Source organism: Pelodiscus sinensis, chromosome 32 (genome assembly GCF_049634645.1).
Source record: "Pelodiscus sinensis isolate JC-2024 chromosome 32, ASM4963464v1, whole genome shotgun sequence".
NCBI lineage: Eukaryota > Metazoa > Chordata > Testudines > Trionychidae > Pelodiscus > Pelodiscus sinensis.
In genome coordinates this window covers 8,756,723-8,896,343 of record NC_134742.1, presented here as the reverse complement: position 1 = coordinate 8,896,343, position 139,621 = coordinate 8,756,723, and the positions used below count along the sequence as shown (strand labels likewise).

The window sequence follows — 139,621 nt, the reverse complement described above, 5'->3', positions numbered from 1 at the left end:
ACTGGGAAAAGGAGGTGGGAGAGGGGAAGAGAGAGGCTGGGAGAGGGGAGGGCAACTACAATGATCAGGGGTTTGGAACAGGCCCCATATGAAGAGAGGCTAAAGAGACTGGGACTTTTCAGTTTAGAAAAGAGGAGATGGAGGGGGGATATGATAGAGGTCTATAAAAGCATGAGTGGGGTGGAGAGGTTGCATACAGAAAAGTTCTTCATTAGTTCCCATAATAGAAGGACTAGAGGACACCAAAGGAAAGGAATGGGTAGCAGGCTTCAAACTAATAACAGAAAGTTGTTCTTCACAAAGCAAATAGTCAACCTGTGGAACTCCTTGCTGCAGGAGCCTGTGAAGGCTACAACTAGAACAGAGTTTAAAAAGAAGTGAGATAAAGTGATGGAGGTTGGGTCCATGGAGTGGTATTAGCCAGGGGGTAGGAGTGGTGTCCCTGCCCAAAGTTTGTGGAAGGCTGGAGAGGGATGGCACGAGACAAATGGCTTGGTCACTGTCTTCGGTCCATCCCCTCCAGGGTCCCTAGGGTTGGCCGCTGTCGGCAGACAGGCTACTGGGCTAGATGGACCTTTGGTCTGACCCAGTACGGCCATTGTAAGCTCAGGGCTCAGGGTCCGGGGTCTCACTGGACCCCCTTGATTTTCATGCACACCTGCTCCTGGGTGGCCAGGCTGGCAGCTCTCCTGCCCTAGACGGCCGCTTTCCTGTGCCTAGTGCGGAGGTCGTGGACGAGGTCCACGATGTCTGCACTAGACCAGGTGGGTGCCTGCCTCTTGCGGTTCTGGGCAAGCTCCCGGAAGCCGCCAGCCTGGTCCCGGGAAGAGGGGGAGGGCTGGGGGGCATCGGGTGGCTGGCTCGAGCTGTGCCAGGTGCAGGGTCTGCTAGCTGGGTGCTGGCAGGCTTGCACCTGGCACGGGCACCGTAGCCAGCCCGTGCCCTTTTAAGGAAACTATATTGCCCCGCTCCCGGCCCCGGACCCCTTAAAGGGGCACGGGCTGGCTACGGTGCCCGTGCCAGGTGCAAGCCTGCCAGCACCCAGCTAGCAGACCCTGCACCTGTCTCTGTCGTGGGCTCCCTTAGGGAGGTCCCCGTTCCCAGAGGCAATAGAGCAACCCTGTTCTCCAGACCCGAGGAACTCTTAGCCAGCATCAAACAGGAAGGTTTGACGTCAGCAAAGGAGCCCTTCAGCATGGCTCGGTCCAGACCATATTGAGGGGTGAGTCCTTCCCACCTCGCAATGTCAGGGGAGCTGCCAGGGGGCTAATGTGGGTGTGACGGGGCACCAAGACCCCGCAGTAAGCCCCAGGGGGTGTGTGCCCTGGCAGAGGGACTGCGGAACACATACCGGCCCTGCGCCGGTTGCTCCCAAGCCGCGGCTCAGCTGGGAGAGCGCGGCGGTGCCGCCGGAGAGGCGCTGAGGCCAGCCCTGACAGGGCGAGAGGACAATCAGCGGGGCGGACGGCGCAGGGGGCGGGGCGGACTCCAGCGTCCTGGCACGGCGGGAACTTTAAAAACTGCCGGGCAGCGCAGGAAGGGGGGAGCATCCGGACAGAGAGGCTGGACCCACCAGGAGAGACGCTGACGCACCCCGAGCTGTCGCCCCGCTGAGACCCGACGCCGCGGGTAAGGAACATGGAAGGGGGAAAGGAAGTAGCCCAGGGCAGGGCAGTGATGAAGCCCATGGACTGACGCGTTTAGGGGCACACCCCCGTCAGCCGGACCCAGACTGGCAGGCAGTCTGAGTTCTTAGGGCCCTGGGCTGGGGCCCGTGAGTGAGGGCGGGCCCGGGCCCCCCTTTCACGTGGGAGAGCGTGATCGATGAGGAGTGCCCAGTAGTGAGGAGATGGGACCTGGCGCTTAAAGGGCCGGACGTCCCAGGACGAGACCAAGGCGGGCAGGACTAGGGGTGCCGGGCTCGCACTCCCTTACCCCTCTTTCTCCAGGATAAAAGAGATGCTAAGGCGGTTACTGTGGGGTACAAACCTGCTGTGGTACCCGCCCTCCCAATGAAAGCCTGGAGCTGCTTCCCAGACTGGGGAGTGTGCGGAGCCCTGACGGCTTCTGCTCTAGCCGGCTCTGGCTTCAGACGGCCCCTCGCCACCTTGTGGCCCAGATATGACACTTCCACCATCCCCCCCTTGCGCTGCTCAGCGTCTGTGGTCATTAAGGGCTCGTCTACATTGGCCCCTTTTCCGGAAGGGGCATGTTAATTTCACAGATCGTAATAGGGAAATCCACGGGGGATTTAAATATCCCCCGCGGCATTTAAATAAAAATGTCCGCCGCTTTTTTCCGGCTTTTAAAAAAGAGCGTCTACACTGGCCCCGATCCTCCGGAAAAAGCGCCCTTTTCTGGAGGATCTTAGTCCTACTTTGAATACAGCCCAGTAGTCTTTTCCGGAAAAAAGCCCCGATCGCGAAAATGATGATCGGGGCTCTTTTCCGGACAAGCGCGTCTAAATTGGCCACAGATGCTTTTCCGGAAAAAGGGCTTTTCCGGAAAAGCAGCCTGCCAATGTAGACGCTCCTTTTCCGGAAAAACTGAAAACGGAATAGTATTCCGCTTTAAGCATTTCTGGAAATTCATGCCAGCGTAGACACAGCCTGTGGGTGAACTTTGGGACTCTGGGTGGCACAGACCAGGGACAGAGACTTTTGGGGTGTCAGACTCTTTGCACTTCGGGCGATTCTTGGCTGGGGTGGGGGCTTGCCTCATGTTTGGGTTATGAACTCTGTGGCTGTGTCTAGACTGGCAAGTTGTTCCAGAAAATCAGCTGCTTTTCCGGAAAAACTTGCCAGCTGTCTACACTGGCCACTTGAATTTCCGCAAAAGCACTGACGATCTCATGTAAGATCGTCAGTGCTTTTCTGGAAATACTATGCTGCTTCCGTTCGGGCAAAAGTCTTTTTCCGAAAGACTTTTGCACAAAAGGGCCAGTGTAGACAGCCCAAATTTGTTTTCCGCAAAAAAGCCCCGATCACGAAAATGCAAAAGCATCCGTGCCAATCTAGACGCGCGTTTGCGGAAATACTTTTAACGGAAAAACTTTTCCGTTAAAAGCATTTCCGCAAAATCATGCCAGTCTAGACACAGCCAGGGATAAGGGATCTTTTGGAAAAGGCTTTATTTTCCAAAAGATCCGCATCTAGACTGGCGCTTTTTTCCGGCAAAGCTCCGAGGTTGTTACAGCGGGAAATATTTTCAAAGAAGGGGCCAACACCGAATATTGTGAAAAGCTCTGGTGCATGATGGCTCCTGCCTTTAAAATCTGAGAGGCAGTTAAAGGTTTGACACTTTGAATCTGCATCTACTGTCATATTTTCAGCCCCCCTCTATTCCTCTCCCAGCCATAATTCTCCACAACCCACCTCTTTATCACCCACGGGAGAATCTGGACCTTTCTGTTTCCTCTGCCTCATCCCCTCAACAGCATAAATGAGGGAGACTGGACCTCTCCATTTTCACCTTTCCCCCTCCATAACCCATGGCCCTGCTCTAGGGAGAGATATGGGTTGGGTCCAGTTTGGTCCAGGAAGGGACGTGGGTCTGGTTTGGCATGGGGGGAGGGGAGGAGTTGGTCTTGTTCAATTTGGTCAGGGTGGGGGGTATGCGGGTCTGATCTGGTTCAATTTGGCCTGGGGGGGACATGGGTCTGGTTCGGTTTGGCCAGGGATGACGACGTGGGTCTGGTTCTGTTTGGGGGGGTGGCCTGCTCCTTGGGGCAGCCTCTGTGCCTCCCTGCTGGGAGGAGGGGGAGGACCAGCAAGATCAGTATGAATAAAGCTGCTGTCAATAAAATGCAAAACATTTTCATATTTTTATTTAAAAAAAATACACGAAACAGTTTTAACTTCACCCCAGTTTCACACAAACACTATTGGATTCATGCAGGCGTGGTTCCTGCGGAACTAGTACAATGGGGCCCTTCCAGGGAGGGCAGCCTTTGGTCAGCTTTGGCACAAAGATTAGTGGTTTTTACTCTCTCACACAGTCGTCGTCCCCCACGGCACCCTGCATCCGGGTTATGCTACACCCCCCCTCCCCCGGCTGTGCAATTGTGGGGAAAATCTCGCTCCCCTGGGGTACAGAGCCCCCAGAAGGGTCCGAGGCAGGAGGTCAAATCAGTGAGGCAGGAGAGAAACCTAGAAGGAAAACTTTATTATGCATGCATGCAGGCTGACAGCTACCAGAGTGAGCAGCCGCAGCATTAAGAGACAGTTTCAGGGATCCTGTATACAGTATGCTCAGACAGTTTAGTTGTTGATTGTTTTTCTTTAACATATCAAAGTCTCAGCAGAAGTACTCTGAGATGTTTCTGGTCACACCAGGAGTGCTAGAAGTAAGTTTCACAGTACACAAAGCCACATGAGAACTTGAGTAGAGGAGTCTACAAGGCAAATTGTGACAAAGATAAGGGTTTACATGACAAATTGTGACAGACTAGGAGTATCCGTGAACTTGAGATAGGCATTGTAAGGGTCTTGATTAGAGTTAATTTGATTTCTCTCTGATACAGCGAGAGAGGCCTGGAAAACTTTTAACCCTTACAGCAGTTTTCTTTTAGAGAGTTTTGATTTCCTACACAGTCCCCCCTTAGACACAATTGGAGTTACAGCCTAAGGAGAGCCCTGAAGGGCAGAAAAAAAATGAGTCAACAGTGTGCCCCTATAGCCAAGAATGCAAATGGCGTATTAGGGTGTATTAGGAGGAGCATTGCCAGCAGATCTAGAGAAGTGATTAATCCCCTTAATTTGGCTCTGGTGAGGCCACATCTGGGCTATTGTGTTCCGTTCTGGACCCCCCACTACAGAAAAGGATGTGGACGCATTGGAGAGGGTCCAGCAGAGGGCAACCAAAATGACGCGGGACTGAAGCACATGACCTATGAGGAGAGGCTAAGGGATTTGGGCTTATTTAAGCTGCAGCAGTGAAGTGATTTGAGAGCAGCCTTCAGCTTCCTGAAGGGAGGTTCCAAAGAGGAACCGTGGCCAATCTAGACGCGCTTTTGCGCAAAAAAGCCCCGATCGCCATTTTCGCGATCGGGGTTTTTTTTTGCGGAAAACAAATCTCAGCTGTCTCCACTGGCCCTTTTGCGCAAAACTTTTGCGCAAAAGGGACTTTTGCCCGAACGGGAGCAGCATAGTATTTCCACAAGCAGCACTGATTTCAGACAATAGGAAGTCAGTGCTTTTGCGGAAATTCAAGCGGCCAGTGTAGACAGCTGGCAAGTTTTTCCAGAAAAGCGGCTGATTTTCCGGAAAAAATGGCCAGTCTAGACACAGCCCTATGGTTAGAGTAGGTGAGGCTAGAGAGGCTACCAGGGCTTTCCGGGGGATACTTGACACCCTACCCCACCCCCGTGTCTCAGAGATCCAGGCTGAGCTTACCTTGCCAGCCTACCCAGAGCCAGGGGCGGATTTTCTCCCCGGGGATGGAGCCAGGCGGGAAAGTGAAGATCTGGGCCTTGGCATCCGCATCAAAAAATGCCACCTGCCCCTGGTCACAGTCCAGACAAACCCGGATCCTGCTGGGAGCCTGCTTCAGGGGCAGGAGGGTCTCAGGGGAGGTGAGAACCTTGATGTGATCCCCCCACCATTTCACGGCCCAGATCCCCTCCTCGGGTTTGTGGCTCATCTTTCCCTTCCTGCCCACAGACTCTCTGGCCACCCCCACAGCCCAGTATATCCCACCCCCCACTTTTGCCTCCACCTCCCAGCAATGTGTTCCCGAGGCAAAGCCCTCGCAACACAGCACAGAGAGATCAGAGTCAAATCGCTCCAGGTTGTCAGGCAGATCCTGCCGGGTGCCTGCCCAACTCACATGTTTCCCATCCTTAGACAGGATGAGGTTGCGATGAGCCGTGTTTGGATCCAGAGTCACCTTTGCTGCGGGGAGAGGGAGAGAGGGGGAGAAGGAGTGTCATGATTATGAGGGTTAGCCAGCAGCCTGGGGATTAAGGGGTTAACTACACCTAGCCAGGTGGAGAGACCAATAAGAATGTAGGTGGGACTTTTCAAACTGGGACAAAGGAATTTGGGTTTTTTTTCCTTTCTCCTTTTGTCTCGCAGTGTGTTCTCTGCAGCTACAGAGAGGGACAAGCATGTCTCTCTCTCTCTCTCCAAGACACCATTCTTCATTTTCTGTAAGTAGGGTAAAGTTTAGGCAGTTTCGTTAGGTTTTATTGTTTTAAGGATTGGGTATGGGATCTGAGATCTGGCACTGTTTAAAAGATGTTTTGGCTTTTCTTTGTAACTAAGTTCTAGGCCCATGGAGTTTCTCCATGAGTATATTTTGTTACCTCCCTATCTAGTCATTATGTTTGCAACAGGAATATTGTTGTAATAATAAAAGTTCTTTCTTTTCTTTTTATTAACCTGGCAGTGGTTAATTGTGTGCCTTGATTTTTATTTCAGGGGTAAGATTTCCCAAATGATCTTTCCCCTGATTTCTTTATCAACATTTGGGTGGTGGCAGCGGAAGTCTTATTCCCAAGATCTAGGTTTTTAAGATCTTGGGGGGAAGTTTTATACCAAAGCCTGGTAGATAAGGCTTTGGGGTACACTTGCTGGCCCCCACTTCTGCATTTATCATGCCAGAGTGGGGAAGGAGCCATGACAAGGAGAAGGGAAGCCAAGAGCCAGAGTCAGAACCCTGCACCAGAAGGAGGTGTGAGCAGTGACAGACTCTGCCCCAGCCGGAAGGTGACTTGGGGACCCTCCCCTATGCCTCCCCCCGGAAGCCGGCATCATTTCCATGAGCCACAACCCCCCCAGCAGAAATGTGTCAATAACAGGACACAGCTCTGCTTGGCTGCCAAGGCGGCACACGCTGTGTGTGTGGGGAGGGGACCCGCCGGCATCGCTCTGGGGCTATGGGAGAATGCGGCTGCTGGAGGTAAGATGCGGGTGGACGTTAGGGAGATTAACGAGTTGGCTTGATCGCGGGAGAGAGAAGCTACCAGGGGAGGCGGAGAGGAAAAACGGAACATGGCCAGGGCCTCCGATCCCGGATGCTTTTGCATCAGACGGATCTTTTGTCCAATCAGTGCAGGGGGGCGGGCAGAATGCAAATGAGCTCTTTTCGCAGGTGGGGAGCTGCAGAAAAGGCCTTCAGAAGCTGCTCTCATATGCATGGGCTCTGACTTGCTGTAAATCTCAGCTGGGGTCTGCTCTGGCCTTCGCCACCCGGCTGGCCATTTACTAATTTAGCTCCAGGGCCCACCCAGCTCCCAGTGATTCCAGCTGTTCTCAAGGGAGCCGCCCGGTTAGTGTATCAGACGCACTGTCCCATAGTGGCTCTAACACTAAGCTGTAGATATCAATGCTTGCAGCACTGCCCAGTCTTAATCAAAACCTAATGAGTTCTTTTACTGTATCCTAGAGATGATCAAACATGGTCACCCTACTCTTAGGCTACGTCTACGCTGGCACGCAATGTAGACGCCATTTTTGCAAAAGAGGCTCTTGAGCCAGAAGGAGCTGTCTACACTGCCCCTTCTCGTGCAAGAAAAACCCTCTTGCACAATGCCTCTATTCCTGAAAATAATCAGAGCCTCTTCTGCAAAAATGGCAGCTCATTAGGTATGCAAATGAGGCTCGGCAATATTCCATGCTTCATTTGCATATTTCTCATGCAAGAAGCCGCGAGTGTACACATAGGCTGCGTCTAGACTCGCAAGTTTTTCCGCAAAAGCAGCAGGAAAAACTTGCCAGCTGTCTACACTGGCCGCTTGAATTTGCGCAAGAACACTGAAGATCTAATGTAAGATTGTCAGTGTTCTTCCGCAAATACTATGATGCTCCTGTTCGGGGAAAAAGCCCTCTTGTGCAAATGTATTTGCGCAAGAGGGCCAGTGTAGACAGCTAAAAACGGTTTTGTGCAAAAAAGCCCCATGGCGAAAATGGCGATCGGGGCTTTCTTGCTCAAAACCGCATCTAGATTGGCATGGCATCCGTGCCAATCTAGATGCTCTTTTCCGCAAATGCTTTTAACGGAAAATTTTTTCCGTGAAAAGCATTTTCGGAAAATCATGCCAGTCTAGACATAGCCATAGCTTTTGTGTTTCTCCTGGTGGTGCACTTTCACACATACCTCAGCACACACAAAATGTATTCCATACATGGATGGAAAAATCCATGCACGGACAGAAAAGATTAGCGGGAACATTGCTCAGGGGTAGGGATGTTAAATTTCGATCAATCAGCTAACTGAGTAGCCGATGGAAATTCATTGACTGCTTGATTAGTTGATAAGTGGAGTGCTCACTAGCCCGCTGCGTCTCTCCCTTTGAAATGTACAAGAACCACCTGCACCTCTCCCCACCTGCGGCTCTTGTACATTTCAAAGGGAGAGGCACAGCAGTCTGCGGAGACGGTGCTGGGGGGGAGAAGCTAGCTTTTAAGCTGGCTTCCCCCCCCCCCATTAGCTCCTGCTCCCCCACCCTTGCTGCCTCTCTCTGATAGAGGCAGCAAGGTGGGGGGAGAAGCAACTAGCTGAGTGACTACTTGACTATCTGATAAGCTTATGCTTATTGGGTAGTCGACTAGGTACTTACATCCCTACTCAGGAGTGCTGTTTAGTTTTCCCAGGTTACTGGGTAAGGGCGTGCATCGGATCTATATGGCATTTTTTAGAAGAACTTCCTAGAAATAGAACCTGACCCCTTGTTGCTGCCAACGCTCTCTGGGAGAAGAGTTACAACCTTATGGTGTCCCTTAAATTGCAGGAGGTTGGTGAGGCCTGCCCTGAGCTATCACGCCCAAATGCACTCCTACAGTGAAGGAAAAGGAGCCACATTTTCACATGGGAGGGGAGAATGGAACATTGACAAAATAGGAACATTAATTTACCTTCTTCAATAGGTACCACCAATCTTCTCCACCCTAAAACCAACCACATAAGGAAAGATGAGATGAGATCTGAGCCCATGTTCTACATGCAGGCTATGTCTACACTGCAGGCTTTTTGTGCAAGAACTGTTTTGTGCAAGAGCGTGTCCACACTGCCACGTGCTTTTGTGCAAGAGCATTCATGGCAGTGTGGACACTCTTGCGCAAGAAACCCCTGTTGCCGGTCCACACTGCCTTCTTGTGCAAGAGGGCTTATTCCTCGTGGGGAGAGGAATAACTCTTGTGCAAGAAGCCCTCTGTTCCGATTCCTTACTGAAAATTTACTTGTGCAAGAACACACACATGGGCTATGTCTAGACTGGCATGATTTTCCAGAAATGCTTTTAACGGAAAAATTTTCTGTTAAAAGCATTTTCAGAAAAGAGCATCTAGATTGGCATGGACGCTTTTCCACAAAAAAGCCCCGATCGCCATTTTCGTGATCGGGGCTTTTTTGTGGAAAACAAATCTCAGATGTCTACACTGGCCCTTTTGTGCAAAAGTTTTGTGCAAAAGGACTTTTGCCCGAATGAGAGCAGCATAGTATTTCCACAAAAAGCACTGATTTATTACAGTAGGAAGTCAGTGCTTTCGCGGAAATTCAAGCGGCCAGTGTAGACAGCTGGCAAGTTTTTCCAGAAAAGCAACTGATTTTTCGGAAAAACTGGCCAGTCTAGACACAGCCATGCAGTGTAGATGCTCCGCAAGTTTTTTGCAAGAATAACCGTTCTAGCACAAAAAGCCTATAGTGTAGACATAGCCACACAGTCGCTCTACTTCTTAGTTCCCCAGAGTATTATTTCGCATTACTTTTTGCTGTTAGATTCTCATGCTTAACCCGGGACCTCTATTATTATTCAAGTTACAAACCCAACAAAACGAACTCCAACCCCTTTATGACCACAGCCCCATTGTAAGGATACACCCATGTACAAAATTCTCTCATGTAGCAAGGGAGGAATGACACTTACGAAGTTCTGCTGCTTGTCTCTCTAAAAAACAAACAAACAAACAAACATGGACCAACAATTAATAGGGGAGCTTCACTTCCCAGGGATCTACATGCAGGGTCATATCCTTTTCACAAAAGTTTGACATTTAGGATGAGAGAGAATGACACTTACGAAGTTCCACAGCTTGTTTCTCTGGAAAAGGAAACAAAAATAGATGATTAGTTGAGAGCTTCTCTTTCCGGGAAAAATAAGGAGTCTGGTGGCACTTCAAAGTTTAACCAATGTATTAGGGCATACGCTTTCATGAGCTACAACTTACTTCCTCAGATGCTGAAGAAGGAATACATATATTTAAAAAAAAAAAAAGGATACAGAGGGTGTGTCTACACCGCAGAGTTTTTCCCAGAAAAATGGCCATTTTTCGAGAAAAACAATACTTACGTCAACACTGCTATTGTGGTCTCTCGATAGAAAGATGAAAGAATGGAGAGGTTTTTCCAACAGCAGTAAACCTCATTCTATGAGGAAGAAGCCTTTTTCCAAAAAAGCTTTTTCGGAAAAAGGCATGTGTGGACGTGGAAGAGAGTGTTTTTTCAAAAGAATTTAAGCTCAGAGTGCCCACTCTATCCACAGTATTCACAATTTACATGCGAGATAGCATTCACCTTGACTGGACGCTATCTTTCGAAAAAGCAGATCGCTTTTTCATTGGGCTTTTGCTGTGTAGATCCACAGAAAAGTCAGTTGGGGCCACACAAGTGAGATGCAAAAAAAATAATTCTTCCAACCCCCCCCGCCCCCTCCCCCCAGGCCTCACTAATGTGGCCCCAACTGTGCTGGTGGGAGCAGGGGACATGGTACTGGGGAAGGGTACCAGTGGAGGCAGGGTTCTGTAGCTGGGGGCAGGGGAGAGGGAACAGGGTGCCGGGAGGCACAGGGGACAGGGTTCTGCAGCAGGGGGCAGGGGGCAGGGTGCCGGGGGAAGAGGGGGGCAGTGAGTCCCCTGCACCCGCCTCCTCTCAGGATCCCCCCCTCCCAGAGAAGGGAAGTCCCAGCGTGCTCCTCTTGGGACTCACCCGGTAAGTTCCCGTCACAACACAGACCTGGGGCAAGGAAGCAGCTAGCGCATTTCCGGAACCCCCAAAAGTGACCTGCAGCTGCAGAACTTCCATCCATCCAACTTCCATTCCAATGGAAGCTGCCACTATTTCCATTGTCGCTGGAGGTAGGTAGTGGGGCTTCTTGGGACTGGGGGGGAAATGAGGGGCCCAGATCTCCTCGTGATCGACTGGTCAAGGCCTCAGGATTGACCCGTCGATCGTGATCGACTGGATGGTGACTACGGCCCTAGATGCATTGTAGAAGCACCTAACTGGGGCTCTGTAGATCACAGTGCTGGTCCAGTAATTTTCTAGGCACCTAACATTTTGGCAGTGTGATGGTTTTATAAAGCTGTAAGTCAGTGACCAGGGAGCTTGCAAACAGGGAGTTTTGAGAGGGAGTTAAGAGGGGGAGGTTAGAGGGCACTAGTAACTTCTGACCTTCTTTAAACATAACTTTTATAATAATCTATATTCCAGACATTTAAAAGGAAGCTCAGTTTATAATTAAAGTTTTTCATATGAAAAATGGAGACAGAAGCCCAGCAGCAGAGTGGGGGATATCCTGTTTATTGCGTTGAGTATAACATGTATGATTACCTGCCCTGTGGGCGGGTGGCATATGTGTGCACCTGCTGTAAGGAGCTCCTGAGCCTCAGAGACCAAGTTTGGGCTTTGGAGGCCAGAGTGGCTGAACTGGAGGAGCTAAGGGAGTCAGAGAGCTATGCTGAGGAGACTTTCCGGGACACTGTCGTACTTTCCGGGACACTGTCGTACTGTCCCACCTCTAGTCTAAGAGCCCCAATGCTCTTAAGGAGGATGAAAGTCTCAGGGGAACAGAGCATTCAATGGGAGCAGACAGAAACCATCCCGTAGTTGGGACCCTCCTTCCAAAGGATGTTGCGGTATCCTCTCGCGCTGAGGATACCTCTGAAGGGGACGGATCGCCAGTTGTTAGGAAGAGGCAAGTTTTAGTAGTGGGTGATTCAATTGTTAGAAACATAGATAGTTGGGTTTGTGATGACCGAGAGAACCGTATGGTTACTTGCCTGCCTGGTGCAAAGGTTGCGGATCTCTCGAGGTATCTAGATAGACTTACGTGTAGTGCTGGGGAGGAGCCAGTGGTACATGTAGGTACCAATGACGTAGGGAAGGGTAGGAGGGACGTCCTGGAGGCCAAATTTAGGTTGCTAAAAAAGAGACTGAAATCCAGGACCTCTATGGTGGCATTCTTGGAAATGCTTCCAGTTCCACGCGCAGGGCCAGGTAGGCAGGCAGAGCTTCAGAGTCTCAATGTGTGGATGAGACGATGGTGTAGGGAAGAGGGGCTTAGATTCATTAGGAACTGGGGACACTTTTGGGAGAGGGGGAGTCTAAACAGGAAGGATGGGCTCCACCTAAACCAGGGTGGAACCAGACTGCTGGCACTAAATATTAAAAAGGCCATAGAGCAGTTTTTAAACTAAGAGATGGGGGAAAGCCGATTGGTGCGGAGATGCACGTAAATCGGATGGAGACTTCTCTTAGAGGAGAATCCATTGATAGAAATTCTCTAGGCTGTAGTCAGAAGGAGAAGAGGGGAGAAGACAAACCATGAGCCAGAGCAGACAAATAACCGCATATAAAGGAATCCAATGCATCAGGGAAGGGCAGACAAACAGTGGCAGACAAACAGTGCTTCTACACAAATGCTAGGAGTCTGACTAATAAGATGGGTGAACTGGAGTACCTCGTATTAAAGGAGGAGATTGACATAATAGGCATCACTGAAACCTGGTGGAATGAGGAAAATCTGTGGGACACAATCATACCGGGATATAGAATATATTGGAAGGATAGAACAGGCCGTGTGGGTGGCGGAATGGCACTGTATGCGAAAGATAATGTAGAATCAAATGAAATAAAAATATTAAGTGAATAAACATGTTCAATAGAATCACTATGGATAGTAATTTCATGCTCCTATAATAAGAATTTAGTAATAGGGATATATTATCAACCACCTGACCAGGACAGTGATACTGACATTGAAATGCTGAGGGAGATTAGAGAGGCTACCAAAATAAAGAACTCTATAATAATGGGGGATTTTAATTATCCCCATATTGACTGGATAAATGTCACCTCAGGAAGAGAAGCAGAGATAAAATTTCTCAATGGCTTAAATGACTGCTTCTTGGAGCAGCTGGTACAGGAACCCACAAGGGGAGAGGCAATTCTCGATTTAGTCCTGAGTGGAGTGCAGGATCAGGTCCAGGAGATAACTATTACAGGACCACTTGGGAATAGTGACCATAATATAACAACATTTAACATTCCTGTGGTGGGAAGAACACTCTAGCACTTTGGCATTTAATTTCAAAAAGGGGAATTACACAAAAAGGAGGAGGTTAGTTAAACAGAAATTAAAAGGCACAGTGACTAGAGCCAAATCCCTGCAAGCTACATGGAAACTTTTTTAAGACACCATAACAGAGGCCCAACTTAAATGTATACCCCAAATTAAAAAACACAGTTAGAGACTTAAAAAAAGAGTAATTGTGGCTTAACCACCATGTAAAAGAAGCAGTGAGGGACAAAAAGGCATCTTTCAAGAAGTGGAAGTCCAATCCTAGTGAGATAAATAGAAAGGAACGTAAACCCTGTCAAATCAAGTGTAAAAATGTAATAAGAAAAGCAAAAAAAGATTGAGGAACAGCTAGCCAAAAACTCAAAAAGAAATAGCAAAATGTTTAAGTACATTAGAAGCAGGAAGCCTGCTAAAAAACCAGTGGGTCCCCTAGACGATCGAGATATAAAAGGAGCAATCAAGGACGATAAAGCCATTGTGGAGAAACTAAACGATTTCTTTGCTTCAGTCTTCACAGCTGAGGATGTTAGGGAGATTCTCAAATCTGCACCGTCCTTTGTGGGTGATGAATCTGAGGAACTGTCCCGGATTGAAGTGTCATTAGAGGAGGTTTTGGAACAAATAGAAAAACTTAACATTAACAAATCACTGGGACCGGATGGCATTCATCCAAGGGTTCTAAAAGAACTCAAATGGGAAACTGCTGAACTGTTAACTGTGGTTTGTAATATATCATTTAAAGTGGCTTCTGTACCTAATGACTGGAAGATGGCTAACGTGACACCAATATTTAAAAAGGGCTCTAGAGGTGATCCTGGCAATTACAGACCGGTAAGTCTAACTTCAGTACCGGGCAAATTAGTCAAAACAATAGTAAAGAATAAAATTGTGAAGCATGTAGAAGAACATAATTTGATGGACGAAAGTCAACATGGTTTCTGTAAAGGGAATTCATGTCTTACTAATCTATGTGGGTATGTCTACACTGCCACCCTAGTTCGAACTAGGGTGGCTAATGTAGGCATTCGAACTTGCAAATGAAGCCTGGGATTTAAAGATCCCAGGCTTTATTTGCATGTTCCCAGGTGTCGCCTTTTTTAAATGCCCCGTAGTTCGAACTCCTTGCCAGCGGCTACACGCAGCACAAACTAGGTAGTTCGAATTAAAGCTCCTAATTCAAACTACCATTACTCCTCATTGTGTAAATTACATTGCCATGGGATAAGAGGGAAGGTCCTTTCTTGGACTGAGAACTGGTTAAAAGACAGGAAACAAAGGGCAGGAATAAATGGTAAATTTTCAGAATGGAGAGGGGTAACTAGTGGTGTCCCCCAAGGGTCAGTCCTGGGACCAATCCTGTTCAACTTATTCATAAATGATCTTGAGAAAGGGGTAAGCAGTGAGTTGGTAAAGTTTGCGGATGATACTAAACTGTTTAAGATAGTCAAGACAGAAGCAGACTGTGAAAAACTTCAAAAAGATCTCACCAAACTGAGTAATTTGGCAACAAAATGGCAAATGAAATTTAATGTGGATAAGTGTAAAGTAATGTACGTTGGAAAAAACAACCCCAGATATATGTACAGTATGATGGGGGCTAATTGGGCTACGACAAATCAGGAAAGAGATCTTGGAGTTATCGTGGATAGTTCTCTGAAAACTTCCACACAGTGTGCAGCGGCGGTCAAAAAGGCAAATAGGATGCTAGGAATTATTAAGAAAGGGATAGAAAATAAGACACAGAGTATCTTACTGCCCCTGTATAAAACTATGGTACGCCCACATCTCAAATACTGTGTACAGATGTGGTCTCCTCACCCCCAAAAAAGTATTTTAGCCTTAGAAAGGGTTCAGAAAAGGGCAACTAAAATGAGTAGGGGTTTGGAATGGGTCCCATATGAAGAGAGGGTAAAGCGATTGGGGCTTTTCAGTTTAGAAAAGAGGAGACTGAGGGGGGATATGATAGAGGTCTATAAAATCATGAGTGGTGTGGAGAGGGTGAATAAAGAAAAGTTATTTATTAGTTCCCATAATAGAAGAACTAGAAGACAGCAAATGAAATTAATGGGTAGCAGGTTTAAAACTAATAACAGAAAGTTCTTCTTCACACAGCACATAGTCAACCTGTGGAACTCCTTGCCAGAGGAGGCTGTGAAGGCTAGAACTAGAACAGAGTTTAAAGAGAAGCTAGATAATTTCATGGAGGTTAGGTCCATAAAAGTCTATTAGTCAGGGGATAGAAATGGTGTCCCTGGCCTCTGTGTCAGAGGCTGGAGATGGATGGCACAAGACAAATGGCTTGGTCATTGTCTTCGGTCCACCCCCTCTGGTGCCCCTGATGCTGGCTACTGTCGGCAGACAGGCTACTGGGCTAGACCTTTGGTCTGACCCAGTACGGCCGTTCTTATGTTCTGGGTCCCATTGTGGGTCTATGTTTGTGTAAATTAGCCCAGCACCACTAGGCCAGGACACTCAGGCTACGTCTACACTGCAGGATTTTTGCGCAAGAAGTCTTTTGTGGAAGAGAGCTTGCGCAAAAACTTCTTGTGCCGAAGCACGTCCACACTTCAAAGTGCCTCGCTTTCGCGATGCGCATTTGCGCAAGAGAGCGTCTACACTACGTGGATGCTCTTGCAGAAGAAAGCTCTGACTGCCATTCACAGAATGGTTAGGGTTAGGGTTAGGGCTTTTTTTGTGCAAAAACCCTTCTGGAGCGTCCACAGCAAGAGCTGTAGTGCAAAAAGGAGTTATACCTCGTAGAAGGTGATTTACCTACACTGCAAAAAGCCCTCTGTTCTGCCGTTTTACTGTCTATTTCCTTGCACAAAAACACACTTGAGGTGTGGAAACTCCCTGGGGTTTTGTGCAAAAACCTTGTTGTGTAGACGTAGCCGCAAAGCAGAATCAAGAAAGCCAGGAACAGCTTCGGGAGCTTAAATACAGCCTGAAAACCATCCAAGTACAACGCTAAAATCAAACGCAGGGCTCATTAGAGTGGCACGCTTCCAACACTGTGTTAGAGTGCAGAATGGTGGGGAACGAGAAAGTCCGAATCTCTTGATTCCACATAACCTGCTTCAGAAAAACCTTCCCTATCTTTTGGCCCAGATCAATATCAAACCAGCTAGTTCAGGGGTGGGCAATAATTTTTAAAAGGGGCCACTTCAGAAATTTCAGATATCTGATTTGTGTCCATTAATTATTTCCCATAGAGACTGTCCAGTTTGGCCAATGTACATGGCAGAAAAAGCAATACACAAAAATGTGTTGGAGAATACTTTAATCTGCCTGGGCACTTGTGAATGGACCTCCAAGTCACTGTGTTGTTTTAGGCCAATTCCCCAAGCCACATACTCAGGGAAGGGCTGGAATTTAACTTCAATTACAAGTTTAATTCTTATGCAAATGGGATGAACAGGGACATTGGCTGGCTCACACACTACCTTCCACATCTTAATGACTTAACCAAACAAACAATGGAGATGCTAATTGTTCTTATCAGCCTCTTATAACTACTTGAAACATCTATTCACTGTCTGTCTCTCTCTTTTTCCCCCCCTTTTTCTTCCCTCTCCCTCCCTTATTTATTCTTGGATCCAGACTTCTCCAGTCATCTGAAGAAGTGGGCTGTGCCCACGAAAGCTTATGAAACCATCTACATGTTTTGTTAGTTTTTAAGGTGCTACTTTGTTGTTTTTTAAGTTCTTCCTGTTACAGACTAACTTGGCTACCTCTCTGAAGCTTTTGCCTGAAACAGACGGGAGCGGCGAAATCAGAGGCATGATGGATATGTACCAGCTAACCAAGCAGCGCTCAGGGCCAGCTCTTGGCTTTGCAGAGTCTTGAGAGACACCAGACAGACCTAAATGATTCCAGAGAACTGGGAGACGGAAGACTGGAAGCAGGACGCAAATACAACTGCTTCGATTGGGGGCGCTGATCCAGACCCGTTGCCTCATTTCCTCCTTTCAAGTCCATCCCACTCTCTCTATCCGTACATGCAAATGTCACAGTCTTCTGCATTCGGGACACGAGTGTATCTTGCACAACACACTGATACAAGGAGTCACCTCAGTCCCATGCCTGGGTTCATTAGAACGGACATACTGGGTCAGACCAACAGCCCATCTAGCCCAGTATCCTGTCTGCCGACAGTGGCCAATACCAGATGCCTCAGAGGGAGAGAGCACAACAGGTAATCCTCACACGATCCCTCCTCTCTGTCACCCACCTCCAGAGAAACAGAGGCTAAAGACACATTCCTGTCCATCCTGACTAATAGCCATCTAATCTCCATGAATCTATCTAGCTCTTTTTTTAACCCTGCTAAAGTCCTAGCCTTCACCACATCCTCTGGCAAGGAGTTCCACAGGTTGACTGCATGCTGTCAGCATTGAAAAACTTCCTTTTGTTTGTTTTAAACCCACTGCCTATTAATTTCATTTGGTGACCCCTAGTTCTTATATTGTGGGAATAAGTAAATAATTTTTCCATGTTGACTTTTTCCACACCAGTCATGATGTTATAGACCTCGATCCTATCTCCCCTTAGTCTCCTCTTTTTTAAGGTTCCCCAGATCCATTACGTGGCAATGCACCACTGCCAAGGTGGGTGGGGAGTGGGCAAAGAGCAGCGAACTGCAATCAGGTCCTGGGGGAAGACTTCCTCTGTGCCTGAAGCCAGAAGCTGATGCAGGCTGCCACCCTGCTGGATCAAAGGGGAAGTGCTGCTGGGGAGTGTTGCCTGCTGGTTTGGTTCCCAGCTTCTTATGCAATCTGCTCCCACATCTGGCCCAGTATTAAGTCGCGCATTGTAAAAATCTCTCACAAATTACACTGCATTTCCTGCTCCTAAATTTACCTTTGATTTTGAAGAAATAAGCACTGAGGCCAAAAGAACCAGCCAACGCCACCAGGACTACACACGTCACCACGATCCAGGGATTCACTTTGGGGAAAAACGGCTCTGAAAAACAAACCCCCAGGGGACACATGTTACTTTGGGAGCAGGGACAAATGGCAAATGATTCTGTTTCGTATGATGCCAACCCCAGCAGGACGACTCGGAAACAAAGGAAGAAATGACCCCACTAGCACTGCATAAAACACCAGGAACACACGTGAAAGGCATTGCCAGCTAAGACAGTGATCAAATTTGGACACTGGGGCAGAAGTGACCCTGGTTTGGTTCCCAGCTTCTTATGCAATGAGAGGCAACACTCTCTAGTCCAGAGGCTGGAAATAATTTTCACAGGGGAGGGGATATTTAACTTTTGTGCTGGTTAATGGCTGGCTCCTCCCCGGGAAGGGGCGGGGCCTGCGTAGAAGTGACAGGGCTGGGGGCTAGACTTCCTCTACAGTTGTCTGGGGTTCGAGTCTTTGAATGAAACACACAGCAAAGGGCTCACAGCTCCTGGCACCGCTGCTATTGCGTTGCCTGGCAGCCGCCTGGGGTTGCTGCAGCTATTTAAAAGGCTTGTGGCTCTGGCCTCTGATGAGGTAGCACCACAACCGTGAGCCATTTAAATAGGAACCTGCTGCCTGGAAATTTGGTGGCACAGGCAGCAGGATATAAACAGAAAGTATCCAAATGGAGTCTGTGGGCCGGATCAGAGTGTTAAAGATCTAGAAAATATGCTCTATGGGGGATGTATGAGATGTATGAGAAAAATTGGGTTTGTTTAGTTTGGAAAAGAGACAACAGAGGGGACATGATAGCAGCTTTCAAGTACTTAAAAGGCTGTTACAAGGAGGAATGAGAAAAATTATTCTCCTTAACCTTGTGTAAGTAGAGTCAGGATGAGCTCTACCCTGACATCTGGTGGTGAACTGTGGTGAGTTGTGCAAAAAGACTTCAGGGGCTGATCTTGTTTGCGTAGGAACATCCACCCCGCCTACTATGAGCTCACAACAGCCCAAATGGTCACTTTGGCTGCTGTGGGATCCCCAGTTTCTCTATTATTTAGGCAGGGAGAATAAAGTGTTACCCTGATTATGTAAATCAAGGAAGTGGAACTGTTTTATGACCGAGGGATTCGCCATCAACTAAGTAGCACTCGATAGACCAGGGACATGGGTTCCAAACCCAGTGAAGTGAGAGAGGCTGGGAATAGGTATTTGTACCTGGTGGTGGGGCCCCTTTCTGAGGGCCTGAAACACCAAGGCTACATCTACACTGGCGTGATCTTGCGCAAAAACTCTTTCGCACAAGAGTTCTTGCGTTAAAGTAGTTGCACAAGAGAGCGTCTACACTGGCATGTGCTTTTCTGCAAGAGATGTGCTTTTGCGCAAGAGCATCCATGCCAGTGGAGACGCTCTCTTGCGCAAGACAGCTCTGATGGCCATTTTAACCATCGGGTTTTTTGAAATTCATGTTGCCTGAAACCTCATTCCAGGAGGAATAACAGGTAGTTTGAACTAGGTCTTCATTTCGAACTACCGGGTCCCTGCCGCATGTAGACGTGGTCAGTTAGTCTGGACTTGTAAATTTAAAAAAAAAAAAAAAATAGCGACTGGCCAGGAAGATGCAAATCAAGCGTGTGATATTTAAATCCCGGGCTTGATTTGCAACTTCAAATGCCTACATTAGCCTCCCTAGTTCAAATTAGGGGACTAGTGTAGACATACCCCAAGGCTATGTTTACACTCACAGCTTCTTGCGTGAGTAATATGCAAATGAGGCTAAGCATGGAATATCGCCCAGCCTCATTTGCATACCTAATGAGCCACCATTTTTTTCAGAAGACGTTTTGCGCAAAAAGGAACATCTACACTGCCCCTTCTTGCACAAGAAAAACCCTCTTGCGCAATGCCGTTCTTCCTGAAAAGTAATAGGTGTAAGGGCATTGCACAAGAGGGCTTTTCTTGCGCAAGGCGGCGCAGTGTAGACGCTCCTTCTTGCGCAAGAGCCTCTTCTGAAAAAAATGGTGGCTCATTAGGTATGCAAATGAGGCTCGGTGATATTCCACGCTTCGCCTCATTTGCATATTACTCGCGCAAGAAGCTGCAAGTGTAGACACAGCCTAAGTCTGTGATGCCTCATTTTGTATAGTTATAAACAGAATTCTGGCAACATATGTTTTTAATTGTAAGTGTTTTGTGTTGTATGTTGCAGAGAATACACATGCAATCAACATCAGACAACAATTGTCTTTTTTCTGTATATATATATATATATATATATATAAAAATAAATGTTTGTGGGGTTTTAATGGCTACTGACCCGAGATATAAAATAATGTTGATTCCTTTTCTTGGCTGAGGCGGGTGTTCCTGACCAAGCAAGAGAAGTTTGGATTTGAATCTTCTGTTATGATGATGGAAGTTTGTATTTCATACAGGTGACTGGCTACTTTGGTTTTTGTTGGAGAGAATGAAGGCAAGGGCTGTCCCCGGTGATCTCTCCACAGCACCTCGGGCTCTGGGTACCACCTGGCTGATCGGCACACCACCCGGATCCCTCCGTCCTGGTAATCCTCCACTGAGATGTGAGGAGCAGAGCCTGAAGCTAGAGACAAATGAATAAATCCACGATGAGTTATGCACATATTGAGCCACAGAGAAAAATCCTTTAAGATTTCCATTGATTCCCAGTGGTCACGGACTCAGGAAACTACATGGTCAAGAAGCTGTAATTACTTCATGGAGCCTTTCTCCTCGGTATTGTTTAATCTCGCAGAGCATTTCTGGACCCTATGATCTCCTTTAATTGCCAGTTTAGCGGAGCACTAGCAGAATTTTTTAAAACGGAGAAAATAAACCTTGTTTTTCACATGTATCCTCAGGGGAAATGGCTGCTCTTTGATCGAATTCAATCTGCTCTGCCTAGCCCTGCACCTACGGTGTCAGAGAGGAAGGGGAGGAGTAGCTGGACATTTTTGTGCATGACCCTTCTGAACTGCCTCTTGACTGGCCATAACAGTGCAGAACATCCCACCCTCGTTTCCTCCTTCCAGCTTAGAATCATAGAATCCCAGGGCTGGAAGAGACCAGCCCCCTGCCCAAAGTAGGACCAAACCCAACTCAATCATCCCAGCCAGGGCTTTGTCAAGCTGCGACTTACAAACCTCTAGGGATGGAGCTTCCATCCCCTGCCTAGGTAACGGATTCCAGTGCTTCCCCACCCTCCTCGGGAAATAGTTTTTCCTAATATCCAACCTAGACCTCTCTCACTGCAACTTGAGACCCTTGCTCCTTGTTCTGCCATCCATCACTACTGAGAACAGCCTCTCTCCATCCTTTTTGGAACCTCTCGTCAGGAAAATGAAGGCTGCTATCAAATCCCCCCACACTCTTCTCTTCTGCCAACTAAATAAGCCCAAATCCCTCAAGTCTCTTCTCCTAGGTCATGTGCTCCAGCCCCCTAATCGTTTTGGTTGCCCTCCGCTGGACCCTCTCCAATGCGTCCACATCCTTTCTATAGTGGGGGCCCCAGAACTGGATGCAACACTCTAGATGTGGTATCACCAGAGCCGAATAAAGGGCCCCGAATAAAGGGGCTTAATCACTTCCCTAGATCTGCTGACAATGTTCCTCCTAATGCACCCCAATATGCCATTAGCTTTCTTGGCTACAAGGGCGCCCTGTTGACTCGTATCCGACTTCTCATCCCACATTCTTTATGCAGCCTTCACCAGAAAGAAAGGCATTTCCACAAGAGGACTCCAGGAAGTCCCAGGGCTAGTGGATCACTAGATACTCCACATTTGAAAGAGTATCTAATGCCCATAGGTTAGGAATCGCCATTGTGACTAGTTTGTGTAACTAATTCCAGTGAAAGTGAAGGCTGTGTAGGTCAGTCCCACTATCACGGATGCTGTTACTGGCACCTGGAAGGGCATTTTTATAGAACATCAAGTACCTCAGGAGATGAAAACTCAGTGCCGGGCATTAGTTTTAACTGTGTGAATCCAGGAAATCAGATGTTATTTCAGTGTTTTATTCTCTTCTTGAAAGGGGCAAAACAGATGATGGTTGATGAAGGTGTAAAAATTCAGAAGCCTCTTCTCCAACTGACTTCACATTTGGTACAAGTCACTTTCCTGCCTCGGCGACAGACCATGGATAGAATATTCCAAGTCCCCTCACAGGAGTAGGAGCTGGTGGCCTGTTTTCTACTGTGACGCACTGGCATTCCCATCAGGAAATGAACAGCACCCAAAAGAGAATTCTGCATAGTGTGGAGGGTGGGTATTGGTGTATGTCGGAGGCCAGGAACTCACTAGCATACAGAGGCTACTGCACTTCCTGGGGTGTCCCAAAACCAGGTGGCTTTGGAAGCCTGCTGCCATGATAGAGGCGAAAAATTGTTGCTGCCGCCTCTTCTAGCACTATTTGGGAAAAGAGGCTTTTCCTGATGCAGCGTCATGCAAAGGAGCATGGTGTTTGGGCCAGGAAGCCGGCTCGGACCGGTGGGAAGGTCTTGTGATGTGGTCCTGGGATGACCAGCCGTGGAACGTCCCCATCGCTGCCAGTTGGTAACTCACCAGTGTAGTGTTAGTAGGTTAACGGTCAGGGCTGTGGTCCTGGTGACAAGCACTGCTCTACAGAGAGTGCTGATGGCAGAGGTCATACAGCAGGGGGCGGGGAACCATTTTTCTGTCAGGGACCATGGACCCACAGAAAAATCCATTAGGGGAAATCCTCACTCCACTTACCTGTAGTTGGGGCTGGATTAAAACTCTGGCAGCCCGGAGCTACTGGATTTTGTGGCAGCTTTAGACTCCAGGTGGGGCCAAAGATGAGGAGTTCAGAGTGCAGGAAGAGGTTGGATGCGGGAGAGGGTGAGGGCTCCGAATTGAGGCCTGGGCTCTCAATGGGGCTGGGGCTGCAGGCCAAGGAGACTGGGGTGCAAGAGGGGGATCAGGACAGGAGGTTGGGGTGGGGACTGGGCAGGAGTGCAGGTGTAGAACAGGGCTGGGATGTGGGGTCTAGGAGGGAGTTAGGGTGCAGGAGGGAGCTTGGGGTGGAGCAGAGGGATGTGGTGTGGGGTGCTTGCTTGCAGCAGTTCCCCTTTGGTGGCGGTGGGAGAAGCAAGTGACTGTGTGAGCCATGTTGCCCTGCACTCACCTGTAAGCACTGCCCCCTCCGCTCCCATTGGCTGGCATCGCCAGCCAATGGGAGCTACGGGGGCGGAACCAGCAGGCGAGAGTGATGTGGGGATGGAATTTTCCCTGGCACCTACAGCAACATGGCTCCAGCCCAACAGGGGAGACAGCAGCATATAGAGCCACCTCCCCGCAATCTCAGCCAGGCAGGGCCCGGTATCACACAGGGCCTATAGTGCCTGCAGCCCAGAGCCCTGGGCTAAGGGGGCCTCACAAAAAGATCTGCACTTTTGGCACCCTTTTGTGGGGCCTCCCTTAGCCCTGAAGCCCCTTTTTTAATCTGGCCCTGCCTGTATCATGAAGGAGTTTGGGGCACCGGCACTCACTCTCCACCCCACGTGGGGCTGCTGAGGCACCGGGCGCCGAGACTCAGGGCTTCCGGCCCACAACAGGGAGACTTGCTCCTGGCTGGACCCAATGAAGAAGGGGGGGGGGAGGTGGAGTTTCCTGCCTGTCGTAAAGATTGACCAGGCACAAAGGGCTGGAGATGGATTTGCCTGGCTTTGTAAGTGCTGTGTCCCATTCGTACTAACTGCGCTGGTATTTTGGAAGAACTGATTCGTGGGGATGGAGGACCTCGGCAGTACAAAGACCCCCACACAGGGTGGAAAATAAACTCACGCGACACCAAGCTCCTTATGAACTACTAATGAACATCAATCTGACCTACCAGATCCCCCCTATCAACACCAAAAGAAAAACAATTCTATATGGACTCCCCCTGATGGTCGGAATTACAACCTGGCTTTCTATATATAATGCTTCCGCAAAAATGTACAGACTGACATTATTCACAAATAACAAGCAACATCCAATCTCAGCTGTGCTGAACACTATGCCATCCAGAGTCTCAAAAACAACCCGGACATTGTAATCAAACCAGCTGACAAAGGGGATGCTGTGCTCATTATGAATAACTCCAACTATGACCAGGAGGCAACTAGACAACTTTCCAACACCACATTTTACAGGATTCCTCTGATCCTACTTCAGAATTCCAAAAGAAACTACGCTGTCTCCTTAAAAAATTCCCTACCTCTACTCAGGACCAAATCTACACAGACATACCTTCTGAACCCTGACCAGGATTGTTCTAGTGTGATGCTGTTGCAAAAAAAGCAAATATGATTCTAGGTTGTATCAACAGGTGTGTTGTAAGCAAAACTCGTGAAGTCATTCTGCCGCTCTACTCTGCACTAGTTAGGCCTCAGCTGGAGTACTGTGTCCAGTTCTGGGCGCCACATTTCAAGAAAGATGTGGAGAAATTGGAAAGGGTACAGAGAAGAGCGACAAGAATGATTAAAGGTTTAGAGAACATGACCTATGAAGCCAGGCTTCATGAACTGGGCTTGTTTAGTTTGGAAAAAAGAAGATTAAGGGGGGACATGATAGCGGCTTTCAAATATCTAAAAGGGTGTCACAAGGAGGAAGGAGAAAATTTGTTCCTCTTGGTTTCTGAGGACAGGACAAGGAGTAATGGGCTTAAAGTGCAGCAGGGGAGGTTTAGATTGGACATTAGGAAAAAATTCCTAACTGTCAGGGTGGTCAAATATTGGAATAAATTGCCAAGGGAGGTGGTGGAATCTCCCTCTCTGGAGATATTTAAGAACAGGTTAGATAGACATCTGTCAGGGATGGTGTAGACGGAGCTTGATCCTGCCTTGAGGGCGGGGGGCTGGACTCGATGACCTCTCGAGGTCCCTTCCAGTCCTATGATTCTATGATTCTATGATTCTATCTGCTTCCCAAAATCCATAAACCTGGACACCCTAGACGCCCCATCATCTCAGGTATCGGCACGCTCACTACTGGATTATCCAGCTATGTAGACTCTCTTCTCAAACCCTACGCAACCAACACTCCCAGCTATCTCAGAGATACTACTGACTTCCTGAGAAAACTACAAAACGTCGATAACCTCCCTGATAACGCCATCCTTGCTACCATGGATGTAGAAGCTCTCTACACCAACATCCCACATGAAGACAGATTACAAGCAATCAGAAACACTATCCCAGAGGATACCACTGCCAATCTAGTAGCAGACCTGTGTAACTTTGTTCTCACCCACAATTATTTCCAATTTGGGGACAACTTATACCTCCAGATCAGCATCACAGCCATGGATACCCGCATGGCCCCACAGTACGCTAACATCTTTATGGCTGACTTAGAACGTTTCCTCAGATCCCAACCCCTTTTACCCCTTCTCTACTTACACTATATCAATGACATCTTTATGATCTGGACCCATGGCCAAGAAACACTGGAGACATTCCACAGAGACTTTAACAACCTACACCCCACCATCAATCTCAGCCTGGACCATTCTATACGAGAGATCCATTTCCTGGACACCACAGTACAAATCACCAATGGTAAATTAGACATCACTCTCTACAGAAAACCCACTGACTCCTACAGTTACCTACATGCCTCCAGCTCCCATCCAGAACACACCACACGATCCATCGTCTATAGCCAAGCCCTTAGATACAATCGCATCTGCTCTAATCCCACTGACAGAGACCAGAAACTTCAGGATCTCTACCAAGCATTTTTAAACCTCAATTACCCACCCGGAGAAATAAAAAAACAAATTGAAAGAGCCAGACGAATATCCAGAAACCATCTACTTCAAGACAGACCCAGGAAAACCAACAATAGAACACCACTTATCACCTATAGCCCCCAACTTAAGCCCGTCCAATGCATTATTAATAAACTACAACCTATACTGGAACAGGATACTACACTCCGACAGGCTCTGGGAGACAGACCCATAATCTCCTATAGACAACCACCTAACCTCAGGATGATTCTTACCAACAGCCACAGGACATACCAACCCTGGAACTTTCCCTTGCAACAAACCCCAGTGCCAGCTTTGTCCATATATTTACTCTGCTGACGCCATTATTGGACCTAACCGTGCCAGTTACAAGATCAAGAACACATATTCCTGTTCATCCAGAAATATAATTTATGCCATCATGTGCCTAAAGTGTCTGTCTGCTATGTACACTGGACAAACGTCTCAGACACTTCGCCAAGGAATCAATGCCCACAAAACATACATAAAGACTCTCTCACAGAGAGAAAGCTGTTGCTTGCCATTTCAGCCAGACTGACCATTCCCTCAATGACCTTAAAACATGCATATTGCTTCAAAGAGACTAACTCCAAACTTCAACGAGAAGCTTCAGAATTGTCATTCATGCTTAAATTTGACACTTTATGTATGGGTTTAAACAAAGACTCTAATTATCTCACCCATTACAAAGATAGCTTCCCCAATTATCACCCCTATGTCAGTACCTCACAGACACTAACCTTCCCCCCTTGTCCCCACTCTGTTCTAAAATTTGATTTGTCAATTTCACATGCATTCATTTTTTTATTTGTATCACTTTGGTATATATGGTTGTACAGATTTTCTTCCACATATTGATCTGAGGAAGTGGGTCTGGCCCACGAAAGCTCATCACCTAATAAACCATCTTGTTAGTCTTTAAAGTGCTGCATAGTCCTGTCTTTTGTTTCAGCTAGACCAGACTAAGGGTATGTCTACACTACAAAGTTAATTCGAACTAACAGACGTTAATTCGAACTAACAGCCAACACCAGGAAAACTCGTATGCCCCCCTCCCGGCCCCGGACCCCTTAAAGGGGCACGGGCTGGCTACGGTGCACGTGCCAGGTGCAAGCCTGCCAGCACCCAGCCAGCAGACCCTGCACCTGGCACGGATCGAGCCACCCACCCGATGCCCCCCAGCCTTCCCCCTCTTCCGGGACCAGGCTGGCGGCTCCCGGGAGCTTGCCCGGGACCGCAAGAGGCGGGCACCCGCCTGGTCTAGTGCGGACATCGTGGACCTCGTCCACGACCTCCGCACTAGGCACAGGAAAGTGGCCGTCTAGGGCACGAGAGCTGCCAGCCTGGCCACCCAGGAGCAGGTGTGCATGAAAATCAAGGTGGTCCACTGAGACCCCCGACCCTGAGCCCTGAGCTTACAATGGCCGTACTGGGTCAGACCAAAGGTCCATCTAGCCCAGTAGCCTGTTTGCCAAGAGCAGCCAACCCTGGGGACCCTGGAGGGGATGGACCGAAGACAGTGACCAAGCCATTTGTCTCATGCCATCCCTCTCCAGCCTTCCACAAACTTCAGGCAGGGACACCACTCCTACCCCCTGGCTAATAGCACTCCATGGACCCAACCTCCATGACTTGATCTCACTTCCCTTTAAACTCTGTTCTAGTTGTAGCCTTCACAGCCTCCTGCAGCAAGGAGTTCCACAGGTTGACTCTTTGCTTTGTGAAGAACAACTTTCTGTTACTAGTTTGAAGCCTGCTACCCATTCCTTTCCTTTGGTGTCCTCTAGTCCTTCTATTATGGGAACTAATGAAGAACTTTTCTTTATGCACCCTCTCCACCCAACTCATGCTTTTATAGACCTCTATCCTATCCCCCCTCAGTCTCCTCTTTTCTAAACTGAAAAGTCCCAGTCTCTTTAGCTTCTCTTCATATGGGACCTCTTCCAAACCTCTGATCATTTTAGTTGCCCTCCCCTCTCCCACCTCCTTTTCCCAGTCTCCCCGAGTTTTGTTCAATAAAGAGAGATTCTATTTTTGAAAACACGGGAAGGGTAAGTGGAAGGAGGTGAGGGAGGAATGGGGTACGAGCCCCCGATGGGGAGGACTGGGCTGGCTCTGTGGGCTTCTGGGGGTGGAAGCTCTCCTGCAGCCCAATTGCCCCCTCTCCCCAGATGGCAGCCTGCGGCAAGTGCAGCCGGTCTGATGGCCAAGTGCTGTGATGTGCCCAGTGTGGGTACTCCGGGCACTCCAAGCCAGGACTGCTTTGCAAGCGGGGCACCCCTGAGAACTGTCTGTCCAGGGTGGGGGTCGGGTCCCTTTAAGCACAGCCCTCGGCTAGCCTGAGGCAGCAGCTCCACGCTCTAAGTCCTCATCTGATGCCCTGCCGGCACTGCTTCCGGCCATCCTTAACCCCGGCTCAGGGTCCACTTAATGTGGACATGCTAGTTCGAATTAGGAAAACGCTAATTCGAACTAGTTTTTTAGTCTGGATGCGTTAGTTCGAATTAGCTTAGTTCAAATTAACTAATTCGAACTAAATTAGTTCGAATTAGCGCTGTAGTGTAGACATACGCTAACACGGCTACATCTCTATCACAAGCTCCTTAAATCACTCAGCTCCATCCCTGAAGGCAATATAGAGCCAGGCTACTCACCTGCCACCTTTAGTTCGAGCAGGGCCTCCTCATAGTTGCTGCCATCCTGAACAAAACAGCTGTACTGCCCTTCGTCAGAGAGTCTGACGCGGGAAATTCTCAAGGCAACACTCCCACTGGGGAGACCGTCCCTCAGGAGCTCTGTCCTCCCCTGGTACTCTGGCATCTGCTGCCCGTACTCGTCCTTCCCAGCACTATAGCGATGCACGAACGGGGAGAGCTGGGACCGGAACCACGTCACCTCCATGTTCTCAGCGTTCTTCCGGGGGTTCAGGTGACAGAGTAACACGATCTCTCCATCCACGACGGCTGTGACCGGCTGGTCCGGGCCAAGCACTTTGAACTGAGCTATGCACCAGAAGACACGGAAAAGAAACACCGAGAGAAGAACCTATGTATGTGACACACACAAGACAAGCCCTGTTTTACTCACTGGCTGCGTCTAGATTGAAAAGATTTTACGCAAATACTTTTAACGGAAAAGTTTTTCTGTTAAAAGTATTTGTGCAAGAGAGCGTCTATACTGGTATGTGCCTTTGCGCAAAAGATGTGCTTTTGCACAAAAGCATCCGTGCCCAGTATAGACGCTCTCTTGCGCAAGAAAGCTCCAATGCAAGAAAGCTCCATTTTAGCCAGAGGGCTTTCTTGCGCAAGAAATGAGCATTCCTGTCTACACTGGCCCTCTTGCGCAAGTATTCTTGCGCAAGAGGGCTTATGCATGAGCGGGAGCATCAAAGTATTTGCACAAGAAGCACTGATTTTGTACATTACAAAGTCAGTGTTCTTGCGCAAATTCTCGCGGCCAGTGTAACCAGGCGGCAAGTTTTTGCGCAAAACTTGAAAGAAGGAATAAGGGATCTTCCAGAAAAGGGTTTATTTTCCGCAAGATCCCGTCTAGACTGGCGCTTTTCTCCGGCAAAACCCCGAGCCGGAAAAAAAGCAGCAGCCATGTTCATGCAAATGCCGCGGGGGATATTTAAATCCCCCACGGCATTTGCAATTCCGAAGTGTCTCATTAGCATCCCTTTTACAGAAAGGGGTGCCAATGTAAACAACATAGCTGGAATTGACAGAACCTTAAGCTGAATTTGGCGCAATCTTCACAGTGGGAGGCTGATAGGAGTAAATGCTCCCTTTTTAAGTCAGCTTCCCTCACTCCTCGCGACTGCCAGGGGAGGTGCTGTCAATGTTTGATTTAGCACAGGAGTGGGCAATAATTTTTGGTGGGGGGGAGAGGGGGCCACTCCAAGATTTTGATCAAGGGCTGCACTTTTCTGTGGAGAGGGTGTGGGGTCTAGGATGGAGGCTGGGGACAGAAAGGCACATGGGGTAAGGGACTAAGGTGCAGGAGAGGGTGTGGGGCCTGAGAGGGTGTTTGGGTGAAGGAGGGGGTTGTGACCTGGGGCAGAGGGTTTGGATGGTGACCTGGGGGAGGGCGTTGGGGGGAGGGAGGGGCAAGGTGCCAGAGGCCAGCTCTGGCTGGGTGGCGCTTACCTGAGCCAGCAGCCCTGCAGCACCCCCAAGGCAAGCTGGGCTCCCTTCTTGCTGCAGGCCATTCCCTCCACACTCAGCTCCAGGTGTGTGTGGGGGGGGAGAGGGGGTGGCAGTGGGGAGGGAGGAGGCTTGCTCTACCCCCAGCTCTCAGGCCAATCTCTCAGCTCTGATTGGCTGGCTGTTTCCAGCCAATAGGAGCTGAGAGATTGGCTGAGGTCAGTTCTTATTGGCTGGTTGTTTCTGGCTAATAGGAGCTGAGGGTTGGGAGCAGGAAGATCACACGAAGTTTCCCCCCTGCCTGCAGAGCAGAGAAAGATTCCTGTCTACACTGGCCCTCTTGCGCAAGTATTCTTGCGCAAGAGGGCTTATGCATGAGCGGGAGCATCAAAGTCAAGGGACTGCACTTTAAACCACTGGCAGCTGCGTGCCTGAGGGTCCCGGCAGAATGCTCCACAGGCCAGATCCGGTGGCTTGGTGGGCTGCATCCAGCCCCAGGGCCATATTTTGCCCAGCCCTGATTTAGCGGGTCTTGACTAGACCCACCAAATCGAATGCCAGAATATTGACTTCCGGTGCATAAATACGGGCATGGCCCAAGATCCTGCATCTGTTCTGTGCTTATGCTTACACACTGGGATTAGTTCCGTTGACTTCAATAGGCCTACACACAGTGTGCAAAATTAAGCCCATTTATAAAACACCGTAGGCTCGGGGGCCTAAATAAACCCTGTAGGAAGCAGCACACACAGTGAGGATTCCTACCTGGTTCCAACTTGTTAACATAAAAAGTTATAAAATAAAGACTAAAGCCAAGCAGAGGGGAGCTGAATCCGGAGCTGTCAGAGAACAAGAGCACCTTCATCTTCACTGAAACTTCTTCTAGAGACGGGGAGAGAAAAAACACAAAGCAACAAGTTAACTCAGGCGGGTTGGACTTGAGGACCTCCTGAGCTCTCTTCCAGCCCTAGGATTTAATGATTCTATGATTAACCTAGTAAGTTAGGATTATGAGAAGCTGGATCCTGGAGCTTGAGGAACAGAAGGTTACAGAGGACAAATTAAGTAAATAGAAGAAATTCATTGTTCAGTGAACTCATTTACATGAGAAATCATCCTGTACTTTATGGTTGAAACAAAGTCTACACAAAAAAAAGGCAGATCAGTCTAAAACTATATTAATTTCCCATCACCGAAAAAGGAAAAAACTCCCGTGAATATTAAGTAGGAGGAGGATTTAAAAAAAAAAAATCACTGAGAACTGGCTTAATTGTGATCTTCCACCCCCTGAAGTCAGTGGGAAAACTCATAGCTATTTTACTGGGGACAGGAAACTTAAGCCAGCTGAGTGTCTCACATTGCCTCCCTTAAATGCTGTGTGCAGGGATTAATCCTATTTGCAATTAGAATGATTTCCCTCCGGTTTTTGCCCAGGACAATCCTATAATCCACACCAGCATCTCTTTTTTTCTTTCCTAGCAGGAAACAAAGAGGCAGGAGAGTAAGCTGTGCAGGACGCGGAACAGGAGGAAAACCATTGGTGTGCGCACGGGGAGTGCCAGGTGTGCCCAGGCACACCCTAATGTTTCAAAGGGCCGCCCTGGTGCGCTGGGGAACGGACACTGCGCAGGGTTTGCCATGCATGCGTGGCTAAAACTGGCGGATCTTAGGACCCCACAGAAACAGGCGGCAGGGAGCAGAATCGTCACCCCCGCCTCTCCAGCAAGCGAGGTAAGTTTAAACCTCGGGCGGGAAGGCGGGGGGTGTGCCTGCCTCCGGGCGGGGGATGGGAGCAATGCAGCTGGGCTCGGGGTCGGGGGGCAGTGCGGCTGGGCTCGGGGGGCGGGTTGGGGGCGGGAGCAGCACAGCTGGCCTGGTCCGGAGTCTAGGGCAACGCGGCTGGCCCGGCCTAGCCTCGCCCGGTCCGGCTTGGGAAGGGGGGGTGGGTTGGGGGCAGCACAGCCGGGTCGGGGCAATGAGGCTGGCCTAGGGAGGAGTCGGGGGCAGCACGAGTTAATGTCACACACATTGGGTTAAAGGAATTGCAGGATACTTGCATGGGGGGGTGGCTTGGTGAGGGTTGAACTAATCCCTGTTGGTAAGAGGGCAGTGGGAAAAGTCCTTGGGGGGGGGGGGGGAGGCGGGGTCACATGACACCTTTTATTTCTGGTCATGTGTCCAAACTGCCCCAAAAGTATTACCCCCAGAGGCGTGGCTAATGGGGGGGGGGGGGTCAGAGTACATTTAAAAGAAATTCTTTGAGGGCACACTAATGAAACTAGCCAATTAGCCCGTCATAATACGGGATTTTCCCGTCTTCTCTCCTGAGCTCGCTCTCTCCCTACTGCCTCCCCCGCTCTCTCAGCTCTCCTCCGCCTCCGCCCTCTCTCTCCATCTCTTTCTCTTCTTCCCCTCCTGCCTCTCACTCTCCCTTTCTCTTCTCCTCCTGCCTCTCTCTCCCCTCCATCTCTCCCCGGCCCCCTTCCCTTTCCCTCCCGCTGTGGCACGTGGCTGAGTGCTGCCTGCTCAAGCCGGGCTGCCGGGCGGTAACGTACACGGCTCGGGGCCGTGTACATCACCCCCCTCCCTTGCCCTCCCACCCCAGGGGAGCCCAAACAGCCCCTTGTGCTGCTGGCGGCCTGGCTGAGGGGCACAGCACTCAGCCGAGTACCACAGCAGGAGGGGAAGGGGAGCGGTGATGTACGTGGCCCCGCCCCCTGGCCGTGTACATCACCGCCCCGCCCCCCTTCCTGTCCCACCGGGCCCACCTGAGCGGTGCTCAGCTGGGCCCCGCCGTGGGAGCAAGCAGTGGCAAGTGGCCCTTTGGGGTTTGGCTACAGCCAGTGGCTGCACCCCCCGCTCCCTCGCCAGGTCTGCTTCCCACCCCCCTCCTCCCGTCCAGCCCCACGGCCCCCGATCCTCCCCCCCAGCTCTGCTTCCCAACCCCTCTTCCTGCCGGCCAGCCCCACGGCCCCCCGGACACCTCCCCCCACCAGCACTGCTTTCCTCCCCCCTTTCTGTGGGCCCCCCCATCCTCTCCTACAGCCTCCGATCCCCCCCCCAGCTCTGCTTCCCACCCCCCTTCCGGCCAGCCCCTCCCTCCATGGCAGTTCGGCCAGCCCCACAGCCCCCCGGACGCCCCCCTCCTACCAGCGCTGCTTTCCTTCCCCCTTCCTTCAGCCCCCCTCATCCTCCCCTCCAGCCCCACAGCCCCCAATCCCCCCCCCAGCTCTGCTTTCCTCCCCCCTCCCTGCCAGCCCCGCCCCCTTCCCCTCCCTGCGTGGCACGCTGCGCCGCTCCCAGCTGTGCGGCGATCCCGCCGGGCTCCGGCGGGGGAGCAAGCGTCGGCAAGCCAACTCCCTCAGGTGCATTAGATCCAGCCCCATGGACTTGTGCTCGTCCAGCTTTTCTAAATAGTCCTCTTAACCTGTTCTTTCTCCACTGAGGGCTGCCCACCTCTTTCCCATATGGCGCTAAATGGGAAATTCTGCTTCCTGCCAAGTTCTGTGTGTGGGGGGGGGGGAGAAGATGCATGCAACCTGCCGGGGTCACCCCTTCTGATTAGCAACAAGAGCTCTGTGGGTAATGAGGGGTGAGCCTGAGCCCAGGGGGATCTTTCCTTACAGCCACTCACCCAAAGGTGCTCCTTTGCAAGACCCAAAACCACAGCAAACACTCCTCCCATCAGTAAGGGATTGCAGGAGCAGGCTCAGGACTGGAACTATTCCCAGTGGCTACGTCTACACTGGCATGATTTTCCGGAAATGCTTAAAACGGAACAGTTTCCTGTCATAAGTATTTCCGGAAAAAGCGCATCTACATTGGCAAGATGCTTTTCCGGAAAAGCACTTTTTCTGGAAAAGCGTCCGTGCCAATGTAGATGCGCTTTTCCGCAAAAAAGCCCCGATCGTCATTTTCGCAATCAGGGCTTTTTTGCGGAAAACACTACTGTGCTGTCTACACTGGCCCTTTTCCAGAACAGTTTTCTGGAAAAAGGACTTTTGCCCGAACAGGAGCAGCATAGTATTTCCGGAAAAGCGGCTGATTTCTTACAGTAGATCGTCAGTGCTTTTCCGGAAATTCAAGAGGCCAGTATAGACAGCTGGCAAGTTATTTCAGAAAAGCAGCTGATTTTCCGGAATAAGTGGCCAGTGTAGACACAGCCTGTAAGTGGAGGTGTAACTCACACACCTGCTGGGTGTGGTTCGCTGTCCCATCTAGCGGCACTTAGGTGAGCGAGTGACAGACAGAATGAATGAATGAATTTGCTCTGCCTTAGCTGCAAGCCAGCTGGCTTCTAGCTCAAGCAGTCGAGGCTCATGCACTAAGCCTCAGAAGTCCCAGGCTGGGGGCTCTATCAGATGCTTGCTCTCAGATTAAGGTGCAGTGGGTTTTGTTCAGCTGGGCGTGGCAGCTCTCCTGCACAGCAGCCAAGCTGCTGCTGGACAATTTAAAGCACCTACCTAATCAGACCTTCCTCTGCTAAAACGAACCGATTAATCCCGCCACAGCCAGCCGACAAGGAGCAGATGCATGGAGCGCTGACCAGGGAAAGAAATACAAATCCATGTTCAGAAAGCAACTGCCAATTTCAAATCCATAAATCATCTCTCCCCTTCCAGAGCAAAACCACGAGAAAGGGCAACATCAGTCCCACCTCCCTCACCAAAGTCCCCAGGGGCTGGTGTTTTCCTGCCTGGGCTTCCAAGGCCCCCAAATGGGGGTGGCTGGAAAAGTTGGCAAACCTAGTTATGCCCCTGATTAAATTCCCCCCGCCCCACACACACACTACAGATGTCAAACTGGTCTCTGAGCAAGTAGCTTCCTCCCACTGGCAACTTCGACCCACTCCCCTTATCTTGCTCCAGCAGCAGCGAGGAGGCGTTGCCTTTCCTGGAACAGCAGGGCCTGTAGTCAGGCGGGTTGCAGGGCTGCCAGGCCCAGCTGTGCCAGGTGCTGCTAGACAAGGCGCAATGGTGGCAGCGGTGGCATCCCTCGCCCACAGCATGAGCCCCCCACCGTGTGATCCAAGAGACAGGTGGTTGTGCATGTGGGGGAGGAAGGGCGGGGGGGTTTCTCTCTGCCCCCCCCAGTGGGAGGGAGTGACAAAGAGCTGCCCCAGAATGTCTCCTGCCCCCCCCCCCCCAAAAAACTCTCCACCCACCACCCTGCCCAGCAATTAATCAGCCCCTGACCCCTCCCAATCCCGCGACCCACAAGTTGCTGGGGCCCTCAGTTTTGCACCCTCCCATCCTCACCGCTGCTCCTGCCCGGGGCTGCGCAGGGAGGCGCAGGAACCAGCTGCTGCCCGCGCCCGGCTGGCGCGTAGCGAGCTGCGCCCTGTCCAGACTGCGCTAGTACAGGAGCCCTGCGGAACTGCGCATGCGCACTAGCCCTGTTGCTGCCTCTGCGCTGCCCGCTGCATGGAGAAGTTTCTGCTGCCTGGTTTTAAAAGGGGGGGGGGACAGGGAGGGGGGGGGGGACACACAGAGCAGGGGGGTGAAAATTAGCCGGGCGGGGGGGTGAAGTGGCTGCGGGCTGAGTTAGGATCGGAGCTGCGGCAAATTCAGGGAGGGACAGCTGGTAAATTCCCCAACACACACGGGGGGGGGGGCATGGGGGCTTCTTAAATTTGCTTAAACCTGTTTTTTTAATGATAATTCACGCCAATCAGAAGCCTTGAGCATGCTCAGTAGGGCTGCACATGCCCCCTGCGCTGCTCCCTTCCCTTACTTACCAATGTAGAAGTTTTTGCTGAGTACAGTTTACAAGGGGTTAACACCGTGGCAGAAGGGGGCTACAGAGAGGACATGAAGTCTCATCACATTTCTCACCTTCGTGTTGTCTGCTGCCCCTGACTCCCCGACTTGCCCGCCCGCCACTGTCACCCCTTTGCCTTGTCGCTTTGCTCCTTTGCAAATGTTCCTTCTGTTACCTGGTTTACTCTGTGCAATGCACGTCATTGAACGATGTGTTTTGTTTTACTAGCTACTGCTCAAAAACACTGGAGTCAATAGCAATTCTTTGCTACCTTTTATTCTTAGTGTTATAGCCCTGCCTTCTGGAGGGCATAATATCCATGCAGGCAGACTAATTAAAAACCTTCCCCCTGTCCCCCTCCCCACTTGAACCAAAGCAGATCAGCAGACAAGAAGACCCACCTAACCCCCTCCCCCTCCCAAAACTCCCCTAGCCTCATGCGCATCACTCCATTCCTATACAGAATGGAGAACAGAAAGTCCAACACCAGAACCGCACTGAACTCTGGGACACAGAAAGCAGGGAAGCACGGCCTGATGGAGCAAAATGCAGGACAATGTAGCACTTTAAAGACTAACAAGATGGTTTATTAGATGATGAGCTTTCGTGGGCCAGACCCACTTCCTCAGATCAAATAATGGAAGAAAGTAGTCACAACCATATATACCAAAGGATACAATTAAAAAAAATGAACAAATATGAAAAGGACAAATCACATTGCAGAACAGAAGGGGGATGCGGGGGGTGGGAAGGGGGAGGAAGGAAGGTAAGTGTCTGTGAATTGCTGATATTAAAGGTAGGGAGAGTGGGATGTTTGTGAGTTAATGGTATTACAGGTGATAATTGAGGAAACTGTCTTGGTAATGGGTGAGAAAGTTCAAAGTCTTGTTAAGTCCTTGTTGGTAAGTGTCGAATTTTAACATGAATGACAGTTCAGAGGATTCCCTTTCAAGTGCAGATGTAAAAGGTCTTTGTAGCAGAATGCAGGTGGCTAAGTCATTTAGAGAGTGTCCTTTCTGGTTAAAGTGGCAAGAAACTGTTTTCTCTTTGTGATCTTGTCTGATATCTGTTTTGTGGGCATTAATCCTTTGGCGAAGTGTCTGAGATGTTTGTCCAATGTACATAGCAGACGGCCTGATGGGAAATCCCTGTTCCAGATGCTAATGACCCCTCACCTGCCTAAGCCCAGATCACTAATTATCAGGCCAATTCTAGGAAAAAGTCCTCTAAGGGATCCAAAATACTGAGGCTGCTTAATTGAATTATAAGGCCCCTCTAAGGCAGGGATGGAGAGTGTAGGGCCCACAGGCTAGGATGCTCTTGCAAGTAGGAATAAGAGATCCTCCGGAAAAGGGCTTTATTCCGGAGGATCGCGCCAGTCTAGACGCTCTTTTCCGGCTTTTCCCCAAGCTGGGAAAAAAGCGGCGGCCATGTTTATTTAAATCCCGCGGGGGATATTTAAATCCCCCGCGCATTTCCCTATTCTGACTTGCCTGCTTTGCATGCCTCTTCTGGAGAAGGGGCCAGTCTAGACGTAGCCGTGGGGTTCCACGGGGTCTGGTTTGGGACCGGCTCTCACCCTGCTCCTGTACCCTATGTCCCAAACAGGCCCTGAATTTCCACCACCCCAAGCCCACTCCTGCACCCTAACATCCTGCCTAGACCCCTCCACCCCCACTCCAGCCTGCTCCCCAGTGGCCACCTACAGCTCACTGAACCCCTTGTTTTTTACCAAACCACAGAGCCAAGGGTACCACAAAATCTGTTATCAACCCTGAGCCCCAGAAGAGTGAATCTGGGAAGCACTTAGCCAGGAGTGGGGAACCTCAGGCCCAGGGTCTGGGTGTAGCCCCGGCTTGCCTAGATCCAGCCCCCAAGGCTCACGGTCTCCCCCCAGCATTGTGGAGCCTATGCTGGCACTCAAGCTGCCCCCTCCCCACCCCACCACAGGGCGGGGGCATGTTGTAAAGCAGGCTTTTTCTGTCCACGGCCTTCGCGTATAGCCCATCCTGCCACACAAGGCCCCTCACACAAAACCCAGATACTCAGAGGAGCATGGGCAGCACAATGCAGTTTTGTGAATGGAATTTGATCTTATAGGCATTCTGGGACTCACAGGTGCCAAAAAAAACAGGGAGGTGAGCATGACTAGATAGTGCTTACAGATAAGCCTCATTTGACCGTAGCTTGACCAGTCTTAGGGGCAAGGGAAAAAGTAAACATAGGGTAATAAAACATAATTGTCTAACACTAACTATGCCCCATCTGGTCCTGTCCACGAGGGCATCACGCATACATCACGAAAATTTCTATAGGGCAGTATTGTCATACTACCTCATCACTAGCCTATCAGGCCCTGCCAAATGCAGACCCTAGCATGGCACAGACACCGAAGTTTTGTATAAAAGACCCTCAATCCCTTTGTTCGACGGAGGTTCCGTGTATTGAGGGCACGTGTCTTTTTTTTGCCCGGCTAAAGGATTGATCACCCTGAGGCTGCCTCCCCACCCTTCGAGTCAAATATAGGGGTGCACGAGTCCTGAGCATGCTCCGAGTTCTAGTGTGTCTTTATGTTGTTATCGTTTCTGGATTTGTAAGTATTGCTTAAATTTATTAATTGGTGGTTTAGTTAATAGTTAAGCTGTATTAATTATATCCTATAATCCTGTGAAGTATAAGTAAGTCATATTAATTATATTGTATAGATAGTGTGATTTCGTGCTATGTGAAAGGGTTAAGCTTTAGCCCAGGTATTAGTGTTAGAAGAAAAACCTTTGAGTTGTCAACCTGTAACAGTAAAAAATCAATGACTAACTCCACCAGCTGTCCTAAAGTAACATTGGAGGGATTGGCTGTGGGTGGTTCTTTTATTATCATTATTTTGGCTTTGTTTTTTGTATTTTTCATTTGTATGCTACGTTGTCTTAGGAGAATTAGGGATAGTGATTTGATATAAGTGAATTGTAATCAAAGAATTGTAATCAGTTGGGTATAATTGTGCCCAAGCTTTTCTACGCTGTAAAAGTACTAAGCAATTGCTAGTTTAAACACCTACTTGTTAATTGCTGGTTTTGACCACTTAATAAATATCATTTGTTTCACCATCATCCAGTAGTTTTCACTGGGTAGTCGGCTTTAACCCTTGAGGCTCCCATCACATCACCGAACCAAGGTGTAACAACGGTAACCTATCCACATTGCCAAACTTGGGCATATCATGGGGGAAACCAAACGATGGCTCTGTATCTATGCAGAAGGTGAAATGCTTGTTTTTGAAAACATCTTGGAACCAAAAGCAAACTTTAGACATCAGCTGAAAATAATAAAGATTTTAAAAATAGATAATTTTTTCTGTGTGTCTGTGCCCTGGAAAGTCTCATCTATGCACCTCTCTGCCTTCCTTAGTGCCTCCAATTCAGCCACCCTGGTCTCCAAAGCCCATACAAGGCCCCTGAAGGCCAGGAGCTCCATGCACCTGTGTATAGGGCAGGTAATCAGACGTGCTATATTGGCTGCAATGAGTAGGCTAGTCTCCGCTCTTGGTGATGGGCTTCTTCCTGCAGTCTCATTGTATTCCTAGGGCTTATCCTTTTTGAAAAAAAAATTTTAATCAGGTTGCTTTGGTTTTATTTTAAAATAATAAATAATACCGTTAAGTGTTCAGTGTATCTAGCCCCTCTAAGGCTATGGCTACACTGCAGAGTTTTTGTGCAAAAACTTGTGGAGCATCCACACCTCAAGCGCGTTTTTGCGCAAGAACATGTACAGTGAATCGACAGAACAGAGGGGTTTTGCGGTGTAGGTATTCCTCTTTCTACGAGGAATAAGCCTTTTTACACAAGAGCTCTGGCGCAAAAAGGTGTGTGTGGATGGGAAACAGGGTTTTTTGCGCAAAAACAGCCTATCAAAAGAAGCACAGGTGCCCTGGTGGCCATTCTGTTAATGGCAATCAGAGCTTTCTTGCGAGTGAGCATCCATGCAGTCTGGACTCTCTCTTGCGCAAAAGCGCATCACTTTTGCTTAAGAAGTTTTTGCAGAAGATCTCTTCCACAAAAAGCTTCTTGCGCAAGAAGCCTCCAGTGTAGACGTAGCCTAGGGACACATCTACACTACACAGGAGAACTCGGGAGCCTGCTGCAATTGCAAATGTGAATTTCTGACATTTAAAAGGTAGTGTCATAAAATGTAAGGGCGATTGTGTTTGTGTGTGTGATTTAGTTCTTATCATTCCTAATGTGCTGCTGTAGCATCTGCAGCTTGACATAGATAATGAGTGTTATGTACTATATCCAAAACTGGTAAAAATCAAGTTATCAAAAACAAAATCAATGTTCAGGTAGAACCTCAGGTCCAGGACTCTCACGTGATGCTGGACTTGACAGCCCAAGCACAGATGTTGCCAGTAGCTGGGAGCAGAGACAGTTAAGCAGGGGTCTTACACTCAATTTACCTTGGAGCCAGTCCTCAACCCAAATCCCTGAACTCAAAGATAGCAAATTATTTGAGCTAAAGAGCCACCTGAAATCTACCATCTCATGATCACTGCTTCCCAGGTTGTCATCCACCTCTACTTCCCCTACTAGTTTCTCCCTGGTTGTGAGCGGCAGGTTAGGCTGCGCATGGCCCCGGTCGATTCCTTCAGCATTTGTACTAAGAAGTTATCCCCAGCATTCCCGAAAAACTTCCTGGATTGTCTGTGTACTGCTGTATTTGTCTTTCAATAGATGTCAGGGTGATTAAAGTCCCCCATGAGAACCAGGGCCTGCGATCTGGAAGCTTCTGTCAGTTGTCTGAAGAAAGTCTCGTCTCCCTCATTCACCTGATCTGGTGGTCTATAGAGGGTATGTCTACACTACAAAGTTCATTCGAACTAACAGCCGTTAGTTCAAATTAACTTTCATAGGTGCTACACAGGCAAACCGCTAGTTCGAACTTAATTCGAACTAGACGAGCGCTTAATTCGAAGTTGGTAAACCTCATTCTACAAGGACTAACGCCTAGTTCGAATTAAGGGCTGTGTAGCCACTTAATTCGAACTAGTGGGAGGCTAGCCCTTCCTAGCTTGCCCTGGTGGCCACTCTGGGCACAACCAGGGAAACTCGTCTGCCTCCCTCCCGGCCCCGGAGCCCTTAAAGGGGCACGGGCTGGCTACGGTGCCCGTGCCAGGAGCAAGCCTGCTAGCACCCAGCCAGCAGTCCCTGCACCTGGCACGGCATGAGCCAGCCATCCACTGGCACCCAGCCCTCTGCTTCTTCCCAGGACCGGGCTGGCGGCTCCCAGGAGCCTGCCCGGGGCCTCAAGAGGCAGGCGCCCGCCTGGTCTAGTGCGGATATCATGGACCTCGTCGAGGTTTGGGGGGAAGCCTCCAATGTCTACGACCTCCGCACTAGGCACAGGAAAGTGGTCGTCAAGGGCTCTTCTGTGGGGCCAGGGATGCAGCCTACTGGGAACCCAGCCCCAGCCAGGGCCCTGAGGCAGCCGAACGCTGCAGGGGAACAGCTGGCATAGGGGGTGGGGGCGGCCGCAGCAGCTCCTGTGCCAATAGGCTGGGAGGGGTCTGGCCCTGGGGGCACTAGAGAGGTGCTGCGGCCTTCCCAGGGCCCAGCTCCCACTGCCCCCCCTAGTTCCCGGGCCCTGTGTCTGACAGGCCCTTGCTCTTTTTGGACAGGAGGAGCCCGGCTACGATGACACGTCAGCTCCCCCCGTCTGAGCCTGGCACCAGGTGCCCGCGGCTCGGCAGGGGCTGCGCCAGGCCAGGCGACGGCTGCTGGGGAGGGAGCCGCCGGTGGGAGTCAGCGCCTTGGTCGGAGCTTTTCCTGCTCACGCCGGGACTGGAGTCACAGCCATGACCCGGCCCTTACTCACTGTAGCCATTGGGCTGCATTGCCCTGAGAAAAAGGGGCAATGTACTGATTACGGTCATTGGGCCACTGTGCCCTGCAACTCGGGGCAAGGTACCGATTCTGGCCATTGAGCCATACTGCCTTGAGAAAAAGAGGCAAGGAGCTGACTCTGGCCATTGGGCCACACTGCCCTGCAACTAGGGCCAAAGTACTGACTGTGCGCACTGGAAATCTTGAACTCACCTGGGGAGCAGGACTCAGGCTTAGGCCTCAGAACAAACCAGTGGGCTGGGCTGATCCCGCCTCCTCATCCGCACACTGGCGCTGCAGCATGGAGGGCAGCCCTGCAAACTCGTGATCTTCTCTGCCAGACGGGCTCTGCCAGAGGGAAGCTCGGAACCCGCAGGCTTTCTAGCGAGAGAAGCTGTCATCTCCTCAGAGCCAGGCGCGGGCTGGACCCAGCGGCCCGACGGTGACAATTCCAGCCCAGGGACGGGGCTTGTCGCTGCGCAGATTGAAGGCTGAACAGCCGGCCCAGCGGCCGGGGCCCTGTGAGGTCACACACGGGACAAGGGCTGTAGAGGAGGAAACCTGTCAGCCAGGCCAGAGATGCCAGATGGGGGCTGCACCTCACGGACCTGCTGAAGCCTTCAACAGACCAAGGGGCCTCCCCGTCGTGCTGCTTCCCCTGGGTTGCCGGCGCCTTCAGCCATGGCGCTCGGCGGAGAAGTCACAGCAAACCCGGCGCAGCACAGCCGTGCCCTGGCTGTTCGTTCCTGGCCAGGCTGTTCCCAGGGAGTCTCCCATCCAGTGCAGATCCCTACAGCAGGGGTGGAGAACCTCAGGTACAGGGGCCAGATGTAGCCCCGGCTTGCAGAGATCCGGTCCCTGAAGCTTGGGGGTCCCACTGCACTGGGGAACCCATGCTGGGGAGGGGAGGGGGGCCGTTTCTCGCTTGTATGCAGCCCCCCATTGATTTTTCTGTGGGTCAGTGGCCCCGACCCAACAAAGGTTGCCACCCCTGCTCTGTGGGGGGTAAAGGTCCCTGAGAACCTGACTAGGGCCCCACCCATTTCACAGCCAGGAGATGCGTGACAGGGGGTGGAGTCTGATCTCCCCACACGACAAGGAGCCTGGGGCGCCAGCTGCGAATCTGGCCAGGCTGGGATGGGACAGGAGTTGTCCTGCCCCGACACGGCCACGCTTGGTGGGGAGGTCAGAGCCACCCTGAGGGGCAGGGAGAAGTGAGGGTGGAACGGCTCTAGCCCTGCCCCGCGGGCTGCTGGGAAGTGAAAGAGACATTCTTGGGACGTCCCCACCCCACACAATCCTATCTCGGGTCATGTCCCACATGGTCAGAACGCTGTGAAATTTCCCACGGAAACACCCGAGAGCACGACACGGAGCAGCATGAAAGCTCCCTGGCTGTGACATGGGCGAGGGTGCAAGGGGTCGTGACGGGGCCCTAGTTTCGGCGTGTGCCGTGGAAGTTGTGGGAAATGCCCTGCCAGAAACTCTTGGCTCTGTTGGTTCTCAGGGTCACTGGGGAACCTCCTAGTGCAGCCTTTCTCCAAGTGGGGCTCCCAACTCAAAAGGGGGTCACAGGGCCAGGGTAGAGGCTTGTGAGCTGGGTTACTGGCCATCTGGGTTTTCCCAGCCACGACCTCTTCTTTGGGCCTCAAATCTTCCTCTGGGCAGATGTTTGGAAAGATTAAAAACTGTCGGATTTCTCCCGGCTTTCCCAGCTGAGTGGCTGGAGAGCAGCGGCCACTCTCTGGGCCCCCAGTTCAGACGGCACAGGAGGAAGGGAGTCATGGTGCGGTATCATCACCCTTCTTTCTGCGCCGCTGCTGGCAGTGGGGCTGCCTTTCCATCTGGGTGGTAGCAGAGCAGTGGCCGCTGGCCGGTCACCCAGCTCAGAAGTCAGCGCCAACCCGGGCCGCAGCACAGAGGGAAGGGGGCATGATATGGTCTTGCCACCTTCCCTTCTGCACTGCTGCAGGGTGTGTGGCTGCCTTCTGAGCTGGGTGGCCGGAGAGCAGTGGGTGCTGGCCTGGTACCTGTCATTCCACAGGGCCAGGGCCTAACTGGGTTGTAGATTCACTTCAACACAGTGCCGATTAGGGATAATGTACTTTATTGAGCTCACTACTCTACTGCTACTACACTTCCCAGGGTACGCTCGAGCAAGCGAAAGCACAACAGAACAATGGTTAAAGGAGGCGAAGGCTCTTTGGAACGCTCATGTCCCTTCAGGTCTGCGGGGAGTCCCGTTCCGGTTACCTTGTACCTGGCCACAGTGGACGTGGGTCCAGCATGGGGGAATCCCAGTCAGCCGGTTGGGACTTTCTACACTAATTCTACAGGGCTACGTCTAGACTGGCATGATTTTGCGGAAAAGTTTTTCTGCAAAAGCGCGTCTAGATTGGCTCTTTAACCATCGGGGCTTTTTTGTGCAAAACAGTTCTTCCCTGTCTACACTGGCCCTCTTGAGTTAGTATTCTTGAGCAAAGGCTTTTTCCCGAGCGGAAGCGTGAAAGTATTTGCGCAAGAAGCACTGATTTTGTACATTACAAAGTCAGTGCTCTTGCGCAAATTCAAGCGGCCAGTGTAGACAGCTGACAAGTTTTCGCGCAAAAGCAACTGCTTTGCTTGCCAGTCTAGGTGCACCCCAGGGCTACGTCTACACTGGCATGATTTTCCGGAAATGCTTTTAAAGGAAAAGTTTTCCGTTAAAAGCATTTTCGGAAAAAGCACGTCTAGATTGGCAGGATGCTTTTCCGCAAAAGCACTTTTTGTGGAAAAGCGTCCGTGCCAATGTAGACGCGCTTTTCCGCAAAAAAGCCCCGATCATCATTTTTGCAATCGGGGCTTTTTTGCGGAAAAGAAATCTCTGCTGTCTACACCGGTCCTTTTCCAGAACAGTTTTCTGGAAAAAGACTTTTGCCCGAACGGGAGCAGCATAGTTTCTCCGGAAAAGCACTGATGATTTTACAGGAGATCGTCAGTGCTTTTCCGGAAATTCAAGGGGCCAGTGTAGACAGCTGGCAAGTTATTCCGGAAAAGCGGCTGATTTTCCGGAATAAGTGGCCAGTGTAGACACAGCCCAGCTGTTTACCGGGTGTGCGCGTACCTGGCTCAATGCCATGCTTATCACTCTTATGGGCTGAGACTGAGGTCAAACTTATTTACCGCTTAGCGGTTTCCCAGCTCAAGGCATGCTGTTTGGTCTTGCAGCGTCCCATACAATGCTAAGGTGGGTACAGCGGGGATGGAAACTTCCATCCTAGGCCTGCTAAGCTGCAGGACCCACATATGACTTTTATGTGGCAGTGCCCGGCTCAGATGACAGCGTCCCTACCAGCAGCGGCACAGAAGGAGGGGTGGCATCGTGTGGTGTTGTCACTCCTACTTCTATGCCACTGCTGGAGGTGGCCCTGTCTTCCAAGCTGGGTGTCCTGCATGCAGCCACGACTCTCTGGCTGCCCTGCTCGGCTGTCAGTGCTGTTCCCAACAGCAGTACAGCAGGAAGAGCAGCAGGGGGCAGGATTGCAGCACTGCCTTCGGCACCGTGGCTGGTGGCAGCTCTGCCTCCCAAACGGGGTGTCCATAGACAGGGTGCCACTGGCAGGAGCCTACTTCAGAGGGTAGCGCCAGCAGCAGCAGCAGCACAAACTAGGGATGCCAACGTGTTGTTGACCACGCGATTAACCGACATGCCTGGGTTTATTGGTTAATCCTGCCGACTACACGCACCCCTCCCCTGGCTGCTTCGGTATCACAGACAGCAAGGGGGAGTGGAGGTGGGAGCCGGTGCCGGCTCCCCATGAGGACCGGATCCCACAGAGCTGCCTGGTCTCCTAGCCCTGTGCTGCTGCCTCAGATAGAGATGCAGCAATGTGGAGGCCAAGGCAAAGGGGGCGGGGGGGGGGGAGGCAGGAGCCAGTGCTTGGAGGGAACCAACTTAAAAGTTGGTTCTCCATGAGCACTGGCTCTGTGGAACTGAGTGTCCCTGCCCACCCCTCCTGTCCTGATTTTAAGAGGAATAAGGGATCTTTCGGAAAAGGCTTTATTTTCCGAAAGATCCCCATCTAGACTGGCGCTTTTCTCCGGCAAAGCCCCGAGCCGGAAAAAAAGGGGCAGCCATGTTTATGCAAATGAAGCGGGGAAGATTTAAATCCCCGCTTCATTTGCAATTGCGATGTGTCTAATTTGCATCCCTTTTCCGGAAAAGGGATGCAATCTACACACAGCCCAGGAGTGGGGCAGGAATGCACTGGCTGCTGGCCCCGCCCCCGAGGACTATCCAATAAGCGTGGAATTGCTGTGGTCTGACGCGGTGACACGTTTGTTCTATGACTCCTTGTCTGACATCCCTTTTCCTTCTCAGCCATTGCTGGCGGCGGCGCCACCTCTCACGCCGGGCAGCCAGACAGTCAGTGCTGTGGCCGGTAGCAGCGCAGAAGGCAGGTGGCCTGGTGCAGCTTTGCCTCCCTTCCTTCTGCGCCGCTGCCGCTGGCTAAGGATGTTCAATATCGATTCATTTATTCAGCGAGCAGGGGCTGGAATTTCCATTGGCTACTTGACTAATCAACGGGCACTTCTGCACTTTGAAATGTACGAGAGCCACAGCGGGGGCTCTTTCGCATTTGAAAATTAGAACTCCGTGTGCTGCCTGGGGCCGGCGGGAAGTGCCCGTAGGCTCTTGGGGGTATGTCTACACTGCCACCCTAGTTCGAACTAGGGTGGCTAATGTAGGCATTCGAAGTTGCAAATGAAGCCCGGGATTTAAATATCCCGGCCTTCATTTGCATCCTGCCGGGCGCCGCCATTTTTAAATCCCCCATAGTGCGGACTCCGTGCCCGCGGCTACACGCAGCCCGGAGGAGGTAGTTCGAATTAGGCTCTCTAATTGGAACTACCGGTACACCTCGTTCCAACTTCAAATGCCTACATTAGCCACCCTAGTTCGAATTAGGGTGGCAGTGTAGACATACCCTGGTGTATTTCAAAGCGGAAGCGCCCTCCTGGAGGCTGGTGTCAGCGGGGGGCTCAGAGTTCCTGGCTGACCCCCAGCTTCACGTGGTGCTGCCACTTTGAAGTACCCATTCTCCCCCCCACACACACTTTGCTTCCTCTATCTGATAGAGGCAGCGGGAGGGGAGATCAACTAGTTGTCTCGACTATCTGAGAAGTATTTCCTTAATGAACTTACTGCTGGCAGCGCTGAATTCCACACTGGGAGGCTGCAGGGTGGCAGCCCCTGGCCAGGCGTCTGGCTTGGAAGGCAGCATGGCCACCAGCAGCAGGGAAGAACGCAGGCTGGCATTCGATGGCGTCGCTGCCCTGCCTTCTGCTCCCCTGATGGAGGCGGCTCTGTCTGCCAACGGGGGCAGCTGTAAAGGCAGCGCCACCCCAGCAGCAGTGCAGAAAGGAGGGCGGCCTGGTGCGGCATTGCCTCTCTTCCTTGTGCATCACTGCTGGTGGCCGCGCTGCTTACTAAGGGATTGACGGGCGGAGGGGGAGGGGGCGCGGCAGTGGTCAGGTACCCAACCTGGATGGCAACCCCACTGCCAGCAGCAGCGCAGGAGAGAGGGGAGCTGGTCTGGCATCACCACCTCCCTTCTGTGCCGCTGCCGGCCCTGACTCTCCGGTCTAAGCTGGGAGATAGAAGAGCATGGCCACCGTATGCACAAGGCCGTCTGCCCCCGGCATAGGCACAGAAGGTCTGGGGGCAGCCTGGCTCGGCACCCTGAAGGGCAGGGGAGTGGCAGGCACTGACAGGACGTCTAGCTCCAAAGTCAGCGCCACTGCCAGCAGCAGCAGGGCGGGGGGCTGGTCTGGTATCTCCACCCTTCCCTCTGCAGTGCTGCAGGCAGAGGAACTGCCTTTGGACCTGGGCGGCAGCAGAGCAGTGGCTGCTGGTGAGGTGCCCAGCTCAGATGGCAGCCTTGCTGGGCAGCTAGAGCGTGGGGGGCACTGACAGGACACCCAGCTCTGAAGTCAAAGCCAACGCCAGCAGGAGTGCAGAAGGCAGGGGGGCCCTGCATTTTCTTGCCACCTTTCCTTCTGCGTTGCTGCTGGCAGGGCTGCCTGCTCCACGTGGGGACCACAGAGCAGCAGCCTCTGCTGAGGTGTCCAGCTTGGACGGCAGCGGTACAGAAGGAAGGGGGCGGGAGGCAGAGCTGGCCTCGGAAGATTGCGAAGAGAAGTGGGGGAGAACCAACCGGCCGTCCGGAGGGGAAGCGAATCGGCGGCGGGGAGCGGGACGGATCCGGGCAGTGCCGATCCCAGGGCGCTGCCTGTCCCGCGCACGGTCCCAGCGACGTGCGAGTCAGTCCGGCTGCGGCTCCACCACGCACTTGACCAGCGCACGGGAGCACGGAGCGCACTGCCCCTCTTCCTCACATGCAACCAGAGCTCCCGGCGCCAATCGTGCCCCGCCTCCCAGCCACTCTCCCCACCCCAGCCCGGCTTCCATCCAGCACCCAGTCAGAAAACACTGGACATTGTACATGTCTGGTATTTTCTGGATTTTTTTAATGGACAGAGGGTCCAAAAACTGGACACCTGGCAACCCTATGTGCAGTGCTCTCTAGTTCCTCAGCTGTTCCCATTCTTGGGCCATTCTCCGGGAGCCAAAACCCTGGGCCAGTTGTAAGGCTCCTGCCTTGCCAGGGGCTCAGTCTGCCCGGGCACTTGGCAGCGCTGTCACTTTCCAGCTTAGGGGGTTGTGAAACACCCCCCCCCCGCCGCCCCAGCGCAGCAAGTGACAGTGCTGCAAAGCACCCGTGCTAGGACTGTCAAATAAGAGGCGTTAATGCCTGTGATTAACGCCGGTCAGAACGAACGCGTTAAAAAAATTAACTTGGCGTTAATCACAGCGGGCAGCAACCCGCCTGAGCGGTCTCTGGGAAGGCGCAGGAATGCGACCTGCAGGGCGCACAGAAAAACGAAGCCGTGGGAAAGGAAAAAAAAGCTGAAGCTGCACGAGAAGCAAAGATCCTGACACCCCTCCCACGTGAACATATGTTTTAAAATAAAACAACCTTGGGGGGGAACGACACTTGCCCAAGCTGTCCCACCCCAGCAGGGCTCACCCAAGCCACCCTCTTTTCCTCTTGGGGCTGGGACTGATCCTCCCCCCACATCTGATTCTAGTGCTGCGCCCCCCGGAACTCTGCACTGCCCACAGGAGAGTCTACCCCCCTCCAGGCCTGTGCTGCCCACGGCAGGGGCTGAGATTTTAAACAGGACTCTTTTGACTAGGACTCAAATATACTGATTATCGGGCTGTCAATTAACTAGCGTTAACGCCTGCGATTCATGCAGAGCACAATTTTAACGTGTTAATCGCAGGCATCTCTGCAGCACTTCCCCTTTGAAACGTTGCCAGGGTGTTTCGAAGAGGCAGTGCGTTAGGAGCTGTCGCTGTGTTTTCAAGGTGCAGCACTGCACTGAGCCCGGGGTCAGCTGGGGACTCCAGCTGATCCCAGGCTCCGTGCGGCTCTGTCCCTTGGAAATGCTGGGGAGGCGTACACGATTAATCACGATTACATTTTTAACGTTTTTTTAAATCGCTTGACAGCCCTAATTATTATATACATATATACATGTTAAGGCATGAAGCTATTATTATAAATGGCTGAAGTGAGAGAGTGAGAGTCTATCAAATGATCTTATGGGCATGATAGCAGAGATGGATTTGGATGAGATCTGAAGGTGGTTGCATTTGTCTGTCTGTTCAGGAAAGGTGCTTCATGCATAAAGGAAAATGGGGAGTGTAAAGATGCTTGCATGAGAAAGCAGTTGTGAATTATCAACAATCTTGATGTCTGCCTAATCTGCTATATCATCAGTCACCTGTGTAGCTACACCCAAGCTAGGAGAAAGGCGTGAAGATAACCAATTCCACCATTTCAGGACATAAGATGATTATTGCAAAAAGGAAGAAAACTGCTATTTTGTATCTCCCCCAAGTGTGGAAATGTGTCTAGCTATATTAGCGATATTTTCCTTCTGCTGAAGATGCTGGGTTGGGCAGCCTCAGAATGTGGACCCTGGAAGAGAGGTGGGTGCTTCACCTTAGGGGTACGTCTAGACTACAGGCTTTGTCGACAGATACTGTCAACAAAAGCTTCTGTCGACAAAGAGCGTCTAGACTACATCCAGTTCTGTCGACAAAGCAAGCTACCCTGAAATCATTATGGAATGTGATGGGGTACTCGGTCAATGCCGGTAACCCTGCCTTCATGAGAAGTAAGGGAAGTCGAAGGAAGAGAGTTCTTCCTTTGACTTCCTGCAGTGTAGACAGCGCCAAAAATTGAGTTAAGCTACTTCAACTTCAGCTATGCAATTGACGTAGCTGAAGTTGCATATCCTAACAACACTGTAGACATACCCCTATTTACCTTAGAGATTCAAAATGCTATAAAAGAGTGAGCTGGATTCTGTTTCTTGTGCATCAACAGGATGGTTAGCTATACTCCAGTCCCAGTCAATCACACTTGTGTAAAAATCAGTGGGTTTACATCAGTGAAATAACCTAAAGTATTATTTGAAAGCAGTGGGATTTCAAGGCTAATTGAGGGCTGAATGTGACTTTCATATCTTTATACTTTCAAGTGCAAAATGGGTGATGAACACAAGAAGAACGAACTCAGCATGACTACCAGACTGAGGTCCTTAGAACTAGTTAATGTCGGGCACCATTTTTGATGGACTCAGTGTTACAGAAGATAGAAATGTTTATTTTTCTTAAGGTGTAAGAATAGGGTAATTACAAATTGTGTATTTTTACACATCTTCAGTCCAGTATGAAGTGTAATAAAATAAAACTATTCTCTGAGGTGGTCAACGAATTTGCTTTTGTTGTTAAATACTATTTTGCTTTCCAGGGAATCCAATAAAGAAGATGCAATAAGCCAAGATGGCATTTTAAAATTAAATAGGTAATATGGGATTTTTAAAAGTGTGCCTGAAAAATTATTGGACAAAGTAAAAAACCAATAACAAAACCATGAAAGCTTACATACTTAAATACCACCACCTGGATTCCTTTCCTAAATACTGCAGTACAATAATGGTGTTACCAATAAACCATCTTCTCTCTATATTTACACTTTATGCATTCCCTGTTATTCACATTTATTAAAAGTTGCATTGGTTTATTGACAGAGTGAGCTACAGATAAATATATTTTAAGTCTGAGAAACTGCTTTAAAGATTTACAACAGTCACTCTGTAAACTTTACATCTGCATTGAAGTTACATGATTTGTTTCCATACTTTCAAAACTCTTCAAGAGCAGAATCCTGAAACAAACAAAATAAAATTAATGATGTTTCTGAATCAGCACTAGAAATATAAAAAATACCAAATTTAAAGGGAGTGTAAATGTATTTCCTTTAAAGTGGTCTTACACTTATCAGTCTATTATTTGCAAGGTTTTTCTGCTCTTTAGACCTGTACCACATAATTCCAAAGGATTTTTACCTTAACATCAGACAGAAAGTAATCAGACCTGTTTCATTTATTTCAGACAGTAATGCTAAGGCCAAGAAGGCCAAGCAGTTGACATATACAACAGTGGCTCCACACGATGCCCCTGATCTACAGGCACTGACCCCACAGCTTCTACTGGCCACAGTTCTCCATTATTGATCGATGGGAGCTGCAGGTGTGGTGTTCACAGGCCAGGGCAGCAGGTGGAGAACTCTCTGCTCTGACTTTCTCAGGGGCTGCAGGGACATGCCAGCCACGTCCAGAAGCAGCAATTACCACAAGGATAATGACTTCAGCCATGGCAGGTTCAGCATTTTAGAACTCACTGCTCTTTAACACAGATTCACCCACAAAATATATTTACTTCAGCAAGATTTACCAGACTTTTCATTTAAGATCTCAAAAATATTAGCAACAGACTTTCCTACTGCACACACATGTATTTCACTTTTAATACATGCTAATACAAGTCCTAATTGCAATGTCCTGGTTACAGTGAAGTAATAACTTGCTCAGCAACCAGTTCCATGGTCAATGTAAATATCTGGGATGGTTTTATTGCCATTAGGAATACTCTCAGGCTGTGTCTAGACTGGCCAGTTTTTCCAGAAAATCAGCCGCTTTTCCGGAAAAACTGGCCAGCTGTCTACACTGGCCGATTGAATGTAGCACTTTAAAGACTAACAAGATGGTTTATTAGATGATGAGCTTTCGTGGGCCAGACCCACTTCCTCAGATCAAATAATGGAAGAAAATAGTCACAACCCCCACCTCTAATATCATTAACTCACTGGCATTCACCTTCCTCCCCCCCCCCCCACATCCCCCTTCTGTTCTGTAATGTGATTTGTCCTTTTCATATGTGTTCATTTTTTTTTAATTGTATCCTTTGGTATATATGGTTGTGACTATTTTCTTCCATTATTTGATCTGAGGAAGTGGGTCTGGCCCATGAAAGCTCATCATCTAATAAACCATCTTGTTAGTCTTTAAAGTGCTACATAGTCCTGTATTTTGTTTCAGCTACACCAGACTAACACGGCTACATCTCTATCACTAGATCTCATGTAAGATTGTCAGTGTTTTTGCGGAAATACATTGGAGTAAATTGTCTGTGGAATTTGTGGAATCTCCATCACTGGAGATATTTAAGAGCAGGTTGGATAAACATGTATTTGTCAATTTCATATGTGTTCACTTTTTTTGATTGTATCCCTTTGGTATATATGGTTGTGCCAATTTTCTTCCACAACTTGATCTGAGGAAGTGGGTCTGGCCCCCGAAAGCTCATCACCTAATAAACCATCTTGTTAGTCTTTAAAGCGCTGCATAGTTCTGACTTTTATTTCAGCAAGACCAGACTAACTCAGCTACATTTCTATAAATATGTATCAGGGATGATCTAGATCAGGGGTGGGGAACCTAAAGGGGCCCAGCCTAGTAGATTTTGTATGCTTCAGCCCCACAATAGGCCAGTAGGGGGACTGGAGCACCAGCAGGGACTTCCCAGTGCTGGGGGCGGGGAGGGCTGATTCTTGGGGGCCAGATCCAGGCAAGCCAGGGGCCACATCTGGCCCCTGGGCCTGCTGGTCTCCACCCCTGATCTAGATGTGCTTGGTCTCCTGGTCTTGATGACCTCGCAAGGTCCCTTCCAGTTCTAGTATTCTATGATTCTGATTTTCATTATAGACAACATTAATTTACATTTTGTTCCACCCACCTTTTCCAGATCACTGCTAAATATATTGAATATCCCCGGTCCTAATAGGTCTTTGTGGGGTCAGCCTGAAAATTAACTATGTATATTAATCTTTGCTCATCTAGCCATAGATTAGATTAATATATAATTAGATATATAACGTATATTAATCTATCATTCATTTTAGAGTATGTCTGTCTGTAATTCCCTTTTTTCAAGAACTTGTAAACAGTAAGGCTGTGTCTACACTGCACCCCTTTTCCGGAAAAGGGATGCAGATGAGAGAAGTCGGAATTGCAAATGCAGCGGGATTTAAATTTTCCCCGCTCCATTTGCATGAACATGGCTGCCGCTTTTTTCCGGCTCAGGGCTTTGCTGGAAAAAAGCGCCAGTCTAGACGGGGATCTTTTGGAAAATAAAGCCTTTTCCGAAAGGTCCCTTATGCCTGATTTTAAGAGGAATAAGGGATCTTTCGGAAAAGGCTTTATTTATAAAGGCCATGTTTATACAAATGTAACAGGGAAAATTTAAATCCCCGCTTCATTTGCAATTGCGACTTGTCTCATCTGTATCCCTTTTCCGGAAAAGGGGTGCAGTGTAGACACAGCCTAAGAGCTAGGGCCACCAAATTTAGTTTGCAGCTTCCCCTTCTAACTTAAAACAAGGTCAGGGTTTGGTTCTGCCAGGAGAACTGGAAGCCCTGGGAAAAGGACAGTTTTCCATAACATGCAAAGGGAGGGGCTATTGTTCAGAGGGATGCTGCATTGAGAGTGGCCACTGGGGGTCAACCATACCACCAAGGGAGTGGCCAGCAGGGCTGGAGCTCTGCCCACACACCAGTAAGTAGCCCCCCTCCCCCCACCCCAAACCCTTTCCCTCCATCCCAGCCCTTGGCCACAGCGCTGGAGGGTGGGGAGAGACCAGCCCCCTGACAGCTGGAGGGGTGGCCGGGGCGGGGGCGGGGATGGCGAACAGGCCCTAGAGGAGTGGGCTGGAGGTGAAGAAAAAGCCCAAGGCAGGTGGGGAGGAAGGGTGGCCTGAGAACAGGCCCCTGCCCCCCAGCCTACTATACCCCCTTACATTCCCAAGGCCCGGTCCTGAAGGACCCAGACAACGTCGGGTAACTCTGCAAGTAGATTCATAAATTGTGAGCCAGAAGGGATCACTCGGATCATCTAGTCTGGTCTCCTCTATAACACAGACCACAGGCCTTCCCTGAATTAATTTCTGCTTGAATGAGAGCATATCCTTCCACAAACTACTAACACATCTGTGTAATCTGAGAATCACACCCCTGGCTCATAGTGCAGATGTAGCCCGTGACTATTGACTTTCTGTAGCAGGGTCTTGTGAGGGACTCTGTCAAAGGCTTTTTAAAAGTCTAAAGAAATTATAGCCACAGTTCTCCTCTGCCTTGTATTTTGCTGACACAGCAAAATATTTCTAATAAACTAGAGACATAATTTTTCTTTACAGAAGCTCTGATGATTTTGTCCCTTTTAGGTTGTATTAATCTAGGGCTGTGTCTTCACTGGCAAGATTTTTTGCGCAAAATCTACACTGGCTGCGAGTATTTGCACAAGAACACTGACGTTCTAATGTACGAAATCAGCGCTTCTTATGCAAATACTCTGACGCTCCCGCTTAGGGATAAGCCCTCTTGTGCAAGTATTCTTGCGCAAGAGGCCTGTGTAGACCGCAATGTTAATTTCTTGCACAAGAAAGCCCAATGGCTAAAATAGCCATCGGAGCTTTCTTGCGCAAGAGAGCGTCTACACTGGCATGGATGCTTTTGCGCAAAAGCACATGCCAGTATAGACGCTCTGTTGTGCAAATACTTTTAACGGAAAAACTCTTCTGTTAAAAGTATTTGCACAAAATCTTGCCAGTGTAGACGTAGCCTAGGTGTTTTGCAACTCTCTTCAGTAGTTTCCACTAGGGATGTTCAAATGCATGGACAGATGGTTCCCTGGGAATCAGTGTGCCTAGGGGTGCTGGTTTTTAAGCTGGCTCCCCATGTATACTGACTCCTGCCTGCTTTCTTGCACTGCTGCATCGGTTAACGTTCAAAGTTACATGGAGGCTCCCTGGGATCTGGGGCGCACTGGGAGCCTGCATGTAACTTTGAACGTTAACTGATGAGCCCAGGCTCATAGAAACAATACTACAGTAAAAGTGACAGGTACAGCAGACTTCTGATAATCCGGCACCTTTGGGACCCAGGAGGTGCTGGATAATCGGATATACCAGAGTATCAGGAGGTACTCTGGCAGGGGGGCTGTGATGGGTTGGGGGGGGCAGGCGGGGAACGGCGCAGCGTGGGGCCAACCTGGCAGCACCCCAACCCGGCAGCCGTGGGGCCAACCTGAGCGGCGCTGAGGGACCAACCCGGCAGCACCCCAGCCGCTCTGCCCCATGGCTTCCCCAAGTCTGCCACTGCTGAAACTGACCAGCAGCGGACTTGGGGAAGCAGCCGGCAGAGCGGTGCCCAATTGGTCCCTCAGTGCCGCCCATCACCTCCCTGCTCGGCGCCCGGCAGCACCCCAGCTGCTCTGCTCTGCTCTGCAGCTTCCCCAAGTCTGCAGCTGGTCAGTTTCAGCAGCGGCAGCAGCAGACTTGGGGAAGCGGTACCGAGCAGCTCCAATTGTCCGGCTGTCCGGAGCACTTCCGGGTTCCAGGTGGTGCCGGACTATCGGGAGTGCCGGACCACTGAATGCCGGACAATTGGAGTTTTATTGTATATTGGAGACTCTGAGTTTGCAGTAAGAAAATAAGATCATATCACAGTCAATAAGTACAGCTCTTTCTACCATCCCTGCCCATCAGAGAAAGAGCTTTCTAGCATGGCAGTCATTTCCCTTCCCGAATACATCTTCTCTGAAAAAAAAAATTCTTACCATTATGTATAATAAGTCTGTATTTTCTGTCCAAGCAGAGGTCGACCTGCCTTTGTCTGACAATTCTCTGTGCCTCTGGTGACAATCCCTTCAGGTCCCGGGAGAACACAAAGGAGTAACTATCAGCACAGGTGCCATCATCATTTAGTAGGCGGCAGGAATAATGAAGGGCATAAGTGTCGTAATCTGTGTCCACCACCCAGTGATCATCATCTGGAAGAAACCATAGGGAAAGTGGGAGGAAGAGAGAGGTAAAAGGAGAGATTAACCTAAAGATAATTTGGTGAATACCCAGTCACCGAAGAATACCATAGTTTAGTAGTAACGATTGCAAATAGTCCATAATGACCCTAATCTTAGAATCATAGAGCTGGAAGAGACCTCAGGAGGTCATCAAGTCCAGCCCCCTGCCCAAGACAGGACCAACCCCAATTAAATTGATGGACACTGTGATAAAACTAAGAAAATGTAATGTTGGATTCTGAGAGGACATGTCTACATTGCATTTCTCTTCCAAGAGAGGAATGCAAATGCAGATGCCCGAAATTGCAAATGAAGCGCGGATTTGAATTTCCCATGCTTCATTTGCATAATCGCGGTCTGCCGCTTTTCCGGAATAGTGTCTTTCGAGACAACAAACGAGGTCCCTGCGGGGTTATTTTGAGAGAAAACCCTTCTTCGAAATAACCCATAAATCTCATTTTTTGAGGAGTAAGGGTTATTTCAAAGGAAGGGTTTTCTCTTGAAATAACCCCGTGGGGATCGCATTTGTTGTCTCGAAAGACACTATTTGGGAAAAGTGGCAGACTGCAATGATGCAAATTAAGCGCGGGAAATTCAAATCCGCGCTTCATTTGCAATTTCGGGTGTCTGTATTTGCATTCCTCTCTCGGAAGAGGAATGCAATGTAGACATACCCTGACACTTTAATGCCACTCATTTCTTTCCTGAACCATGGGAAAATTTTAACAACAAAATTAATCTACTTGGGAACTTTCTTTATACTTCAAGGCAAATACTTCCGCCTATTGGAACTTATATTTGTACTTGTTGCGCTTGTGTACCATGGTGCATATAATCTTTTAAGGACTGAAAACAGAATGCTTAAAGTGGTAAGCCACTGGGTTAAACTGGAACAAATAAATATTTTCCTGCCGGTCATGTACCAGATTATTCATCGCTCACATAGTCCCATTACCTTCTTGAAAGCTGTTTTCCTACCACAGAAATGTTCTATACTGTTTGTGTGGAAAAAACATATCATACTATTGCCTCCTAGGTTTCGTATAAATTTGTATTTGCTAGGCATATGCAAAGAGATGCATCACAAATCCTAATCACAATTTGCAGTTAGAATTTCAGATAGTTCTCGGCTATTTATCATTCAATGAATGCCCCTCTAACCTTCCTACATAGACAGAAATGAATCTGGAAGGGGGCAGGGGTGTTTTAAAAAGGGAGGGTTGCAAACTCCACACCATGATTCCCTGGGCCTCATGAACCTCATCCACAGAATCTGGCTTCCATGGAGTTGAAGGAGGCTGTCCTGTCCAGATGGGTTACACCTGGTTCTCCTTCTCCCTCTTTTTCCCTCTTTGGGAGACCAGAGTTTGCAGCAATGTATTGTACAGAATTCCCTTCTCTGCAGTGTGGGGCAGCCAGCAATGAGCTGGCAAAAAAAGTGGACAGCAGGCCAGAGGCCAGTGGCTTCCTGAAGATCCCCTGAGAACTGTGTCTTTGGAGCCCACCTCTCTTCCATTTTCCACTTTCACTCATGGCGATTCCTCAAGTAGCGTGCTGGAGTTTCCACTCTCCTAGATGGGTTAAACTCAGGGGCTGTGTCTAGACTGGCATGTTTTTCCGGAAAATCATCTGCTTTTCCGGAAAAACTTGCCAGCTGTCTACACTGGCCACTTGAATTTCCAGAAAAGCACTGACGATCTCATGAAAGATCATCAGTGCTTTTCCGGAAAAACTATGCTGCTCCCGTTCAGGCAAAAGTCGCAAAAATGGCGATCGGGGCTTTTTTGCGGAAAAGTGCGTCGGCGATCAGGGCTTTTTTGCGGAAAACAAATCTCAGCTGTCTACACTGGCCCAGGGGCTACATCTAGACTGGCATGATTTTCCGGAAATGCTTTTAACGGAAAAGTTTTCCGTTAAAAGCATTTTCGGAAAAGAGCGTCTAGATTGGCACGGATGCTTTTCCGCAAAAGCACTTTTTGCGGAAAAGCATCTGTGGCCAATCTAGATGCGCTTTTCTGCAAAATAGCCCCGATCGCCATTTTTGCGATCGGGGCTTTTTTGCGGAAAACAAATCTCAGCTGTCTACACTGGCCCTTTTGCGCAAAAGGGACTTTTGCCCGAACGGGAGCACCATAGTATTTCCGCAAAAAGCACTGATTTCTTACAGTAGGAAGTCAGTGCTTTTGTGGAAATTCAAGCGGCCAGTGTAGACAGCTGGCAAGTTTTTCCGGAAAAGCGGCTGATTTTCCGGAAAAACTGGCCAGTCTAGACACAGCCAGGAGGTAAGAATGGGGATCAGCATTAATATGTTGAGAGTTTGTCAAAAAAAGAGACAGTCCCTGTATTCATGAAGTAACCACAATGGCTAACAGCCAAGAAAATCCTCCTCATCTAGTTTGTAGACAACGGAATCTGATATTAGTCCCCCCCCCTCCCCAAGAACATTAATATATTCAAATAAAAAGCAGCTCTGAATTAAAACGAGCTCATAATCTCAACTTCTTTCAGCTCTTTCCATGTGGTAATCTTAGTCTATACTGTGGAGTTTGGAAGGAAAATAAATGTATGAGCATTTCCATGCAAAGACTTTAACTGCCCTAGGAAAAACACTGATCAGCTAACACACGTGAAAACTAGAAACTGCTTGTCCACTCTGGGATTGCACCAAGCAGCAGTTACAATGTGTTAGCTAATGTGGCTATAAAAATCCCCTTTTTCTTCAAGCAGCTGCATCAAAAAGAACCAGGGTCCTCACACACACCTGAGTCTCCAGCTGTAAAAACACCCCACTTCATAGGAGTACTTACTTCCCTTCTGGAGATAAGAGGCGACCCCCCAGTACTTCATCTTGAATTTGGCAGGGTCCTCCATGTCAGTGAAGGAGCCAACCATGTCAGCACAAACATCCCAGTTACTGCAAATAGGACAAGACAAAAAGACACTGAACTCACACCTGATAGCCTGGATTTGGGGGTCAGTTAGTGAGGAACACTTGGGTACAAAAATGGGTGGGAGCCTTTTTTTCTTTTTACAATATGGAGATATAGACCTGGAGAGGTCATCAACTCCACTCTGCTGCCCTTGGAGCAGGACTAAGTACCACCCCTGATGGATTTGCCCCAGATCCCTAAATGGATCCCTCGAGGATTGAGCTCACCACCCTGGGTTTAACAAGCCAATGCTCAAACCACTGAGCTCTCCCTCCCCCCAGCCTTTGGGGAACAGAGTATGTCAGGTCTCTGCAGAAGCCAAGTGGGGAGAGACAGGCGGGTGCCAGGCAACCTACTTGAACAGCCGGACTCTGCCCCTGGCGGTAGCGCTCATTTGTCCATTCTCATCTACAGTAAACGTGGCTACCACATTGTCCTGCAGGAACAGCCCCTGCGGGTCTTTCTTGGCCATGGCGTACCAGGTGCCAGCATACTGCAGGGAGAGGAAAGATTCTTGAAGTTGGGTCACTGCACAATAGGTGGAGAGGGCCATAAAAGCTGGGTCGACCTGGACTTTGCAGGACTCTGCCAATCTTTAACCCCAAGCCTCCAAGTCGTACCATCAAATGACAGAATAAACTCCATTGTGCCCACCACACAAAAATGATTCAGCTACAATGTACCCAGGACCACAAGCACCATAAAGGCTCAGTTTCAGCAGCTGGATCTTGCTGGGCTTTGGCCCCAGTCCTCTCACTTCTAGGCTGTGTCTACATTGGCACCCTTTTCCGGAAATGCTTAAAACGGAACAGTTTTCCGTTATAAGTATTTCCGGAAAAAGTGCGTCTACATTGGAAGGATGCTTTTCCGGAAAAGCACTTTTTCTGGAAAAGCGTCCGTGGCCAATGTAGACGCGCTTTTCCGGAAAAAAGCCCCGATCGTCATTTTCGTGATCAGGGCTTTTTTGCAGAAAAGACTACTGTTTTTCTGGAAAAGGGAATAGTTTTTCCGGAAAAGGACTTTTGCTCGAACGGGAGCAGCATAGTTTTTCCGGAAAAACACTGACAATTTTACAGTAGATCGTCATTGCTTTTCCGGAAAAGCAAGCGGCCAGTGTAGACAGCTGGCAAGTTATTCCGGAAAAGCGACTGCTTTTCCGGAATAAGTGGCCCAGTGTAGACACAGCCCTCATGTCTAAAAACAGAACATGGATGGCAGCTCCTGTAGCTTGTGATGATAAATACAAATACTCAGAGTAATACTACTCAGCACACAGGGGTGTAAGAATTTTGCAGCAGAACTAGAACAACTGAACGCACATGAGAAGCTGCTGCCATTTTTTTTTGTTTAGACCACACCCTTATTCCCCATTTAAGCCTCAGAATTTGAGGTCCTGGGCCACAAACTGCTTGCACCCATGTGCTGGATCTGGGTTTGTGGTGCCCTGCACTGGAAGCTGTCTTTTGGCACAGGAGGGTGCCGGATTGGGTCTCTAGTTTAGAGTTGCCAGGTGTGCGGTATTCACCCCCGACAGTCCAGTATTTTCGCCTCCTGTCCAGTAAAAAAATTCAGAAAATACCAGACACCTGAAATGTCTGGTATTTTCTGTTTTTTTCCCAGCCAGGAGGCGAAAATCCCAGGTGCTTAACTGGTTCCACAGGGGAGCTGTCTGGCCTGGAGCAGGAAGACAAGATGGCAGCTGGTGGCCGGCAGCCTGTTAGATCCAAAAAGCCTCAAAGGCGTTTCTTAAAGGGGCCATGCTTTTAAAAAAAAAATTATTTTTTTTCCTCAACAACTTTGGTCTCCCCCTTTTTTTTCTCAACAGAATTTTTTCCCCAGTGTTTTGTTTTGTTTTTTTTGGGGGGGGGGGGGGTTCGGTATTTTTTGTTAAACCGTCTGGCAACCCTACTCTACTTTGATCGTACATTTTGGATCTCGTGGGCAGAATGGGTAGCAGGTTTAAAACTAATCAAAGAAAGTTCTTCTTCACACAGCGTGTAGTCAACCTGTGGAACTCCTTGCCAGAGGAGGCTGTGAAAGCTAGGACTATAATAGAGTTTAAAGAGAAGCTGGATAAATTCATGGAGGTTAGGTCCATAAAAGGCTATTAGACAGGGGATAAAATGGTGTCCTTGGCCTCTGTTTGTCAGGGGCTGGAGAGAGCTGGCAGGAGACGGATTGCTTGATTATTGTCTTTGGTCCACCCTCTCTGGGGCACCTGGTGCTGGCCACTGTCGGCAGACAGGATACTGGGCTAGATGGACCTTTGGTCTGACCCAGTACGGCCGTTCTTATGTTTTTATGTTCTTAATTTGGCTGGATCCAAAGGAGAGTCAGCACTAGCGGGTGGGGAGGGAAGTGGACACCTACTCGAGCCTTGTCGAAGTTCTCCTTGACTTTGAAGCTGCTCACTCTGCAGTCCCGTTCCGCTCCACATCCGCAGCCCAGCAGGCCCAGGGCCACCAGCAGCAGCCAGGTCAGGAATCGCCCCTCCTGAGCCATCCTGCTCCTACCACAACAGCAAACAGAGACAGGACCACACTGTCAGCACAGGGGGGAGGGGCGTGTCCAAGGCAGGTCTCCCAAACCTACCAGGTTCCCCCAAGATGCTCAGAGGGCCCCCCAGAGCAACAGTGGGTCCCCAATGCCTGCACAGTAGAGTGCGCCCTAGAGGGGGTGCTTCCTCAGGGCCCCAGAAGGAGGCTGCCCAAATACCCAGAGGGTGCCCCAGTGCAGAGACTGGCAGTGCAGCCTCCTCCCCCCCCCCCCCCGGGCTCTCGGCAGACTCAGTGTGCACGGGAGGAGAGAGGCTTCGCCAGCTGGGTGGGAATGTGTCTCTTACGGAGCAGCGTGGATCCCGCGGGCAGCTGGTCTGCAGCCGAGCGCTGGTGCAGGGGAGAGGAGGCAGCCGCGCGGCACAGGGCTGCGCGCACTTTATACAGCGCCGCGGCGGGGCCGAGGTCTGCCCTTGCGTAACATCACAGGGCAAAACGCTAACAGGGGGGAGGGAGCGGGAGGCTGGATTGATTCCAGCTGGGGGCTCTTGTGCAACCAGGCCAGGAGGCGGGGTCGACCTGAGCGATCTTTAACCCCATCCGGCCACAGGGAGAGAAGGGCTGAGACCAGCACCTGAAAGGCAGGACCCCGAGTCAGGGGTAGAAAGTGAGAGAGGTTTAATTGTATCTCATTAAACTACAGGAGCATTTCCCACTCTGTCGCTTCAAAGTCCTGCTTGGCCAAGGCCTGCAGCGGAGTTACAGGCGGTGGCTTCCTTGTTCTGCTCCAATTTCTGTCCTTCTAAATGCCTGTAGCATCGTGACACCCCTGCCGTTGCTGGTGACTGAGACCCAAGGGCTGCTCCCTGGGGACAGCTTCCACGTACCAGCAGCAGGAGCTGTCCTGATGTACAGCCTGCAAGACTTTCCTAGCCTGCTCCAGAGTGCAGCCGCAGGACATTTCTCGGGTCCTGCCTTCGAAGGAGGCAAAAGAGCACCCCTCAGCTCAGGCCTTTCTAGCACAAGGCAGGGGGGATGTGCGTGATGACTGTGACGGTGCTAATGTTGCACTGAACGCCACTCTGGTGTTCCACCCACAATTAGGAGGCAAAGTTCCTCCAGTTTCTTTTTTTGGCAAACTCCCTTTCGTTATATAAAAAAAGATTATTTTTCTCAGAGTGCTGGTGCCTCTTCGTCAATATTTGTTCTGTGGTTTCAACATCTTCAGAATCGTTAGAGAAACCCTGTTAAATATTTTCCTGATGTGTGACCCAGAGCTGGTAAGAAAAAAAGTAGGAGAGGATCAGTTCCCTTGTTTCTTTCGCTCAATTGTTTCTAAAGAGTAAGGGGGCTCAAAGCTGTTCATTTGAAGCCACGACCAAATGTTCATTCATTTCAATTAAAAAAACAAAACTCATTTGGATTTGGAGCGGGTTAGGTAGAGCATGTCTACACTGCACCCGTAGCTTGAAATAAGCTACGTAATATGAACTACACAAAGTGCATTGTTTATTTTGAAATAGCTTATTCTAAAATGTGGCGCTATCTATACAGCACCAAATTTCAAAATAGAGCACAGTTCTGAAACGCCCCTTCCTTCCTGTGGCATGAGGTTTACAGGGACCTCGGATTAGCAAGCCTATTACATTTCAAAATAAGGGGCTTGCTCAGAAGCAGCAAGGGGGGGAGGGGGCAGAGCAGGAGCGGATGCCATGAGGAGCTAACTTTGAAGCCAGCTCCCCACAAGCCCTGGATCTGCCGAGATGCTGGCTGCCACCCCGGCATTGCAACCTCTGATAGCCAGGCAGCAGGGTGGTGGGTGAGAGGGGCAGGCAGGAGCCCTTGATTAGGTCTGTAAGCAGGGGCTGAACTGCTGCTTGCTGTCAGCCAGCTAAAAGGAGGGGTGGGTGTGCCCACTACAGTTGTTTGGCTCTACAAGGTAATTAACTGTTAACTGTTGACATGTAAATACAGCTCAGGAGAGAATCCGAGGTGTGGCTATGTAAATCCCATTCAGCCAGGGCTGATGGAGGGTCAGTGTTGGAATGGAATGTGGAGAATTGTAAATAATTTGGGACTGTTGTGGGGGTCACTAATCATGCTACCCCTAAATGTGGGAACTGTCAAACATGCCACCAGTGCTTGCAGGAGAGACACCACCATCATGGTAAGAGGTCTCGGAAGAACAAGCCTCCCCCCTTCCAGAGTTGAGTGGACAGAGCTGGGGAAAAGGTTAAAGGACTTGAGTCAGCCTGCTGCATACCTGTCAGGTGTGAGCTATAGGACTGGCCCAGCCTGCACCTTTCCCCCTTTGTTTTAAGGACAGACCTAAAGCAGACTCCCTGAGGAGTCTTTTTGTTTGCTAGTCCAGTGAAAGCTGGATTCATTTGAGAGCTGAAATCACTGGTTTGGCTGAGAGCCAGACCTACTGCAGCCAGTAAAGTGGTGGCGACTAGTGGCCTGGGGTGGAGCGGCGGCAGGCGAAGAGCAGCCATCTGTGGTGTGGAGCGGCGGTGTGGCATGGAGCGGTGGCAGGCGAGAAGTGGTGACAAGTGCCCAGTGGAGTGTCCAGAGGTGTGGGACAAGACAGCTGGTGAAGCGTGGCAGAGTTTTGTATAAGGTGCCCCTTATCTTTCCCCCCAACCCCATTTCTACCCAGGTTGGGAGGTGAAACCCTGCGGGTGAACTTTGGGACTCTGGGTGGCACAGAGACTTGTGGGGACAGAGACTGGCGGTGAGTCGGTGGACTTTGGGCAAATCTTGGCTGGGGTGGGGGCTTGGCTCATGTTTGGGTTATGAACTCTGTTTGTGGTGTTTTCCCCAAGCTAATGCCGTATGAATTCTTCCTCTGTTTCATTAAATGTTCTTTTCCTACACTCAGACTCAGTGCTTGCGAGTGGGGAAGCATTGCCTCTCAGAGGCGCCCAGGGGTGCGTGAATTTCCCATATCACTGGGTGGGGGCTCGAGCCGGTTCTTTGTGAGATTGACCCCAAGATATTGAACCCAGCCCTGGTTACTGCCAGGCCTACCTGGCAGAAGGGTTACAGGTCCTTCTGCTCTCTGAGAGCAGAAGGCAGATTTAGACCTAAGAGAAGCTGGCCAGGCAATTTATTAGCTCATGCCCTCTCCCAAGCCAGCTCCGTCCACTGTGGGGCTGCACTAGCGAGCTCCAGCTCCCTCGGAAGGAGGAAGCTGCGAACACTTAGCAAACCTCCCTTCAGGCAGAATGCGACCATGGAGCACAGGAGGGGGAGCTCCCAGTGTACAGTCTGGTGTTACGCAGGAAAGAGCTGCTGTATTCTAGGGGGGAAAACCCCCTTGTCTTAACAGATAGAATCATAGAACTGGAAGAGACTTCAAAAGGTCAAGTCCAGCCCCTTGCTCTAGGCAGGACCAATTCCAACTAAATCAACCCGGCCAGGGCTTTGTCAAGCCGAGACTTAAACACCTCTAGGGATGGAGACTCCACTACTTCCCTAGGGAACCCATTCCAGTGCTTCACCACCCTCCTAGTAAAATAGTTTTTCCTAATATCCAACCTGGACCTCTCCCACCACAACTTGAGACCATTGCTCTTGTTCTACCATCTGTCTCTACTGAGAACAGCCTCTCTCCATCCTCTTTGGAACTTCCCTTTTGCTCAAACCACCGAGCTATCCCTCCCCCCAAAACAGCACATGGAGATATACCTATCTCATAGAACTGGAAGGGACCTTGAGAGGTCATTGAGTCCAGTCCCCTGCCCTCATGGCAGGACCAAGTACCATCCTTGACAGATTTCTCCCAGATCCTTAAATGCCCCCATCAAGGGTTGAACTCACAACCAAGGCTATGTCTACACGCGTGGCTTCTTGCGTCAGAAATATGCAAATGAGGCTAAGTGTTGAATATTCATGAGCCTCATTTGCATACCTAATGAGCCGCCATTTTGGCAGAAGAGCGTCTCCACTGCCCCTTCTTGCGCAAGACAAACCCTCTTGCTCAATGCCGTTACGCCGATTATTTTCAGGAATAGCGGCACTGCGCAAGGGGGGTTTCTTGCGCAAGAAGGGGCAGTGTAGACCGCTCCTTCTGGTGCAAGCGCCTCTTCTGCAAAAATGGCGGCTCATTGAAGTAGGAATTAGACCCTCCGGAAAAGGGCACTTTTTCCGGAGGATCGGGGCCAGTGTAGACGCTCTTTTCCGGCTTTTTTAAAAGCCGGAAAAAAGCGGCGGACATTTTTATTTAAATGCCGCGGGGGATATTTAAATCCCCCACGGATTTCCCTACGACGACTGGTGAAATTTACATGCCCCTTCCGGAAAAGGGGCCAGTGTAGACGTAGCCCTTGGGTTTAGCAGGCCAATGCTCAAATAACTTGACATGTTATTTAATAGGGACTTTGGTCTCCGCATCACTGCTATTGTCCTGGCAGGTGAATTCTCAGCCCCCCACCCTCTCTCTACACATCTCCCCCCCCTCCGCCTGGAGCTGCCCCAGTCACGGTGTCTCCTCCTGGCCTGTCTGCCTCCTGCCCCTGGGACAGAGGCTTCCTGGGGGATGCTCCTCCCAGAGCCACCTCCTGTCCCCTCCCAGGCCCTGCCCTGGGGCACTCGCTGTGGGGAGAGGGTCTGACTGACACTAGCCCCCCCAGCCCATCTCTGAGCAGGTGGGGTCCTAGTGACGATCGCCAGGTCCCAGACACAGTCACTGACACCCATGTGAGGGGGTGGGGAGCGTGAACGATGGGGCAAGACAGTGAGCTGGAGGCCTCTGCCTGCAGCGTGTTCCCCTGAGGTACCAGCCTGGCCTGCCTGCGTCCCCGCGTCCTGCCCAGGGCCGGGCTGGCAGGTGCTGCTGCTCATGACTGAAGTGAGCCTGGGGCTGTTGATTTTTCATACAGTTGAAATGTTACTAATTTGCATCAAGTGCACTGCAGGGGTGTAGAAAGGATATGGGGCCTGCCCTGGTGCTGGTCACTGCAGTACGTGACCAGAGAGGCACTTGCTGCACCAGCACTTCTGGGCGAGGGCTTTGCAAGGACGTAACTTTAATTTTTTTCCAGACATGTGCAGAATAAATTTTATGTGCACTGAGGCAGGTGCAGATGTGCACCACCAGTAGCAACACGCACTGCCTGCTGTGAGCACTCTGCTCATCGGCTGGGAGGCCACCCGGGGGGCATTCAGGTGTCACCCAAGTGCTCGGCTCACACTTACAGAGAGCGCTGCTCACTATTATCACACCCTGTTGCAGGCAGAGTTGGCTCAGGCAGCATAAGGCGAGATCTGTGAGCTCGGGGCTCCACCCTGGGGAATGCAGGAAGCCCCAGGACACAGGTGGAGATGGCACCAGTCGGAGGTTCCCAGAACTGAAAGGCTCCTTTTCAGTGCCTGACCCTCCCAAGCACAGGCCTGGCAGCCTTGCTCCTGGGGGCTGTATACACCCATATCCAGCTCTGGTCTGTACAGGGTATGAAACCTGAAACTGTGCCCATGCAGGAGCAGCCTGACGCCGGCTGTGGCAGCTGGCGCCCTAGGCGGAAGGCGCGATTGGTGCCCCCGCCTGCACGGCCGTCAATGCCCATGATGTGATCATTGGGCGACCGGGCCGGTGGCGCCCTAGACAACTGCCTAGTTTGCCTAGGTTCATGGGCCACCCCTGTAGCCCAGGAGCAACTCCCTGAGATCAGTGACACAAATCTCACACTGAGCCGCCCTAGGAAGCATCGTGCACGCTGCCTAGCACGGCTCCAGCCATGCGCAGCACTAGTGCGTACAGCACCCTGCACCGTGATATCTCTGGAGGAATGCAGAATACAGGCCTGGGATCTCTGCAGCCCCCACCTGCGTGTCCCCCAGCCACAGGGGAAGGCATCCAACCAGCTACAGCCGTGTTTCTTCCGCTGTGTTCTGTGGCACACCGGTGTGCTGTGGAGAACAACAGAGTTCAAAATGGCCACCCTTAAAGTGGCAGGTGACCTTTTTTGCTCAAGAACTTTCTCCTGGCTCTCCCCCCCCCCCTTTTTTTTTTTGCTCAACAAAAAATTCTTGGTGTTTCTCATAAAAACAATGATTGTTTGGTGTTCCTCAGTCTTAAAAAGTTTAAGAAACACTGAGCTACAGGATTACCGTGGGGTGCAAAGGCGCAAGTACACAAATGGTTGGAGGGGTTTGCGGCAGACTCCTCCCCGTGCCAAATTCCCCTGAGGCTGAAAGTGAGCAGCTGTGATTCAGGGGAGGGGGCAGAAAGGGAGGAGGAGGAAAATCCCGAACTCACATGGGGCTGTGTCTACATTGGCACCCCTTTCCGGAAAAGGGATGCTAATGAGACACTTCGGAATTGCAAATCCACGGGGGATTTAAATAGCCCCTGCGGCATTTGCATTTACATGGCTGCCGCTTTTTTCCGGCTCGGGGTTTTGCCGGAGAAAAGCGCCAGTCTAGAAGCGATTTCCCAGAAAATAAACCTAAGGGATATTCCAGAAAAGGGTTTATTTTCCGGAAAATCGCTTCTAGACTGGCACTTTTCTCCGGCAAAACCCCGAGCCGGAAAAAAGCGGCAGCCATGTAAATGCAAATGCTGCAGGGGATATTTAAATCCCTCGTGGATTTGCAATTCTGAAGTGTCTCATTAGCATCCCTTTTCCGGAAAGGGGTGCCAATGTAGACACAGCCATGGTGTTTGGATACAGAGGCAACAGCGCAGGGGGGGTGGGAGGACAGGCAGCTCCGGAGCCGGCTTTTAAGCTGACTCCTCCCGAGCAGGGGTGGCCCGTGAGCCTAGGCAAACTAAGCAGTTGCCTAGGGTGCCGCTGGCCCGGACGCCCGATGATGACGTCACAGGGTGCTGGGGCGCCCTGTGATTACGTCATGGCTGTTGACGGCCGTGCAGGCGGGGACGCCGATCACGCCTTCTGCCTGGGGCGCCAGCTGCTGCAGCCGGCCTCAGGCTGCTCCTGCTCCCGAGCATTGGCTCCCGCCTGTCCCCGCTTGCGGCAGCAAGTCAGCTTGGTGGAACTGGCACATGCGCAGAGCTGGCTTAAAAGCCATTTCCCTGTGTGTATCGGCTCCTGCCAGCTGCCCCCCTCGCTCCCCCATGCTGCTGATAGAGAGGCAGCAGCGCAGGGGGTCAGGCAGCTCCGTGGGAGCCGATACATGTGGGATCTGGCTTGAAAGCTGCTTCCCACCTGCCCCCTTCACCCTCCGCAGTGCTGCCTCTCCATAAAAGGCAGCAGGGCGGGAGTTGGGGAGCAGGAGACTCTGCGGGATCTGGTGCTTGTGGGGAGCTTCACAAGCTGGATCCTCCCAGCACAAGATCCCGCCCCCTCCCCCTGCTGCTGCTTCTGGGGGAGACATTGGGGGGGGTGGAGGCAGCTGGGTGGGAACTGGCACCCGCTGGGAGCCCTTTGTTGTCTCTGATACAGAAGCGGTGGGGGGTGGGGAGTGCGTGGAGTCGTTAAATGATTAACCAATAACGATTCCCTGGCATCCCACGTGTGGGAACGAGCTGGAACTTGGCAGCGTCTCTCCTAGTGCCCCGAATAACCTGCCTCTGGCTCTTCACGTGCTGCTCCGGCCTTGCCAGTAGCTTCTGTGGTGTGAGCTGTGAGCAACCCCCCACCCTCCCGCCGCTGTTCTCTGGCCCTGCCAGGGTCACACTACAGGGATGTTTCCCTTTCCTGCTGGGGGCTGAATTTGCAGGGCCCAAATGGAGCCGGACAGGTGCCCTGCGCGGTCTCGTTGAGCGCCACGGAGCTGGCGGATTCTCTCTAGGCACCTCTTCAGTCTGGTCCCACTCAGGGTACGTCTAAACTACATGCCTCCATCGACAGAGGCATGTAGATTAGCCAGATCGGCAGAGGGAAATGAAGCCGCGATTAAAATAATCGCGGCTTCATTTAAATTTAAATGGCTGCCCCGCTCTGCCGATCAGCTGTTTGCCGGCAGATCGGGGCAGTCTGGACGCGCCACGTCGACAAAGAAGCCTTTCTTGATCGGCACAGGTAAACCTGGTTTCACGAGGCATACCTGTGCCGATCAAGAACGGTTTCTCTGTCGACGTGGCACGTCCAGACTGCCCCGATCTGCCGACAAACAGCTGATCAGCAGAGCGGGGCAGCCATTTAAATTTAAATGAAGCCGCGATTATTTTAATCGCGGCTTCATTTGCCTCTGCCGATCTGTCTAATCTACATGCCTCCATTGACGGAGGCATGTAGTCTAGACACACCCTCAGTGCCCTTCTCTGATCCAGTTCGGTTCATCCAGGCTCTCCTTGGTCTGTTACCCCCATGGTCTGGTCGGGCTGCTCCAGGTCAGAGTAGGGAGAGTCTGAGTCAAAATTGTCTGGGTCCGGGGACTCCTTGCCGTGTAACCCTGACTCCCCTTTACTGTACTGCCTGCCCCCCATGTCCCAGGTATCCCCTGTGTATGTCATCCCCCTTCGGGTTTTCTTTCCTCTATAGCCCCCGGCCTATCTATAGAGCTTCCAGGAAGTTCTATTCCTGCCCACCTCCAAAGGGAGGCTTCCCTCAAGTTCTGGCATGGCTCCCTGCACGTCTACTTCCCTGCCAGCTGGTTGACTGACTCCACCGATAGGTAGAAACGTGCCTGGTGTAATTTGGTTACGGTGTATCACCCGTTCCCCCCCTCCTGATTCCGGCTGCACTACATAGACAGGCAAGTCCCCTTGTCTTCTAATCACAATACAGGGAGTTGGTTCCCACCTGTCTCCCAGTTTCTGTCTCCCTTTCTTGTCCCTGGCTACTAGCACCCTGTCTCCAGGAATCAAGGGGGTTTCTCGTGTCTGGAGGTCATAGTACTTTTTCTGGTGACATTTGGCAGCCTCAGATGCCTGTGCAGCCTGATGGTACGCTGTCTCTAGGCATTCTCTGAGCTGGGAGACGTACTCCTCCACCTCTAACCCCTCCTTTCCTCGGTGGGAGAGACCCAGAGCTAGATCTATCCTCAGCTTTGGGTGCCAGCCAAACATTAAGACGAATGGGGAAAACCCAGTGGACTTATGATGAGCGCAGTTGTAGGCATGAGTCATGGACTCAGCATAGTCCTTCCAATTTGCCTTTTGCTCAGGACACAGGGTTCCCAGAATATTCATGAGTGTTCAGTTGAACCGCTGAGTAGTCCTATTCCCCCATGGGTGATAGACTCATAGACTCACAGACTTTAAGGTCAGAAGGGACCATTATGATCATCTAGTCTGACCCCCTGCACAGTGCAGGCCACAAAATCTCACCCACCCCTCCTAGAATAATCCTCTCACCTATATCTCAGATATTGAAGCCTTCAAATACTTTGAAGACCCCAAGATGCAGAGAATCCTCCAGCTGTGATCTGTACCCCATGCTACAGAGGAAGGTGAAAAACCTCCAGGGCCTCTGCCAATCTACCCTGGAGGAAAATTCCATCCCGACCCCAAATATGGCGATCAGCTAAACCCTGAGCATGTGGGCAAGACTCATCAGCCAGACACCCAGAAAGTTCTCTATAGTAACTCCTATCATCCCTCCATTGACCTATTTCCCACTGATAAGGAATGGTCAATTAGTTACCAAGATCCTGTTATCTCATCAAACCATCCCCTTCATAAACCCATCGGCTACGTCTACACTGGCCCCTTTTCCGGAAGGGGCATGTTAATTTCAGAAGCCGTAATAGGGAAATCCGCGGGGGATTTAAATATCCCCCGCGGCATTTAAATAAAAATGTCCGCCGCTTTTTTCCGGCTTTTAAAAAAGCCGGAAAAGAGCGTCTACACTGGCCCCGATCCTCCGGAAAAAAAGCCCTTTTCCGGAGGATCTTATTCCTACTTCAAAGTAGGAAAAGGGCTTTTTTTCCGGAGGATCGGGGCCAGTGTAGACGCTCTTTTCCGGCTTTTTTAAAAGCCGGAAAAAAGCAGCGGACATTTTTATTTAAATGCCGCGGGGGATATTTAAATCCCCCGCGGATTTCCCTATTACGGCTTCTGAAATTAACATGCCCTTCCAGAAAAGGGGCCAGTGTAGACATAGCCATCTAGTTTAATCTTGAAACCAGATAGATCTTTTGCCCCCACTACTTCCCTTGGAAGGCCGTTCCAGAACCTCACTCCTCTAATGGTTAGAAACCTTTGTCTAATAAGGAGTGGTTCTGCTTTTTGAGATCCCCAACAGTTTCCAAAGGTGGACAAGGAGATTACTTTCAAAATTCCTCCCCTGGTCTGTTTGTATCCTGTCAGAGATGCCATAGTTGCAGATGAATTGTTTCCACATAATCTTGGCCACGGTAGATGCCCGTTGGTCATGAGTAGGGTACGCCTGAGCATAGCGACTAAAGTAGTCAGTAACTACAAGGATGTTCTTGATGCTCCCCCAGGATGGTTCCAGGGTGAGAAAGTCAATACATACTACATACTTTTCTGTTAAAAGCATTTCTGGAAAATCATACCAGTCTAGACGTAGTCTGGGTGTCCGCTGTGTGGCAGATAGGATCTTACTCGAGAGATTACTGCATCCTTTTCCTGCAGCCTCCTCAGTTCTTCCTTAGGCAGGCCTGGGATTAACTCTATGCCTGGCCAATGCTTGGAGTGGTTCATCTCTGTCTGTTGCTGTCCCTTGACCATCACCCTCAAATTCCCTGGCAGGTGACTCTTAGCATCAGATTCTACCAGAACAGTATATGGCTCCCATCCTGTACCCCAAAGGGCCTTCACAGATACAGTTTTTCCTTCTCCAGCTCTCAACAAGAGGGGCTGCTTGCCAGTATATCTCAAGGATGGTCTTTCTTGGCCAGAGATTATTTGCTTATAGGCTGCATCCCAGGCTGGTGACTTCTCTTTCAGGCAGTCTGGGAATTGGTTGCCCAATTGGTTGGCTAAATCCTGCCAGCTGGAAGGTATGACATTTGTCCTCAGCAACACAGGGACTCCCTGTCTGTACTTTGTTACAGTCACCAGAAGGGCAGGTTTGTAGGTTTGCCCAAGAAAAGATAAATCTAATTTGATAGCTCCTTGATGGAAGACCGCTTGGCCATTTGCCCCTTCTATCAAGAGATCTGCGGGCGTGGGGTGTAACTTGCCCAGGGTAGAGTGATTTCTCCAGAACTCCTCTGTGACGGTTGTGACCTGTGACCCTGAATCAATTAGAGCCTTGCACAGGGTACCATTCACTTCCACAATTTCCTCGGTCAAGGGCCCCACCAGGCTGGGATGCCGGCTAGCAGCTGGTTGAATAAGCTGGGAGGTTGTGCACACCGATGCTATTGGGGGACTTTTCTCCAACTCTGTGCCCTTCACTTGCCCCTCAGGGTCAGGCGTTAGCAGTTTAAAGAAGAGGGAACCTCGCCTTGCCCTTTCCCCATGAGGTGAGCCTGAGGGGGTTGACGGCAGCCACAGGCTATGTGGCCTTCTTGTCCACAACGGTGGCATACCAAACGGCCGCTGGTGCCATGGTAATAGAAATGTAGCCGTGTTAGTCTGGGGTAGCTGAAGAAAAATGCAGGACTATGTAGCACTTTAAAGACTAACAAGATGGTTTATTAGATGATGAGCTTTCGTGGGCCAGACCCACTTCCTCAGATCAAATAGTATTTGATCTGAGGAAGTGGGTCTGGCCCACGAAAGCTCATCATCTAATAAACCATCTTGTTAGTCTTTAAAGTGCTACATAGTCCTGCATTTTGCTGGTGCCATGGGCACTGTTGTCAGGGGTACTTCCACCACTTCCCCATCTAGAATTGTGAGGCGCCGCCCTCCCTACTACACCTTGCTGCAATACCTGTGCCTCCAGTTGTCCCATTCTCACATGGCTCTGTTTCTGGAGGGCAGTCAGTTCCTGGACTAGCCCAGTTAGGCCCTTTGCTGTCTCCAGCATTGCCTGATGCGGGGTACTACTGGGTGGAGGTACCTCAGGAGCAGCCTGCACAGCATCATCTGACAGGGCGTCTTGTTGCAGGCTATCCTCTGGGCTGGCCCATGCGTTCTACCCTCTACGTTCCTCTCCCGGGCCAGCTGACGCCGTTCTTCTTGCAACTCTCGGAACGTCATGGAGCGAGACTGCATAGGTGCCAACCTGTTCCGCACTTCTCGGTCCCGGATGCCCCGCATGAACTGCAGTGTCAGTCTATAGTCCCGCTCTGGGAGGGTTGGCCCTGTTGAAGCTTCTCCTCTACTTTCCACAGTAAGGCTGTGTCTACATTGGCCAGGTTTTGCGCAAAAGCAGACGCAGGAATAAGCCCTCTTGCACAACTGTTCTTGCACAAGAGGCCAGTGTAGAAGAGGCAACATGAATTTCTTGTGCAAGAAAATGGCCATCGGAGCTTTCTTGTGCAAGAGAGCGTCTACACTGGCATGGATGCTTTTGCACAAAAGCACATCTCTTGCGCAAACACACATGCCAGTGTAAACGCTCTCTTGCGCAAATACTCTAACGTGAAAACTCTTGCGTTAAAGAGTATTTGCGCAAAATCTTGCCAATGTAGACGTAGCCTAAGGCTTCTAACTCAATGGCATAGGCTGAGACTGTTTCCCTAGGGTGTTGGCAACTCTCATAAAAGCCTTCCATGGCTCCAGTGATAAATGACAGTCATTGTATTCTGCTCTAAGCGCTTCAACAGCTCGGACTGGAAACTGCTCCTGAGGCGGCAGATTAAGGACTTATTTATGGGCTCCCCCACTTAGGTATCTGACAAGGGTGGGGAACTTCAAAGTCTCAGGAATGCCAGTGGCAGCTGGCAGATACTCTATTGGCTACGTCTACACTGGCATGATTTTCTGGAAATGCTTTGAATGGAAAACTTTTGGAAAATCACGTCTAGATTGGAAGGACACTTTTCTGGAAAAGCACTTTTTGCGGAAAAGCGCCCGCGGCCAATCTAGACGCGGTTTTGCGCAAAAAAGCCCCGATCGCCATTTTAGCCATCGGGGCTTTTTTGCGCAAAACAGTACTGTGCCGTTTACACTGGCCCTCTTGCGCAAATGATTTGCACAAGAGGGCTTTTGCCCGAACGGGAGCAGCACAGTATTCCTGCAAGAACACTGACAATCTTACATGAGATCCTCAGTGTTCTTGCGGAAATTCAAGCGGCCAGTGTAGACAGCTGGCAAGTTTTTCCGCAAAAGCAGATGATTTTGCGGAAAAACTTGCCAGTCTAGACACAGCCTATATCTTTTATCCAGTCCTTAATGTCTACCCTGCAATCTGCACCACCCCTGAACACAGACACCCCACAGATTTGGCGCTGTGCAGGGAGGTACGGCACAACTTTGCTCCTCCCTCAGATTTCCCCTCGAACAGCTATATCCTTAGCCATAGGGGTCTCTAGGCCACAACACCCATTGGGGGTCTCTACTTTCACAGATCCCAACCCTGGGTCATATCAACCCCTCTGGGCTCCAAACTGTGAGTCCATGCTGTCCTGGTGCTCTGGGGTGGCAGATTCCCAACTCTGTGCAAACTAATCAAGCTTCCCCTATCTGAGTCACGGCACCAATAGCGAAAAAAAGGTAACCCCTGCTGTTGGCTAGCCCGGTGTGAGGTTATTCAGCAGAGGGGGAGCCTTGTGACTTCGTACACCACTGTGGGAGGCGAGGCCTGAGGCTGCTAGGTGCGCTCTGCGTTGTGCATTGTGTGCATGTGCACCTCAGACCAGAGCCACTCAGTCAAAGCACCAGGAACAAGCTTTATTCTGTAAAAACCATAGAAGAGGAAAACAGTTCAGCAGCCTCCTCCTCTCAGCATGCAGCCCGTGTGCTGCTTCTAGCACGTCCCTGCTGAGACCCTGCTGGGGGCAGAGGGTGCATCCTGCCAGGAACCAGGAAGTTCTCCCAACATGCCACAGTTCGTAGTCCACAACGTGCTGTTCCCAGGGCTGCTGCTGAAACATACCAGTGGCTGTGCCTACACTGGCCACTTATTCCGGAAAATCAGCCGCTTTTCCGGAATAACTTGCCAGCTGTCTACACTGGCCCCTTGAATTTCCAGAAAAGCATTGATGATCTAATGTAAAATCGTCAGTGTTTTTCCGGAAAAACTATGCTGCTGCTGCTGTTCGGGCAAAAGTCCTTTTCCGGAAAACTGTTCCGGAAAAGGGCCAGTGTAGACAGCGCAGATTTCTTTTTTGCAAAAAAGCCCGATCGCGAAAATGGCAATCGGGGCTTTTTTGTGGAAAAGCGCGTCTACATCGGCACGGACGCTTTTCCGCAAAAAGTGCTTTTCCAGAAAAGCATCCAGCCAATGTAGACGCGCTTTTTCCGAAAATGCTTATAACGGAAAAGTTTTCCGTTTTAAGCATTTCCGGAAAAGGGTGCCAGTGTAGACGTAGCCACTGGGCTTTGGGCTACACACGAAAGTTCTCCAAGCGCCCTGGGCTCTTGCCCTCTAGCCTGCTCGCCAACGGGGTGCCGTGGGCACTGCTTCCCGGAGGGACAGGACTCCTCAGCAGGCTGAGCACTGGCTCGCTATTCAGATAGGGCCACCTCTGAAGATGTGTGTGACCCTTGGGAAAGCCCTGGCAGGTGTGGATCACCTGGGCTAGACAGGGTCACATGAGACAGCACAAAGAGACTAGGGTGGGTTCTGAGTTACGATCCAGCCTGAGCTCCAGTAGCTACTTCATTGTTCCCAGTCCCTGTCATCCGGATAGAAAACTTGAAGTTGGCTTTCCCGGAAGCAGAATAGGCTGGAAGGCCGACATCCACTGCCCTTCCCTGTCATGTGTGTTTGGTTCTTGGGTGAGTGCCTCAGTTTCCTTTTTTTACCTTCTCTATCCTATAGATGAGCTAGTATAGTTTTGTTATAGTAGGTGGGTGCAGACTCCTCATTTGGCACCCTGATAGATGGGTGGAAGGGTTGAGAACCAAATAAGAGGTCAGATGGATCTCTCTGGAGTCCCCTTGTGCTATTAACCCACCTCCAGCCCCTGGGCCTCCCCAGTAGTATTGGTCCCCAAGAAGGATGGGGAAATTCTGTTCTGCATGGACTATCGCAGGCTCAGCGCCATCACCGTGTCTGGTGCTCAGGACGGACGAGAACCTAGACAAGTTGGGGGAGCCCAGTGCCTCACTGCTATGGATCTCACCAAAGGGGACTGACAGGTACCTTTGGACCCAGGAGCCAGGGCAAAGTCGCCTTCATCCCCCCAAGAGGGCTCTTCGACTTCCTGGTCCTGCCTTTTGGCCTCAAGGGGGCCCTGCCACCTTCCAGTGCCTGGGAGATCACTTGCTGAGCAGGACGGAGAACTTTGCTCTGTCTCATATTGACGCTCCCCGTGTCTGTAGCCAGACCCAGGAGGAACATGTATCTCAGGTGAAGTGGGAGCTGGGGAGCCTCCAGCCTGCTGGACCGACCACAGACGCTGAGCAGCGCAAGGGGGGATGGTGGAAGTGTCATAGCTGGGCCACAAGGTGGCGAGGGGCCGTCTGAAGCCAGAACCGGCTAGAGCAGAAGCCGTCAGGGCTCCTCCCACTCCCCAGGCTCGGAAGCAGCTCCAGGCTTTCATTGGGAGGGCGGGTACCACAGGAGGTTTGTACCCCACATTAGCCCCCTGGCAGCTCCCGGGAAGGGCTCGCCCCTCAATATGGTCTGGACCGAGCCGTGCGGAAGGGCTCCTTTGCTGCCGTCAAACCTTCCTGTTTGATGCTGGCTAAGAGTTGCTCGGGTCTGGAGAACAGGGTTGCTCTATTGCCTCTGGGAACGGGGACCTCCCTAAGGGAGCCCACGGCAGAGACAGGCGTGACAAAAGCTCCAAGAGGAATTGGTCCAGCAGGCAGAGGGGTGGACCCCCAGGAGAGACCGGACTCCCTGAGAAGGGGCTGTCCACAGACTTTCTCCTTTTGCATCCCCCCAGGAATTACAGACATTGCAATTAGCAGGAACGCAATTTGTGACCAGGTTGATTACAATGAGCAAAATACTGCTCCATCGCCTGCCTCTCTAAGGGTATGTCTACACTACAAAGTTAATTCGAACTAACAGCCGTTAGTTTGAATTAACTTTCATAGGCACTACACATACAAACCGCTAGTTTGAACTTAATTCGAACTAGCGGAGCGCTTAATTTGAACTAGGTAAAACTCATTCTACGCGGACTAACGCCTAGTTCTAATTAAGTAGTTCGAATTAAGGGCTGTGTAGCCACTTAATTCAAACTAGTGGGAGGCTAGCCCTCCCCAGCTTGCCCTGGTGGCCACTCTGGGCCAAGCCAGGGAAAGTCTTCTGCCCCCCTCCCGGACCCGGAGCCTTTAAAGGGCCATGGTCTGGCTACGGTGCCCGTGCCAGGTGCAAGCCTGCCACCACCCAGCCAGCAGACCCTGCACCTGGCACGGCACGAGCCAGCCACCCGCTGCCACCCAGTCCTCCGCCTCTTCCCGAGACCAGGCTGGTGGCTCCCAGGAGCCTGCCCAGGGCTGCAAGAGGCGGGCGCCCACCTGAGCTAGTGTGGAGATCGTGGACTTCATCCAGTTTTGGGGGGGAGGCCTCCAATGTCCATGACCTCTGCACTAGGCACAGGAAAGTGGCTGTCTAGGGCAGGATAGCTGCCAGCCTGGCCATCAAAGGCCACATGCAAACCCAGGAGCAGGTTTGCATGAAAATCAAGGTGGTCCAGTGGGACCCCCGGCCCTGAGCTTAGAACATAAGAACATAAGAACGGCCGTACTGGGTCAGACCAAAGGTCCATCTAGCCCAGTAGCCTGTCTGCCGACAGCGGCCAACACCAGCTACCCTGGAGGGGATGGACCGAAGACCATGACCAAGCCATTTGTCTCATGCCATCCATCTCCAGTCTTCCACAAATAGAGGCCAGGGACACCATTTCTACCCCCTGGCTAATACCACTCCATGGACCCAACCTCCATGACTTTATCTAACTTCTCTTTAAACTTTGTTATAGTTCTAGCCTTCCTAGCCTCCTGTGGCAAGGAGTCCCACAGGTTGGCTATTTGCTTTGTGAAGAAGAACTTTCTGTTATTAGTTTGAAGCCTGCTACCCATTCCTTTCCTTTGGTGTCCTCTAGTACTTCTATTATGGGAACTAATGAAGAACTTTTCTGTATGCACCCTCTCCGCACCACTCATGATTTTATAGACCTCTATCATATCCCCCCTCAGTCTCCTCTTTTCTAAGCTGAAAAGTCCTAGTCACTTTAGCCTCTCTTCATATGGGACCTGTTCCAAACCCCTAATCATTTTAGTCGGCATTTTCTGAATCTTTTCCAAGGCCAAAACATCTCTTTTGAGGTGAGGAGACCACATCTGTACACAGTACTGAAGATATGGCGTACCATAGTTTTATACTTCCCCTCCTCCTTATTCCCCTGGCTTCCCCCTTCCAGCTACCTCCTCCCAGGTTTCCCCCTCCCCTCTCCCACCTCCTTTTGCCAGTCTCCCCATAGGCTAATCCCCCCCCCCCAGTTTTGTTAAATAAAGAGAGTTTCTATTTTTGAACACACGTGTCCTTTGTTTTTTACATCAGGAAGAGGGGCTAGGGAGGGGTAAGTGGAAGAAGGTGAGGGAGGAATGGGGTACAAGCACCCAATGGGGAGGACTGGGGTGGCTCTGCCGGCTCCTCGGGGTGGAAGCTCTCCTGCAGTCCCCTGAGTGTCCGTTCCCCCAGTGGCAGCCTGCGACAAGTGCAGCCGGGCTGATGGCCAAGTGCTGTGATGTGCCGAGTGCGGGCACTCAGGGCACTGCAAGACAGGACTGCTTTGCTGTCCCTCATCGGGGTGGGGGTCAAGTCCCTTTAAGCACAGCCCTCGGCTAGCCTGAGGCAGCAGCTCCACGCTCTAAGTCCTAACCTGATGCCCTGCCAGCACCTGTTCTGGCCAGCCTTAACCTCGGTTCAGGGTCCACTCAATGTGGACATGCTAGTTTGAATGAGCAAAACGCTAATTCGAACTAGTTTTTAGGTCTAGATGCACTAGTTCGAATTAGCTTCAAATTAACTAATTCGAATTAAGTTCGTTCGAATTAGTGCTGTAGTGTAGACATACCCTTACAGAGCTCAGCAAAGCCAGAACCAACACTACCCACTCGGACACAGCCAGGCTACGTCTACACTGGAAGCTTCCTGCGGAAGAACAATTGTTCTTCCGCAAAACCTTGCCAGCTGTCTACATTGAACGAGTGTTCTTCCAGAAGTACATTTACAGTACAGCGTTGGAAAACAGGGCTTCTTCCGGAAGAATTATTCCTCTGCCCATGAGGATTAAGCCCTCTTGCGCAAGAGCTCTTCCAAAAGAGGCCAGTGTAGACAGGCACCATGAATTTCTTGCGCAAGAAGCCCATATGGTTAAAATGGCCATCAGAGCTTTCTTGCGCAAGAGAGCATCTACACTGGCATGGATGCTCTTGCGCAAAAGCACATGGCAGAGTAGACGCTCTCTTGCAGAAGAGTTCTTGCACAAGAAGCTGCCAGTGTAGACATACCCCCAGGCTACGTCTACACTGGCCCCTCTTCCGGAAGGGGCATGTAAATTTCAAGAGTCGTCGTAGGGAAATCCGCGGGGGATTTAAATATCCCCCGCGGCATTTAAATAAAAATGTCCGCCGCTTTTTTCCGGCTTTTAAAAAAGCCGGAAAAGAGCGTCTAGACTGGCCCCGATCCTCCGGAAAAAGTGCCCTTTTCCGGAGGCTCTTATTCTTACTTTGAAGTAAGAATAAGACCCTCCGGAAAAGGGCGCTTTTTCCGGAGGATCGGGGCCAGTCTAGACGCTCTTTTCCGGCTTTTTTAAAAGCCGGAAAAAAGCGGCGGACATTTTTATTTAAATGCCGCGGGGGATATTTAAATCCCCCGCGGATTTCCCTACGACGACTCTTGAAATTTACATGCCCCTTCCGGAAGAGGGGCCAGTGTAGACGTAGCCCCAGGGTTTCACTCCCATGCCGGGCGGCTGCAATGGAAATGTAAGCGGGGTCAGGGTAAACTCTATCCTGCCATCTGGTGGTGAACTGTGGCAAGTGGTGCAAAGAGACCTCAGGGCTGAGCCCAATTTGCATAGACACACCCACCTTGTCTAGTATGTGCTCACAGCAGCCCAAATGGTCACTTTGGCCACTGTGGGATCCTCCCGTCTCTCTGTTATTGAGGCAGGGGGGATAAAAGTGTTGTTACCCTGATTATGCGAATAAAGGACAATGGAATGGTGGAACTGTTTATGCCAGAGGGATTCGCCATAACCTAAGTAGCACTCGCTAGACAAGGGGCATGGGTTCCAAACCCTGTCAAATTGAGAAAAGCTAGGGAGAGGTTTTTGTATTTGGTGGTGGGTTTTGTGTAAGGGCCTGAACAACACTGATTGTGCCTTTTTCTGTCTTTACTTTGGAACTTCAGAGTTAATTTGGATTCTAATAGGAATCTAGTTGTGATCTGTGGTGTTAACTTCACTGTGGAACACTAGTGCTAAGGTTTCTCTGTTATGAGCTGAAATCAGTGTGTGCTGAGGAGAACTTGGTGCAGTGCTGCTAATGAGAGTTGAAATCACTGTTATGGACAGCAGAGTGGTTTGCTGGGATGACCGGTGATGGGGATGACCTGTGGTTGGTAGGAGTGGCAGCAGGTGATGGGGATGACCTGTGGTTGGTAGGAGTGGCAGCAGACTTGGACGGTGCCACCGCTCCAGGTTGGGATGTTGGGATGGTGAAACTCTGCCGGGTGAACTTTTGAACCCTGGGGCAGCACTGACTGGGCAGAGACTTTTGGTGTGGGACTTTGGGGGGATTTGTGGCGGGGGAAGGGCCTTTGCTCCTGTTTGGTCTGTAAATCCGAGTTGTGGTGTTTCCCCAATTTATTGCAGGATAGAAGCCCGGCCAAGGAGCGGAGAGAATGTCCCCCCCCTCCAGCAGGGAAAGGATTCAGCACTGGGGTCGAGGAAGAGGAGCTGGACCTGCCAGGGTTCTTGGGAGGGATGGGCTGGGGATTTCTCCTCTTGAACGGCACAGCACAGACCCTCTTGCTCGCACGGCTGGGGGTGCATTTCCCTGGGGGCTGCTCTGTGGATACAGGGAGTGAGGATTTCCCCAGGTACCCTGGCTACAGGGACCTCCCCATCTCTGTCCCCGCCCCCCAGTCTCTGTTCCCCCAGTTGCTGAGGTGCTGCAGTCACAGGCCCTGTCCTCACAGCTCAGCTTGGGCTCAGGGTGGGACGGCTCCAGCCAGGCGCAGGCATCCCCACGGAGAGCACCGGGCCCCTTGGGCCCCTCTCCAAAGCGGCAGCTCCCAACCCCCTGATGTTCCAGCCCCTCCCAGGCACTTAATATCCCTGAGCCAGAGGCGGGGAGCTCACCCGTCTTCCTGCTTGGGGTGGGGGTGGGGGAAAGCAGGCCCCTGCCCACGTCCCCACCTCCCAGAGCTCTTGTCCAGGGCCGGTAGAGAGTCCACAACCCTGCAGCTCCTCTCACTGCTCCTGTGCCTGACCCTGAGGCCGGGATGGGGGTGCCCAGCCCACGCTGGGTCAGGAAGACTCCCCTAGGGCCCTGTGAGAAGCTGCCGTCGAGGACTCTCCTCCTGCCCCAGAGGGCCCAGAGCCCTGAGGTCAGGAGCATGGACCAGGGGCTGCTCTCAGGCCCCGGCACCTCAAGTAGGGGAAGGCCCCACCGCGACTCCCCACAGCTGCCGGGGTCCCTGGCCAGGCTCTACACCAGCCTGGCGAGGGAGTGGGACCCTGGGGAGCAGGGAGAGGAAGGGGGCTCGGTACATCCCGGCCAGGCCTCCCCAATTCACTAAGCAGGAAGAAGTCGGCCTCCCCTGTTTCCACTCCCGGATTCCCAAGTGCCTGGGGCCGGAGGAGGCACCGCAGGAGGTGCTAGTCCCCACGTCCCTTTGCCACCGAGCCCCAGCTGCCGCGACAGGCCTGCCAGGGCGCCGAGGGGCCCGTCACCAGCAGGGGGAGGAGTCCCGGGCAGCAGCAAAGAAAACACCAGGCAGGAGAAGACAAGATGGACGCTCTTGCTGCTCCCCCGGCCGCACTCGCTAGCCGATCCCCCACCGGCTTCCCCAGCAATCCTGACCCCCAAGCGGGGCCAGCGGAAGGGAGCGCGGAGCCGCTCTGTCCCCCGCGGGAACGCGCTGAGACCGGGCCCCCTTGCTCCAGGTGTCGCTCGGCCCTGCCCGGAATGCTGGGTGCAGCTGGAACACGCAGGCGCTGCCCCCGGCCAATCAGAAGGCAGGACGCGGCAAAGGGCCTGGTTTAGGTCGTCGGGGCAGCGCGGCGGCGGCAGAGCAGCACGTCCGGGAGGGGCCCACGGAACTTCCCACCCTTGGCCAAAATCAGCCGCCGAGCCTCTCGGAGGCCTCTGGGCCACGCCTGCCAGACCCAGACAGCAGCACCCGGAGACGGAGGAGTCCGGCTACCGAGAGCCGCTCCAACAGCGCCCGGGACTGCAGAGCATGGAGACCTGGTAAGCGCCCCCATTGGCTAGTTTCACGGGTGGATGCCAAGCCCCCAATGGGAACAGGGCAACCTCCCCCCTAGAGACTGACCCACGGCTCCACGTGCCCCGGGCAGGGGCTGGTGCCAGCTGGGGCCGAGGGCTGGGTCCCTCTTTCACCTTGGAGGGGCAGGAGTAAAAGTCCCACTGGTCTGTTTCATGCCGGTGCCTCCTGTTCTGTCCTGAGCCCATCCCCTCTTCCCTGGCCCAGCTCGCTCTGCCTCTGGAGTCCTTGCCATGGGGGCAAAGAGGGGGTTGTTTCTGCCATGGGGGTGCCGGGGAGCTTTGGGGCAGCCTGTCCAGTCAGCTCCTCCTGCGTGTGCAGAGCCCAGGAGAGGCGCCCTACTGGGTATGTGGGAAGGGGAGTCGGCCTAGCTGGGGGGCTGAGAGCCGATGGGCCGGCGGCTGCGCTGCCCACACTCACGGCTCCTCCCGCTTGGTTGCAGGATGGAGCTGCTGAGGAGGTTCCTAAGGGGAAAGGCCGGGCGGGTGGCCCCGCAGCCAGCGGGGGGCAGCTGCTAGCGTCCCCAGGCAGAGAGCCGCCCCCCCACCCCGTCTGGGAAAGAAGCGTCCCCACCTCGACGCAGGAGCTGGCTGTGCCTGGCCCCGCTCATGAAGAGACCTGCTCCCGGGGCTGGGGCCGAGGGGACAGAGACCAGACGAAGCCTGCGACTCAAGTGGCCCAAGCGCTGCCGGTCCAGGCGGGACCCAGCCCCCGAGGAGCGCCAGACATCATGCCTGTGGGGCCCCTTTTGCTGGCAGGCCCGGCCCCAGGCCGCCAGCCCCACGGCACAGCAGGAGGCACCGCCCTGCCAGCTTTCCGGAGAACAAGCCACCTGCCCCAAGCCGGAGATTGCTGGTCCCGGCCGCAGCCCCCCGGACGAGACCGTCGGGAGCCACCCTCATGCCCCAGGACTTCCCAAGGACAGGAATTGTGAGAGCTGCCCCGCTGCAGGTGAGGAGACCCTGGGCACCGGGAGGCAGAAGGGGGCTGTTACCCCCCATGATCCCTCGCCCCTCAGTCATTGGGGGGATCCCAGCCCGGGAGTCTGGCCAGAGCCGCTCCCCCAGTGAGACCCGGGGGAGTCACACTCATGGGTCCATATGGGGTGGGGGAGTCTGAGAAAAGGGTCCCTGCTGCTCTGTCTTTCCCCTTCCCCAGCAGCAGGAGAGGTCACGTCCTCCCTTCTCTGCCCCATGCAGGGGTCCCCAGTGAGGAGGCTGGTGGCAGCAAGGGCCTGGCCAGAGCAGAGATGCAGGAAGACCGGAGGGATCGGAAGGAGGAAGGGGAAAACCACGCAGAGGAGAAGGGAGCAGAGGAGGAGGCAGAGGACTCTGCTAGCGACCTGCCCCCAGACGTGGACGAGAGCAGAGCGGGGCAGAGGGAAGAAGAGGAGAACCTGGCGGTCGAGAGCTACGAGGAGAGCCTGTCCACGGAGGAAGGGGATGCAGCGAGCAGGGAGGAGGAGGAGAGCCGAGGAGAAGACGCGGGACCTGCCCACGGAGGAGGAGAAAGAAGGGAGGAAGAACAAGCAGGGCCTAGTCACCGCGAACGAAGAAGAAGTCCTGAGCGCGGAGCAGGAGAAGGAGAGTGGAAGGTCCTGCTCCTAGACAAGGACGAGGGCGAGGGTGAGGACGAGGACTAACACCGGGCTCTGGCGAAGGAGGGGAAGGACGTGGTTTTTCCGAAGGAAGAGGCGCGAGAAGTGGAGGTCTTGGCCAGGCAGATGTCCAGAAGAGGAAGGAGTCCAGCAGACGGGACGCTCTGCACGGCTGGAGATGGACATGGGGAAGGGACGAGGCCCTGGCAGACTAGGGGTGCTACTGGGACGGGACTCGGGGAGGGGTTGGGGTGCCAGATGGCAGGGGGTGCTGCTGGGACCAGGTCTGGGGAGAGGTTGCGGATGCAGTGGACATGGGGCGCGGCTGGGACTGGGTGCGGGGAGGGGGCGAGGATGCAGTGGGCATGGATCTCTGCGAGGACCCGGTCTGGGAACGGGCTGGAGGGGCCGCGGGTGGGGGGTGCAGCGGCGACCGGAGCAGGAAGGGGGTGGGCCTGGGCGGCACATCCCAAGAAGCGCACGCGACTCGCTCTTGGTGCAGGAGACAAAACTCCCTGCGCTCATGGATGGGAAATCTTAGGGGGAAGAATTGCCGGCGGAGAAGGGGCCGGGGGAGGCAGAGGCTGGGGCGCTGCCGGGGCTGGGCACAGGGAGGGACTGGTAGGGCGCAGCTGGAGGAGGCGCTGTAGGAGCGGAGGCCGGCACAAGGAGGGGTCGGTAGGTGCAGTGTGAGAGGCTCTGCCAGGGCTGGGCACAGGGAGGGGCCGGCAGAGCACAACGGGTTGGGCGGGTGCAGGGGCTGGGCACAGGGAGGGGCTAGTTTGGCACAGAGGTGGGGGCACTGCTGTGCCCGGCCTGGCCCCTGAGCCTCGCTCCAGCGTATGCCCGCCAGCCCTTCCCCTCGCCCGACTCCTTCAGCGCCCCCTGCCCGCTGCAACCTGCCAGCCCCTCCCTGTCCCCAGGGCTGGGCAGAGGGAGAAGCTGTCGGGGCGCTGCAGGGGCCGGTCCAGGCCAGAAGAGGGTCTGGGGAAGGGCGGCGCCCGACAGCTTCTCCCAGAGACCGGCAGAGCCGCTCGACTGCTGTGACCCACCAGCCCCACCCCTTGACTGAGTCAGCCCCTGAAGCGCCAGTGCGGGCCCAGGGTGGGGCCGTAGCAGTTCGAACTAACTTTCATAGGCGCTACACTAGCGCTCCGCTAGTTCGAACTTAATTCGAACTAGCAGAGCACTTAGTTCAAACTAGGAAAACCTCATTTTACGAGGATTAAGCCTAGTTCGAACTAGCTAGTTCGAATTAAGGGGTGTGTAGCCCCTTAATTCGAACTAGTGGGAGGCTAAGGCTTCCCAGGTTTCACTGGTGGCCACTCTGGCCAACACCAGGGAAACTCTATTGTCCCCCTCCCGGCCCCGGACCCCTTAAAAGGGCACGGGCTGGCTACGGTGCCCGTGCCAGGTGCAAGCCTGCCAGCACCCAGCCAGCAGACCCTGCACCTGGCACGGCTCGAGCCAGCCACCCAATGCCCCCCAGCCCTCCCCCTCTTCCCGGGACCAGGTTGGCGGCTCCCGGGAGCTTGCCCGGGACCGCAAGAGGCGGGCACTCGCCTGGGCTAGTGCGGACATCGTGGACCTCGTCCACGATCTCCGCACTAGGCACAGGAAAGTGGCCGTCTAGGGCAGGACAGCTGCCAGCCTGGCCACCCAGGAGCAGGTGTGCATGAAAATCAAGGGGGTCCACTGAGACCCCTGACCCCGAACCCTGAGCTTACAATGGCCGTCCTGAGTCAGACCAAAGGTCCATCTAGCTCAGTAGCCTGTCTGCCGACAGCGGCCAACCCTAGGGACCTTGGAGGGGATGGAACGAAGACAGTGACCAAGCCATTTGTCTCGTGCCATCCCTCTCCAGCCTTCCACAAACCTTGGCCAGGGACACCACTCCTACCCCCTGGCTAATAGCACTCCATGGACCCAACCTCCATGACTTGATCTCACGTCCCTTTAAACTCTGTTCTAGTTGTAGCCTTCACAGCCCCCTGCAGCAAGGAGTTCCACAGGTTGACTCTTTGCTTTGTGAAGAACAACTTTCTGTTACTAGTTTGAAGCCTGCTACCCATTCCTTTCCTTTGGTGTCCTCTAGTCCTTCTTTATGGGAACTACTGAAGAACTTTTCTGTATGCACCCTCTCCACCCAACTCCTGCTTTTAGAGACCTCTATCCTGTCCCCCCTCCGTCTCCTCTTTTCTAAGCTGAAAAGCCCCAGTCTCTTTAGCCTCTCTTCATATGGGACCTGTTCCCAACCCCTGATCATTGTAGTTGCCCTCCCTTCTCTTACCCTCTCTCTTCCCCTCTCCCACCTCCTTTTCCCAGTCTCCCCCAGTTTTGTTCAATAAAGAGAGATTCCATTTTTGAACACAATTGTCCTTTATTTTGTACATCAAATAAAAGTCGGGTGAGACTGGGGAAAGAAGGCAGGAGGGAGGAGTAGAGAGAGTGGCAGAAAGGAGGGGGATACTTTGGAGGAAGGAGCTTGAAGTGGGAAGAAAGGGGAGGAAGGGGGAAGAGAGGCTCAGGTCTCAGGGTCATAGCAGTGCCAGGGCTGCCGGCTCCCAGCACCACGGATGCAGGGGCCTCGGTGCCCCTGGGGGGATGTGGAGGTGTGATGTAGTGTTGGTACCTTGCTGGTTGCTAGGCTTGGGCTGTGGGTGACCCCCACTGGCTGCTGTCTGTACCACGGCCCAGCAGAGTAGCTGATGGGTCAGATAGTTAACCTGTTCTACCGGTCACCTCCCAGAGAGAGGAACAAAGGGAGGGAGGCGGCGTGCATCCCCTGGCCGGGGGGCAGAGCTGGAAGTTGGGCAGTTTCTGTCTGGAATCATGGAGGGGCAGGGATTTAAGGGCCCAGTCTCCCCCATCTCAAGGGGGCTGGGATTTAAGGGCCGAGTCTCCCCCATCTCAAGGGGGTTGAGGCATCCTAGGCCTAGCCCTATAACCGGATTCCATCTGTGCTGTGCTGTATCCTGGAGAAGCAATAAACTCCCTCTGTTCTACTGGCTGATGGAGTCTGTTCGTGCCACTACGGGGGTGCAAGAGGCGGGGGAACCCCGACGCATCATCACAGGAGGGTGTGGAGGGAGAAGCACGAGGGGCACAGGGAGTGGGAGGAGGAGCGATCGCTGGGGAGGCAGCAGAGGCTAGAGCGGCAGGAGGCAGCATGCTCTGCACCAGGGTCTGGAGACGGGCACGTATGGCAGGACCCTCGGGAGGAAGGAGAAAAGTTTTCCTGTTTGTGGCCAGAGCGGCCACCAGGGCACTCTGGGAATGGCTGGAGGCCCCCTCTTTCAATTTAGCCCCTATTCCCTGTCTGCAGCGCGCAGATTACAAAATAGCTATTTCGGAAGAGGCGCTATTCCTCGTAGAATGAGATTTACATATGTCGAAATAGCAGTTGGCTGTGTAGATGCTAGCAAAGTTATTTCGAAATAACTTGGCTGTGTCGACATGTCCTGAGCTTCCTCCTTCACCTAGGGTATGTCTAGACTACAAGCCTCTGTCATCAGAGGCATGTAGATTAGGCTACCCGGCATAGAGAAATGAAACCGCGATTTAAATAATTGGGGCTTCATTTAAGTTTAAGTGGCTGCCACGCTCTGCCGACCAGCTGATGATCAGCTGTTTGTCGGCAGATCAGGGCAGTCTAGATGTGCCGCGGTCGACAAGGAAGCCTTTGTCGACCGGCGCAGGTCTGCCTCGTGAAACCAGGTTTACCTGCGCCAGTCTAGACATACCCCTAGTGCCCCAAAGGGACCAGGCCAGGCCTGCTTTCCCCAATAGGACAGAAGACTCTTCTCTTGTCTCCGTAATCCCACTGGGGTGACCTCATGGCTCAAATGTCTCCTGCCGCAGCGTCTCCCCCAAGGCTCTCCCAAGCCACAGACGGAGGTTCAAGAGTCACCACCTCAGGCTAAGGGCTTAAGAGTGGGCCTGGGCCAGGTCAGCTGCCTGATGCCCAGAGCAAACGCCTCTCCCCCAGTCTCCAATCCCACACTGCCCCACACACCTCACAGGGGAAGGAGCAGCAGGACAATGCTCCCCAAGGGCACCAGCCCTCCCCCGCAGCTTCATTTGCTTTCTCCACCCCCCAGTTCCTCCCCGCTCCTTCTGGCCTCAGACGGCCCTTCTCTGGAAGCAGGTTAGACAGCGGCCCAGCAGCCTAGTAGCCCCAGCCCAACATGCACCCACACATTAGCTGCCCAGCTCCCATCGACGGCCACTGAACTCACTTGAGTGGGGGAATTTTATCATCTGCTGCGCGCTCAGCGGAGGGAAACGTGGGCGCCCCAGAGCTGAGACAATTCTTTCCCAGACAATTCTTTCTTTGGCTGGGGGCTCCGGCCAAAACACTCCTGCTCTGACTGACCCCGTGTCGGGCGTGGGAAGGGATTTTCGAGGTCCCAGATGTGCAGAGTCCGTGGGGGTTGGGTGGACGAGGCTGCCTCCCTCTGCAGCATGGGGCAGTTCAAGTCGTGTCAATGGCGGATTCTCCATCCCTTGAAATTGCTCAGTCCCGATTTGAGGGCGTCAGTAACTCAGCCAGGGGGAGCGGGGCTGGGACAGGTTGGTCTGGGGGAGGTTCTGAGGCCTCCAAGGTGCAGGAGCTCAGACCAGATGCTCATGATGTTCCCATCAGGTCTGAGCCCATGAGACCTGCAATTGGCTGCTCTGGGACTCCAGGCCCCAGCTCCGACCCACGGCTCTGACAGCACCGCTCTGACTGCTAGGCATGACTGCTCCAGCCAGGCTTCAGAGAGGGCTTTGTTTGGGGAGGGGCGGTTGTCCAGCCAATAGAAACACCCCTTCTGTGCCTGTGGGCTGCATCCCAGCGAGGGGGCTCTGCTGGCACCGCTCTGTCCCCACAGGCTCTGGGGTGTAGCCTCCCCCTCTGCTGTCATGGGAAAAGTGTTTCAAGTCCTCCGGTTTGCAGGGAAGGGCAGAAACCCGACCGGAGCGTGTGCCCCAGGCCCAGAAAGCAAAGCTCATAGAAAGACCCCGAATAAATTATTGGTTTATTTCGCTTTAATCTCGTGAATTTAAGCCAGTCTCACAACGTTTTTATTTGGCTCCTGCTGTTGCTACACCTGAGATGGGTGCAGATTTTGGAATTGAGGGAGCAGCTCGCGGAGGCCACGTCCTACTTTTTCCAGGCAATGCCGGAGGAAGCAGCAGGGACTCCAGAGTCAGCGGGAGGCTGGATAACTACTGGCTGGTCCCAGTGGCCGGCAGACACAGTGTTTTGTGTCTGGCTGAGTAGCAGGTTTCTTTATACACCCGTCTGTTCCCAGGAGTCTCTGGCCACTCCCTGCAAGGGAGCTGACATTTGAGCCCTGCCGTGTCCCTGGGCGTTCCTGGCCAGGCCCTCCCTTTGCTCCTCCACTCTCCATCCAGGCAGATCTCTGAGTTGGGGAAACCTCCCCTGAGAACCTACTGCCTCCTCCCTGGAAGTGGTGGGAAAGGGGCTGCCAGGAACTCCTGGCCGTGGTGGCCCTCGGGGTCGTAGAGGAATCCCCTAGTGCAGCGTTTCTCCCCCTGGGGGTCCCGGCCCAGAAGGGGGCGGCAAGGCGAGGGCAGGAGGGTCGTTTGCAGAGGCACCGGACGTTTGGGCTTTTCCAGCCATGGCCTGGTCTTCAGTCTCCAGGTCTCTGTCCAGGCAGAGTTTGGAAATAAGAAGAAATGTCCGAGATCTCTCCTGGCCTCCCGAGAGGGGTGGCTGGAGGGGCAGCTGCTCTCTGCCCCCAACCTGGAGAGCAGCGCCATGGCCAGCATGGCCAGTTCCACCGTGTGCAGCGACATGGGGGAAGGGTGGAGATACCAGACCAGGCCCCCTCCCTCCTGCGCTGCTGCTGGCGGTGGCGCTGACTTCGAGCTGGACGTCCTGCCAGTACCTGCCACTCCCCTGCCCCTCAGGGTGCCGAGCCAGGCTGCCCCCAGCAGCGGCACAGAAGGGAGGGCGGCCGTCCCAGACCGTCTGTGCCTGTGCCGGGGGCAGACGGCCTTGTGCACATGGTGGCTGCGCTCTCCTACCGCCAAGCTTAGACGTGAGAGGCAGGGCCGGCAGCGGCACAGAAGGGAGGTGGTGATGCCAGACCAGCTCCCCTCCCTCCTGCGCTGCTGCTGGCAGTGGGGCTGCCATCCAGGTTGGGTACCTGACCACTGCCGCGCCCCCTCCCCCTCCGCCCATCAATCCCTTAGTAAGCAGCACGGCCACCAGCAGTGGTGCACAAGCAATGCCGCACCAGGCCACCCTCCTTTCTGCACTGCGACTGGGGGGCATCCCGAGAGTGCAAATTGCACCTCCGAGCAGCCCGTGGGGCAGGGCTAGAGCAGTTCCACCCTCAGTTCTCCCTGCCCCTCAGGGTGGCTCTGACCTCCCCACCAAGCGTGGCCGTGTCGGGGCAGGGCAAACTCCTGTCCCATCCCAGCCTGGCCAGGCTCTCATTTCAGTCTCCAGTCGTAGCTGTGGCTCCAGTCCCGGTGTGAGCGGGGAAAAAGCTCTGACCGAGGTGCCAATTCCCGCCGGCGGCTCCCTCCCCAGCAGCCATCGCCTGCCCTGGCGCAGCCCCTGCCGAGCCGCGGGTACCTGGCGCCAGGCTCAGACGGGGGAGCTGGCGCGTCGCTGTGCCTGGACTCCTCCTGTCCCAAGAGAGCAAGGGCCTGTCAGACGCGGGGCCTGGGAACCAGGGGGGCAGTGGGAGCTGGGCCCTGGGGTGCACGCGGTGAATCTCTATTGTCCCCAGGGCCAGACCCCTCCCGGCCCATCGGCACAGGAGCTGGGCCCATTCCCCCATCCTCCCATGCCAGCTGTTCCCCTGCAGTGTCTGGGTGCCCCAGGGCCCTGGCCGGGGCTGGGCTCTCAGTGGGCTGCATCCCTGCCCCACAGAATAGCTGGGCACCCTCGTTCCTGGGGAGAGGCTGGTCCTACGTGGAGCCGAGGGGGGGTGGAGAGACAGACTCACCCTCCCATGGGGCTGGCCCAAGAGGCTTTGGTGCATTGTGACTGGGGTCCCATTGCCAGGGGGGGAACAGGCTCGGGGGGCAGGTCATTTCTGCAGGGCTGTGCCTGGCGTCTGTCAGTGTCTCTGCTCTAGGGGCCCGTTGCCCAGCGGGGTCTCTCACCTCTGGCGCAGCAGCAGTGGGGAGAGGGGTCAGTCCCCTCCCTGGCTGGCAGGCCGGTGTCCTCAGCTGGGCCCGAGGGACAGTCCTAGCTGGGCCCCAAGCTCCCTAGTGGGGGTTGTGCTGAGCTGGGATGGAAGGGAGAAGATGGGGTCCCATCAGCATCCTGCTGCCAGCGCCCAACCCCCCTGGGCCAGGCGCCTCCCTCCCCACGTCCCTCTGCTGGAGACACAGGGGAGAGGATTTAGATGAGAACCCAAGCTCCGGGGGCACAGGGTGGTGGGCAGGGCCCTCCACGGGGACTTGCACCCCCAGCTGCTCCAGGGGGACAAGGAGGGACCCGGGGCCGAGCAGGAACCTGGCTGGATCCAGGGCTGGAACATGAGCCCTTAACGACCCTGAGTCTCCCCTGAGCCGGGAGGTCACTCGCGTCCAGTGTCGGGGCGGGTTAGTTACAAGAGGCTCTGCTGCTCCCTGTGGCCTGGGCTCTCCCCTGGGACGCTCTGGGCGTGAGGCAGGAGGTGACGCTCTGGGGGAGAGAGGCAGGGCAGGTTCAATAGACCCGTGCCCAGGCTGTGCCAGCGAGCCCCCCCCTCCACACAGCGGGTGTGGGATTTGAGGCCCCCGTTCCCGAAGCCAGACAGGCCCTGACTTCAACGTCCATCTCCGTCCCCTGTCCCTGAAGGAGGAAGGGCCCGACACAGCCCTGCCCTGCCGGCCTTGCTCAAGGGTTTCCAGTCTCGCTTTTCCCGCCCTCCCCCAGTGCAAAGGGAAAACTGCCCCCCTCCGCCCATGCTCACCTCCCAGCTGTCCTGGCGCCCGTGTGGGGCTCTGCCCGCAGATTCCCCCACAGGGCCGGCCCGAGGCCAGACCCCGGCCAGGGCTGGGGGGTCACAGCCGGGAAACTGGGAAACCTCCTCCCTGTCCGTAGCCCCCTGCTCAGCCAATCAGCAGTGAGACCAGGAGGGGCAGCCACCTAGGAGGTCTCAGGGGACGTCCCAAGGGCTGGCCCAGGTCACCCCCGGAGGGGTCGGTCTCAGAGCGATTCCAGCCCCACCCCTTTGGGGGGCTCCCACACAGCAAGAAAGAGCTGGGGGGTGTCTCTGAGGCTGCCCTGCCTTGCAGCTGTCAGGGGATCTCCGTGAGCTCAGCCCTCCCCCCCAGCTTCTTCCCCCCCCCCACAGGCCTTTGCGGTGTCACCGCCTCCTGCCCCTCCGTATGGCTGGTGTCCTGCCCCCAGCCAGTATTTGGGACACAGGGACAGTCAGAGCCCAGAGCTCTGCAACCAGCCACAGCCCAACCACTGCTCATGGGCACCCTCAGCAAGCGTGTGAGCAGCCCTGGCCCCTGAGAGAGACTCGGGAACTGCACCGAGACAGGAGCTGCAGAGAAACAGCTCGACCTGCCTCCCTCCCCCAATACCTGCTGGCCTGGGACCATTCGGTCTGGTCTGTGAACCACAGAACTGGAAGGACCTCGAAAGGTCCAGTCCAGTCCCCGCCCTCACGCCAGCTAGGCCAGGGGTGGCCAACCCATGGCTCTCTTGAACCGAACAACTGTGGCTCGCGAAGTCGGTCCCGCGGTCCCACCGACAGCCCCCAGCCTGTGTGCTTAACGCTTGGGATGGGCATGGGTATTTTCCTGATGGCTGGGTCTCCCTCGAGGCTGAGGAGGGAGACTGAGGCACCAGTATCCACCAGTAGCTGCTGGTGAATGTTATCATGCGCTGTCCCTATTACGGCTGATACAGTGGGCCTTCCCCAGCCATCCAGCTGGATGAGAGCTTTCTGCCAAGGTACAGGGAGCACCTGATTTTGTCTTCATAAGTTTGGTGACGACCGGGTAGCTGCTGCAGCCTGTTCCTTCTGCCTTTTGGCTAGCTGCTGCAGCTGCAGCACTGTTGCCGGCCGCAAGGCCTGCCCACCGATCCCCACGTCGCGTGCCCTACGGCTTGGAAACCCAACCATGCAACCACTGGGTTGCGGTCACAATTCAGTGAAATAATAAACAAGAAGGAAAAGACGGGCCAGTACTGCTATTAACAAGCCAATGGGCTCCTGCCTGCCTCTCCAAAGCTGTTCACGGAGAAACCTTGGCCGCTAGGAATCTCAACCGTCAGGCCCGTCCCCACACCCGCATCTGTCATCGGGTTGTTAATAGCTCACTCCGAAGATCAGAAGACAGACCCACAGTGGTAAACTAAAGGGATTTTATTAAGAATAAAAGGGAGAGGCACACGGTCTGACAGGTCAGTATTAACTATACAACTAATATCCATACAGATCTCTAAGGACCCCACTGTTACAAAGGAATATAGGAAACAGAACGCACTGAGCTGAACAGAACTACACTGAACTGGGACACAAAATAGACCCAAAGGACAGGAAGGTGGCTAGATAGAAAGCCACCAGCATTGCACCATGTCCGGCAGCTTTCTCCCTCGCTCTTGCCACACAGCTGCGGATGGTCAGGAGGGGTCAGACCAGCAACCAGGAACAGCAGCAGCTGGAACGGTGGAACGGTGGCGGCATCTAAGCACCACAGGCAAGGACAAGCCTGGATTTATCCTCCCCTCCCCTGCCTCGTTGTGGCTGATAATGATGATAATGAGAAGGGGGGGATAACCGCCCATTCCTTGCATGCAAGTGAGCCTATTCCCCCCAGCTACCCTCGGCGTGAGACCTCCGGACCCACTCTAAGAGGCAGCAGCAACGTTCTGCCACTCAGGTGGGCAGCCCCACTGTCTTCAGTTGTCGGGCAGATTTTCATGTGAGCGGTGTAGTCCCTGCCCATGTGATTGCAGTCACTGGGCAGATTATACCCATGTGACTGCCAGGGTTCCCCACCACCATGTGGAATGCGCAGGAAAAGGAGGGGGAAGAAGAGACACTAAGATGGATTCCAGTTGTTGTTTTCCAGTCCAAAATGGTGTCTGTGGCCGAAATGGCAGCTGCCAACTTAGAAAACTAAGAAGAAAGCAGAGCATCCCAGGGAAGCCCTGCAGAGCTGCTCCCGGGGCAAAAGTATGAGGATCAGCTCCTGGTGACTGTGTGGATGGGTGATTAGCATCTTCCTCCCACCCCAGAGTTCTTCAGACTATTTCTCTGACCCAGTTCAACCGTGAGCTCTTGCCTCTTGCCAGGGACACAGTGGATCATGAGTACGTAGAAGAGGTACCCCAGTCTCTGAGCTCTGGTGGCAACGGGGCCAGACAGGGCTGGTACGAGAGCTAGTGAGCCGGGGTGCGGAGCCCCCAAAGCCTCACAGCCCACCCCGCTCTTGCGCCCCCAGCCTGCGGGGTGGGAGGTCACAAGCCGGGACACAGGTGCACCCCCTTGGGGCAGGGACGGGAGCAGATGGGGATCCGGCGTGACACCCGCTGCTGGCGCTGCACAACGGAGGCGCTCCGCCCGCGGGCCTGGGGACTCGCCTGTTTCCCTTCCGCAAGGTGGAACCTGCTGCCAGGGCAGTTCAGTCCCTAGAGCTCAGGGAGCAGCAACAGTTCTGCTTTGGAAAAGCCAACTGAACATTTCAAGTTGAAATTAAAATAAATGTTTTTGTTCATTCTAAACATGTCCTGTCAGCCCCAGGGGCTGCTCCCTCGACCCCACCCAGCTCGTCAGTCGTTAGCGGAGTGTAAGGCCAGATGGGCCCATTAAAGTATCACATCATCCCCCTGAACATCCAGCGCCCCTTTATCCCCCAGCAGCTACGTTCTGACCCCCGCCCCCCCATCAGATAGGCAGCTCGTCTGCACTGCAGGGCACCAAGCGATGGAGAATGCCCCAGCTCCAGTTTCCTAATATCTGTTCCAATATGGCCCCTGAGGCAGCCACAGCCTCCAAACTCCATCTCCGGGATGCTGTCCCCAACTCTGGCCCTGCTCACTCCTGTGCCCATGTGTCTAGTGATGGCTGGAGCCGCATTCCCCAAAGCAGTGCCCTGTGGGCTCCCATTGAGCAGCTTGTCCTGCGTGACCCCGAAATCCTTCTCACAGTCTCTGCTTGCCCGGGACAGCTCCGCACTCCAGGCGTGGGGCCTGCCTCCTTTGGCATGGGGCAGGGCCTTGCCTTTGGCTCTGGGAAAACCTGGTTTGTTGGCCTGGGTCCAGCTTCCCAAGGGATCCAGATGGCTCCATGTCACTGCCCTGGTCTCAACGTGATTTGCCCTGCTCAGGTTTTGTCACCTGCCCGTGTTGGGGGGGCTGTTCGGCCCCGAGGGACTCATCCAATGTCAGACCGGGAGGCGGTGGAAGAGCCGGGTGTCCCAAATCCCAGCCTGGAGCCTTAAGCACCTTGCATGGAGAAGTCAAATGCAGCAGCTAGTGCAATAATCGCAGCCACCAAGCACCCACAGACAGGGCCGCTGGGACCCTCCAATGCAGATGCCAGTTCATTTAGCCTCTCCTAGTGCGTTGCACGTAACAAAAGGGGAACCAGGCAGCGGCCCACCCTCCAGGAATTGCCAGGCTGTGCTCAAGGGGCTTGTCTTTGACCCCAGAGGGCTCCCCAAGGGAAGCCAGTCTTGCTAGAGAAGGCCTGGGCAAAATACGGCCCACGGGTCAGATGTAGCCCACCAAGCCACCAGATCCAGCCAGCGGAGGCAGCGGGGAGCCCCAGGCAGGCTCCGCAGATCACCCCGCAGCCCCACACGCCACACGGGCTCCGTTAGCTTTGAAACTGGAGGGGAGGAGGGGATGTTTTACAAGCTGTCCCGCCCCTAGCACATTCTCATTGGCTGATTTCTGGCAGAAACCAGCCAATGGGAGCTGCTTGTTGGAATGACAGGCAGCCAAGGAGAATCATGCCCCTTCTCCTTGGCTGAGTTGTTCTTGGAGCACATGGCCAGGGAGGCAGGCTGGCTGGGAAACATTTCAAGCTGGGCAAGCAGGCAGGCTAGTTTGGCAGCTGTCAAGTCTCTTGGCCACAGCCTGCCTCCCCCCGACTCAACATACCCAAACCCTCTGTCCCCCTCTTACACCCATACCCCCTCCTAGATCTGGCACCCCAATCTCTTGCCCCAGATCACAATGCCCTCCTACCCTAAGTCACATCCCAACCCCCTGCACTCCAGGCCCCTGCCCTAGGTCACAACCGCCTGCTTCATCCCAACTCCTTCCCAGACTTCAGTCTCCCTCCTGCACCCCAGTCCCTTGCCCCAGGCTCCCCTCTGCACCCAACCTCCATCCCAGACCCCGCAGCTCTTCCATGGAAGAGAGTGGCCCTCGACTACTTTCCAAAATCATGGAGTGGCCCCCCCCCCCCGTCAAAAATGATTGCCCACCCCTGTACTAGAGGACACGGAGACAGCCCCTCCGCTCAAGGATGGACACAAGCAGCAATTCTTCAAAAACCCAAACAAGGATTTAAAAGGAGCATGTGGTGGCAATGTGTTTAATAAAGCAGCAAAGGCTTTACGGAAGAAACGAAAATACAACACAGTCCATGACCACTAAAAGAAGGAGAGAATGAAAGTGGCAGAACAAAATGAAAAAACGGTGACATAGGATATCTCACACATGCAGAAAATGCAGGAGTTATGTAACAAGAAAGCCTGTATACACAGTGGCTGTGTCTAGACTGCCAAGTTTCTCTGGAAAATCAGCAGCTTTTCCGGAAAAACTTGCCAGCTGTCTACACTGGCTGCTTGAATTTCCGGAAAAGCACTGACGATCTCATGTAAAATCATCAGTGCTTTTCCGGAAATACTATGCTGCTCCCGTTCGGGCAAAAGTCTTTTTCCGAAAGACTTTTGCCCAAAAGGGCCAGTGTAGACAGCATAGAACTGTTTTCCGCAAAAAAGCCCCAATCGTGAAAAAGGCGATCGGGGCTTGTTTGCGGAAAAACGCGTCTACATTGGCCACGGACGCTTTTCCGCAAAAAGTGCTTTTGCGGAAAAGCATCCTGCCAATCTAGACGCGCTTTTCCGAAAATGCTTTTAACGGAAAACTTTTCCGTTAAAAGCATTTTCAGAAATTCATGCCAGTGTAGACGTAGCCACAGGCTTTTAGTGCCAAGGAGACAATTTAACCCCATAATTCCTACAATGTGCTATGCGTAACCTATATGGGAACACCATCTACCAGAAGATATGGGATGCATAGTCCTAGGGATGGGGGTTCCACTACCACCATCCCCAAAAGAAGAAGATGGGTGGTGGTGGTTGAGGACTCCCTCCTAAGAGGGAGTGAGCCATCCATCTGCCGTCCAGACCTGGAATCTCAAGAAGTGAGCTTACTAGGAGCTCGCATTCAGGATGTGACCGAGACTCTTCCAAAACTGATCAAGCCTTCAGATCGCTACCCCTTCCTGCTTCTCCATGTAGGAACTAACAATACGGCCAAGAATGACCTTGAGTGGGTCACAGCAGATTATGTAGCGCTGGGAAGAAGGATCAAGGAATTTGATGCGCAAGTGATGTTCTCGTCCATCCTCCCTGTTGACGGACAAGGTCCGGGTAGGGATTGTCAAATTGAGGAAGTAAATGCATGGTTGTACAGGTGGCAATGGAGAAAGGGCTTTGGTTTCTTCGACCATGGAACTCTTTTCTGGGCACAAGGATTGTTAGGAAAAGATGGGATCCACCTAACCAAGAGAGGAAAGAGCATCTTCGCGGGCAGGCTCGCAAACCTAGTGAGGAGGGCTTTAAACTAGGTTTGTTGGGGGACGGTGACCAAAGCCCTGAAGTAAGTGAGGAAGTCGGATACTGGGAAGAAACAGAAGGGGGAATGAGCAACAAGGGAGGACCCCTGATTCGGATGGAGAAGGTTGTCTAAGGTGATCAACTGGTTATCTAAGGTGTTTGTACACAAATGCGAGAAGCCTGGGAAACAAACAGGAAGAATTAGAAGCCCTGGCCCAATCGAAGAACTGTGATTTGATTGGACTAACAGAGACTTGGTGGGATGACTCGCATGACTGGAGCATTGTCATGGAAGGTATAAACTCTTCAGGAAGAACAGGTGGGGTAGAAGAGGAGGGAAAGTTGCATTGTATGTAAGAGAGCAGTATGATTGCTCAGAGCTCTAGGATATAGAGGGAGAAAAGACTGTTGAGAGTCCATGGGTTAAGTTTAGAGGTGGAAGCAACAGGGGTGATGTTGTGCTTGGTGTCTGCTATAGACCACCGAATCAGGTGGATGAGGGAGACGAGACTTTCTTCAGACAACTGACAGAAGCTTCCAGATCACAGGCCCTGGTTCTCATGGGGGACTTTAATCACCCTGACATCTGTTGGGAGACCAATACAACAGTACACAGACAATCCAGGAAGTTTTTCGGGAATGCTGGGGATAACTTCTTGGTACAACTGCTGAAGGAATCGACCAGGGGCCATGCGCAGCCTAACCTGCTGCGCACAAACAGGGAGAAACTAATAGGGGAAGTAGAGGTGGGTGACAACCTGGGAAGCAGTGATCATGAGATGGTAGATTTCAGAATCCTGACCAAAGGAAGGAAGGAGAGTAGCAAAATACACACCCCGGACTTCAGAAGAGCAGACTTTGACTCCCTCAGAGAACTGATGGACAGGATTCCCTGGGATGCTAACATGAAGGGGAAAGGAGTCCAGGAGAGCTGGCAGTATTTTAAAGATGCCTTATTAAAGACACAGCAAGAAACTATCCTGATGCACAGCAAGAAAAGCAAATATGGCAGGCGACCAGATTGGCTTACCGGGGAAATTTTTGGTGGGCTTAAACACAAAAAGGAAGCTTACAAGAAGTGGAAACTTGGACAGATGACTAGGGAAGAGTATAAATATATTGCTCGAGAATGCAGGGGAGTTATCAGGAAGGCAAAAGCAATTGGAATTGCAGCTGGCAAGGGATGTGAAGGGTAACAAGAAAGATTTCTACAAGCATGTTAGCAATAAGAATGTGATCAGAGAGGGTGTGGGGCCCTTACTGGATGAGGGAGGTAACCTAGTGACAAATGGGCTATATCTACACTGGCATGATTTTCTGGAAATGCTTTTAATGGAAAAGTTTTCCGTTAAAAGCATTTTCGGAAAAGCGCATCTAGATTGGCAGGACGCTTTTCCGCAAAAGCACTTTTTGTGGAAAAACATCTGTGTCCAATCTAGATGCGGTTTTCCGCAAACAAGCCCTAATCGCCATTTTCGCGATCGGGGCTTGTTTGCGGAAAACAGTACTGTGCTGTCTACACTGGCCCTTTTGCGCAGAAGTCTTTCGGAAAAAGACTTTTGCCCGAACGGGAGCAGCATCTTACATGAGATCGTCAGGGCTTTTGTGGAAATTCAAGTGGCCAGTGTAGACAGCTGGCAAGTTTTTCCGGAAAAGCGGCTGATTTTCCAGAAAAACTGGCCAGTCTAGACACAGACATGATGTGGGGAAAGCTGAAGTACTTAATACTTTCTTTGCCTCTGTCTTCACAGACAGGGTCAGCTCCCAGACAAATGCACTAGGCAATGCAGTATGGGACGGAGGTGGACAGCTCTTGGTGGGGAAAGAACAAATTAGGAACTATCTAGAAAAACTAAACTTACAGAAATCCGTGGGCCCGGATTTAGTGCATCCGAGGGTACTGAGGGAGTTGACAAATGTTGACAGGCAATAAGCTGGCCCCGACTCAGGGGGCTGTGCAGGTCCCTCTCCAAGGATAGAAGACAGGGGGGATTTCCATCCCCCATGGGGGGCAGCCCTTCTCTCTCCCCTAGCACCCATCCTAGGGCCGGGTCGTGGCTGTGACTCCAGTCCCGGTGTGAGCGGGAAAAGCTCCGACCGATGCGCTGACTCCCACCGGCAGCTCCCTCCCCAGCAGCCGTCGCCTGCTCTGGCACAGCCCCTGCTGAGCCGCAGGCACCTGGCGCCAGGGTCAGATGGGGGAGCTGGTGCATCGCTGTGGCTGGACTCCTCCTGTCCCACGAGAACAAAGGCCAGTGAGATGCGGGTACCCCCGGGAACCGGGGGGGGTCAGTGGGAGCTGGACCCTGGGATGGACGTGGCGCTTCTCTAGTGTCCCCAGGGCCAGACCCCTCCCAGCCTATCGGTGCAGGAGCTGTTGCCACCCCCCCATACTCTCGCGTCAGCTGTTCCCCTGCAGCGTCCGACTGCCCCAGGGCCCTGGCTGGGGCTGGGTTCCAAGTGGGCTGCATCCCTGCCCCACAGAATGGCCAGGTGCCTTGGTGCCTGGGGAGGGGTTGGTCCCACATGGAGCAGGGGGGAGGAGAGAGACAGACTCGCCCTCCAGCAGGGCTGGTCCCAGAGGTTTTGGCATGCTTCAACAGGGCTCCCATTGCCCGGGGGGGTGGGGGGGCAGACTCGGGGGGGGTCATTTCTGCAGGTTCCCCTGGACTGGTGTCTGTTGGTGTCACTGCTCTGGGGAGGGGCCCCTTGCCCAGTGGGGATCCCTTACCTCTGGTGCAGCAGCAGTCAATCCCCTCCCTAGTCAATCCTGTCCCTGGCCGGCCGGTGTCCACAGCTGGGTCCCTGATGGAAATATATTTAGACTAGAACAAACACTGATGTGATTCCATTATGGCAGCTGTGATGGTCCGCCAGGAAAATCTGAGCTCAATGTATTAATGGTGAGTTCTCCAATAACATCTCTCTTTTTGCACCATCAAATAACAGAAAATATTCAACTGGAGCTTAATTCTGCATATAGGTCCTGGGGATTAGTTAGCGTGCTAAATCCTGAGTTTGGAAATGAAACACTACACAACGAAAATGACTGTTTAAAATAGTGCTGCACATTATTTTTACAGTATGCAAGTATTGTCTTGGCAAATCAGGAATACCAAGCAAACACCGTAAAATCACAAAGCACACCCACAATAACAGGAAAACTTCACTAACACGCTGATCACTAAATCTGTTTCACAGATTGAGATAACAAAATCAACACACTTTCCACTTCAAAAACCTGGACATTAAACTGAAAGGCTACGTCTACACTACAGTTCTTGCGCAAAAACTTGCAGAGCATCTACACTGCACACACGTTCTTGTGCAAGTAACTTTATAGTACAGCGTCGGAACAGAGGGCTTCTTGCGCAAGAGTTATTCCTCTCCCCACAATGAATAAACCCTCTTGCGCAATAGCTCTTCCACAAGAAGGCAGTGTAGACAGGCAACAGGGTTTTCTTGCGCAAGAAAGCCCTATAGCTAAAATGACTATGAGAGCTTTTTTGCACAAGAGAGCATCCACACTGCCATTGACGCTCTTGCACAAAAGCACATGGCAGTGTGGATGCAGTTCTTGTGCTAGAAGCCTGCAGTGTAGGCGTATCCTCGGGCTATGTCTACACTGGCAGGTTCTTGCACAAGAACATCTTGTGCAAGGGTTCTTGTGCAAGAACTCTTGTGCAAGAACACATCCACACTGCCATATGCTATTGCACAAGAGCATCCATGGCAGTGTGGATGCTCTCTTGTGCAAAAAAGCTCTGATGGCCATTTTAGCCATAGGGCTTTCATGCGAAGAAACCCCTGCCCCATGTCCACACTGCCCTCTGGCGCAAGAGGGCTTACACTTGTTAGAAAAGAGCGTAGCTCTTGCTCAAGAAGCCCTGTCTTCTGACGCCGTACTGTAAATCTTCTTGCGCAAGAGCGGGCGGGCAGTGGGGATGCTCTGTGGGTTCTTGTGCAAGAACCCACCAGTGTAGACATAGCCCAGGAGTCCTGTGGCATCTTATAGACTAGCAGATTTATTGAAGCATAAGCTTTCGTAGGCAAAGACCCACTGCCTCTCAGAGGTGCCCAGGGCTGTGTCTACACTCACAGCTTCTTGCGCAAGAATGAGCAGAGCGTCCACACTGCCCGCCTGCTCTTGTGCAAGGAAACTTACAGTACAGCGTGGTAAGAGAGAGCATCTTGTGCAAGAGCCATGTGCTTTTCTAACAGGTGTAAACTCTCTTGCCCAGGAGCTCTTGTGCAAGAGGGCAGTGTGCACGCTCGGCAGGGATTTTTTGCACAAGAAACCCCTATGGCTAAAATGGCCTTCAGAGCTTTCTTGCACAAGAGAGTGTCCACACGGCCATGGATGCTCTTGCACAAAAGCACAGCTCATACATGGCAGTGTGGACGTGTTCTTGCGCAAGACTTCTACTGAATGTTGAATGGATGACTAATAACCAGGTTGTACGTAGCAGTACAGTGTTTCTTTTTTTGATGACATCATATACGGCAGGGATGTCCAAACTTTTATCAAAGAGGGCCAGATTTGATGAAGTGAACATGTGTGAGGGCCGACCATTTTGCCTGCCATTCTTTGAACCATTAAAATTAAATGCAAATTAACTATTTTATGCAAAGTTTATTGCAAACAGCATACTTTTCATTTCGTCACATGGATGACAAATCTAAACAGGTGTTAAATCACTCTGCCTTTCATATCTGAAGGCCAGATGAAAAAAAAAATCCAGGAAGCTGAAATATATGTCAGGAACATTGTAAAGTACATTACATATTATTGGTAATAAAGGTTGTCTGTCAACTTTTAAGTTCAAAAAATATGAACAGGAACATTACACCAAGTATACATGTTGTGTCCAAATATATTTATAACTGATTTAGACCAACTGACATTAACTGAGATTTTACAATGTATTCATCTCAATACATATGGATTCGTTGGGGGCCATAAAAGATAGATATTGCCAAATTACCTGTGGGGCCGTATTAAACCGGAACACGGGTCGCAATTGGCCCGCGGGCCGGACTTTGGACATGCCTGATATACGGTGTCTCATAAGAGCTTATGTTACACGAATGACAATAATGAATTTCCGATAAAGCAACTTCCCAATCTATTCACATTTAAAGACTTGGCCAAAAGTATTGTGAAATTGGAACTAGTATTTTGAGAAAAAATCGCCGCAGAGGCATTGCCAGGTAAGGTAACGTAAAACCTCCCTTCAACCATTTTTCCTTTATTAGAGGTCTTGTATATAAGCCACTTTAACCCAGCTGTTGAATTTTTCAGGCCAGTCTTTCCATTTCACCAAAAAATACTCATTCCTGCTCTGCCCCTTTTTCACTAGAATTTTTTCTATCCTGTAAACGTGGTCCTGGTTAGGGTTTATACTCGTCATTCTTCGGGATGAAAAGACCCCGCTACTTCCTCTTCTCCGTAATCTTTTAATGGGTACACCGGCCTTAGTCCTCGTAATAAAACACCAGTCACAATAAATATTTCATCAGTAAAGGTCTGCTGACACCCCTTTTCAAAAGCCCCCTTTGTTTTAGAGACTCTCACATGGTCTCCTTTCTTAAAAATCACTTGTGGGGTCTTTATTTTAAAACTATCCCCGTAGACTCTTTTCCACACTCTTTTCCACATGGGTCACATCAATCAGGTGCCCTCTAACAGTTCTGTGATAACTTCTGTTGTATTTGTCTATGAAGGCTTGCAACACGTGAACGTTCCGAAAGCTGTAAAATACCTCCACACCTTTGATTTTAAAGTTCTGTTAAACCTCTCCACAACTCCGGCCTTGACTTCATTATTGGTAACAAAATGGTGTACTCCGTGTTGCTTTCATAAAGTCGTTCAAACTCTTGTTTAAAAACTCTTTCCCTCGATCTGTCTGTAATTTTTGAGGCATGCGACATCGTTTTAAAACACCTTTAAACGCCTTTGCTACTTCTGTTCCGGTTTTATTCTTTAGGGATACTGCCCAGGCGTATTTTGACAGAATATCTTGCATCGTTAAAATATATTTACGGTTATTGTTGTCCTCAGAATAGGGAGCCATGTCAACTAAATCCGCCTGCCATTGCGTGTTCACATCAGACACAACGGTTTCATTTCTTTTCAATGTAATTCTGCCTGTTTATGCAAAGTGTAAGCATCTTGATCCGCAACTGTTGAAATGAAAAATAAAATATGCCGCCATGTACGTCTTATGACAACATCACCTCTCTCATTGTGATCATGTGTGAAACTGATTGTTCCTTCCTAAGTAGAGTACTTTATATTACTCCTGATTGAATAACATCCTCTTTAGCTCAAATAATTTGCTATCTTTGGGTTCAGGGATTTGGGTTGAGGACTGGCTCTAAGGTAAATTGAGTATAAGACCCCTGCTTAACTGTCTCTGGTCCCAGCTACGGGCAACCACTGTGCTTGAGCTGTCTAGTCCAGCATCATGTGAGAGTCCTGGACCCGAGGTTCTACCTGAACTTTGATTTTGTTTTAGATAACTTGATTTTTACCAGTTTTGGAAATAGTACATAACACTCAGGCTACGTCTACACTGGCATGATTTTCAGGAAATACTTTTAACGGAAAAGTTTTCCGTTAAAAGCATTTTCGGAAAATCGCGTCTAGATTGGCAGGACGCTTTTCCGCAAAAGCACTTTTTGTGGAAAAGCGTCTGTGGCCAATCTAGACGCGCTTTTCTGCAAAAAAGCACCGATTGCCATTTTCGCGATCGGGGCTTTTTTGCGGAAAAGAAATCTCTGCTGTCTACACTGCCCTTTTGCGCAAAAGTCTTTTGGAAAAAGACTTTTGACTGAAAGGGAGCAGCATAGTTTTTCCGCAAAAGCACTGACAATCTTACATGAGATCGTCAGTGCTTTTGCAGAAATTCAAGCAGCCAGTGTAGACAGCTGGCAAGTTTTTCCGCAAAAGCAGATGATTTTGTGGAAAAATTTGCCAGTCGAGACACAGCCTCATTGTCTATGTCAAGCTGCAGATGCTACAGCAGCACATTAGGAATGATAAGAACTAAATCACACACACAAACACAATCGCACTTACATTTTATGACACTACCTTTTAAATGTCAGAAATTCACATTTGCAATTGCAGCAGGCTCCCGAGTTCTCCTGTGTAGTGTAGATTTTCTGCAAAAACTTCTTACGCAAAAGTGATGCGCTTTTGCGCAAGAGAGCGTCCAGACTGCATGGATGCTCACTCACAAGAAAGCTCTGATTGCCATTAACAGAATGGCCACCAGGGCACCTGTGCTTCTTCTGATAGGCTGTTTTTGCACAAAATACCCTGTTTCCCATCCACACACACCTTTTTGCGCAAAAGCTCTTGTGTAAAAAGGCTTATTCCTCGTAGAAAGAGGAAGACCTACACCGCAAAACCCCTCTGTTCTGTCGATTCACTGTACATGTTCTTACGCAAAAACGCGCTTGAGGTGTGGATGCTCCACAAGTTTTTGCACAAAAACTCTGCAGTGTAGCCATAGCCTTAGAGGGGCTAGATACACTGAACACTTAACAGTATTTAAACATCTTTAAAATAAAACCAAAGCAACCTGATTAAAAAAAAAATTCAAAAAGGATAAGCCCTAGGAATACAATGAGACTGCAGGAAGAAGCCCATCACCAAGAGCGGAGGCTAGCCTACTCATTGCAGCCAATATAGCACGTCTGATTACCTGCCCTATACACAGGTGCACGGAGCTCCTGGCCTTCAGGGGCCTTGAATGGGCTTTGGAGACCAGGGTGGCTGAATTGGAGGCGCTAAGGAAGGCTGAGAGGTGCATAGATGAGACTTTCCGGGGCACAGACACACAGAAAAAATTATCTATTTTTAAAATCTTTATTATTTTCAGCTGATGTCTAAAGTTTGCTTTTGGTTCCAAGATGTTTTCAAAAACAAGCATTTCACCTTCTGCATAGATACAGAGCCATCGTTTGGTTTCCCCCACTCATATGATATGCCCAAGTTTGGCAATGTGGATAGGTTACCGTTATACATTCCAATTTGGTTCTATGTTCCATTACCCATGGAATGTGCCAACTTGGCTTTTGTCAGACAGAGATGAGAAGGGCGCACCCATAGTGTGGGAATATTTTGTATGCTCCAGCCCTGTTGTGGGGTGTTGGGGGAGGGGGGTGGCCTGAGTGCCAGCATGGGCTCCACAATGCTGGGGGGAGACCGTGAGCCTTGGGGGCTGGATTTAGGCAAGCCGGGGCTACACCCAGACCCTGGGCCTGAGGTTCCCCACTCCTGGCTAAGTGCTTCCCAGATTCACTCTTCTGGGGCTCAGGGTTGATAACAGATTTTGTGGTACCCTCGGCTCTGGGGTTTGGTAAAAAACAAGGGGTTCAGTGAACTGTAGGTGACCACTGGGGAGCAGGCTGGAGTGGGTGTGGAGGGGTCTAGGCAGGATGTTAGGGTGCAGGAGCGGGCTTGGGGTGGTGGAGATTCAGGGCCACTTTGGGACATAGGGTACAGGAGAAGGGTGAGAGCTGGTCCCAAACCAGACCCCATGGAACCCCCCTTGTTATACCTTTCCAACGGGATTGTGAACCATTAATAACTACTCTCTGAGTAAGATTATCCAGCCAGTTATGCACCCACCTTATAGTAGCCCCAACTAAGTTGTATTTGCCTAGTTTATTTATATGAATATCATGCGAGACCATATCAAACGCCTTACTAAAGTCTAGGAATACCACATCAACCGCTTCTCCCTTATCCACAAGACTCCTTATCCTATCAAAGAAAGCTATCAGATTGGTTTGACACAATTTGTTCTTTACAAATCCATGCTGGCTTTTCCCTATCACCTTGCCACCTCCCAAGTGTTTACAGATGATTTCCTTAATTACCTGCTCCATTATCTTCCCTGGCACAGAAGTTAAACTAACTGGTCTGTAGTTTCCTGGGTTGTTCTTATTTCCCTTTTTATAAATGGGCACTATATTTGCCCTTTTCCAGTCTTCTGGAATCTCTCCTGTCTCCCATGATTTTCCAAAGATGATAGCTAGAGGCTCAGATACCTCCTCTATCAGCTCCTTGAGTATTCTAGGATGCATTTCATCAGGCCCTGGTGACTTGCAGGCATCTAACTTTTCTAGATTTTTAACTTGTTCTTTTTTAATTGTATCTTCTAAACCTCGCCCCTTCCCACTAGCATTCCCTCTGTTAGGCATTCCTTCAGACTTCTCAGTGAAGACCGAAACAAAGGAGTCATTAAGAATCTCTGCCATTTCCAAGTTTCCTGTTACTGTTTCTCCCTCCTCACTGACCAGTGGACCTACCCTTTAGTAAAGATATAAATGATAGTAAAGATATAAATGAAATAATATTTTAACTTTCCAATTTTTAATTTTGCTGTAAATTTACTGTAAAATTTAATTTTGCGCCACCCTTGTTACAGCTCTAGCAAGGGGAGGGAGAGAGTTCAGAGCATCCTAGCCTGTGGGCCGTACACTCTACATCCCTGCCTTAGAGGGGCCTTATAATTCAATTAAGCAGCCTCAGTATTTTGGATCCCATAGAGGACTTTTTCCTAGAATTGGCCTGATAATTAGTGATCTGGGCGTAGGCAGATGAGGGGTCATTAGCATCTGGAGCAGGGATTTCCCATCAGGCCGTGCTTCCCTGCTTTCTGTCCCAGAGTTCAGTGCAGTTCTGGTGTTGGACTTTCTGTTCTCCATTCTGTATAGGAATGGAGTGATGCGCATGAGGCTTGGAGAGTTTTGGGAGGGGGAGGGGGAGGGGTTAGGTTGGTCTTCTTGTCTGCTGATCTGCTTTGGTTCAAGTGGGGAGGGGGGCAGGGGGAAGGTTTTTAATTAGTCTGCCTGCCTGGATATTATCCCCTCCAGAAGGCAGGGCTATAACACTAAGAATAAAAGGTAGCAAAGAATTGCTATTGACTCCAGTGTTTTTGAGCAGTAGCTGGTAAAACAAAACACATCGTTCAATGACGTGCATTGCACAGAGTAAACCAGGTAACAGAAGGAACATTTGCAAAGGAGCAAAGCGACAATGCAAAGGGGTGACAGTGGCGGGCGGGCAAGTCGGGGAGTCAGGGGCAGCAGACAACACGAAGGTGAGAAATGTGATGAGACTTCATGTCCTCTCTGTAGCCCCCTTCTGCCACGGTGTTAACCCCTTGTAAACTGTACTCAGCAAAAACTTCTACATTGGTAAGGGAAGGGAGCAGCGCAGGGGGCATGTGCAGCCCTACTGAGCATGCTCAAGGCCTCTGATTGGCGTGAATTATAAAAAAAAAACAGGTTTAAGCAAATTTAAGAAGCCCCCCCCCCTACCACGGCCCCCCCTGTGTGTGTTGGGAAATTTACCAGCTGTCCCTCCCTGAATTTGCCGCAGCACCGATCCTAACTCAGCCCGCAGCCACTTCACCCCTCGCCCGGCTAATTTTCACCCCCCTGCTCTGTGTGGCCCCGTCCCTCCCTGTTTCCCCCCCCCCCCCTCCCCTTTAAAACCAGGCAGCAAAAACTTTTCCATGGACCGGGCTGCGCAGAGCGCAGAGTCAGCAGCAGAGCTAGTGCGCATGCGCAGGGGGCTCCTGAAATAGCGCAGTCTGACAGCCAGCCGGGCGCGGGCAGCAGCTGGTTCCTGCCCCTCCTTGCGGAGCCCTGGGCAGCGCCCCCGGGAAGCAGCAGCGGTGAGGCTGGGAGGGTGCAAAATGGAGGGCCCCAGCAGCTTGTGGGTCGCGGGGCCGGGGGCTGATTAATTGCTGGGCAGGGTGGTGGGCGGAGAGTTTGGGGGGGGGGCAGGAGACATTTTGGGGGCAGCTTTTTGTCACTCCCTCCCACTGGGGGGTAGGCAGAGGGAAACCCCCCCGCCCTTCCTCCCCCACACGCACAACCACCTGTCTCGTGGATCACACGGTGGGGGGCTCATGCTGTGGGCGAGGGATGCCACCGCTGCCACCACTGCGCCTTGTCTAGCAGCACCTGGCACAGCTGGGCCTGGCAGCCCCGCAACCAGCCTGATCCCGGACCCTGCTCTTCCAGGAAAGGCAACGCCTCCTCGCTGCTGCTGGGGCAGGATAAGGGGCCCCAGGAAAGCAGCCCAGGAAAGAGGGCGCAGTGGAATGGAGCTGGCTGCCTGGCCACTCCGGATCCTCCTGCACGGCTCAAACCCTGCTGCCTCCCTGTGCCAGGCCCCCAGAAATGCCCCGGCTTGTGTTGCTTCGGGGGGGCGGGGGTTTCCTCCCCAGTAAAAACAGTAGGTCATTTCCCACCTTTCCCGTGAGCCCAGGTGTACCAAACCTTGCTGTAAACCCAGAGTGCTCCGCTCTGAGAAGCGGGCGGCTGCTGGGTCGGGCAGGCGCAGGGTCTGGCAGTGCGTTCACTTGCATCACACGGTCTCCACTGAGTAGTGGATGGGCAACAACGTTGGTAGTGGGATGTTCTGGGTCGGGCCAAGGGCCGGCTAGTCATTGTGTCTTCAGCTCAGTAAGTTGCCCTCATTCTGGATGACGTTAGGGTGATGCCCTGAGAGTTTCTAACAGTCTAATTAAACCAGACAGCTCCACATACACGGCAACCGCTAACCCTGCTCAGAGCCAGGGCAGACCAGGGCTGCTGGGGGATCCCTTCCCTTTGGGGTAGGCCAGGCAGCAACGAGGGTTGTTAGCTCCTGCAGGGCCATTACTGCCTGCCACTCCCTCGCCCTCCAACTCCTTCTTTCTCCTGTTCCCAGGCCCAGCGACATGACGGGGAAGGTTCCCTCATGCTCCCGCCGCTCCTCGGAGAGCCTCGCTCTGCCCGGCTACCTCACGCTCTGCCTCGCTCTGCAGGCTCCCAGGCTGGGGTCAGGTAGGTGCTCCGGCCTCCTTGCTGGGTTTGCTGCTATTGCTACGGCTGCCTATTACCATCCTCCCACCCCACTGCCTTGTCCCCTCCACTCCTCCACTCCGCCCAGGTCCTCGCTCTTCAGGCAACACGGAGAAACTGCAGAGGTCTCCAGTGACCACGTTTGCTACCTTTGTGTGGCCTTCCCAGGCGTGGATGCTGCATCTGTCCTGCAGCCCTGGCTGGTCCCCTTTTCTCTGATGGGAGCAGGCTTGAGGTGGGGGTTGGGCAAGAGGGAGGGTGCAGAAGGACGCACACTGACTCTCTCTCACATGCACATACGTGCCCCCAATACACATTTTGTAACCCTCTCTAACACACACACACGCACCTCAATGCATATGTGTATTGCATCCAATTTTGGGACCCCCATTACATTGGGATATGGATGCACTGGAGAAAGTCCAACGGAGGGCAGTAACAGTGATGAAGGGGCTGGAGCACATGACTTATGAAGAGCCACTCAGAGTTTTGGGTGGAGGGATTTGGGTTTGTTTAGTCTGCAGAAGAGAAGAGTGAGGGGGGATTTGATAGCAGCCTTCAACTCCCTGAAGGGAGGTTCCAAAGAGGCTGGAGAGAGGCTGTTCTCAGTAGTGACAGATGGCAGAACAAGGAGCAATGGTCTCAAGTTGCATTGGGAGAGGTCTAGGTTGTATATTAGGAAAAACTATTTCCCTAGGAGGGTGGGGAAGCACTGGGATGGGTTCCCTAAGGAGGAGATGGAAACTCCATCCCTAGAGGTTTTGAAGCCAAAGCCCTGGCTGGGATGATTGAGTTGGGGTTGGTCCTGCTTTGGGCAGGGGCTGGACTCGATGACTCCTGAGGTCTCTTCCAGCCCTGGGATTCTATGATTCTATGACTTGGGGCCCTACCACCAGTGAGTCACGTGTGCCAGAGGAGAATCCTTTGGATAATGTGTAACGTGTTCAGACCTCTTATTGGTTTATGGTAACTGTCCTCTGCCAGGCTTTTGTCCTTCAGTGTTCTCTGCTTTGGAAGAGCCTGTTGGTCACCGGTAGCCGCTGGCACAGTCTGCTCATAGTGCTGGGAAGGAAAGCAAAGTGCAGGTGCTGGTCTTTGCTCGGGCCTCCTGTGGGAACCCCAGTGAATTGCATTGAGGCTCCAAGCCTGAAATCCCAGTGTGGAGGGAGAGGGCCGTGGATCCCTGCCCAGAGAGAGGTGGTGGCTGGAGGCCTGAGACCAAAGGGAGCATTCCTGGAGCAGACCACAGAGGAGGTCCAAGGCTCCCCTCCCCCAAGCCTGTGACTCTGCACTCCTAGACTTGTCCAGGGCACTGCATGGGGCTGGGGTGTTCAGTTCTCACACAGGGCTCTCTCTTGCTGGGTGTCCAACTGGTGAGTTAATGCTGCCGTCCAGCCCCTCACCGATTTCACTTTCAGTTTGCATTGTACATTTCACAGCACAGTTCAGAGTGACGGGACCTGACCGCCCAGTCACTGCCCCCCTAGGTGGGGAGGCCGTCCTGCCCTGCCACCTCTCCCCCCGGATGAGCGCTGAGAACATGGAGGTGAGATGGTACCGGTCCCTGTTCTCTGCAGTCGTGCACCTGTACCGCGACGGGCAGGATCAGTACGGGGATCAGATCCCGGAATATCGGGGAAGGACTGAGCTCTTGAAAGATGACATGGCCAGTGGGAGAGTTTCCCTCAGGATACGCGACGTCCGACCCTCCGACGATGGGAAGTACAATTGTCTTTTTGAGTCCCAGGTCTTTTTTGAGGAAGCATTATTGGAACTACAGGTGGCAGGTCAGTAACGTGTTCTGATGCTTTGACGTCTTCAATGGGATAATTGGAGTGAGATGCCAAACCACAGTAGGTAACTATTGTCTAGCGGCATTGCCAGCACTCCCACTGCTTACTGAGCTCTTAGAGACATTTAGGGGTAAATTAGAGCTAAGTAACAGCACAGAACCCTGAGAGCTGGACTGGTGGCTGCAAACAAACTTTACGGGACCACGGGGAAACTTGGCCACACCCATGACAAGTGGGCATCTGACTAACTGAAATCATGCAGGGCCATGGATGTTGCCAGACTAAAGAGTGCCAGACTGGAGAGGTTCAACCCTATAGTAATTTATTCAGAAATGGCTTTTGTTGACAGTGTAATAAAGACTTTGGCTCATCACTGGGCACTGTAGGATTTTCACACGTTCATTTATTTCATCTGTAGGTCTGGGCTCTGCTCCTGACATCTCTGTGGAGGGACGTCAGGACGGAGGGATCCGGGTGGTGTGTCGATCATCCGGATGGTACCCAGAGCCCCAGGTGCTGTGGAGAGATCTCCAGGGACAGCCCTTACCCACGGCCTCTGAAAAAATAACTCCGGAGGCCGGCGGCCTGTTTCGAGCAGAGATTGCCATGGTTATAACAGAAGAGTCCAACCAGAAAGTGTCCTGCTGTGTTAGGAACCCCCGAGTCAACCAGGAGAGAGAGTCGGCGATTTTCATAACAGGTCAGTGCCCGTCTATGCCACGTGTGGGCAGCCTGAGATGCTGCTGACATGGGCGGAGAGTATTTATCAGTGTGTCTCCTGTTCATTGGCCTGCGCCTTCCAAGAGCTGAGCAGGTCCTGGAAAGTCCCGAGTAGCTTTGGAGAGGTCTACGCTATAATTCAAAGCCCTCTGGTGGTGGCCACTGCTGTTAAATTGTGGTGTACCCTTGACTTGGGCTGGAGACCAGGATCTAGGTCCCTCTGAAGTGGGAGGTTTATACCAGGGCAATGCATAAGAGGGCACAAGGGGGCACATGACCCCAAATGCTGTGGGCAGGTTCGGTTTCTCGCTTGTATGTGGTTCCCAACTGATTTTTCTGTGGGTCAGCGGCCTCCGACCCAAAAAAGTTTCCCCACCCCTGCTCTACAGTAAAGGAAGCTGTCATAGGATTAGAGGGAAGGTCCTTCCATGGATCAGGAACTGATAAAGACAGGAAAGAAAGGGTAGGAATGAATGGTCAGTTTTCAGAATGGAGAGAGGTAGCTAGTGGTGTCCTGCAGGGGTCCATACCGGGCCAATCCTATTCAACCTATTCATAAATGATCTGGAAAAGGGGTAAACACAGAGACCTGGCCCATGGGCTGGATCTGGCTGGGGGGGCTGTAGATTCCCCGCCTCTTCGTGTCCCACTTTACCACCACCCCCCCCTCCCGGTCTGGCTTCACAACTACTCAGACATTTTGGTTCCCTTATTTAAGTCAGGGGTGGGGAACCTCAGTCCCGGAGGCTGGATCTAGCCCCTGAAGCACAGAACCCCTCCCCCCCACACACACTGTGAAACCCACACTGACACTCCACACGCACCCCCCACCTCCTGCAGGGCTGGAACACACAGACTCTACCAGCCTAGGCCCCCCTAGTTTCTGGTGCGGGAGGGGAATGTGGGGAGAGTCTTTCTCCTTCTCAGTCAGGGGCCACATCAGCGAAGGTTCGTGTTTTGTTTGTTTTTTGCTTCTCACTTGCGTGCGGCCTCTGACTGATTTTTTTTTTCCTGTGAGTCAGTGGCCCCTGCCTCAAAAAAGGTTCCCCACCCCTGATTTAAATCCATTGCAGACTGTGAAGAGTTATAAAGGGCTCTCACAAAAACTGGCAACAAAATATCGGATGAAATCCAATGTTGCTACATGCACATTGGAAACCATAATCCCAGCTATGCATATAAAATGGAAGGGTATGTCTACACTACAAAGTTAATTCGAACTAACAGACGTTAGTTCGAATTAACTTTGATAGGCGCTACACATGCAAACCGCTAGTTCGAACTTAATTCGAACTAGCGGAGCGCTTAATTCGAACTAGGTAAACCTCATTGTACGAGGACTAACACCTAGTTCGAATTAAGTAGTTTGAATTAAGGGCTGTGTGGCCAATTGATTCGAATTAGTGGGAGGCTAGCCCTCCCCAGCTTTCCCTGGTGGCCACTCTGGGCAACACCAGGGAAACTCTTCTGCCCCCCTCCTGGCCCCGGAGCCCTTAAACTTCGGGGCTCCTTACACTCCCCAGACTGGTGACCTCTCCAAACAGGCCACAAACCAGTCCCACAGAGCGCTTCAGCAGCCTGCCTGAAGCCTCATGAGCAAAACCCCTCCGACACCCCAGCAATATCTGTGCCCCAGATGGCCCCGGGCCTCATACACAGGTGGGGGGTCTTAGCACCCAATCCCACCTACCCCGAACAAGTTCTGTCCGGTTCCAAGACACTAGCCACAGATCCCTGGTCAATTTACCTTCTGGACCTTACCCACATGCTGGGCCAATCCTTTAGCATGTAACAACTAAAGGTTTATTATCACAAGAAAGAAAAGCATGAGAGTCAGGTTGCTAAAGAATCATACATTACATGCATCGAATCTCCCAGTTCTCGATGCAGGCTCTAGCAGAGATGTTACAGCTGCTGGTTTAAAAGTTCTTGTTGCACATCCTAGGATCAGGATGGGTTCACAGTTCTTCCTGGCTCTTCGATCCCTGCACTGCTGCCTCTGGGATGAAGTGCTGAGCTGAGAACAAAGATGGAGACCACCACATGGCCTATTTATCCCTCCTTCCTGGTCTCTTCTTGGCTATAGCAGGTCACCTGGTCCACCTTATTCCTCTGTTGCCTGCTGGCAGCCTCTAGGTATCAGCCCTCATTCTTTAGGTGTGTCCTTGGCCCATTGAGTGTCATTGTCCCACAGGGCCTCGCTAATTAGCATGTCAATAGGCCGGGCTCTGCCCACTGCTCAACCACATGCAGAGAAATATTCAGTATCCACACAGACTACAGATTCCTAACTCCACACACAGACATTATACGAACACATGAACAGCTTACATAGGATTATCAGATAATAAGCTTCTATTCAGCACCCACATGGCCCCCTTTTATACCATTTTCTGGGTGCAGCAGCGATCTGGCTGCTTCCCTCAAATTCGGTAATGTGACACTCAGTCTGGCCGTTCTTACGTTCAAGCCAATGACGCTTTTCCTTGCAGATCTCTTTTACCCGTGGTTCTCCCCCTGGATGCTGGCTCTGGGCGGGATCCTGGGTGTGATGCTGGGTGTTCTCATTGCCTTGGCCTTCTGCTCCAGGAGGCAACACAGGCTGAAAGGTAAAGTAACCAGAAGGGAGGATGCTGCCGACCGGGGGCGGGGGAGCAGATTTTACAACGAAATGGAGGCGTAGGGCTTGAGGGGCTTGGGTGTCATGGCGGGCAGGGTTTGGAACGGTGGCGACGGGTGAAGAGGGAGCTGAGTGAATTGTGGCTTCATGCTTGAACTGAGAATTGTCCGATGGTTGCCGCCCTTCCAGTCTCATTGGGGATCCCAGCGGAGTGCTCCTTGAGGATCAGCACGGCCCCGTGTGAAGGGCTGCGTGCGGCTCAGGCAGCAGGGCCAGGCCATGCGCTGTCCTATGTCCCGTGGCTGCAAGCACCAAAACACAGAACATGAAGTTGCCGGTGGATAGAGCCACATTCTGGGCTCCAGTCGGTGCATCTGCCCCTCCTCCCCTCGTGGTACATAGGAGCTGCGGACGGGCGAAGCAGTGACTGCTCAGATGCAAAGAGGAGCCGGTCCTGTGTCTACCCTAGGGTTAGGTCCACAGCGCAACGAGAAACTTGCAGGTGGCCCTGCCGGTGTATAGGCAAAAAGTGAAACCTCTCCGTTTTTGTGACTGTCACGCCGGCTCCCTTCAGGCGATGACAGATTTCCCGTTTTCACCCAGAGCAGGAGGTTGCTACCCATTGGTGCCTAGAACGTGCCCTGAAACGGTGTAATTCGTAGTTTTCAAAAGTTATCCCATTGCAGACAGGCAGACACACCATTAAGTAGGGGGGGGAAGGGGCTTGCTTGTCTAAGCCAAAAGGGAAAGAGCCATTTACTCAGCATTTTACCTGCACTGGGCATTGTGTCTCGGTACAGTGTTGGCAGTGGGAGTGGCGAGGCAGGGCCACCAATAGAAATCTTGCCCTGTGTTTGCAATAGTGAAGTCTGCTGCCTTGTAACCCCCTTCTCCTGCTGTTCACTTCCAGCGGCACATCAGGCAGAGAAAGGTGAGGTCCCTTTGTTCCTTGCAAAGGGCTGTGTGGGGTAAGGGGGTGGGGAGTGTCCTAAACTTTACACCCAGCCTCACAGACCTCTCGGGGGCAGGTATCGAGAGCTCTCCCTAGGAACAGTCTGCCTGGCGCAGTGCACGCAGAAACGCGGCGCCTTCCCCCTCGCCCTCAGGACACGGAATGAACAGACAAGACTCCGCTCCTCGCACAGGGGGCTTGTTGCTCCCACACGACCAGGGAGGGAGCAGGTTTGGGCTCACTCTGCTGCCGGTGTGGCCAGCATTGGGACCCTGCAGTGAGCTGGCTGCAGGACTTGTCACCCCTCCCAGCGCAACCCTGCCAGGCAGAGGGTGGTCAGGGATCCGGAGAGCGGCCGACTCTATCCTCATGTTGCTTGCGACAGTGTCATTGTGCCCTGTTTGTGCCGGCTCCAACCTCCTCCCAGTGTCCCCAACTTATCTCGCTCCCCTCCTCCTCCCTGCTCCCCGCCCTTCCATGCAGCTCATCCCCTCCCCCCGCACAGCGCAGGGTGACTGTTCAGCGGTGGCACTGACCCGCCATTTGCACCATCCCTTCACCAGCTCCGCTTGTGCGTCCTACCCCAGTGCCTGTCTTGTCTGGTCAGAGTGGGAGCTCTTTGGGCAGAGTCTGGCAGCTCCTCTGTGTCTGTGCGATGCCCTCACGGCACTGCCAGAACACAGCAGGGGCAGGTGAAGGGTGCCAGAGCACCCCCTATATTCGCCCATGCTCTGGCCGGTTGGGGCAAGACTGGGGCTGATTTCCCCACTTACTTGAGGGACCATGGGGGGTGCATTAAGACCCTTGTGGTCCATATTTACAAAAAAAAGTACCCCCCACACCTCCGCACAGAAATCCCTGCGCACGGGCCTGCACAGAGAGGGGGACACGCTTGGTTACTCCTCTAGGTGGAGCTCTACCCCCCAAATGAACCCTGAGCCCCACTGCAGTCAGGACGGTCCTTCACCCCATCCCACCCTCCATTCCGGGCAGCTCCATGTTCAGTCGGGTGAAAACTGGAAAACCACATTCCTCTAAAACCTGCCATTTCCATGCTTCTGATTTTCACCCTGATCAATGGGGCTCTGACCCTGGGGTGTGTAGAGGCTGAAGGGTGGCAGGGTTGGAATGAGCACCCCACTAATCTAACCCTGCCCGAACCCATGAGATCACCGCCCCCCCCTTCTCTCCGGTATCCGGTAGGATCGTTACCCTGTGATTTGACTGGAAATCGAGGGTTTAAAGTTTTCCAGTTTTCACCAAAATCAGGAGGCTTCTGTTCTGCCCGCTGATGTCTAGAGCATGACCCTGAAACGGGAGCTGCAGGGGACGTGGTTTTCAGAAATGCCCCCCTTGCAGAAAGGCAGGAATCCCACCAAGTGCAGTGTGCAGCCTTGCTCCCCTCAACCAAGAATCACACTCGGTTTTCATAAACGCTTTAAAATAGCCGTGTTCCAATGCCACTGCCCCTTTGCTCCCCGCCCCCATCAGCGGCCTGTATGCTCCTTTCTCCTGGCTCCATCGAGTTAGTATTTTCCATTTGCTGAAGGGTGCCTGTTTGGCTCTAATAAACCCTTGCACCAGGCCAAGTGTGGGAGAGGGTTCCTGTGTTTCTTCTCTTTTGCTAGGTCTACACTGCACGGTTAGTTCAAAATAAGCTGTTTCGGAATTTTTTTTGGCGAAATAGCTTATTTCGAAATAGCACATCTACACTGCAGGGAAGCCTCAAAATGAGTCCGAGGCAGGTTTCCCTAATGTAGACGCGCTATCTCGATTCAGATCCCCGGGAGCACTGGGGAGGAGCTATTTCGGCATAGCCGCAGTGGAGCGTCCACACGACCTACCGCTATTTCAAAATAGCTATTTCAGAAGAGGCGTTATCCTCGTGGAGCGAGGCTTACAGAAGTCGGAATAAGCCCCCCGTTATTTCGAATGTATTTTGAAGTAACCGAATGGCTGCGCAGACGCTCGTGTTATTTTGGAATATCGGCCGTTATTCTGAAATAAGGCTGCTGCCTGTAGACGCACCCTTGCTGATTCCAGGTTGTGGCTGCCGACGTAGCCTCCAGGGCCAGGCTGAGTCTCAAGATTTTACACTTCCTTGATTTACGATCTTTCTGATTCACTCCTCTTCTGCAGGACAGTCATAGAATTGCAGGGCTGGAAGGGACCTTGAGAGGACATTGAATCCAGAATCTGCTCTCCTGGCAGGACCATGTTTTCTCTAGACCCTCCCTGACAGGTGCCTGCCCAACCTGCTTTGAAATCTTTAACCTGACTGTGATTAGAGCCCATGGCTTTCTGTTCTCGCCTCAGAGCTTAACGAGACTCCTCCTTACAATAACTTTACAATGGCCTGAGGCCACAGACAGGGATTCCAGGACAGCACAATCAGTGGGGAACTGGCCCCTTCCCTGGGAGAGAGCCACAAACCCCTCCCCCACTGAGAGGAACCCCAAGTGCCACCCCTCAATCAAAGAACCACCTGACTGGCCATAGCCCCATCTCCCACATGGCAGATTCCACTGGCCCAGCTCTGCCTCCCTACAGTCCTGTCCCCCCCCCCACTCAGTTCCTTCTCCATCTGCCCCCCAGCCCAGTTCTGTCTCCCAGCTCTCTGCCCCCATGTGCCCCCAGTGGTCCTGTGTCCCCACCCCTTATTTGGCTCCTCTCCTCTACCACCCCTTCCCCCCCTCCCCCGGCTCTTTTCCCTTCCCATCCTGGTTCCTCTGTCCCCCCCTTAGCTCTTGCTCCCTGCAGTCCCGTTCCTGGTGCTCTGTAGAGAGCTGCTCCCCAGCAGTCCCTCTCCTCCCACTCCATTCCTTGCTGGCTCTCCCTGCTTACTCACATGCTGGCTGGCTCCTCCCACCCCCCAGCCTCAGCTCTGCCTCCCCACCCGCTGGGGCTGCTGGCTTGACTCCCTATGGGCTGCCCTGGGCCCCTCCTCCCCCAGTCTGTCTGGCAGGTGCCCGCCCCGTGGAGCTGCTCAGCAGTGCCTGATGGGCGCTGAGACTCAGGAGGAGCCCTGCAGCCCGCCCGGAGAATTTAAAAGGGCCCAGGTCTCCCAGCCGGTGGGAGGAAAACACCAGGCCCTTTTAAATCACTCGGGCCCCTGGCCAATTGCCCTCTTTGCCACCCTCTGTCGGCGGGGGCGTGTGGGCTGGTGGCACTGACTCCTGTCTCTGTGCTTTGCTTTCAGACAAACTCCAGGCGGAGCTCAGTAAGTTCCTTCCTCCCCCCGCACCCTAGTGTGACCCTGTCTCCTGCTCAGCGTGTCTGTGCTCAGGGCAGTCTCACCCCTCTCTGTGTTTGGTTGCAGGGTGGAGACGCGCCCAGCTCTGTGCAGGTACTGTACACCCCGCCGGTATCTTAGCCCTCCCCGGGAGCTCGGCTCCCTTCCCTGCATGGAGCACTCTCCTGTGACAGCCAACAGGCTGGAAACAGCAGTGCCCTGCGAGGAGCGATGGAAAGCGACCAGCGCCACCCCGGATGTGCTGCAGGGAAAGGGGTGATGCCTGACGTGAGGAAATGCTGCCCCCGATGGCACCGTCGCAGGGTGGTACCTGGGCTCTGTGGGACGGTCGTTCACTGGTATTGGGTGGCTCAGCGGTAGCATCAGGCCCCCGTTAATGTTTTCCTTCCCAGAGGCGTAGCTATGTTAGTCTGGATCTGCAAAAGCGGCAAGGAGTCCTGTGGCGCCTTATCGACTAACAGATGTACTGGAGAGTGAGCTTTCATGGGCAGAGACCCGCTTCGTCAGATGCATCTGGCGAATATGGTGCATGTGGAGCAGGGCGCATCTGACGAAGCGGGTCTCTGCCCACGAAAGGTCATGCTCCAATACATCTGTTAGTCAATAAGGCGCCACAGGACTCCTTGTCGCTTGCCCTCTCACGTCTCCTGCCCAGAGAGGTGCTGTCCAGGGACCCCGCTCTGGGGGAGGCGGGCCCTGTATCTACCGACGGGTAGATGGGATTTAGCACCAGCTTGGGACACTCCCCGGATCTGCAAGGACAGACGGCACCCACAGGGCAGCCGCGTCCCCGCCTCACGGGGCTGGCTGAGCCGTGTGCGCCTTCGTTCCCCGCCTGCTGCCTGGCTGTGGGCGTGCTGGCCTGTGCTGGGAGGGGCTGGGCAGCTCCGGGGCTGCGTGCACCCCAGCCCAGGCACGCTGCAGTGTCCAAGGGGGACTGTCAGGACTGCCACCCTGCTCCACATACACCTGCAACCCTGCACCCCAGGCCACAGTGTCCCCTTCCCGCCCCAGGAGAGGCCACCAGCCACCACGGGCTCCTGCTCCAGAACAAGCAGGACGTCTCACCAAAGCTCCCCCAGGGCTTAGCCCACAGCCGGTCCCGGCGCAGTGTGACTGGGCCCTCCCCTGACTGCGGGGCTCCCAGGCACGCTGGAGCCAGAGCTTCTGCGGTGCAGGCACCACCCCTGCCCCTGCAGCTCTCCTGCTGCAGCCCCCGACCCACCCGGGGCTTGTCGTGTGCTGGGCAGACTCGCAGATTTCCCGGGCGAGCGACCTGAGCAAAGGGGCCACCCAGGGAAACGTGGGCCAACCCAGGTCCTGCCCGCACAGCCCCGTAGCGCCCTGCTCTGCTGGGCACAGGCAGCCGCCTACCAGCCCGGGCCCCGGCAGGGATGCTGAGCCGCCAGCGTCACTAACAGCTCAGCCCAGCTCTGTGCCAAACACTGCGCCAAAGCCAGGGGTGGGCGAGAGCCCCTCAGCGGGGCTTTGATCCGGCCCGCAAGGCCGGTCCTGGCCCCGCCCGCTGGCGCATTGCCTGGAAGACGCGAGCCCTTTTAATAGAAGCAGTGAAAAGGACTCGCTGCGCTCAGCCCCACTGGCTGGGGGCCTGGGAGCTGCCCCGGAGGCGCGAGTCCTTTCGACTGCTTCTGTTCACAGGGCTCGTGCCTGCCGGGCAACAGCTTAGCAGCAGGGGCCAGGAGCGGCCAGCCCTGTTATGTGAACTCCGAGCCTCCACCTAAGACAACTCAGGGAGGAGACTGGCCCCCAGCACCCTCCCCTCTGCTCCAGATCCCACCCCCGGCCAGAAGTCAGGGGGCAGGGACCCCAGGCCAAGGAAACCTCCCAGTAGGGTAGCTCTCAACCCCGCCCCCTTCTGCCCAAAGCCCCGCCCCTTCCAGGTCGGCCCGCGTCCACTTGCAAAATTTGTGAAGTGAACCTCCTTCAAAAACTATTGCCTACTCCTGGCCTAGATCCCCAGCCCCAGAACAGCTGTGACCTAGATTCACTGCCGTGTAGGGCTGGAAGGGACCAGTGTTCCCTGTAAGCTGGGGGCTTGTGCGGCCTCGCAGGACAGATTCAACGGCTGCCCCATTGACTAGCAGGGTGCCCAGAGCTAGGTTTGTTGTTTCTTTTGCTGGTGCACATTTGCACAGGCCTTGGAGCACATAACAAAATTTATTCTACATCTGAATGGAAAAAAAAAATCTGCACCTGAATGGAAAAGAGAGGCAGGGATCTCCACAGGTTGTCCCTCCAGCCCCCTGCACTGTCACAGGACCTACATTATCCCTCATAGGAGTTTGTCCTGTTCTTACAAATCCCCAGTGACCCTGGAGCCTGGCCCAGAGCGTCGCTGCCCTGAAAGTCGCCTCCTCTCCAGCCTCAGTCTCCCCAGCTGCAGCGTGAGCCCATTGCTCCTTGGACAGGTCTCATCCTACCTGTGAGCGTCCCCACGTGTGAGCAGCATGAGGGTCAGACTGGCCTGGAGCAAGGCTAATGGCTCTGGGCCCTGCGCCGAGCCAGCCGCACCGAGATCACTGCCACCATAGCCCAGCTGTGTACACAGTCTTCAGCGCTACCCCAAAATACCCCTCCCCCGCTCGGGACACTGGCACCTATCTCTTGGCCGAGAGCTGCGTGGAGTCTGGGAGGGTGTGAGTCCGGCTCTGGATCCCGGGGGCTCAGCTGTGTATGTGTAAGCGGGGGAATGATCCCGCTATTGTGGGGAACTTTCCTGGCTTCTATACACCCCGGTGAAATGAACCAGCGAAAGGATCTGAGTCCCCGCTCCCACTTCCTTTACCCCACGGCTCCCTGATCCTGAGGGCTCCCCCTCCACTCTCCTGAGTAGCAGAGCCCTTGAAACCCCAACAAGGCTGGGCCCAGGTTTCCTGGGGCTTAATCCCCGACCTTGTAGTCACTAGGGGCAGGAGTTAGGGTGTCCCCACTCCGAGGTGCTCTCTTTACACTGCAGGCCTTCTTGGCCCAGTGATTACTTCATAAGGTTCAAAGCAAATACAATTTATTAAACATCAACTGATTAAAGAGAATAGAATAAGAAACAATGAGAATGGTTAAATGAGAACACACAGCCCTGCTCTGTAGCACAGGGACATCAACACAGCAGTCTGCAGAGTGTAAGGACAGTCCACAGTCTCTTCCTTAGAAGCCCTGGATGTGCTGCAAGGGGCTGCAGGCTGGACACGCTTGCACTGGCAGTGACCACACAGCCTCAATCTCTAAGTGGCCAGACCCCTCTCCCAGTCCAGAGCCTTTCCCCACACTTTGCAGGTCCCAGGTGCTCACCACATCCAGCTGCAGGCTGTGCTGCTTGGCCAGTTCCAGCTCCTTGTGTTGCTTCTCTGTTCCTTTTGGCTCTCTGAGCCCAGCCAGTCTGCTGCTCAACACAAGGTCTGCACTGCTTGGCCTGTCTGTGTCTGGTTCTGTCGCTGCAGGACTTCTTCTTGTACTCCTCTTTCAGCTCGCTGTCTTTGCAGGTCCTCTCCTGCACACAGCTCTCTCTGCTCTTTCAGCTCCCTGTTTGCTCAGAGAGAGCCAGAACAATCCCCACTTACAACCTGTCAGTCAGGCTGACCTGGAGTGTTGACTGCTTTCCATTGTCTCTGGGGTCTGTCAGTCTCATGAACCCTTCCCCTTCTGAAGCTGGCAAACCAAAAAACTCCCACAGAGTTTTAGTAAGGGGTAACAGTCCCCTTACATATGTGCCTGCGGCACAGAGCTCTCCGGGGGGGGAGACTTTCACGCTGACTCAGGAATCGGGGCTGGGAGGCTCCATTACCCAAGGGCCTGAATGAAGGGGGGAGAGCTGGGGCTGCCATTCCCCATCCCAGGAATGGGGTGAAGGGGACATGGACACAATGCCCCCCATGCGCTGGGAGGGGCAGACCCGGGTCTCCCAGTGTGTGAAGCCTGTCAGCACCGCAGGGGCAGGGAGAGCTGGGCCAGAACAGAAATGCCTCTGGCACCTTCTCTCTTCCTCCCTTAACCTCTGGCAACCTGCAGCCTGCCCTCCCCTCTGCCTCCCTAGCGCTCGTCCCCTTCTTCTGCCTGGGCCAGTCCTACCGCCCTCCACTCCTCCCAGCCCCGCGGCATCTGCCCCTCCTCCCTGGCTCAAGTGGGGGTTGCATTCATTCTGTTCTCTTTCTGATGTTGCATGGGATTTCTGCTGCCCTGTGGTAACCCCGTGTGTGTGTGTGTGCCTCAGTTTCCCTTTGCACTGCACCACAATCTAGATGGGGGTGGGAATTGGGGGGGCGATAGCCTGTCCCCACAGGCACAATGGCTGCTGCTTTCTGTAACCTGTGCCTAGGAAGGGGTGTGACACCAGGAAGTGGGGCAAAGGCTACAGCGCTGGGGTGCGCTTCAGAGTGTCTGAATGAGTCTCGTTGGCTTGGGGGGAGGGCAGAGATGGGCTACAGGGGCCCTTAGCTCTGGGCCCCCCCTCTCCCCAGGATGAATGGTACTGACCCTGCTCCTGGCTTCTGTGCTGACAAGTCTGTTCTATTGTGTGTCCCAGTTGACTAATAAACCTCCTCTGCTGCTGGAGAGTCACCTCTGGCTGAGGATGGAGGTGCAGGGCCTGGTGGCTCCCCACCCCTTGGTGACCCTTCAGCAGACCCTCCGCCACCCCCCTCCATCCCTGCACCCCACCCCCATTTCTCCCCATGACTCCCACCCCGGTCACCTACCCCTCCCCCATTTGGTGCTCCCTCTACTCCCTAGGTGTCCTGTCCCATCCCCAGGACCCTATTTTTCCTCCCCCTCTGATTCCTTGGTGATTGCCTCACCCCTCCTGCTGCTGCTGCCTGGACCTCTCCCTTTTTTCTTCCTTTCCACTCCCTCGCCGCACTCTTCCCTTCACCTGACCCTCCCCCAGCCCAGCCCGGCCCCCCAGCATTAGCTGAGCTCCTGACTCCCTTTGGAAGGCAAAGAACATCAAGTCACAGTGATACCTTGTCATGTGAGTTCATTTCCTATTGGTTCCAGGCTCCTACCCCCGGCCCTGACTCTGTGCCTCTCTCCCCAGTGGACGTGACTCTGGACCCAGACACGGCTCACGCCAACCTCGTCCTGTCTGCGGATGGGAAAACGGTGACCTACGAGGACCGACAACAGGATCGACCCGACAATCCCGAGAGATTCCGTACCTATCCCGTCGTCCTGGGCGCAAGCGTCTTCACAGGCGGGAGGTTCTACTGGGAGGTGGAGATGGGAGACAAAACAAATTGGACCGTGGGGGTCTGCAGGGAACCTGTGATCAGGACGGGGAAGGTCAAACTCACCCCTGAGAATGGATACTGGACAGTGTGGCTGAGGCATGGGAAATATGAGGCCTGCACCTTTCCCCCGACCCCCTTTCCCCAGGGTGTCAGGCCCAGGCGGGTGGGGATTTTCCTGGACTACGAGGCGGGCGAGGTCTCGTTTTACAGCGTGACTTGCGGGTCCCATCTCTTCACTTTCACTGAAACCTTCTCCGGGACGCTCCGCCCTTATTTCTATACTGGTTACAGAGTGGGGGGTAAAAACGCAGCTCCCCTCGTAATCTGTCCGGTCCCAGATCAGTCTGGAGAGCATCACGGTCCCTGACAGTGACACCTGCATCAGAGATGGTCCCGTCCAAGTGCAGGCCAGGGGGTTGACAGGAAGGTAAGAACTGGCAGAAGTGGGGGGGATCCAAGAGCAGGGAAGTCTGGAGGCTATGGAGGAAGAGGTTTGAGGGGAGGGATGGGCCTTGCCAACCCTCTGACTCAGGCCCTGCCAGCCCTCTGTTCCTGCAGGAACCATGGCGTGTACGGGGCTGCCAACACCCTCAGAGCACACCTGGGGGCGCTGTTGGGGAGACAGGACTGACCTCGGTCTCACCTGTGCCCTGTGCCAGGCTGCAGAAAGGAACAGAGCTCAGAACCATGTTGTATTGCAAACCCCACCCAGCATTAGCCAGGAGGGTGCAGTGACTAGATTCCAAGACGGGTGGTTTGGTGATGGAGAGGACAGGCCCATGGGGCAGGAGGGTGGATGATGGGACGTTGGAGGGAAAACAGTTGCTGACAGCGGTGGTGAAAAGGCAGCTGCCAGTGGGGTGCGGGGTGGGAAAGAGAGAAGGTGGTGTTGGGGGGTGAGGAATGGTGTTGTACAGAAACACCAGGGGCCAAAATATTCCCAAAGTGTCCCATGAGCCCTTCAATACCAACTGCCAAAGCCATTGTACTATAACTCATCAGGTCTGACACATGCACTACAGTGTCATATGTGAAGTGGTGACATGCTGGTCCCCAAAATCATTGTGTGATCTGTGTGTCAGCTGTGTACAAAGAGTAACACATGAATGCTGGAAATAAATTCTTAAGATGCGTGTGAGAGGCAGTGCGTAAACCCAGCCAGCCCTAGCCGAAGGAAAGTCTGACTGGCTTGAACACAGTCAGGGTGTGTCTACACTGCAGGGTTTTGTCGACAAAAGTGGACTTTTGTCGACAAAACTATACCTGCATCCACACTGCCTTTGAGTTATGTCGACATAACGTCAACAAAACTCAGCAGTTTTGTCGACGTATGTACACCTCATTCTACAAGGAATAACGCCTTTTATCAACAGAGTTCTGTCGATAGAAGGCATTATTGCATCTACACTGTCCTTTGCGTCCACACTGTCATGTTGACAAAGCGGCTTGCTTTGTCGACAGAACTGGATGTCGTCTAGACACTCTTTGTCGACAGAAGCTTTGTCGACAGTATCTGTCAACAAAACTTCTGTCAACAAAACCCTGTCGTCTAGACATATCCAAAGAGAACAAGGTAAATAAAGCAATCAAGCCAGCAAACTACAGAGGAAAGAGCTCAGGCTATGTCTAAACTAGCTGGTAATTTCAAAATAAGTTATTTCTATATAATAACTCCCAAAATAACTATTTCGAAATAAGCTTATTCCTCTTCACAAGCAGGTGTTACTATTTCGAAATAACAGGCTGGGCAGCGTGGACACTTGTCATTTTAAAATAAGGGGAGCCATTTCGAAAAAAACTCCTTAGTGTAGACATGTCCTTAGCAAGCATTCTGGGGAACAAAGTCTACGCCCAGAAGAAGTCTTCCTGGCTCTTGAGAAAATCCAATACACTTCCAAGATGCACCCATCATCACTGAGCCCTGGTCTACGCTAGAGAGTTGTTTCGAAAAAACTCCCATCACTTTGAACGTATAAGCAGAATGTCAACATGACCATACTTGTTATTTCATAATAAAGGGCTGCTTTGTTTGAAATCTGTACCTCTGCCTTCCAGGGGGAAGAACGCTAATTTTGAAATAGTAATTTTGATAAAAAGAAGACAATAAGGAAATAGATAATAAAGAGACGATGAGATAAGGAAATAGGAAAGAAGATCAGTGTAGATAGGATCGAACTAAAGAACGTAGAGAGGTTCACGTATCTGGGGAGCAACATGACGTATGATCTAGACTGTAAGAAGGAAATAGCAACTAGAATATTGAAAGCAAGAATGAGTTTGAAGGTGATGGATAAGATCTGGAAAATTAAAGTGATTAGCTTACGAAGAAAGCTGAGCATCTTGAAAACGTGTATTTAGCAGCATGTTGTACGGATGTGAGACATGGGTGATGATGAAAGATTTGAAGAGAAGGATATTGGCATTCGAGAGGAGCTGTTATAGGAAGATCCTGAGAATAGGATGGATGTAGAAGGTCACCAGTGAGGAATTATATAGGAAGATACAGCCGAAAGAGAACCTACTGCAGAAGGTTATACAACGGAAGTTACAACTATTCGGGCATAGCTGCAGACTGAACAATGAACGAAAAGTTAAGACCCTGGTATTCGGCATAATAGATGGTCCAAATAGAAGAGGCAGACCCCACAGAGAATGGGGAGATGCTATAGTAGATTGGTGCAGAGCTAGTCTACAGAAATTAGCCACTCTGCACTGGGCAGGGAAAGATGGCAGGAAATAGTGAGGGAGGCATCAGTCACCAACGGGCATTAGACACCAACGGGCGTTGAGCCCATGGTTGTTAATGATGCTGATGAATTTTGCAACAGTGATAGTGTGGATGTTCCGGCGCTGCTATTTCGAAATGTCTCCTCCCCTGTGGGAGAGCAGCGACAGAGAGGTCGCCATTGCCCAGAAATGCGCGTGAGGAGTGTGTAAAATCAGCACTGAACACATAACTGGTGCTGGTTCCCCCCAGCCCTGCCACCGACGTGAGCAGCCCTGGGTGACTCTGCATTGACGGGGCAGAGAGGTGGATGGAGCCGGAGAGTCCCTTGGTGGCTGGAGGGAGCAGCAGTGGGTAAGAGGTGGGTGGCTGGCAGCTCACGAGGGGACCAGGGAGGTTGGGGGGCAGCAACGGGGACTCAGTGGGAGCTGGGCAGTCTCCATGGCAAATGTGGCTTTTCCATTCACCTCCTGTGCCCTAGCTCTGCCCTGTCTGGCACAAAACAGCCACCATGTTCCCCACCCCCTGCCCCCGGGTGAGGCTGTGTCTGAGCACTGGGAGAAGTGACCCTTCCAGGGGCCATTTGGCCTGAGCTGCTGGTGACAGTGGGGAGGGGAAAGTGAGGGGCCGGGACAGCAGTTTGTGCCCACTTTGGAACCTGCCAACGGGAGCACAGCCAGAAAGCAAGAGCAGCCCTTGAGCATCCCACTTTTCTGCCCCATTTGGGGCAGTGAAACGGCCTGTCAGGGTTTGGCCAGCTCTGTGGTTGGCAGCTGGTGTAGCACCCGGTGCCTGGCTCTGATCACGTTCTTCAGGAGCACCCAGTGTTGCTGGGTGTAAAAGGAGAAACAATTCAGTTCTGAGATGGGGGGGGGAGGGAGTTGGTCACTGGGGGGAGATTGACCCCCCTCCCTTTTTCCATACACCTCCTCCCACAAAGCAAATGACTCAGAGCTAACGGCTTCCCTCCAAAAAACAATTTACTGCAAATAAACCATGTGAGGAAATCATTGAAATTAGAGGGGATTGTATATAAAAAGCTGGAAAAGAGCAAAACCTGAGATTTGACATCACTGTTCAATTATTAAAAAGAAAAAGGTGGGGTTGAATGGATATAACGGGGAAAACAATGTGATTTTCTACACAACTATGTCTACACAACACTGTTCTTCAGGAAAAAGTGACACAAATTGTGAACCGCAATTTGCGTCGCTTTTTCCGCTTCTTTTTTTCCAAAGAGGTTTTCCTGACATTTGGCCCATCTACACTGGGCCAAATGTCAGAACCCCCCCCCCTTTTCAGAACATCCCTTCTTTCTTGTAAAATGAGGTTTACAGGCCTGCTGAAAAAACCCATCTGCTCTTCCGAAAAAATTTTCGGAAGAGCAGACGTGTTCCCTGGACGTGGTAGTTTTTGCAGGATGCCAGTGCAGACAGACCCTCCGACATGAGGAGAAAGTTGGTCCTTTGAGGATTTAGCTCCGCCCCTGCACTGGGGTAACAACCCAGGGCAACCATTTCCCTCCAAAACAAGTGGCTGCACATAAGGATTGATAAGGAATTGGCATGGAGCATCCAGGAGGGAATCTGGGTCCAGGAAGCGGTTCTGACTTGGGGCAGGGGCACACAGAGACACCCTATCCTTGGCAGCCGGCTGTGCTGCGTTCAGTAGCGCTGTAGCTGGGGCGGGCAGGCCGTGTGACAGCCGCTCCCTTCAGTTACCCACTTGAGGCAGGGTTCCTGCTCCAAACTCCCTTGTATACTGAAGCCAGTTTCACCCACTCCAAGCCTCTCCCCCCGTCCCCTCCCTGGACTCTGTTTGATATAATCCACCTCCAACTCCCCCCCCCCACCCACCCCATTTTCTGGGCTGTTCCCTTTCTCCCCCCCATCCTGGGAGGCTCCGATTCAAGGCCCAGTACTGCCCGGGAAGCAGCCAGTCCACCGGCAGCAGAGCGTGCGCTTGGTGGGGCTGCAGGCCCAGCCCTGTTGCCCTAGTGAGCACTGAGCTCTGCCCTGAGCCTTCCTCAGTGACTCCAGGAGCTCAGCGATTTCTGCCAGGGTGTGACCACCTTGAGCCAGGGGCGTCACCTCACGGATGCAGAGTGAAGGGCCACGGAGGGCGTCGCAGTTGCACTGAAGTGTGATTAAAGTAACAACAGAATTCTTGAATATGAGCCGGGGATGTTAAATATCGGTTAATCGAATAGTCGAGTAACCTCAGGAATTCCTGTCGGTTAGTCGACTGTTCTATAGCCCCCGGAGGTGGGGCTGGCAGCCAGTGTCAGAGGCAGCAGTGTGGGGTGCCAGGCAGGAGCTGGTCCATGAGGGGAGCCAGTTTTAAAACCAGCTCCCCTCATGGGCTGGCTGCCTGGCGTTCTCTGCTGCTGCCTGTGATGACGAGGCCGCAGTGCGGGGGTGGCAGCAGCCTCCATCTAAGGCGGGTCTGAGCTCTTGGACCTGGCGTGAGCTGGAAATGAGCCAGGTTGACATCTTGCCCGGCTCATAATACCCTTTAAATTCAGAGCTGCAGCGGGGGTAGATGCCAGACCTGTCGCAAGTGAGGACTGAACCAGGCTGCTAGCCAGCTAAAAAAATTTACTGGTAGGGAGGGAGGGGGAGGGAACAGGTATAGTCTACTCTATGGCATTAACCTATCAGATTTTGCTTATTGGTTAATTAAGCAAAATTGGTTAATTAACTACACTATGACATCCCTGAAGAACAACTGATCAGCAGTGTTCCTTGTGCACTTGTGCAAACGGGGGATTCAAATGCTGCCCAGCTGATGAACACAGCTAGGTTTTTTGTTTCCACTTGTAGTGCACATTCACATATGCCTTGGTGCACATAACAAAATTTGTTCCATGCATGGATGGAAAAACCTGCATGTGGGTGGAAAAGATTAGCGGGACGGTGGCTGACCATGGATTCTGGTACTCGGTTACATGCCAATTGGAAATATCAAAAGTCTCTTTTCCATTTACTGACTCCTTGCTGCGCTTGCTCCCAAGTTCCCCCCTTCAGCCTCCCCACAGCCACTTTGCTCCCTTCATCCCCCCCACTCAGACTGTGTCTCCTTGTCCCAGCTCTGCCCCCACAGCCCCAGAATTCTCCCCCCCCCGATTCCTGCGTGTTCCCCCAGCCCCTTCCCCCCTGCATCCCTGCTCCCCCCCCCTTCACTGCCCCTCCCACATCCTTGTTCACTCCTCAAAGTTTGTTGGCTCTCAGGGCCCCTTCCCTCGCGGGGGTGGGGGGCTGCCAGGGGGCGGGACTGGGTCTCTGGGACGCAGAGGAAAGCCCCCGCCCCACCGCCAGGGCTCGGGTCCTGCAAGGAGCAAGGGGCGCCCCGGTCCGAGTCCCGGCAGCTCCTGCAAGACCCTGCCTAGGACCAGGCTGCGGGAGCGGGGCTGCTCTGCCCGGCGCCCCCTGGGTCCTAGCGCCTGGCGTGTCTCGGGGCGGGGGTTGCGTGGCTGGTGCTCTTATGGACACTGCCCCCCCTGTCCCCATAGATCCCCTGGACGCTAGGACCCAGCAGCGGCCAGGCTGGCTCCGTCCCGGCCGCGGGAAGCGACTCGCTCTCTGCAGCGCCCGGGGGGGGGGGGCACGTGGGGAGCCCCCGCCCCAGGCCAGAGACCAAGCCCCGGCAGGCTGCAGCCGGGAGGGGGGAACCTCCCGCAGGGACCGTCCCGCTGCTCCCCGGGCAGCGCCCCCAGCCCCTGCCCCAGGGCGGGCAGCGCTTGGGGGGCAGGTAAGAGAGACCCCCCCGGGAGCGGCGCCCCGGTGCCCCCGGGCTGCAGGGGGAGGGGTTGGCCTCCCCGCCCGGGCCCGGGGCAGCTGCCGCCTGCCCCGGGGGCGGGGAGGGAGGGGAAGCAAGGCTGGGCCAGGGACCGTGCGGGACAAGGGGGATGGGGCCGCCGGGGGGGGCTGGAGAGGGGCCGGTGCAGCGACCGAAACACTAACTTCTCAGAATTTGCTACTTTGGGTGCAAAATTGAGAGATTTTTCTACCAAAAAACACAGTTCCTCTGAATTTGTGACCCATGGACCAGGAGCAAAAGGCCCCCGCCCAAGGCAAAACACCAGCATCCCCTGAGTCCGTTAGACAGGAGGTAGCAAATTGAGAGATTTTTCTACCAAAAAACACAGTTCCTCTGAATTTGCAACCAGCCAGCAAAGGTAGCAATTCCTGAGCAGTTATACTGAATGTCATGTTTGTATGACAGAAACTGTGACCGTCACAAAAACGGAGAGGTTTCACTTTTTGCCTATACACCGGGCTGTGAGCGCGGGGAGGGAGGGATTTACAGGCTCGTCTCCTTTGCTGCCAGCAGCAGTCCCTGGCCTGGGAAGCTCTCAGCTGGCTCGTCCCCGCACCTGCTTCCCCATTCCCCCGGCGGCCCGGGCTGGCAAGTTGTGCCCCGGAGCCGTGACCGCTGCCTTGCTCGCTGGATGCTTCTAATGTGCTAATTGCGCCTTGCCTGCCCTGTGCTCCGGGGCAGAGAACGGGGGGCACCTCTGGTGCCAGTTGCTACCTCTCCCACTGTACAACCCTGGGGGCCTCCTTTGGTCATCTAACTAGTTTTTCTACCCACCCAAGCAGAAAACACTTGGCTGTGATGTGGGACAGGAGCAAAAATCCTTCCTTTCCAGACAACCCCGCCTGGTGCCTTGTAGCGATGTGCCAGTGTAGTTGATTAACCAATTAACCCATAAGCAAAAGCTCATCAGCGAATGCTATGGGCCACACACATTCTCCCCCACCCCCAATACATTTTTTAGCAGGCTGGTCAGCAGCCTGGCTTGTGACAGATCCAGGACCTAGCCCTGCTGCGGCTCTGCATTTAAAGTGTATTAGGAGGTAGTGGGCAGGCAGCCTGGCTTAGTTCAAGCTTACCCCAGGTCCAAGACTCCGACACTCCCCTTTCCCCCCCTCCCCCCCACCCGACAGTGGTTGATGCCATCCCTGTATCAGAGGCAGCAGCATGGGGTGACAGGCAGACGTCGTGAGGGCAGCTACTTTTAAACTGGCTTCCCTTGCAGACCAGTTCCTGCCTAGCACCTTGGGCTGCTGCCTCTGTATCAGAGGCAGCAGCATGGAGTAGCATGGGGCTCTTCGGGAGTGGGGCCGGATTGCACTGGCTGCCAGCCCTGCCTGCATGGATTATAGAACAACTGAGTAACCGATAAGAATGCATGAGGCTCCTCAACTATTCAATTAGCCTACATTTAACATCTCTAGTGTACTTACCTACCAATGTCTGCATTTCTGACATAGTCTATCCATAGGCATTTTCAATGCCTATTTGTTATCAAGCTGTAAATGAAATAGGTCAAAGATGAGCCTCTGCACAATGATAATAAAGAAGGAAAGGAGGAGTCATGAAAATGACATTCCAAAAGAAAAAAAAAAAGGAAAGGAAAGGAATTAAAAGAAGCCAAAGTATATTCCAAAGGGATTACAAGGAAGGGAGCCGGATTCTGGGGCTCTCAGCTGCAGAGGAGGCACATTTGTGAATGGCTCTGAGGCTTTATTGCAGTCACATAAATGGACAAGGGATTTATTGTCTCTTGGGGAGCATATATCAAATATTGCACTGATTCAAGTCTCCCGCACATCTCAGTTGGCTAGAGCGGCTAGAGAGGGGTTGGGGTGATTAGGCATTGGGGTGCCTTTAAGAACCCAGCCCTGGAAAGCCCAGGTTGACACTCAGGCTACGTCTACACTGGCATGATCTTGCGCAAAAACTCTTTAGCGCAAGAGTTCTTGTGTTAAAGTAATTGCACAAGAGAGCGTCTACGCTGGCATGTGCTTTTGCACAAGAGATGTGCTTTTGTACAAGAGCGTCTGTGCCAGTGTAGACGCTCTCTTGCGCAAGAAAGCTCTGATGGCCATTTTAACCATAGGGGTTTCTTGCGCAAGGAATTCATGTTGCCGGTCTACACTGGCCTCTTGCGCAGGAACAGTTGTGCAAAAGGGCTTATTCCTGAGCGGGAGCGTCAGAGTTCTGTCTTAAGAAGCCCTGATTTCATACATTAGAACGTCAGTTTACTTGCACAAGAAAACGCGGCCTGTGTAGACAGGCAGCATGTCTTTGTGCAAGAGCGGCCGCTTTTGTGCAAGATCGCACCAGTGTAGACACAGCCTCACTGTCCATTGAGAGGGGGGAATTAAAAGTCCCTCTGCTCCCTCCCTCTATTTTTGCAAACACAGATAGCAATTGTTACCCACTTCTGTCTGCCTGCACTCCTGAGCTTAACCCCTGCTCCTAGAACCCTCCTTCCCTGATTTTGCCCCCAGCCCTTATCCTAACCCTGCCTCTAGCTGCTTAAAACTCCACTCCCCCCCAAGTCAATGAGTGCCTCCCCACCCCCACTCAGACACTGGCCTGTAGTGCAATCTGGGGACCACTCGGGGGTTCTCACAACAGCCAGTCTCCCTGTCATTGTCATCTGTGGCCCTTTAGTGAGGTCCCACTCTGGGGAAGGTGGGTCAGGAACTCACTGGTCACCTGAGGAGTCCCTGGGACCCAGGGGAGGTGCAGAGAGAGATACGCGTTAGGGGGACGTGCTGCCTTCGGGACAGTGTTGGGGGGTCCCCGGGAGCGGCTCTCTTCATCCGGCTCTTCTCTGGCATTTGCTTTAGTGCCTCTTCCTGGGAGGCTTTAAAGTTGTCTTGGGGGTTTAGTCCTGGAGGGAACATCTGTCTGCAAAGGAAAAACCAGGGGCTAATCTGGGAGTGAAGTGAACCAGTCCCCTCCCCGCCCCCCAGTTCCCCTTCTCTCACTGCCCGGTTGAATATTAACGTCGCTTCCCTTGCAGATCGCCCTCCCGCCGGGAAATGGCGGAGGTGAAGCCCGCTCAGGTAAGGGCTATATAGAGGGCAAAAAGAGCTAGATAGATTCATGGAGGTTAGGTCCATTAATGGCTATTAGCCAGGATGGGTAGGAATGGTGTCTCTAGCCTCTGTTTTTCTGGAAATGGGTGACAGGGGAGAGATCACGTGAGGATTCCCTGTTGTGTTCCCTCCCTCTGGGGCATCTGGCATAGGCCACTGTCGGCAGACAGGATACTGGGCTAGATGGAGTTTTGGTCTGACCCAGTATGGCCTGTCTTATGTTCTTACAGAGAGGAACAAGTCCTATACATCACAGCTGCTGTGTGAGAATGACTTACAGCTACGTCCTTCTGTAGAGCACAGCTGTCAAAACCAATTGGATATTCTAACTCTCCCCCTCCACGCAGCTTTCAAGGGGTCTGAAGCTGTGTGTTGCCCTGTCTGTGTTGTTTCTCAGGCACAAACAGCATCACTCTTCATCCCCCTTTTTGGGACTAGCTCCAGAGCTCTGTGTGTCAGCAAAGCCCCCAGAGTGACAGTTCCCCTTCTCTCCCCGGACACTGCCTCTCCCAAGGGGACTCAGTGGCCATGTTCCTGGGTTCTAGGAGTCCATGTTCCCCTTGCACCATCTGGGCACAGGTTCAGTTCACGGAATGTCCTTTGTGACAAAAAGTATTTCACATTCTTCCCTGCACCCAGCACTTCTCTCACTTCCCTTCCTGAGCAGGGCCGCCCATTCCCAAACCTGACCTGATCTCCCAGCTGGAACAAGGGGAAGAGCCGTGGGTGCCTGATCTGCAGGCCTGTGAGGAAAGGAAGATTCTGAGAGGCACCTGCCCAGGTGAGAACTCTTATTTCACCCAGATCAGGACTATTGGGCAGCAGATGTCACACGCGCTTTCCACCCATCCCAGGAGTTTCCTTCCCTGTTTTCCTTCCTACTGGTTATAGGATCTGGAGGCAGAATACAGATGCTCAGTCTTTGAAACTTTATTGTGTTGGATTTTTCCTTTGCACTCTTACTCTTTCTCCCCAGCACAGGCGCAATGACACTTGCCTGGATTGACTCTGTCTCCCTGCAGGTGACAAGAGAACGAGTGAGAGTAAGGAGGAGACTCAAACTCTGGAAGTTCCTGGGAAAGTGGAACCAAAGTTGGCCTTTGAAGGGAATTTTTCCCAGTGCTTGGAACAAGGAAAAGCCTGTGGAAATCAGGGCAAGTCAGAGAGGCTGGCTGGAAACCACCCCAAGAAGAAATTGTCTGACTCTATTAACTATGGAGGAGGCAAGGATCCTGAGGAATCAACAGTCCAGCAGACAAACCACAAGAAAGAGCAGCCCAATCAGTGTGTCAAATGTGGGGAAAAGTTAATTCGGAGATCACACCTCGGTACACATCAGGCCCTTTGTGTGGGACAGGAACCCCAGAAATGCCTGGACTGTGGGAAAAGCTTCAGTAACAGCTCAGACCTTGCTAAACATGGGAGAATCCACACGGGAGAGAGCTCTTCTAAAGGCCTTTCCTCTGAGGATTCTGTCAGTCGGAATACAACCCTTATTATGCACCAGAAAATCCACACAACAGAGAAACCCTATACATGCTGGCTACGTCTACACTGGCCCCTTTTCCGTAAGGGGCATGTAAATTTCACCTATCGTCGTAGGGAAATCCGCGGGGGATTTAAATATCCCCCGCGGCATTTAAATAAAAATGGCCGCCGCTTTTTTCCGGCTTTTAAAAAAGCCGGAAAAGAGCGTCTAGACTGGCCCCGATCCTCCGGAAAAAGCGCCCTTCAAAGTAAGAATAAGACCCTCCGGAAAAGGGCGCTTTTTCCGGAGGATCGGGGCCAGTCTAGACGCTCTTTTCCGGCTTTTTTAAAAGCCGGAAAAAAGCGGCGGCCATTTTTATTTAAATGCCGCGGGGGATATTTAAATCCCCCGCGGATTTCCCTACGACGATAGGTGAAATTTACATGCCCCTTACGGAAAAGGGGCCAGTGTAGACGTAGCCGCTCTGAGTGTGGGAAGAGCTTTAGCCACAGCTCAGACCTCGCTACATATTGGAGGACCCACACAGGAGAGAGACCCTACGTGTGCCTGGACTGCGGGAAAGGCTTCAGTAACAGCTCAAACCTCTCTAAACATCGGCAAATCCACACGGGAGAAAGACCTTATCGGTGCCTGGACTGTGGGAAAAGTTTTGTTCAAAAGTCAGCCCTTGTGACACACCAGACAACCCACACCGGAGAGAGAACCCATAAGTGTTTGGATTGTGGGAAAAGCTTCGGCCACACCTCATACCTCACTAGACATTGGGGGACCCATACGGAGGAGAGACCCTATAAATGCCTTGAGTGTGGGAAAAGTTTCATTCGGAGCTCGCACCTTATTAGACATCAGAGAATTCATATGGGAGATAAACTTCATGCATGCCTCCATTATGGGAAAAGTTTCATTGAGAGACCAAACCTTATTAGACACCAGAGAATCCACTTAGGCGAGCGACCCCATCCGTGCTTGGAGTGTGGGAAAAGTTTCACACAGAGATCAGCCCTTGTTATACATCAACGCATCCACACAGGAGACAGACCTCATAAGTGCCTGGAGTGTGGGAAAAGTTTCATTCAGAGAACAAACCTCCTTTCCCATCAGACAATGCACACAGGAGAGAAGTCGCACAAATGCTTGGACTGCGGGAAAAACTTTGCACACTACTCAGGCCTTATTGTGCATCAGAGAATCCACTGAGCAGAGAGACCCTACGTGTGCCTGGACTGTGGGAAAGGCTTCAGTCACAAATCAAACCTCACTAAACATCGGCGAATTCACACGGGAGAGAGGCCCTACAAGTGCCTGGACTGTGGGAAATGTTTCATTCAGAAATCAAGCCTTGTGGCACACCAGACAACCCACACTGGAGAGAGACCCCATAAGTGCTTGGACTGTGGGAAAAGCTTCAGCCGCAGCTCATACCTCACTAGACATTGGGGGACCCACATGGAGGAGAGACGCTATCAATGCCACGACTGTGGGAAAAGTTTCGTTCAGAGCTCGCACCTTGTTAGGCATCAGAGAACTCATAGAGGAGACAAACCTCATACTTGCCTCCGCTGTGGGGAAAGTGTCACTGAGAGACCAAACCTTATTAGACATCAGAGAATCCACACTAGGGGAGCTGGAGAGAGCCTCCCATAAATGTCTTGACTGTGAGATCTTACTAAACATCAGAGAATCCACCAAGTGAGACCCTAGGAATCCCTTGACAGTGGAGGAAGCCTCCATTGGTGCTCAAGTATCAGCCAATCTGCTCCGAGAAGAAACCTCTGAGATGTCACTAGGGTGGAAAATGCCCCAAGCAGCACAAATCCCATATTGGACGGTACTCCAGGGGGTCCGTGAAAAGTTTAAAAATAAGGATCGGGCCCACTGTAGTGTCTTTTCTTTTTCTTTTCCTTTTCTTTTTTTCTTTCTCCCCCGAGGTTGAGGGTGGGTGGGGGGGAGGAGGTCCATGAAATTTTAATAGATTGAAAAGAGGTCTGTACGCTTGAAAAGTTTGGGAATCACTGCTTTAAGCAATCCCCAGGCAGCCCTTCCTCCCTACTGCAGCCCCGCCTGCTGGGCTACAGGTGGAGGAGGGATGCAGAGAAATTCCTCCAGCCCCTCCCTTCCCTTCGCAGACATGATGCCCCTTTCATGGAGCTTGGCAGAAGGACATTTGGGCAGGGGCTGCAGGAGCTGCTGGAACGAGGAAGCAGAGTGAGCTGGGTGCTGGGGCTAAGGGATCGTGTTTGATGATGAGAAAAGGAGATAAGAGAAGAGGGAGTGTATGGGGGCAGGGGGAGGATGCTGCCTCTCTAGAGAAAACTTTTTCCTGGGTGTCTGGCTGGTGAGTCTTGCCCACATGCTCAGGGTTCAGCTGATCGCCATATTTGGGGTCGGGAAGGAATTTTCCTCCACGGTAGATTGGCTGAGGCCCTGGAGGTTTTTCGCCTTCCTCTGTAGCATGGGGCACGGTTCACTTGCGGGAGGATTCTCTGCATCTTGGGGTCTTCAAACCATCATTTGAGGACTTCAATATCTGAGATATAGGTGAGAGGATTATTCCAGGAATGGGTGGGTGAGATTCTGTGGCCTGCGTCGTGCCGGGGGTCAGACTAGATGATCATAATGGTCCCTTCTGACCTGATAGTCTATGAGTCTGAGTTTCTCTGCCTTCTGCCTGCCCCCTCTGCCTTCAGAAAGCAGCACTGAGAAGCTCTGATTCCTACCGGACGCTGTGACCTGATTCCTCCACCCTCTTCCCCCCGCTGTGGCCCCACATGGTCTCATTTCCAGTAGGGATGTGAAGGACTAGTCGACTGTCCAATAAGCGGTGTCCCCAGCTGACCCTGGGCTCCATGTGGTGCTGCTGCTTTGTAATGCCACGGGGAGCACGGGCTAGCAGAGGACTGCTTGAGTCTCCCGCTGAACCGTGCACACCGCACAAGTGTAGACGTAGCCCATGAGCCCTGTGCTCAGGGATCCCAGTTTGATTTCTCCAATCCTGAATATTCTCCAGAGGGCTGGAGATGGAAAAGGTTGCAGATCTGGGATCAGGCAGGAAAATCCCAGTGAGCAGAGCCCTGCAGATCCGTGGCTATCTGCTTTATACCCCCGGGTACCTGCATCCGCCGATACGACTGTGGATATGTTGCCCTGAGTTGTTACCCCAGTGCAGGAGTGGCGCTCAATCCTCAAAGCACCAACTTTCCCCTCATGTCGGAGGGTCTGTCTACATCGGCATCCTGCAAAAACTACCACCTCCAAGGAACACAACTGCTCTTCCGAAATGTTTTTCAGAAGAGCAGATGGTTTTTTTTGGCAGGGGTGTCCAGTGTAGATGGGCCAAATGTCAGGAAAGCCTCTTTGGAAAAAAAGAAGTGGAAAAAGCGACGCAAATTGTTGTGTAGACATAGCCGGAGAATCACATTGTTTTCCCCATTATATCCATTCAGCCTCACCTTTTGCTTTTTAATAATTGACCAGTGATGTCAAATCTCAGGTTTTGCTCTTTTCCAGCTTTTTATATACAATCCCCTCTAATTTCAATGATTTCCTCACATGGTTTAGTTGCAGTAAATTGTTTTTTGGAGGGAAGCCGTTAGCGCTGAGTCATTTGCTTTGTGGGAGGAGGTGTATAGGAAAAGGGGGGGGTCAACTCCCCCCCAGTGGACAACTCCCTCCCCCCCCCATCTCAGAACTGAATTGTTTCTCCTTTTACACCCAGTAACACCAACCTGCTCCTGAAGAACGTGATCAGAGCCAGGCACCGGGTGCTACACCAGCTGC

The 139,621-nt window shown here is 52.4% G+C and overlaps 4 protein-coding genes and 1 pseudogene across 13 annotated transcripts; 3 read left to right on the top strand and 2 right to left on the bottom strand.

Moving 5' to 3' along the window:
- Positions 1-3,799: 3,799 nt before the first annotated feature.
- On the bottom strand, positions 3,800-35,527 carry LOC102460230 (butyrophilin subfamily 1 member A1-like). Of its 3 annotated transcripts, none has more exons than XM_075914047.1 (10): positions 35,399-35,527; positions 34,604-34,681; positions 30,906-31,022; positions 28,650-28,997; positions 20,519-20,803; positions 18,158-18,262; positions 10,019-10,039; positions 9,866-9,886; positions 8,856-8,888; positions 3,800-5,891 (listed from the first exon to the last, which is right to left on the bottom strand). In XM_075914047.1, the coding sequence occupies exons 3-10, from the start codon at positions 31,003-31,005 to the stop codon at positions 5,371-5,373; spliced, it is 1,434 nt and encodes a 477-aa protein (XP_075770162.1). In that variant the 5' UTR covers positions 31,006-31,022; positions 34,604-34,681; positions 35,399-35,527; the 3' UTR covers positions 3,800-5,370. The 3 variants fall into 3 exon arrangements, with proteins under 3 accessions (XP_075770162.1, XP_075770163.1, XP_075770164.1); XM_075914048.1 differs by having other exon boundaries at positions 30,906-31,019; XM_075914049.1 differs by lacking the exon at positions 34,604-34,681 and having other exon boundaries at positions 35,399-35,505.
- Positions 35,528-50,472: 14,945 nt separating this feature from the next.
- On the bottom strand, positions 50,473-62,013 carry LOC102456489 (retinol-binding protein 4-like). The gene is made up of 6 exons (XM_075914116.1): positions 61,859-62,013; positions 61,387-61,525; positions 59,373-59,509; positions 58,894-59,000; positions 55,844-56,056; positions 50,473-51,057 (listed from the first exon to the last, which is right to left on the bottom strand). The coding sequence occupies exons 2-6, from the start codon at positions 61,516-61,518 to the stop codon at positions 51,044-51,046; spliced, it is 603 nt and encodes a 200-aa protein (XP_075770231.1). The 5' UTR covers positions 61,519-61,525; positions 61,859-62,013; the 3' UTR covers positions 50,473-51,043.
- A 1,225-nt stretch (positions 62,014-63,238) lies between these two features.
- LOC142823258 (uncharacterized) lies at positions 63,239-86,501 on the top strand. Of its 2 annotated transcripts, none has more exons than XM_075914111.1 (4): positions 63,239-64,131; positions 82,575-82,881; positions 83,358-83,866; positions 84,115-86,501. In XM_075914111.1, exons 3-4 carry the CDS (start codon positions 83,524-83,526, stop codon positions 84,555-84,557), a joined length of 786 nt encoding a protein of 261 aa, XP_075770226.1. In that variant the 5' UTR covers positions 63,239-64,131; positions 82,575-82,881; positions 83,358-83,523; the 3' UTR covers positions 84,558-86,501. The 2 variants fall into 2 exon arrangements, with proteins under 2 accessions (XP_075770226.1, XP_075770225.1); XM_075914110.1 differs by having other exon boundaries at positions 81,279-82,881.
- A 22,341-nt stretch (positions 86,502-108,842) lies between these two features.
- On the top strand, positions 108,843-128,084 carry LOC102447316 (butyrophilin subfamily 1 member A1-like). 7 transcript variants are annotated; one of them, XM_075914056.1, is made up of 9 exons: positions 108,959-108,976; positions 110,020-110,135; positions 111,593-111,940; positions 112,365-112,646; positions 115,159-115,275; positions 116,197-116,217; positions 119,438-119,458; positions 119,558-119,584; positions 124,542-128,082. In XM_075914056.1, exons 2-9 carry the CDS (start codon positions 110,030-110,032, stop codon positions 125,099-125,101), a joined length of 1,482 nt encoding a protein of 493 aa, XP_075770171.1. In that variant the 5' UTR covers positions 108,959-108,976; positions 110,020-110,029; the 3' UTR covers positions 125,102-128,082. The 7 variants fall into 7 exon arrangements, with proteins under 7 accessions (XP_075770166.1, XP_075770167.1, XP_075770171.1 ...); XM_075914053.1 differs by having other exon boundaries at positions 108,960-108,976; positions 110,020-111,238; XM_075914055.1 differs by lacking the exon at positions 108,959-108,976 and adding an exon at positions 111,138-111,238 and having other exon boundaries at positions 110,023-110,135.
- A 1,916-nt stretch (positions 128,085-130,000) lies between these two features.
- LOC102447559 (uncharacterized) lies at positions 130,001-137,656 on the top strand (annotated as a pseudogene).
- Positions 137,657-139,621: the final 1,965 nt, after the last annotated feature.

Excerpts from the sequence above, each read along its gene's own strand:
- LOC102460230 (XM_075914047.1), bottom strand. The coding sequence starts at position 31,005 with ATGAAGGTGCTCTTGTTCTCTGACAGCTCCGGATTCAGCTCCCCTCTG. Across the intron at positions 18,263-20,518 it reads AACATTATTTTATATCTCGG|AGCCGTTTTTCCCCAAAGTG; the intron begins GTCAGTAGCCAT and ends TTTGTTTTTCAG. Across the intron at positions 8,889-9,865 it reads GAGACAAGCAGCAGAACTTC|GGTGGAGAAGATTGGTGGTA; the intron begins GTAAGTGTCATT and ends GGTTGGTTTTAG.
- LOC102456489 (XM_075914116.1), bottom strand. The coding sequence starts at position 61,518 with ATGGCTCAGGAGGGGCGATTCCTGACCTGGCTGCTGCTGGTGGCCCTG. Across the intron at positions 59,510-61,386 it reads AGAACTTCGACAAGGCTCGA|TATGCTGGCACCTGGTACGC; the intron begins GTAGGTGTCCAC and ends CTCTCCCTGCAG. Across the intron at positions 56,057-58,893 it reads CTCTTATCTCCAGAAGGGAA|ATGATGATCACTGGGTGGTG; the intron begins GTAAGTACTCCT and ends GGTTTCTTCCAG.
- LOC142823258 (XM_075914111.1), top strand. The coding sequence starts at position 83,524 with ATGAAGAGACCTGCTCCCGGGGCTGGGGCCGAGGGGACAGAGACCAGA. Across the intron at positions 83,867-84,114 it reads TGAGAGCTGCCCCGCTGCAG|GGGTCCCCAGTGAGGAGGCT; the intron begins GTGAGGAGACCC and ends TGCCCCATGCAG.
- LOC102447316 (XM_075914056.1), top strand. The coding sequence starts at position 110,030 with ATGACGGGGAAGGTTCCCTCATGCTCCCGCCGCTCCTCGGAGAGCCTC. Across the intron at positions 115,276-116,196 it reads GAGGCAACACAGGCTGAAAG|CGGCACATCAGGCAGAGAAA; the intron begins GTAAAGTAACCA and ends GTTCACTTCCAG. Across the intron at positions 119,585-124,541 it reads ACGCGCCCAGCTCTGTGCAG|TGGACGTGACTCTGGACCCA; the intron begins GTACTGTACACC and ends CTCTCTCCCCAG.